Here is a 123,917-nt window from a genome sequence, read left to right on the forward strand (position 1 = left end):
TCATCTTTTGTGGCCCCATCACAAAGGACCCGTGATTTGAACGGAGATGAATTCTCGTCTCCATTTCAAATTTCAACATTAACATGAATCATCATGGACTTACTTTTGTGAAGTTTCGAAGATTTTTTCCCTATACTAGTATAATTCCCATTAAACCCTCACCATACCCCTGGGGGATTAATCAAACGATATGGAGTCTAACCTTTTTTCAGAAATCCTCCACATAGTTTCAGATTTTCTGATCCCTTAGTTTTTTGGAAGAAGATTTTGAAATGTTTTTAATATAAATTTCAATGTTAAACTACGATTCACTACAGTGGACGCACTTTACCCTTAAGACACCCATTTAAAAGCTTATACAGACCAATGGGCAGAAAGTCAAGCAAACGGATGGACGCCAGACACCAGGTAATCTGAAAAGCTCACTTGAGTGCTTCAACTAAGGTGAACAGTGAAATTTTTGAGGTGGGATCATATACCTAGGAGAAATACGCATCGTCGAAGTCGAACAGAAACAAACACCATCAGCCCCATGCTTTGATCGGGTAGGCGGAAAACTATTGAAATAACGACCACTATTGAAATAATTATTTTAATAGTGGTTAAGAGTGCATTTCATTAACAAACATAGTATGCAACCGCTTTTGAAATACGACCACTATTGAAATAATTGTTTCAATAGTGGTTGAGAGAGCATTTCACTAACAAACATAGTATGCAACCTTTATTGAAATATGACCACTATTGAAGTTATTATTTCAATAGTTGTTGAGAGTTAATTTCAGTACCAAACATAGATTGCAACCACCATTAAAATAATGTTGATTTGAAATAAAGTTTTCAATAGTTTTGAGAAATATCTCTTTAGCATAGAGAAATAAATAATTTTCCGAATAAATAGCAGAAGGACTTGCCATTCTTCTCCATGTCAAGTAAAGTTAAGAATCTCACTGTTTGCTTAATATCTACAAGTGCCAAATAAAGGTTTATGTTTGAAGTCATTTGCCAGTGTAAGGTAACGTCTCATATGAGTGGAGTGGAGTCTATTATTTTACATATTTTTTCTACAACTTATGCGGCAAATTAAATTTGAATACTAGTAGCCTTGCAGAGTGCGTAATTGATGAGTTCATACATAGATATTTCATGAACAGGAAATGTTTTCAAATCAAATTTTCTCTCATTAAATGTTCAGCTTAATTTGCAGTTACGTACGTTTAATTTAATTAAGGGATGTTTTTAAGTTTTGTGTGACAAAGACATATCACAAGCATATTCCATGAAGCGCGCTAGCTTGCTGCCATATTTTGTTGCATTTTCTAACGCCACTGTAGCCTTATTGTGACGGTACGTTAGCGCACGTTTCTCTGCGCGAAAATAGTATTCAAATCAATTTCACTGTTAGCTTACTAGAAAAACACAGCAAATGTAAAGATATAAAATATGTGCGTAAAAGGCATGCTTTTAATCATTGTTCATTATTGTAATATCAGTTTATACCTTGCATCCATATAGGAAATACAGTTCCACATTGACCTATGTTGGGTGCAAATGTCACCATATCATTTCCTGCACCACCACTATCAAATCGATACCATCCTGCAGCTAGGAAGTTGTCACTAATACTTATATCTCCTGGCTGCAGCATATATCCACTTGATCTTCTGTACTGGTCACGTAGCAATGTATAAGATGAGCACGGGTCTAAAAAAAATAGCAAATACACTGCAGAATTTTAAAATGCGTTTAAATTGTTACATTGTTCTAACAGAGCGGTCGAGTGGATTCCTGAAAAATTTTACACCATTGGTAAATGAAAAAAAAATCTCTGGGTAATAAAGTCATACACTTACAAATTGATTTTTTTATATCAAAAATGGATGAAATATTTCGCTTGAAACAGTCCTAGACCTCAGAGTACTTTATCACAAGTTATCATGGTTTAAAACTACGTAAACCATCTCAGTTTTATTGTTCAAAGCCATGATTAAATTTTCTTTTTTGTTTTAAAAGTTTATTTTGTTTCATCAATTATATGTTTAGTTTTCAGAAATCCATTCCACCGCTCTGTTAGAACAATTGGACAATTTTTTAAACGCATTTTTGATTTCTACAAATTTCATACAAAACCTGCAATGTACATGTACAACAAAGTCATAATACTCTGGCTTTGACCAATTGAATTTTATAATTGCTGTAAAAACCGTCTTCTCCAAAGATCGAAGATTCAGGATTCAAATACTTAAAACTTAATGATTATTTTATCATTGAAAAAACATAAAGGATTGCTTGAGTCGAAAAAATATTATTTTTTTATCTTAATAAGGTTCATTGATTTGATATTAATTGAAACGGTTTCTCAAAGATATGTACAATTTAAGATATAGTTCAAGTAACAGAAACAACGGAATATTTGAGGACGTATAAGAAAACTGTTTTCATGACGTTGTTTTAATGCAATATGAAAGTAAAGTTCAGTTCTCAAGCTCATTCATAAGGTCATAAAACAATACAAATCAGTGCAAAAAGTACAAATAAAAATAAATTGGGTCTCAGAAGAAGTGGAATTTAGGTGCCATGGAGCAGTAAGCAGCCCTTTATGGAAAATTCCATGTACTATTAAGCCCTAACAACTTGTAATAAAAACGTCAGCCAACATTTGACTTATTGATACTGTATATGTACTTTAAATTTAAGATTGAATTCTGCATCACATAAATTAGAAAAAAGGTATTCTTAAATGCATATTGTATATTTTGGGAGCAATAAGTACACATAGGCAAAAGGAACCAAGCTTTGCAAACTGTTATTGTTTGAAATGTTTATACCGATGATTCTTGTAAATCATCGTTCATTGTTTTGAATAAAAAAAATTATCATTCAATTTTACATGTAAGATGGAAATGTACAAACTTTTTATAGAGGCATTTAAACGGATGTATCCCCGAACATTTTAGGCTGAGGAGCTTGCACATACATATACTAAGCAAATACATAAACAGTGATAATATATGTAAAAGAATGTGTATTGTTCTATTTATTTTTTATTTTAAAAAATAAAAAAATAAAAAGAACAATACACATTCTTTTACGATAAGAACAATACACATTCTTTTACATACATTATCACTATTCATGTATTTGCTTAAGATATGTATATGCAAGCTCCTCAGCCTAAAATGTTTGGGGATACATCCGTTTAATCATTGTCAAAATTAAATAGTTTTGCACATATGAGTCAATGTGCACTTTATTAAGACTGTGACAGATCGGGCTCGGGATGCTAGCTGAATTACGTCACCAGGACTTTATCGTAATGCGATACGATAGCGGCCAAGGGTAGTCCGGGTGATCATCACTATATAAAAGAGCGTTCTGCTGAAAGCTGGCAGTTGCCAGTCGGAGCTCATAGCGAAAGGCTCACTACAGCGAAGTATGGTAAAGCAGTAAGCAGTAATAGCAGTAAGGCAGACTTACGGTGACATAGCATACGGTGTCTAGTATACTGGATTCAATTAAACTTAGTATTCGAGGTTTAATAAAGTATAAATACTTTACTCGAGGCTATTATTTTTTTTAAAGATCTGTCTGTGTATAGGACAGAAACCAGCAGACCCGTACCTGTCCGAGTACAGGACACATCCCGGCTTGAGACCCATCCAGGACACAGATCTATACACATTAGTTGTTTTCGTTATGTTAAGGATAGGAAATCCTAATAATATATGTATATATTGACTCGTTTGCTTTTCATATACACTATGTCATCTTTCATATCTAATCATTTGTTTTAATTAGTGATCTATCTCGTGTTTACATAATCATTTGTTTAATTCATTTACTTGATTAAGGATCTAAACCTAAATAAACGGACCCATACACGTTACAAAAATTGGCGGCAGCGTCAGGATTTGGGTTAGATCCAATTTGTTAATTACATTTTATGATAATTGATAATTTACTGTTATTTTCACAATGTCAAGTTTACACGACATAACACTGATAGAAAGACAAATAGAAAATCTGAATAGGGAGATAGAGCAGTCTATGCGAATAATAGGTCTACAGGAAAATGCTACCAGTGTCCCAAGACGCATACAACAAACAAGGACGAGTACTCCGTTTACAAGACGGACAGATAGGTTGCTTGAAAATGCAAGTACTGAGGATGTATGCACATGTGATGAGACTGATGATAGGTCTGGAGACCGAGGACAGCATTCAGCACATGGCACAAATACTCATCCGGCGACAGATACAAATCGGAATAGATCAAGGCCAAGGAATTTTATTAAACCTGCGACTTATGATGGTTCCAGTATGTGGAATGACTATTTGTCTCATTTGGAGTCTGTTTGTCTCTTAAGGGGTTATATTTAGCTGCGTCTCTTAGAGGGCTAGCACAAAGTGTGCTGGGTAATCAGCCCAGGGATGAGAGACAGAACTATGGAAAATTAGTCAAATGCTTACAGGATCGGTTTGCCCCACTGAACCAAACAGAGCTGTATCGGACTCAGCTCAGAGAAAGGAGACAAAAACCATCAGAGAGTTTTCCAGAGATGGGCCAAGATATACGGAGGCTAGTGAACCTAGCCTATCCCACAGCACCGGATGACGTACGTGAGATCCTTGCCACAGAACAGTTTTTAGACGGACTGCATAATGCGGAAATGCGTCTTAAGATCAAACAGTCAAGACCTAGCAGTTTTAATGATGCCATACAGAGAGCTGTTGAGCTCGAGGCTTTTTATAAAGCAGAAAGTCGTCGCACCGAGGGTGTCAGAAGCATGGATCACGACAAGCATGGATCTAGTCAGGGATCAAAGATAGATAAATTCATAGAGACCATGGAGAAAAATATGCAATATCTTCAAAGGGAGATAAAAGACATGAAACAATGGAAGTTTCAAATGCAAAGGAATGGACGCGATACAAGGCAGACGAGAGATGAAATTAAGAAAACAACAGGAAATGGTATTAGTACTCGAATATGTTACAAATGCGGTTCTGACAAACACCTGAAAAGAGATTGTCCCATACTTAAAGATACAACCTCTCCCCCAGAACCTAGACAGAAAATGAGAGGCATGACTGAGAATAAGTCAGATGACCGGACCCAAGCCAGAACACAACAGACTGATGAACACTCTAGAATTGTTCATTCTATCAAGGAATCAGGGGCTTATGTGACTGCCAAAGTATGTGGGATGGATATCTATCTACTCGTTGACACAGGTGCCACTGTTTCCTTATTATCGAAAGTATGCTATGAAAACATACAAAGAGACAACCATTCCTTAAAGAAAGTAGACAGGGATGTCCTGTCAGCCAATGGATCCTGTGTAGAGATACACATGTATATGGTAAAACATCTATAGAACTCGTGCTAAATGGAACAACTCTGAAGCATGAGATGATAGTGGCGGATCTATCTGTAGATGGAATTCTTGGTTTAGATTTTCTTGTCAAGTATGAAGCTATCATAAATATGCGTACACACAAGGTTGAGATCTCAGGGATAGAACATCCAATTCAGCTGGAGGGTACAGCACGAGAGTACAAGATTGCTTTGGTCAATAGAATAGTTGTACCTCCAAGATCCGAAATAATGACGGAGGGCAAGACATGCGCAGGGCCAGATGGGGGATATCCTGTGAATATAGGGCTCGTAGAACCATCTGAAAAATTCCGAAAATCGGATTCCGCTATGATAGCCAGAACCCTGGTAAGACGCCAGGAGGCAGTGCCCCTACGAATTATGAATCTGTCATCCACAGATAAGACTCTACAGCCAGGAACTGTTGTGGGTAAATTGTCTCCAGTTAATGAGATTGTATCATTATCGTCTTCCAGCCATGATAAGAGCAGTAGCAAGGAAATGCCAGAACATTTAAAGGAATTGTTTGATAGAAGCACTATGAATCTTGGGAGTAATGAAAGAGACAAGGCCAGAAGTTTACTTACAGTATTAGGTACTCAAATTTGTTTTCTGTGACTGATGAAGATGTTGGTCGAACCTCTATGGTTAAGCACAAGATAGATACAGGTTCTCATCCAGCTATCAAACAGGCACCAAGGCGTCTACCTTTCCACATGCAGGAAGAAGTTCAAGAGCATGTCACCGATATGCTTAAAAGAGGTATTATTGAGCCGTCCAAGAGTCATCAGCGATAGTCTTGGTGAAGAAGAAAGACGGATCCAAAAGGTTCTGTGTGGATTATAGGCGCCTGAACAGTGTCACCATCAAAGACGCCTATCCCCTTCCCCGGATCGATGAGTCGCTTAATCAGCTGAAGGGAGCGAAGTGGTTCAGTACTCTAGACCTGAATGCTGGATACTGGCAGGTGGAGCTAGATCCAAGCGATAAGCATAAGACGGCGTTTGCAACTAGACAAGGGTTTTACGAGTTCAATGTGATGCTGTTCGGGCTCTGTAATGCCCCGGCTACGTTTGAACGTCTTATGGAGACTGTTTTGTCAGGACCACAATGGCAGATATGCCTCATCTATTTGGATGATGTCATTGTATATGGGAAAACTTTCAACGAGATGGTACATAATCTAGAACAGGTCTCTGAGAAGTTGCAGTCAGCTGGTTTGAAGCTAAAGGCCAGGAAATGTACTTTGTTTGCAAAACAAGTGAAATATCTGGGTCATGTCATTACGGAGAATGGGGTAGAGACAGATCCAGAGAAAGTTGAATCTGTTAGGCAATGGCCAGAGCCAGTAAATAAGACTCAAGTTCGTTCCTTCCTCGGCCTCTGTAGCTATTATCGAAAATTCATTGCAAACTTTGCTGATATAGCTCGACCGCTTCATAAACTGACAGAGGCATCAGTTGTCTTCAAATGGTCAGAGGAATGTCAAATAGCATTTGATGTCCTAAAAACCAAGTTGACCACAGCACCTATCCTTACTCATCCAGACTTCAGTTTACCCTTTATCTTGGATACCGATGCAAGTCAAAATGCGATCGGAGCAGCCCTGTCTCAGATTCAGAATGGACAGGAAAGGGTAGTCGCTTACGCCAGCAAAGTTCTAAGTAAATCGGAGAGAAGGTACTGTGTGACCAGGAAGGAGCTCCTGGCAGTAGTGATGTTTATAAAGCACTTTAGACATTTCTTGTATGGACGTTAATTTTTAGTCAGAACAGATCACAGTTCTCTTCGATGGTTGCTAAGGTTCAAGGATCCAGAAGGCCAGTTAGCTCGATGGCTAGAGGTGATATCGGCATACGATATGGAAATCGAGCATAGGGCTGGTAGAATCCATGGCAATGCAGATGGGCTAAGTAGACTCCCATGTGTCCAATGCGGATATTTTGATGATTGGGAAAAAGAAGATTTGCATGGAGAACAATCACATGCAAGGGTATAACAGGATGAGATCAAAGACAATGGGACAGATGAATCAAATGACTTGGTAAATATACAGGATGGAAGTCGGGATATAAGACTTGTTAAAAATTGGATGGAGGAGGGGCAGCGTCCAGACTACAGTGAAATTACTGCTGAGAGTTATATGGTCAAATCATTGTGGGCTCAGTGGAGTAAATTGGCATTGAAGGATAACTTGCTATGTCGTATGTGGGAGCTTGAGGAAAGCAATGACACGACATATCAGATTGTTATGCCACTCTCTCAGAGAAGGTTTATTTTACAACAGATGCATGACTCTAAAACATCTGGTCATCTAGGGGTGACCAAAACCCTGAACAAGATCAGACAAAGTTACTACTGGCCGGGACTGCAAAGCGATGTAAGAGGTTATGTTGCTAGATGCGACATATGTGCCCGGAGGAAGGCTCCACTTAAAACAAAGCGAGGACCTATGCAACCTTTGCAAGTGGGTTACCCAATGGAAAGGATAGCCACAGATATCCTCGGGGAATTTCCGATCACAGGAAAGGGGAATCGCTACATACTTGTAGTCTCGGATTATTTCAGTAAATGGACGGAGGCCTTTCCAATGCCCAACATGGAGGCTCAGACAGTTGCGAAACTGATCGTAGAGGAAGTTATCTGTAGGTTTGGAGTTCCTGTATCCATCCACTCCGACCAAGGGCGTCAAGTCTTTTGTTTAGCGAGGTATGCAAGCACTTACAGATCCGAAAGACAAGAACCACACCATACCATCCTCAGTCTGATGGTATGGTGGAACGGTTCAATAAGACGTTAGCCACCATGCTGAGTAGTTATGTCAGCGAGAATCATCGGGATTGGGATGAGAACATACCTTTTGTGATGATGGCATACCGGGCGGCACAGCATGAATCAACCGGATACACGCAAAACATGCTGATGCTTGGCAGATAAACTGCCACCCCTCTGGACATCATATATGATATGCCCGCATCCTGGAAACAAGTACCGAGTCATGAATGGGTTTGGATTCTGACTGATCGAATGGAAAGGGCTCACAATTTGGTGAGAAAACAGTTAGAAGGAGCTATCCTTCGACAGAAACATTATCATGACATGAAGATGTCTTATGAACAATTCAAAGTTGGAGCCCAATTATATGTTTATTTTCCCCAAAGGAAAACTGGGTGCTCACCTAAGCTAACTTCATATTGGAGAGGACCTTTTAAGGTTCTGGCAAAAGTCTCTGAGGTCCTATATAAGGTGAATTGTGGACGCAATGGAAAGGATCAGATAATTCATTGCGACAGGATGAAAAGGTGCAGAGATCAAGTTCTCCAAGGCGAAGATCCAGTCCTAGGACTCGAAAGTTCAGAGCTGGGGACAAGTGATTCTTCAAATGTTCAGATAGATCAAGAGGATCAGGATGATGACTTTGGGTCATCTAACAGAAACATTGAAGTCACGGATGAATTAGTTGGTGATCGCAGACCCAGACGCAAAAGACGTGCCCCAACTTACCTTCAAGATTATGTCCAGGACTAGGACATGACTATATGTTTTTCTTTAAGTCTTGAATTAAACATACAAAACTATGCGTGAATTGGCTTACAGAGTACTTATAACTCTGCTATTATTTAAGTTGTTTTGCTCTTTGCTATGAAAAAAATGTTGATACCATTTGCATTGATGTATTGTCATGTGTCTTTGTAGTGAAATCATGGTTAATACAAAGGTGACACCGAGAAAATCTGAAGAGATATGTCCGGTGTGTTTTACTGAATTGGACGGGAAAGATGCCTGGGCTGCTCACGTGTTGAAGTGTGCTGGCAGCATGTTGGTGTGCGAGAAATGTCATGTATCCTTTAAGAAGAAGGAATATTTGGTGAAGCACATGAAGTTGAAACATGCAGAAAGCGATCATGCGTCTAAAGAGCCAGAGCATGATGAAGCAGGTCCAAGTAGTCCAGTCCAGAATAACAGCGACAGCTGGAGGAACCTCCCAAAGAAAAGGATCCTGAACCCCCAACTAAAACCACTAGTTTGCTGACATGACGCATATTCAGAAAACGGACCGCACCTAGCCCATTACCTACTGCACGGAAAGTAGTCTGCAGATCTGAAGTTGATCCAGAACCTGATGCTGAGGAGATTGTGGATAGGGGGATGCAGACCGATTCCCATGCAAACATTACAGTTGATCAGGGGACCAAGACGGCAGGTTTTAGAATGCGGGTGAAAGAGGTTACAGTCACCAAGTTTCATGAAAATGGTAGGAGTGTGGAGAAAATTGTGGAAAGAGAAGAATTTTATAATATGTAAATTTTTTTATTTATGCTGTTTCCGACGAAGTTTATAAGACAGATAGTCTTTCAAGATAATCAAGATCATAACTTTCATTCTATGTATATATATCATGTTTTCTTCATTAAAACATTTATCATCATGATATATCATCATTTCATTACTTTCTTTTGTCATGCGAGGACAATGGGTGATGTGACAGATCGGGCTCGGGATGCTAGCTGAATTACGTCACCCGGACTTTATCGTAATGCGATACGATAGCGGCCAAGGGTAGTCCGGGTGATCATCACTATATAAAAGAGCGTTCTGCTGAAAGCTGGCAGTTGCCAGTCGGAGCTCATAGCGAAAGGCTCACTACAGCGAGGTACGGTAAAGCAGTAAGCAGTAATAGCAGTAAGGCAGACTTACGGTGACATAGCATACGGTGTCTAGTATACTGGATTCAATTAAACTTAGTATTCGAGGTTTTAATAAAGTATAAATACTTTACTTGAGGCTATTATTTTTTTAAAGATCTGTCTGTGTATAGGACAGAAACCAACAGACCCGTACCTGTCCGAGTACAGGACACATCCCGGCTTGAGACCCATCCAGGACACAGATCTATACACATTAGTTGTTTTTGTTATGTTAAGGATAGGAAATCCTAATAATATATGTATATATTGACTCGTTTGCTTTTCATATACGCTCTGTCATCTTTCATATCTAATCATTTGTTTTAATTAGTGATCTATCGCGTGTTTACATAATCATTTGTTTAATTCATTTACTTGATTAAGGATCTAAACCTAAATAAACGGACCCATACACGTTACAAGACATTTGTTGGAATTGTCTATAAGCATGGAAATCCTTGTATAATTCAGTCAATCAGTCCATTATTCGCTAAGGTTAAGTATGATGCGATCCAAAACGTTTTGAAAGTCATACCTCAAGGTGAAGCGTTTAGGTTCTTAAGGAATTTAAGACAGTAGATTAGATAACAATAAACTTTGCTAATTTTCTTGTTTGAAACACTATTTGATTTTTATTACATTGTACCAACAATTTTGCCCATATGATTTCACCACGCTTAAGGTTGTTTATATATGTCTAGTGGAACCGCAACTAGATGCAAATCAATAAATCATTGACGTTTAAGGGGAAAAAAAACCACACCATACATTGGACGAAAAATTACAAGTCTTAAGAAAAGATGATACAAACATTTTTTGTTAAGAGGAGACCTAATATCAATGCAATTTTTTGAGAAAAAATGGATATTTCTATGATTTTTTTCTCATTAGACTTGGAGAATGAAAAACCTTTCAAATTTCTCCCTATAAAAGTACCCAACAAGAGTTAAAATTGTTTAATCCTCATTCATTTACCCTCTTTTTTTCTTAAAGATGTTTCTAAAGGAGCACATAGTGCAATAACTTGTTATATTTTCTTGCATTTGACAAATAACATTTGGAAAATATGTCAAATCGTGACGTGGTATTAAGTTTCCTCCAAAGAAAAAAAGTACATTGTTTGTATCATCTGTCTTTAAGTTACATGTAATAACGAACCTGCTGATGAAAACTTTATGAGAATAAATGCTGTGAAGATACAAGTATTGAAAATCATCTCCTCTCCTGAAAATTCAAAACGAAATCAGCATTCAAACTTAGCAAATAATTTTAAAATCCTACAAAAATCATAATTTATTTTAAAAATACCTTTAAATTGATTGTATCAAAGAATTATTTAATATTTAGACATTGTGATTCCAATAAACTGGCGTAGAAAAGTCTTCTTAAAAAGAATTAACAATTAAAATACGCTTGTAGAAATGGAGCCAAAAAATGTTCAGAGAGTGAAAACATAAAAAAAAACATTGCTATTTTCAAACTGACTTAGAGTAGATTTATAATATATATCTTAAATAAAAGAAATTATTTTACTATTTTTACTTACCTTGTGTTTTTTAGTTTGCCATATGTGCAGAATACTAAATTCAAAACATTATCAAACCTACCGTGAAGTAACAAATTATAAAATGTCAACTGAAGATATGTTATGCAATAAGCATTGACTGTTCTTATAAGCTGTTTCTATACATAAAAAAAATGCATTCTAGTTATAAACCAATCTTCACAATCGTTTTATAAACCAAATAAACTTTACCTCTACTTCCACATGTTCTTTATATTTTTCTATTCAACCACTGGGTGAAAAGACCTTCTAAATTGCCTCAAGGTCTAGACTGTATTTTTTTTAGCAATTCTCTTCAGAACTTTAAATACTTGCCGTTTCCACTCGATTAAATGTTTTGAAAAATATCACGCATAGAGATTTTTAGATTAAGATTTTTATCCTTCATCTCTTATAAAAAAGTCATGAGGGAAAAACTTTTTTCTCTCGAAAAAGGAAGGATATGGAGATAACGAACAGTATTCAATCTCGAAGTCCATAAAACAATACAAAATAAGAGCAGAGCAAACACGGACCCCCGAAACATCAGAGATGGGATCAGGTGCCATGGAGGAGTGAGTATCCCCTGCCGACCGGTCACACCCGCCGTGTGCTCCTTGTCATGGTCAGGAAATAACGGGAAGATCCGTCGTCAATTTAGTGTATAAATAATGGACTAACAATTGGTATGAAAAAGTCAGCATTTGACTCAATGATAGACTGTATTTGCTGACAAGGTCATTGTATCGACCATAGAACTTACGAAATGATGACTTTAAACGAGACTGCCGAAATCATTATTCACTCTGTAAAACAATCTATCTTTTAGCTAAAAGCTGACAAAATTTTTTCATACAAATTGACCATTATTTGCACACTGAATATATTTGCGATGGATTTTCCCGTCATTTTCGATCATTACTACTAGCACACAGTAGACGTCACCGGTTGACAGGGAAAACTCACTCCTCCATGTCACTTGATTCCAACTGTGCTCTTGATTTTTATTGTGTGAATGGACTTTTAAGCTGAAAAAATTTTGTTACATGTATCTCCATATATTTCATTCAAATGAATTTTGAGAGTTTTAATGTCTATTATAGGAAGGATTGGTATACTATACAAGACAGGAGTATACAAGGTTTAAATTTAAAAAAAAATTCAAAATAAATCTTGAAATTAAGTTCTTTCCGAGCAATAAAAAATCAAATCACAATATACTTCTTAAGGTAGTCCAATCTTCAGTTCATTAAATTCGTAGTTAAGTTAAAATGCTCACAAAAATATCTCTGAATACTCTGTAGTTATTAAAATTAACTAATAGTATTACTTCAGTTTATCATTATAGTTCATCATCTTATAGAGAAATATTTATCGAATCCGCCTTACATATGCAGGAAAAAAATCATCAGCTATGTATTTTCTATAATATTAATCAACAAATATTTACGTTAAAAACTATAATCATCAAGACATTTTGCATGCATTTTATACTTATCATGAAAAGGGGCTTCCATTTCCTTTTTTTTTTTTTTAAATGCTTTTCTATGATATTGAGGTCGAGGTATCCAAATCTTTCTAATTTTGAATTATGTTATTTATTTTGTGAATTTGTGGGGGGGGGGGGGGGGGGGGGGGGGGGCAAATGTCAACTTTTTACAAGACCCTTTCTAAGACTTCAATGAACCTTGATTCATATAAGGATGCATATGAAGTTGGCATATTTAACGAATAAAAGTACAGAATGAAAACGTCTTATTTAGATAAAACGAATCTTCTAGCCTAAGATTCCACTGCTTATTAGCATGAAATAAATTAAAAGTGATCGCTGATATCTTACAATTATAATGAGAGGACACCATTTTTTGTATCAATTACCAATAAAAATAAATGAAACTGAAGTAACGAAATACGTATTCAAAACATAAAATTCTCCTGAATGCCTAGATACCATTTTTTTGTCCTAATATTATATTTCTCGATTTGAAATTGCAAAGCTGATGCTTTTCTTTGCATTTCCTGCAGATATCTTAGTAAATTTTCTTTTTACAATGAAGAATATGCAGGAAAATGACGAATGTATAAATCAAATGCCTTAAGTTAATAAAAATTACGTTTAGATTCAGAGATATTTGCAACTATATATTAACTTCTTATTTTTAGAACCTCGGGATCGGACAAACATACATGATTTTCTAAGCTATATTATTCCTTTGGGAATTCTGATTTGTGGGATTTTTCATTCTTCGAGGAATAAACCCTTTAACAGCCCAAAAAATTAATTGAATTCACAGAACATATACGCTGAACTCAGCCTAGCCTGCTCCCCTATATTAAAATAAGTTGGAAGACGTTTTCACCATATGCAGTTGACAGCGGGATATTATTATGTAAATAAGAAAAGTTTGTTATACAATTTTAGTGGGAAGTGTGGTTGACTCTTATATCATTTATAATCAGTAAAACGTCTGAATTAAAAATAGATATATTGCCGACTCTGTTGTGCCTTTTACCTCCAGATTATTGTGAGAAATTAATTTGTCATAATAATAGAAATAACTAGTATTTAAAGCTGAACACGACTCGTAAATAGGCATACGCCATTTTCCCATTTTCGATATCATTATCTACGATACCAATCGCAACTTCTCGGGCCTTTTCGACTAGCGGAAAAACGACCTCGAATGTACTAGGAAGACGCCATGACAACTCCCCCTTTTCACGATCTTTGAAATAAATGCATGGAGACCTCTCATATGTGGAATATGGAGTTTAAAACTTTATTCAATGTAATGATATTACCTAAAATATACTATAGAAGGAACTTCTATCTCCGTCTATCCTATATTTAATTAAACAGGAAATGTATAAATTTTTAACATCCGGTGATGTTAATACATTCGAGGTTGTTTTTCCGACCTCTGACGGATGATGCGATTGCTACGATACATCAACACAAGGGTATACTCCTCAGATTCGTCACACCTGACTTCTCTATTGTCACGGGTATCAGAGTGGAATGGCAACCCTTGTTGGTGTTGGTTATCTTGCATTACCTTTGTTTACATTTAATTGCAGTTACGTGTATCTGTAATTCTTTGTATACTACACTGACCTGTACAAGTACGAGTAATTTTAAGTTTCTTTGGTATCTTTACTATCTTACTTTCCTCCATTAGACGAAGTATTACGTTATTATTGTCGCTGCCGTGTGCTGTACAACTGTACTTCCGTCTACGCCGTTGTCGACTGATTACATTGAACAGTGACAAAGTCCTAACCTTTATATAAGGGTCTGCAGGTATAGCGATTCTCCGAACAAAAATGGCGCACACATTCCTTTTACGAATCGTGTTCAGCTTTTATTAAAAATATCAAAAGAGAAGTCACGATATTTGTTTTCCTCTTTAATACAAATTATAGATTTGCTTCATATTAAAATATACACAGCTAGCTCGGTCATTAAAGAATCACTATTAGAGCACATCGGAATTCCAACAGGTTGACTAAGCCATCGACAAAAATGTTGTTGCAAATTTCTTTCATCGAGTCAGATTAAAAATACACTACACCTGAACATTTTAATTTTTCCTTCAATTTTTCAACGTTAAAGAAAAAAAATTAACATAATATACATATTGAGGTCAGACGAGACGTTCCTCAAAATCTGTTTTGTATACCTTCGTAATGTATGAAAAATATTCAAAATTTTGATAACATTCTTATTTCTACACCAGTTTTTAAACGTTTTTAAAAAATCCAAACACTTAAACATTTGAAATTGGAAAATTATTTTTCGTCCCCAAAGGATTATATAAGAAAAACTACCCCTGGTATCTTGCAGAAATGCCTGGTAAGGTACCTCAATTTTTTGTGAGTAAACATGTTTAAGTAGTAATACTTCAATGACACACTCTTGGAAAATTTTATATATTATTAAGGAATGTCTCGTCTGTCCTTAACATACCTATATACTTTTTAAAACATTACTACATGTACTAATAATTCTATGCATTATATATTTACCAAACATAACAACAATGTTGTTTGTGGACTTATCATTTTTGTCTGAAACACCAATGTAGACCGATCAGCAGCGATCCAGGTCTGAATTTACTCAATTTAATGATCAGAAAATAAATAAAAAAAAAATAAAGGATCTGTTAAAGAGTATCATTATATTTATTCATTATTTTATTAGAGATAAGAGTTAGGCACCTTTCCCTATTATAGAGAGAATGGCAGTGTCCATGTTTTGCTATGTGAAACCCTGAATATGTGTCGGATCAAAGGTAAAATAGGAGAAGCACAATGACACTATGTATCAAAGAATCTGTGAACGTTTCATTAAAATTTTCATTCAAGGGTATAAGAGGAGTTGCGGATTAAAGATGGGTACCCCAAAGCGGAACATAGGAATGTACAGACGGACGGACGGACGGACGGACGGACATCTAGATCGCTATATACCATCCCACTTTTCAACCGGTGGTAAAATAATCACTAATCAGTTTCTATTCATTGAATGTAAACAAGTAAAACCATTGCAATATATATGAAGCAACATCTAACATAAGACTCCAGTTAAACTTTTTCATACTGGTTCCCCTTTACTATACAAGCTATTATACATGTTCAACGAAATTTTGAGAAAAATAGTTATGAATAATTAAAAATGATTAACCGTGTCCAAAGATTTGAGGAATTAAATGTTATGTGAGTTTTTCTTCATCATAAGCATGGTGTGGGTAGGATAAATCCAGATGCCTCTATCCACCCACCAGGAGAGACCAACTGTTTGGTGGACACCATACAATCCGTTAAGATTTGCCGGGTGGCACGATCCGAACCACCACCCGCCGTGGTGATTTGCGGCACAGTTTGCGGTAGTGTGGTTGTCGTTGTCTTTGTCCCACGTGGAAAAATTCATTCCGTTGAAGTATGTTAGAGAATCGGCTACAAGAATAAATTTTAAAAAGTCAACAATTACTTTTTACAGGGGAAAATGTTTGACCCCGTTTTATTTTCGTCCCTTTCGCCCTAATCTGTCAACCTACGATTGCGACAGAATCCCAACCATTAAATGAGTAAACGATTACCTTTGCAGAGAAATTTTCGGTTCTGTTTTATTTTCCCCCTAATCAACTTGCATATACGATACATGTCAATACACTTATTAAGACAACTTACGACAATGTGTCCTTATAAGAAAATCCTATTTTCTAAATAATTATGATTCGATTTTTTTTTCATTTTCAGATAAAAACAAACAAAAATGGATTCCCAGTGGCCTGTGATTTTCTGCCACCTGTTTTTGTAGATTTTAAAGAAAAAATCTGCAATACAATACTAGTATCCCACAAGTATTTAGAAAATTGTCGTCATGTAGCAGTTTCGCCAAAATTTCTGGTGCACCGCTTACATGCTTGTGCGAGGTTTACTTCTAGAATTTACTTACAAAGATTTCCTGTTAGGAAGTTAAACTGTGCTCGATAGTTTCTCACTTCTGAATCTACTTTGAACTCATACTCAGAGAAATATCGATAGTAACCAGCATTTAAAAGATGATCAGCATAGACTTCCACTCCAAGCGTTTCGTATCCATTAATGGAGAGCTGGTGAATAATTTCATTTCCTACAAAATAAACAATATGAATAAAATTATAGCATTGTATTCTTCGGTAGGGGATGCTCGCTCCACCATGGCACGTGAATTAAACCACGTTTGATGTTTTGGAGGTTCGTGTTTTCTCTTCTCCTATTTCTATTGGTTAATGGACTTTAAAGCTTGAATACTGTTCATTATCTATATATGTATACATGTATTTCTTTTCAATATTTACAATGATTTAAGAAATTACAGACAGACCAAAAAGGACAATGCTCTAAACATATACACGCATGCGCTCTCCATCCTTTTCGTACATCTACCTTCTACCATTTTTGCCATTAGTTGATCTATTTGATTATTTGGAAGAATAGATCCATTTTTGCCTCAAGAAAGAATTTTGACTGTTTTTAATTTTGAAAAAAAAATCCATTCTTCCCTAACCTTTTTTTAAAAAGTTTAACAGATAATGATTTAAAATGGTGCTAAAAATTCTACATGCATAATCGCTATGATTTTATACATGCTTGATGATTTCGTGTTTCTTCCTTCACAACAAGAACAATTTATTTGCACAATTTGTTTTAAGGTATAAGTAATAAGAATTTAACAACAGGTATATTTAGCGCTTGTTTAAAGCATGCGTTTTAGTTTTTATGTTTAAAGATTATCTCAAACTAGTCAAATGGTAATTGAAGGGAAATTAAACATTGTTTTAATTTTGAATTAAATTATGATTACATTTTATATGTTAACTCGCCATATTTCCCTTTAAGATGTAAAAATTGTTTGTTTATAATTACTGAAAGAGATTATCAGATTACAGAGAAAGAAGAAAAGATTTAGCCTCTTTTTAAGTCATTGTTTCAACAGATCAGCATTTCTATCCACAACGATTTTCCAAACGTATAGGTATGTATATAAAACAAGAGGCCCAAGGGCCACATCGCTCACCTGAACACATCTAAGAGGAAAAAGCACATATCAGATCAAAACTGAAAGGGGGGGGCTTGAATTTTAACCCTCCTGGGTGTCATGATTTGAACAATGTACGATCTACACTATTTGAGGATGATTCCATATAAATAGAAAAATATCACTAATTATGGCTTTGAAGTACATGAAAAGAAGTTTTTAAAAGGTTTTCCTATATATCCTTATGTACAACTTTGGTCAGCCATTTTGGGCCCAAAACTAGCCCTAGAGGTCATGATTTGAACAAGCTTGAATCTTCACTAACTGAGGATGATTCCACATAAGTTTCGTCTTTCCTGGCCCAAAAGTTCTTGAGAAGAAGATTTTTAAAGTTTTTCCTATATATTCCTATGTAAAACTTTGGTCAGCCATTTTGGCCCCACCCTAGCCCCGGGGGTCATGATTTGAACAAACTTGAATCTACACTACCTGAGGATAATTTCATCTAAGTTTCATATTTCCTTTCTCAATGATTCTTAAGAAGAATATTTTAAAAAGATTTTTCCTGTATATTCCTATGTAAAACTTTGGTCGGCCATTTTGGCCCCGCCCTAGCCCCGGGGGTCATGATTTGAACAAACTTGAATCCACACTACCTGAGGATGATTCCACATGAGTTTCATCTTTCCTGGCCCAAAAGTTCTTAAGAAGAAGATTTTTAAAGATTTTTCCTATATATTCCTATGTAAAACTTTGGTCGGCCATTTTGGCCCCGCCCTAGCCCCGGGGGTCATGATTTGAACAAACTTGAAACTACACTACCTGAGGATGATTCCACATGAGTTTCATCTTTCCTGGCCCAGTGGTTCTTAAGAAGAAGATTTTTAAAGATTTTTCCTATATATTCCTATGTAAAACTTTGGTCGGCCATTTTGGCCCCACCCTAGTCCCGGGGGGTCATGATTTGAACAAACTTGAATCCACACTACCTGAGGATGATTCCATATGAGTTTCATCTTTCCTGGCCCAGTGGTTCTTGAGAAGAAGATTTTTTAAAAATGCTATTAATTTTTCACTAAATCATAATTATCTCCCCTTGGAAGAGGGCGTGGCCCTTCATTTGTACAATCTTGAATCCCCTTCACCCAAGGATACTTTGTGCCAAGTTTGGTTGAAATTGGCCCAGTGGTTCTTGAGAAGAAGATGAAAATGTGAAAAGTTTACGACAACGACAACGACAACGACAACAACGCCAACGACAACGACAGACGACGGACAAATTTTGATCAGAAAAGCTCACTTGAGCCTTCGGCTCAGGTGAGCCAAAAACTAATGGATATAAATAAACGTTCATTCACTTTTAAAATTTAAATGATTTATATCCCTATATACATGTACCTATCCAAAACTCAGTCTCCAAGTGCCCGAATCCATATTTATATTCCTGCCAAGACCGATTAAAAGGCACTTGTCCATTGCATCTTCTTTGAATAACCTGTTGAGAAAAATACAATTTCTTTTGTCTTTTTTCTTTCTAAAAGGTTTCAATATTCAATGAATCTTAGTTATTCTTTTATTTACAAATTTGTTAGATTGACTTTAATTTTATAGCTCAAGTTGAAAATTCTGCAATAATGGACGATATTGAAAATCAACATCCTCATCAAATAAGATGATTTTAATTAACATACCAACCATTCCTCCCCATGTTTGAAAACTCTTGGTACAAGGAACGATGTTATCCCGAGTGTCATTTCTATCACCGAGGTAAAAAGTCCAGGGTATTGACACGGAGAGGAGCTGGCTGCAAATCATCACAGACGTCATTATTTTCAACATTGTTGTAAGCAAGACAACAACTGCAATTTTGTTATCGACAAATGGAAATTAAATGTTTCAAAAAGGTAAGTATTTGAATGTAAAAGAAATTGATCTATTTTTCTACAAACTAGTTCGTCAGAGTGATAAAGCTTATCTTTAAATATCCTCGCTAGCCAAGTTTCCGATTCGTCCAGGGGGAGATGAGGGAAACGAATCGGACACTTGCCTAACGAAGATGATCTAAAAAGAAAAGAGGAAAGAAAAGAGAAAAGGGAAGATATTTTGAATTACACAGCTTTCTATATAAGTTTTATGAGTTCCGTTCTCTTTTACGGCACCTTTCCTATTAAAAAGTAAGGGATCACGTTAAAACCTTCGATTTTTTTATTGTTCACGTTAACACAATTTTAGAACTCAACCTCCATGAAATTCATTCAGAATTATTTTGCCAAATCGATTTTTAAAAGAAAAAAAAACCTTCCTTGACATTGAATTATCATATTTTACTCTTGTGTATTGAAAATAGATGAACCGACCTAGAACAGATAAAAACACAAGGTTGAAAGATCAGCAGTCTGCTTAAATATCTGCATTTGATATTAACTATGCGCTCATTCCGTATGAAAAATGTAAAACTAACGGACAGTGATCTCTCTAAAAAAAAAAAGCCGATGAATACAAGAAAAAAATCTGAGAAAGGGGTATAAAACACAGTCCCCTGGAAATTCTTCAGGTGGAATCGAGTGCCAGAAAGAATTAAGCATCCCTTGTTAACCACTGTATTGATTTAATCAAGAAACGTTAAATCTGACCTTGCAGATGTATGATAGTCATGTTTACTTCAAGTCCAGTCTCTTGTTAAAAAAAAAAAGTACCTAGTTAAAGTCACTAAGATGACTAGTAAATTTACAGTCCATACAACCAATACCTCAAAAGTAGTTTTACTAGATATTGGGTATATCCTTTAGATAAGATTAGTAAATGTAGAATTGATCTAAGTAACTTTCACTAGGTATCTAAGTATCTATACGACCCCCGCTCCACAACTCATCATTTTAGCCAGTATAAACTGAAAGATTACTATTCAGGACAAACGCTTTACGTGGCACACTAGTAAAATTATCTAGGTTTTTTCAGTGTTCATATTTTTTTATTTCCTTAAAAGAAGCATTAGAATAACATAAAAAGGTACAGGGTACATATCAGATGTAATTCAGAGAATTTATTACAATATGCTTTACGATTTTCAAAAATACATTTTTAGTCAACTTGTTTGTACATACAATTTATCTTTTGGTCGCATTAGTTTGACCTGCTCATTACCGATAATTTATTATCATTGTTTTGATAATAATTTTTTCTACGTAGTACCTCGTACATTCTATCATAACATGAGGCCCACGGCTGGTTTAAGCACTCAACACAAGTGCACACTCTTCCTTGATAAAACCTCTGTTTGTTCCAGGGAACCGTGTTTTTCATTGCTCTTGATTCAATTTGATTACTGGACTTACGCAATTGATCACTGTTGTTATCTTTTACAAAAATTCTATTTTATCTGTTTCAAATAACCATTAGCATAATAGAGAATTACGTACCATTTGAAATAAACTCCCAATTTCCATCCTGACACAGCATTTGGAAATGCACTTCGTCATTATTTACCCCAAATGGATTTTGATCACCTTTGTAGTTGTAGTTGTAGGTGATTTTGGAGCCCACCTGCTCATTCTTAGATTTAAGATCGGCATTGAAGAACGAAGGAGGTAACCCACAATCTGAAAAGAAATTTTTTTTTTAAAATTGCTACAAAATAAATTTGCATCTCTGTGTGTGAAAATATACGTTTAGAATTTTATATCTAGATTCCCTTTCCTTTTGTTTGATGGATCACTCCTGAACATTAATATGGATTGTAAAGTGATGCAACAGACCAAAAAATTAGGTTGTTTAACGTTCAGAGAGAGACAGACAGACAGACAGACAGACAGACAGACAGACAGACAGACAGATAGACAGTGAGAAGTGTTTAACTAAAAACCAATTAGCAACTGAAAATTACAATACCGGTATATACAAAATATAAATTATAACAAGTTATTAATAACAAATGGATTTCAAATATATCAAAGACAAAATAAACAAAAATTGCATTACATTATATCATTCATGTTTTGATTTAGCTGAAAAATGTGGGGATTTTTTTTACCTGACATTCCGCAAGTAAATCCCTTAATCCCGTTGACAGAAACACATATTTCATTAAAGTTGCAAGGATTTGACGAACAATCTCCAACAATTCTCTGCATAAAAGATTATATGAGTAGGTTAAATTTCAAACAGTAAAGTAAAACATGTGTAACACATAGTGATGCTATGTCTCTTTATAAAACTGTAACATGACAACACAAATAAACTGTCAAGATTATTGGAATAAAATGGTTTTAAGAGTGCTAGCTTTTGTTCAGTATAAATATTATATTCTCGGGATAACTAATGTAAGAAAAAAAAAATAACCATAATACTTTAATATCGTTGATTTGGAATCTGTATGAATAGAAAAATAATCTTCAAACAATTAGGAACAAAAATTAGATACAATTAATAAAATTACCTTTGTCAAAATTTATGAATAAAAAAAAGTATTCTTTCCATAAATTGGAATGGAGTATAATGATATTGTAATGTTTTAGCTTCAAAAATGTATATTTTGAATCTTCTATTTCGTGTTAAAACAAATCATATTGATTGTAATCACATTCCACATTCATAACATTTACAAGCTTAAGAGAAATTTTTATAAAAGAAATTGGGATTTTGATAAAATTCTTTATTTTTGTTTTTAATTTAATACTCACTGAATCCCAGGAGCTTTTTTCACTGAAGATGAAATCATCGGCCTCTACACTTTGGACGAGAGGGCAAGACAAATACGATGCTAGTTCATTTATTTCACAGAAAAGTTTGCTTCTCGAGTAATTGACCGACACACATCTTTTTCTTCGAAGACATTCTTCAATACAGTCAATAAAGTTTATACCACTGTTGTAATGAAACGTGCATGCATTTTGGTCTTTTTTCCACTGTATGTCATAAAAACCTCCGATAAGATTTGAAATGGAAAATTTGTAAAATAACAATTGGACTACAAGAATTACTCTTAGAAAAAAAACTGCAATTATCATTTTCCGATTATGCAGGGGACATAAAAATCACATGCCCACTATGCAAAGACAATACTTCGAAGGATATTTATATGTAACTCCTGCAATAATCCATTGGAACTTTTTTTTCAAGCCAATGATATGCACAGATAGATCTATTGTGCAATGATAACCTGTGTACATTGGGTGGGGAAAAATACATATATCATATTTATAAAAACCTTAAAATTTTAAATATCTTTAAGGTGATGTTTTAAATAATAGTAGTTTAAATTTCAGCTGCAAGAAAATAAGACTTCATGCTGATCCTATTTAGTTTACCTTAATTTTTTCAATCCCTGGTTATTTCAGGTCGTCTCAAATATTGCCTTTTAAGACAAATCTACTTAACCCATTTGAATTATTTTCTACTTCTAAAAATCCAGCTGAGGAAAAACATCTTTTTTTATTTTTAACAGGTATCTAAAATCAAAATACAATGTCGTATTTTTAAAAAATAAAATCTCCTAGTGTTTCAAAAAATAACTATAATAGATAATAGATAATTGAATAAATAGATTTTTCAAGTCTTCAGTATTCCGAAGAAATATACGTCAAAGACATAAACACTGAACACAAGGCCAATTCTGATCTCATTAGCAATTTTGCAGAAATATATATTTCACATTACGTCTTTTTTTCGGATGTCATACAATCACTGTCACTGATCATGACTGTCCCAGCTATCAAAACAATCTCTCACTATATGTAAGAAGCTATGTTTACCTTACCGTATTGGTCATTTACTTTTTTATGGGTACGAAATTAGAAAATTTGAAGGTTTTTCATTCTTTCTGATAACTATAAAACCATATTAATTAATGTATACAATTAATCCAATTCTAAATGACAAGGTAATTTTTTAAAGACGGAAATTTATATAAACACGAGCATGAAATAACTTTAATTCACCATATGCCACTACCCTCTTTTCCATAGTAACTGTTATGTAGCTATTTTAACGTTTTAGAGCATTCAAATTACATGCTTGATTTAATAATTGGTACCGCCCACTTACAGAATTAATAAACATTTTCTATCTATTTTTACGTAAAGGGTCATTTTCCCACAAATTCTTTTACAGACTAAATAACGAACAATCTTAATTTTGGAATTTTTTGTATGTTGCCATTTTACAAAGATAGCATCGAAATTTGATTGGTTTGTTTCTGGTATCATGCTCTTATCTTGAGTAAAATTTTTATCAAAATCCGTGACTTTGCTCGCCAAAAGGCTTACATATAATTTCTCTTGCATATGACATGTACATGAAAATTTTATAATGGGATTTATTTTGCATTAAAAATGAAATGGATTTAAATACCTGGAATTTTTTAATTTGTGCACTTACAATTATACAAAGTAGTTTTGTTCAAACATTGTACTATTATCATATTCATTCAAAAAATGCATAATTTTTATGTTTTATTGTGTAGGCTTAACAAAGCATACTTTTAAAAATAAAGAACAATATTATACGTATTTTCAAGTTCCCTTTCTCCTCTCTGAAGTCTCTACTCAACTACAAATCCTTTTCAAAACATGCCACAAATCGCAATGATATACTGTTTGCATTACGAATGTAAATAATAAAAGGTCCTCTTTGAAAATTTTTTCGATAATTATTTAATGGGATTTACGCAGGTATTAAGGATATGTCAACGCATGTTTATCCGGTTGATAATTGCTTACAGTGTCACTAGAAGTAAATTGCACTGCACTGTCGTTAATTTTTCTTTATGTAAAGGCCCTCGATATCTGATCTGAAGCACCTGAATTACTTTTCATTGATGCAATTTGAATGGTACATTATAAATCTATCGTTAGTTCAAACAAACTGCATATAACAGACAAGATGTCTTTGTAAAACACTATTTCCCTGTATGGTAGATTATGGCGAGGGTTGAAATTTCTAAAATGTTGATCAAACTCCAAGGACAAAATTGTTGGTATCCAAAGGAAAGGTCTTGTCATAAGGAATAAACCTGTACATGTGAAATATGAAAGCCCTAGCACTGACTGTTTAAAATATATTGTCAAGGTCAAAAGTTTAAACATTTATACCCTTTGAAAGGTGTTATCACAATAAATACACAGCTGAAGTATGAAAGCGCTAGCACTAACTGTTCAACAGTTTCATGGTCCAAGTTAAAGTTTGGTAATTCTTTGCAAAAGTTGGTCAAACTCCAAGGTCAAGAGGTCAGATTTGGCGGAATCCGGAGAAGGAATACACACACTGTACATGAACACCTGTGAAAAGGTGAAAGCCATAACCCAACCCACTGCAAGGTAATGGGCAAGGTTAAAGGTTTTTCGCCTTATCACCATATAGGAAGTATTTTCCTTTTCCCGGTATTTCCCGATCATAAGAAAGGGCACTTGGCGGGTGTAACCGGTAGGCAGGGATGCTTACTCCTCCCTTGCACCTGATCCAATCTCTGATGTTTTTGAGGTTTGTTCTGCTCCTATTTTATATTGTTTTCAGATTTCTTTTATCTTAAACATTATTCGTCAACTCCATATCTTTCATTTTATATCGTTAGAGAATTTTAAAACATTTATAATTTTTTCTTCTCTTTTAAGATTTTATTTAATTCACACTCTCAAGTTAATTAACTTACTGATAATTGCATCAAAAGCTTTGTGTAAAGGTTAGTTAATTTCCAAATAACAGAAAAGTAAAATGTATTTGAACCGCATATACAAAATGTGTTAACCTGCAGTAAAAATGTTGACATGATTTAAACTAGGCAATTTGTCATTGACATCAAAGAGTTACTTACTTGACTTCTTTTCTTCGAATAAGAGGTGCCTTAAAGGTTGCTGCTTGTCAAAAGAAAAGAATCTAAACTTGATTTTCTTTTAATTTTAATATGAATACGGATAAGTAGACAAAGATAATACTTTAGTGATATCATTACATAAAATTTCGCATATTCATTCACATATATATGTTCAACGCCTTGATAACAATTCCTCATATAATCACAAACTCAGGACTCTAGAAGTTTTTTTTTCGATGCAAATCCCCCATTCGTTGCACAGACTTTGCATTAAGCATAGTGTTAACAACATGTTCAGTGTATGAAATATCCACCTTAATTAATATAAATGTGTGAACATTTAAGGATACATTTTGTCTTAAATTGCCAATAACTGTAAGACCAGGATGGGAAACGCTGTTATCTTTTTTATAACCTTCTTCTCTTTTTATATAACCTTTTCTGAATCATGCACTCGTCACCCACAGGAGCATTTCTGTACCGCTGGTATCGGTAAGTTATAGTTGAGGTTGTTTTTGTGTGTTTTAAGTATTAAAGGCATTACTATTATTAGTTAGTGGAAGTCAACATACACGAAAATGTTTTTCAAAATATCCTTGCATGTAATTAAATGCCATTTACTTTTTTCTAATCAAAAGGGGTTGCATTATTTGACATTTAGCTTTTTTTTTAACTTAGGAAAAAATTCTAATTTTAATTTTTTCCTTCAATCACAGATGTTCTCTTAAAGCAATAGTCTTCCTTTTAATTAGAATTGAACATGAAATACTTATATGCTTACAATATTAAGTTTTGGCCACATTGGTGTTACGGTTCCATTATAGTGATTTGTCATGTGAGTTATTTAATAATTCTTAACTATAAAATGGCTTTATTCCACCCATTGCAATTGATTTAAAAAATCGAGGGGGCTTATGAACGTAATTTATACATGAAAATATATTTCCTTTTCAACCAACTAAATTTTAAACTTTACTTCTGTTTATCAACATTTCTCATGTCATTCAGAAATTAAGAATGGATACAGGGCTTTTGAAGCGTTAACTTCTGCTTTAGAAATTGGATTCAATTATTAGGGCCCCGCAAGGATTTGCAGGTGCCCTATAGTAATCACTCTGTCTGTCCGTCTGTCTGTCTGTCTGTCAATACTCTACCTTCCACAAATTTTCTGTTATTTTCACATAACTTTTTTTTATGGTTGTCCAATCAAGTTACAAATTTGGTATGGTAGTTCAGTAGGCAGAAATACATATTTTGATGCTAAGTTTGGTTCTCTATGTCTTCTGGTTTGGAGCTGGGGTGGTTTGGTAGATTCCTTAACTTAATGCATAAGAATGAATGGGCAACTTTTTTTATGGTTGTCCCATCAAGTACAAATTTGGTATGGTAGTTCAGTAGGCAGAAATACATATTTTGATGCTAAGTTTGGTTCTCTATGTCCCCTGGTTTGGAGCTGGGGTGGTGGGGTAGATTTCTTAACTTTATATATATAAGAATGCATTGTCAAAGAGAGATAACTGCTGAAGATGTTCCCATTGTAAACTGAATGCTGGCTATGAGTCCCTTGGGATTAATTAGCTTTCCTCCTGAAGAAAACCCAGAGCATTATCTTTATCTGTCACATTGAGATGAATTACCACCTCTGTCTGCAAATGAAGTTTGTTTTGAAGTTAAGTCAATTTGTAATGCTATGAACACTCTGAAATGTGGATTTAAATATAAATTTTTATAATTTATTTTTGTTTAATACTTATGATTTCATTGAATTCTAAAAACAAGAAATATATGAAAGAAGATTTTTTGATTTACTTTTTTTCACTTTATGTTAATTAATTTTTAAGGTAGTTGTATAAAAAAACCCATTCTATCATTAATACTGAAAAAGTTCTTATTGTAACTTAATTTAGAAGAAAATGATGAGAGAGGTACAATCAATCCTTTGGGATTAATTATCTAGCCTGCTGCAGAAAATTAAGTAGGCTTTTCAAATCTTTAAGATTAATGAAAACCTTTGTCTGTGACTGCTGTTTGTTTGAAGTTAAGGTCAAGCCTTCATGATATTTGCATTCATTGAAGGCTGGCATTCTATATAACACAAGCTTCATAATTGTTTAAATATACATTCAATGTTAAGGGGAGACAGGACACATGTCACATGACTAAAAAGACATACTACGTCATAATCGGTGATGATTTACATGTTAAACGTTGTTAAAATCAACAGTTCTTGTGTGATTTTATTCTAAATTCTAAAATTGTTTTTTAAACATTTAATTTTAGAAAGTATTATTAATAAAATGTTTAAAGATCTTGCCATCATTTAGATATTGTGAAGTTGCCCAATCCACACATTTGTTTCTCATTACCCTGCAGTCTGACGTCAGTGACGTCATAGACGTAGTGTTTGAATTCTCAGTGCAGCGAGATCAAGAACACACACCCGTCATAATCAGTTTTATTTCCCAATAAACAGGTCACAGTCAATGTATCGCGACAAATATCTGAAGCAGATTTTCTAAAAATAATATTTTTTGTTTTTAGTAGCAATGATTCTCTCTATTTAGATAATTTTGAATGTCTGTGTTTTTGTGTGACGTCACAATTGATTTCCCGCACTCGGAAAATACGAACGTGATGCGTTTTTATCATGTTTACGTCTTATTAAACGATGTCTTGTGCGATATTGAGGTAAGCTTCACCCTGTGATATTTATGCAGTAAATAATTACGACGAAGGACTGACATTCAATCGTAAATTTAAAAATATTCATTGACAGATTTTTTTTCCAAATGAGGTTTTTGTCGTTGAAGCTGCCTTGAAAAATGCAGAAATTATCCCACCCAAATACTATATAAAATTAAAACAATTGCTTTCAGATAATTTAAACACTATGAATATTCTGAAATATTTAATAATATAGTGTTATCTATAATATTTATCGTTTTGCGTAAAAATTCGCATTGTGGAATCCGTTATGGGCCCGTAAACATGAAGTATCTAAAATCCATACAAACTCTAAACAGGGCGATTTTTGTGGGGCGATATCTTTTAAATAAGTCAAGAAATCCCATACCAGGACCGTTTTAAAATGTTAAGAACATATTAAATAAGTAATATAAAAAATACGAAAAAAATTCACTGACAGGAATTTTTTCAGCGAAAGGTCCTGTTCCTCTTTAATCATTCCGTAAGCTGCACCCTTTTAATTCTACCCCATGGCGGGGCCCTTGCAGACTGGTCAGTTTTTTAGTTCTTGTTAACTTTTAAATCTTCATCTTTCTTGCATCTAGTAGGAATTTTTTCAAAGTTAAACAGGTGCATCTGAAAGCATCTTTACAAGTTATGAAATTTCTTTGCAAGTAACATGAGTAATGAAATGGAATTTGAGGACAGTAATTCTTTTATTCAAGTATTTTGATAATGTTTTTTTTAGTTGTGCAGGCTGCAGTTCTAGAAATAGATTATAGGAGCCAGATGGAGGTGATCAATACAGTAAGAATATCAAGGGACTTGAAGGTACAATGACAATATCAACTTAGCGTTTTCCATAATAAATTGTTTTAGCCAAAGAATAGAAACTTTTTAATAAATTTATATATTATATAGAATTTATTATAAATTCGTAAATAAATACATTATATACCTTACTATTAACAAGATGATTATTTGGAGGAATTGTTAATTTTCGTTTTTGCAGAAAAAGTTTAGAATAAATTTGAGAGTACAACGGATCAACAATCACGACGGTAATACGTCGGATGATTCACTTTCTGGATGAAATGATTGGGGAACATTATTTTTATAATTCAAAATGCATTAATAATAGAATAAAATAGAATACTTATACCAATAACTAGATTACAAGCATTCAGATTACATGTAACTTGGTGCGAACAAATGGTATAATTAAAAATATATAGAGATTACGAATAGTATCCAAGCTCAAAAGTCTTATAAACTGTACAGAATTAGAGCAGGGCTAACAAGGACCTCCAAAGCACCGGAGATGGGATTTTGGGGAGTGAGCATCTTATTCCGACCGGACATATAATGTTTAGTACAAAATAAGATAAGGAAGGTTTAAAAGGAAAACTCTATTTTGAATTTTGTTTACACTTCAGAAAAGTCTAAAAATGGTATGAAGTAATCCGCCTTTAAAACAGTTTTTAAAATACGATTGCAATAATAAATAATAAATTCCATTTTCAGAATTCTCAACCTGTTCCTAGAACACAATGTATTCATACAAGAGGATCGGATGCAAGTTGTGGGACATTTTTTGAACTGAATCAAGACTACATTTTCACAGGTTTGTCATTTTAGCAGGGAATATTGTCATATCTGGAACATCAAGGATACACATGAATAAATATTTTTATTTCGCAATTTGAAAAAAAAATTCTATAAATGGAAATACGTAAATACAGGATTTAAACGTTAAATTATCAATAAGATGTTGAAATCAATATTTTGGATTTAATGTCATGAAAAATTCTTGATCTTTTTTATTGAAAATTCGCTACAAAAGTCATGTATTGGCTCTTCAACTGCATTAATTTCTGCATTGTTGAATTTTTTTCTAGGAAATGTTCTAAACAGCGGTTCGTGGTTTACAACCTCATGCAATTTTTCTCCACAAGTGCAATATCTCTCACCGTTCCACAGGGCAGCGTTATATCTAGGGATTTACAGGAATAACTGTGACTGCAAAGTATGACAGTCTTTTAAATATACACATATATATTATAACTCTCAAGATATAGTCAATTCTAAGTCTTATATGTTTGCTTCTTATTTTTCATTGAACAAAAACATAATTATCTATGTTGTTTGTTTAATAGGTTACTGATTGTACATTTCCTGGATTAGACTGTCCCTCAGTCGTGCTTGAAATTGAATGCGTCATCAGATCTGAGAGCAATGCAGGCTGTCTGTACGAGAATAACACTTGTGGGAGAGTCGGTTATAGGTGCAACTGGATTTTAAATGTATGCTTCGAAAGCAGGCGGTATTAGATGTAAGGAAAAAATAACGTAAAGAAATATTCTTTAATTAAGGAACACTCAGTTTTTGTATATCTCGTACAGTACTATGATATTAAAAAAAAAATGCCATATCTATTTCTCATATAAATAATTTATTCACTAAATAGAATAAAGATCAACTAACAATTAAATTGTATAACAAACTTAAATTGTATAACTTCAGCTTTTCAAGCACACTCAATTGATAATTATTTGTACATTGTAAAAACGTTACACAATTAATCAATTATAGATATTCAATTCCCAGGGAACATCAAGTTAGATGATAAAGCTGGAAACTTTTGTAATAGTATATACATTTTCATTAATAGACCGCATTGTTATAAATATTCTCTTCAAAGCATTCAGTATTTAACAAAGTAAAAATAAAAAAGGTAAAATTTATTTTAATTTAAAACTGATATGAAGATTGCATTGCATATTCCAAACGATTTTATTGATACTACTTTTGCGAAAATATCAATATCTTTCACTTGATTAACAGCTAATGTTATACGGACATAAATCGTCAGATACACCAAATTTAGAATTTGGACAAGTAGATTTCTCAAATACACTTTGCCGATATATAATAAGTAGTGAAGGAATCTGGATATTTATTTCAACACACCAGCATTCTACAATATAGAAAAAGGTTGATGATAATAGCATTGTATAACAAACATTCAGTAAAATATAAAATCTAGATGCCTAACTGTAGCGTGATCATTTGGTTTTATATTTTTGGTCTTAGACCAAAACAGAACAGCAGCATTTTGGTTTTTGACCAAAAAGCAACATATGTCGTAATACAAATATTTTGCAATTTACGGCGCAAGATTTTCTGCGTACGGTTAGAAAGCTTTTCTCCACTTTCCAGCATTGGTCAATTAATTGTCTTTCACTAGCTAAGTAAAGACAACCTTTATATTTAAAAGTACTTGCACGGATGTGTCAATCAAACCCGCCAAAAAATTGAAGTTTTAATAACTTTAGAATGAAATAAGATTTTTAATTAATTTTTGTGTGGTACCTTTAAGGACGCTCTTAACACGGCACACTAAAGAGCTGTATTTATTGGGTAGTTTTATGCAGTTAGATTGATCTGCCTTTAGATGTCAGATTAAAGAAATTGTTATATACTTAATTACATAAATTATAATAGATTAATATATTTTTAGCATTCTATTAAACCAAGAGTAAGAAATTTAATTATTTTCATTAATTTTTCCAGTGTAAATAAACAACAGTGATTTCTGCTCACAAATAGTCCATTGTCTTTGAACATTTTTCCCGTGCAAATAAGCCACGTACCCTATGTTTTAAATGAATGAAAAAAGTCTCAATATGCACACCTTTATATGATATATTTTTGTTTGCCCTATTCAGATTTTTGTTGGAAGTTATTTAATGGAACACTGCTTAAAGTTTCGTCAAAGGTCAACATGTCTAAAAAATTATTTTTGCAATAGTTCCAAAATTATGTCTGGTACAAAGTCAAAACGTTTACAGTTTATAAATATATCATTGATTAATAGACAGAAAGTATCACTTGATAACAAATATTTTAAAATAGATTTTTTGGGAGAAAAATTGTATCAGAAAATGTGCATATTTTAAAAAAATGCACCTGCTTTATTCTGTCCTTTTTGTGAAAATCATCATTGCAGAAATAATATATGTTTATCATTGAAGGGCAAGTTGGACGTCAATGGTCTTTGAAAGGCTGTTATTGAAAGCATGCCTTGTATAAAGACAAAACCCCTTTAGAACCCGCCATTTGCGATGTACTTTCACTTTCAAGTCTTAACATTTGGACAAAATAAACAGGGAAAACAACTTTCCAGAGACTATCTAAGTCCAACTTGCCCTTCATTGATAAACATATTTTGTTTCTGCAATAATGATTTTCACTAAGAGCACGGAATTAATTAGGAGTATTTTTTGAAAATATATGCATTTTTAAGATGAATTTTTCTCAATCACAATTTTTTCCAAGTATTTTTTTTTATCAAGTGATACTTTCTATTTGTTAATCAATGAAAAATTGATAAACTGTAAAAGGTTTATCTATATACCTCATATAATTTTGGGGCTATTGTAAAAATAAATTTTTGAACATGTTGACCTTGGACGAAACCTTAACTCCGTCCCTAGAAGTTATTATACGTTGGAATTCAGTAAAAGATTTTTATCTGACTTCCAATATGGCTACTTAAGATCAAGGGAAAAAGGTACCGCACTATGACAAATGATAAGGCAGACGGAACATAGCGTATTCAAATTCAATATTAAACAAAGGCCTAACAGTTGGAAATAAAGTCAGCCAAAAATACGCTCAAATGAAATACTATATCTGCTAACAATGTCGTTATAACGACCATAGATTTTACAAAATGCACATTGAATGTTTTTAATTTAAAATAAATGAGTTTTCGTATCTTTTTTTTATTTCGAGTTTCTGAAAGAAATACACTACATAGTGCGTCATTTTGAAAAAGATAGTCACAATGTTCATACTTCTAAGTGTCATGAAAATTCAAAAGTGTGTTATGCTCAGGTTGACGAGAAAATGATCAAACACAAGAGTCAAATCAACTTACTCAGAAATCTCTCAGAATCTATTATTCATAAGAATGTATCTAAAAAACGTGCGTTTTTGCCAAATTTACAGCTGGAATATGATGATCCTGGCGACATTAGAAGCAAGAGACATTTTGAGGTGACTTCAGTATTCAAGTCTGCCACATCCAAATCAGTATGATACGTCAGATTTTATTGCTAGGGTTCGATTCCCAAGAATAGCATCCAATACGTTAATAATAGAAAAATTTTTACGAGATTTTTTTCTCTCAGAGAAGGTTTTTTTCTCATAATTTCATAAATTTAATAATGAGAAGTGAAATTAATTTAAATACTCCATTCTCCAATTGGATATGATTGCTTTATATCTGACGCTATAGGCATTCTATCCGCCTTGTTTCCCCATCTTCCTCCAACACTAATGTCAGACAACACTGAATGTTATTCATTAATAGATAATTTAAAAAAGATATATCATTGAACATGTTGAAGTATCATAACTTAAACAAGTTTCCTCACCAGAAAGATTTCTTAAAAGGCATTAGTACAAGATATCATAGAATGCTGTTTACTCTCTATATATACATGTATAATCTTTATGGAAATCAATATCTTTAGCATTATAACTAATAGTAAGTGCCTTTGTTAACTTAACACATATAGAAAACAGTTTAGAAATCTGCAGATAATGACAATTCTGATTAATTGCTTGTGCGTTACAAAGAGACATATTTAACATACATTGCAGAGAACTAATTTTGTCACGAGAATCAGCATCAGTATGTAAGCAAAACAGCCAGCATGAGGATCAGCATTTGAAAAACAGAGCATTGAATCATGTGCATTATTTTTCTCTTTTGACTACCGATTACTCCATGTGACGTATTTTATATCCCGTGGGAAAGGGCAATTTTGAAAAAGTTTTTAGAAATTTTTTCAACTATTTTCTTTCTCACATTTTTTCTGTTATGCCAGAGACATAAAAACATTTAAAACTCTTCTATAATTATTGATTTTTCAACACCTACCTCTGTTATTAATTCGCTGGAGCAACAGTTGACCCAGGCTTCAACTTGATGATGTTGTAAAAAGCTTGTCTAAAATAAAAAAAAATCAATTTTAGTTTGACTAGATATTTTAAAGTCACTGTATGATATTTACAACCCTATATCTCCATGTCCTTCATTTACAACCCTACTTTCCGTTAAAAAGTACAAATAATGATGCATATGATTCTTAGCGTGATGGTAAAAAAGTGGAAATTTAAAAAAAGATTGATGGAGTTTTGGACAGTTAAATTTTATTTATGAAAATAATTATTCAATTAGCAGTTCAATTTAATTTTAGGAAAAAACTAACCTTATTCTGTCATTTTTGTACATCAAGTAAATAGTCTCAATGGCATCAAGCAAGATTTCTGCCATTTCTAGTATAAAAATGGCTAAATTGATCTCCTGATTACCATGATTTTTATACAATAAGTACGCGTTGATAGCAAGGAAAACGTCGAAAAGTAATCCAAATACTTTTGTCAACAATTTAATCCATGAATTTTCAAGTTCTCCACTACAACCGATTAAAAAAAGTATCCAAAGTAAAACAGTGAATAATATACACAAAGTGAAAAAAGCTATGTTAGTATCTACTGTAAAATGTTCCGTGTTTTGTAATGTAAAAAAGAAGAGCTCACCAGATGTGTCACTTGCACACATGAATAAACGGATAAGAGGTGAATTTTCCTTTAAACGAATTTGATTCACTAACGAAAAGAACAAAGTAATTAGATCATAAGGTTCCTCCAAATTTTCATTTTTTGGTTTCGTCATTGTTAAAATATTGCTCCAATTTTTTTAGATATTTCAAACAAGATTAAAGTTCAATGGCATATAATGATTAGAAATTCGCAATTTGAAGTGAATTCAGGACGTTGAAATAAGTCTTTATATGAGGCTTTACACATCATTAGTTTTACTGTGCATCGTCTGCTTTTAAATCCCACTTTCGTGAACTAAAATAATCAAGGTCTAAAGATTCCTGAATTCATCCAACACCCTTGAATTAATATTTGGTTCTAGATAAGATGTTTTTCTTTAGTGAATTTTTATTCAGTATTTTTAGTAAATCCCTCTCATACCAAGGAACAAATTAAACCTTTAACTATTGTTTCATAAAAAGACAACGTTTTTGTACTTTTAACTTGGAAAAAAGTAATGAAATATTATTTAAAAGTAAATGAAAATAGCCTTAATCAGCAAATACAATTTTTCATTAAGCCAAATGCTAACTTATGCTCTTCATACTAGTTAGTCCATTATATGCACATTGGACTACTGATGGATTATTTCGTTATTTCCTGATCGTGTCAAGGAGCAAAAGGCGGGTGTGACCAGTCACAAGGGGATGCTCATTTTTCCATGGCACCTCATTCCACCTCTGACGTTTTGGGGCGGAGCATGGAAGACCTAAAGATCCTCAAAATACCTTTAGTAAGTGTATCTTGTCTGAACAAAAAAACAAACAGGGGCATAAGTCTAGTTTGGATAGTTCTAGCTTCCATTTTTCTTGCATCTTCCTTACACCATTTTTATTGTTTAGCAGCTTCTAAGTATAAAACGTGTCAAAAATTGCATTTCTCTCTTTCATTTCAAAATGGATATCGTTTGTGTTTTTGAATAAAATATTTCAAAAATTCCGAGGGGAAACAACATTAAACTTATTTTTAACCAGCTTTAAAATAATTTCCTTTATTTTCAGATATAGAGATATACATGTACCTGTTAAAAAACATTCTAGATTTTCTAAAGGAATTTAAATCAGTTGGTGCATTACAGAGATTTAAAAAGAATTGAAAAGAAAAGAATTAAAAATAATTGTCTTTCATAAGAGACCATCAATTCAAATCATTCTTAATACAGTTGAAAGGTTTTCATTTCTGAATAGATAATTGAACGTTTTTCATAAATTGAGTAAATAAAAAAATAAAAAAGTGTTGTATTACTTATTATTTTTTGTTGGAACAATTGTGTGAAGCGGCCATGACTTTAGTAATATATCTTGTATACAAACTAAGCATTGATCGAATATATTAAAAACATGGAAGACCTCAAGACCCCCAAAATACCTTTAGTAAGCGTATCTTGTCTGAACAAAAAACCAATCAGGGCATAAGTCTAGTTTAGATAGTTCTAGCTTCCATTTTTCTTGCATCTTCCTTACACCATTACACCATTTTTATTGTTTAGCAGCTTCTAAGTATAAAACGTGTCAAAAATTGCATTTCTATCTTTCATTACAAAATGGATATCGTTTGTGTTTTTGAATAAAATATTTCAAAAGTTCCGAGGGGAAACAACATTAAACTTATTTTTAACCAGCTTTAAAATAATTCCTTTATTTTCAGATATAGAGGTATACATGTACCTGTAAAAAAACACTCTAGATTTTCTAAAGGAATTTAAATCAGTTGGTGCAATTACAGAGATTTAAAAGAATTGATATGTCTTTCAAAAGAGACCATCAATTCAAATCAATTTTAATACAGTCGAAAGGCATTCATTTCTGAATAGATAATTGAACGCCTTTCATAAATTGAGTAAATAAAATACTGGATCTGATTATGGGCTTAAAAGTATTTCTTAAATAAGAACAGACGACTATTAATTATTATATAATAATAGCATTTATTACACATATATGGAACGCCATGGCTGCCTTATGTTAGCTGACTTTATTATATGCTGTGGGTTTGTAAGAATATGCTGTGGGTTCGTAATTATATGTTGTGGGTCTTTAATTATATGCTGTGGTTCTATAATTATATGCTGTGGGTTTATAATCATATGCTGTGGGTCTATTATTATATGCTGTGGTTCTATAACTATATGCTGTGGATCTATTATTATATGCTGTGGGTTTATAATTATATGCTGTGGGTCTATTATTATATGCTGTGGTTGCATTATTATATGCTGTGGTTTCGTAATTATATGCTGTGGGTTCATTATTATATGCTGTGGGTTCATAATTGTATGCTGTGAATCTATTATATGCTGTGGTTTCATTATCATATGCTGTGGATTCATAATTATATGCTGTGGGTGTATTATTATATATTCTGTCGGTTTATTAGAAACTAGCTTTTCGAATCCGGACTTCTTGTTTTTGGAGTTTACTTGCTCAAAAAGGCGGCAACTGCAACAGGGCTTACCGTAATAGGAATGAGAGTACCAAATCCCCGAATGAGCACATTGCTTTATTTGTGGTACCACAAATAAAGCCATCTGCTCATCCGGGGATTTTGGTACTCTCATTGCTGTGTATCAGTTTTTGATTTCGATAAACGGTGTTGCCGTTGTTACTAAAAATAGAATTTTTTGTGAAAATCATTCAAAATGCTACTCCTCCCACAGTTTTGGTCAGATTTCAATATAACTTTGCACACAAGTAGACTACTCTAAATTAGTCCAAATTCCTTGAATACGCATGCTCGTCGTGCATTTTGGGAAAATTGTGAAAATTACCATAAGACCGTACGATAACAATTTCGTTGTATCATTAAATAACTTTGTTTATTTATTGTGTAGTTTAAACTCTAAAGATAACTGCATAATTGTAATACTTCAAATTTTCCTTTTTTTCTGACGGAAAAGCCCGAGTCACTATAGCTCATTGTTCTAAGCAAAGACAAGGGAGGTTTTTTGCTAGCGATCGGCTTCACGGTCGGGCATTCTGGGAAAACTTCACACGGTCTAGCTGTCTGTGAAAAACGACCATAGATATACTGTACGATAACAATTTCATTGTGTCATTAAGTAGAACGGGTCTTTTCTGGTTGATTCTGAAGTTTGTTTATTTACAGTGTAACTCACACTTTAATGTAAACTACACAAGAAAAAACTTAGGTCATATAATGCAAAGATTCTAGACATCTAGCTTGCGAGTTCTACCTCCTTCCTGAATAATGCCGTCAACCTCATAAAAAATCTCTTTTTTTTCTTTTCAAAATTTATTGAATTGGCAAGACACAATAAGCGATTGATACTTCCACACTAATAGAATTTTAATTCTATAAAATACACTTCACAAAAGATTTTAACTCTAACAATCAGAATCCATACTCATTAAACATTATAGACTTCGGCAAAACAAATTAGTTAACCACGAACCTTCCTTTCTGTATTTAAAAATTGCTACGGCGCTAGCTCGCCTATCTTTTTTTAAAAAAAAAAAATAAACTTGTTCCTATTACTGTTATGCCTGTTGCAGTTACCGCCAATTTTGAGCAAGTATAACCTCCAAAAACGAGAAGTCCTGATTCGAAAAGGTAGTTTCTAATAAACCGAGAGATTAATATATAATAATACACCCACAGCATATAATTATGAACCTACAGCATATAATAATGAAACAACAGCATATAATAAAAGAACCACAGCATATAATTATGAACCCACAGCATATAATCATGAAACCACAGCATATAATAATGAAACCACAGCATATAATAATAGATCCACAGCATATAATTATGAACCCACAGCATATAATCATGAAACCACAGCATATAATAATGAACCCACAGCATATAATAACGAAACCACAGCATATGATAATGAAACCACAGCATATAATAATTGATCCACAGCATATAATAACAGACCCACAGCATATAATTATAGAACCACAGCATATAATAATAGACCCACAGCATATAATTATAGAACCACAGCATATAATAATAGACCCACAGAATATAATTATAAACCCACAGCATATAATTATAGAACCACAGCATATAATTAAAGACCCACAGCATACAATTACAAACCCACAGCATCTAATAAAGTCAGCTAACATAAGGCAGCCATGGCGTTCCATACACATACGTTGCAATCAAATCTAAATTATTTAAATCTTTACCTCCCACAAAAAATATAATTACGGTTTTCGTGACTCATCAAAATTATGGTGAGGGAAAAGATCTTTTATGCGATAAAGTTGCATTTAATTAGAAGCTTATTAAAAGGTGTGGGTAAACATTATTTCAACGAAAGGCTTCAATTGTCAAAAAAGAAATTAAAGAAATCAACCTTGTAAGGTTGTTGTAAAATCAATCAAATTTTTGAAATGAACATTAATTTGAATATATTATTTTGGAATAGGGAACTTTTGAAATGTTAAATATCTATAATAAAGAGCTTCATAAAGTCAAATTTATATTATTGCTTTATATGTGCAGTGTAAGCAATATCTCAGAATGCCAATTGAAGTATTTATATTATTATTTACATGTACTTGTTTAAATTAACAAATAGTTGCAAAAAAGGTACAGTTTACGATATATTTGTAAATGTATAATAAAGATGAATACATGTAGAAGTACACATGTATATGTCAGCATATGTCAGCACAAAAATCTTAATTTTTAGTAAACACTAGTTAAAACAAATTATGCTGATCTTGAAAGTTCCAAAATAATTCCTCTCTGTGGAGGGGTATCAATTTTACATTCGAAGTAATATAAAAAGCACTCTGAGAGGATTGCAATTGTGCTGTTATTACATGTTTTTAAATCGAATCATTTACTACTAAATTATGACACCTTATCTAGAAATGTCAGGAAGGGATGATTTGGTTTCTTTGAATTAGAATTCGACATTTAAGTTTTAAGGTATTCAATGTTGAATGAAGGAATTTGAACAATGTTGGATAATTTTTAAACAAGTTAAAAACACCGTGCTAGAAAACGACATAAGTGAAATAAACCAAATTCACAGGACTGATAAAACGTAAGGAAACGGCTATTTTACACCTTAAAAGTTTTTGAAGAGTAATCTGCATTTGATGAACAGAGGAAAATTTTTGATTTCTCAAAATTTCTGCGGTTAATAATTCAATTTGCCTCTTAATTTCATAAAGAGGGGGTTTCTGCATATTTTCACCGACAGATTTGTTTGAAAATCAAATTACTTTCTACAATATCTTCTTAAAACATGTGCTGCACATAGATTTCAATGTTAAATTCAAGGTGTAATTAATTGGACAATAATCAAATTTTATAGATTCCTTTGGCGGAGCATTTCAATTTGATAACATCTTCAAAAAAAATTTCCATGATTAAAAATATCGGACTATTCATTTATTGGGTATGAAATATAGTCGTTATACATTGAATACATTAATTTGGAACAAATTTTAAACATTTCTGTGTAAGAGTCAATTTATATATACGTGTTTGTTTTACCAAAAGTTTAAGAGAATGTTGAATGATCACAGCATGCAAAAATGATAAGGGTAAAAATCCAAAAGTACGGGTGATAAAATGGGAACAAGCCATTATTCTATTACATACTGTCAGAAAACAAATGCAGACTATGTAAATACAAATTAATTTTTTTAAAAGAAAATATGTCTTGCAAAATTACAAATATACATTAACTATAATAGATGTAATAATCAAATAATGAGTGTATTCCAAAAAATAGTTAAAATCATTTTCAAAAAATATTCAAATCTAATTATGAAATGATACCTGGAAAGAATTCAAACTTGGTGCTTAACAGTTTCCTATCAAGACATACTTTTTAAATTTTATATACACAAATCCTACTGTATGTATATCTACAAATCATGAAAAAGGTTCAAAACTCAAAGAATCATTCTTCGATATATGAACGTAAAGCTTAGAATATTTCGTTTCATAAAAATGCATGCTGTGAGGTTATTTGAAGTACGGTCCAGGCAAGGTGTTCTCATATTCCACGGGAACATCTGAAGTTTTCTCTTTCAGTGACTCTGAAATTGATCCTATGTTCTCCTGTTTGGACGTAAGAGTATCATATAATGGGGATTGGAACTGAATATTATCCTGTGCTAGTGTCTCATAATTCTCAATGTGGGGTTGGTTTCTAGTCACAGTGCCAGCAACAATTGAAGCGATGCTAATATATAATAAAATAAGATAAAAAAAATTATATTCAAAGTAATATTTGTTAATATTCTCAATAATTTATAATAAAAGTTTTTCTATTTTGTAATAAATACAGCAAGAAAAAGTATGCATTTTAATATTTTGAAATGTGAAATGTATTAATTGTTAATCTTGAAGAAAAATGTCACACAATTTGAAAAAAGTCAAATAAAAAGTCCTTAATATTTTCCTGAATTTGAGACCGTATTAAAAATATAGTTGCGCTATAACAGGAATAAGATTTTAATGAATGACAATTGATTGTGAAATAATAATAAAAAAACAATATGTTAATACTAACATCAGAAATAAATCTGCTCAATTTTTAACTAAAACCCTTTTTTTAGCAAACACTTTGTAGATATGTGAAAACGTGTAAACATTGATTTCTTAGGTCAGCTGTATCAGAAAAACACTAATAAACATGTACTTTTTGAAAAATGACATCGGAATCAATTTTGTGTTTGGTTAAAAATTTAGCACAAACATTTCCCCTCTAGTTCCGTTATTATATTTCCATTTTCTTCAAATGCAAAGGTCTAATACGCCAGTTATTGAAAAAATAATGGATGTCATTGTTTTATTTAAAACGTGGTTTGTTGAAACAATCAATAAGCCTATTTAAAGTATCTTGTAAACTGCAATAGACTATTATAAGTGTGAGGTACAAGAATTTATTTTTAAAAAATGAGTATTTAGTCGACTGCATGTTGCAATGATTAGAGTGTCTGCTGTGGAGTCGCAAAGTAAGGACTTTATCCTCAATAACGTCGTGGGTTCGAATCCCACTGTAAAATGTGGAGATCGGTTCTTTGGAGGAGAGCATATAAACCAATATCCCGTGTCGCATTACGTGCTGGCATAAAAAAGATCCCTCACTGCTCAATTGTAAAACATTCTCAAAAAGGACATTAAAGAACATAAAAAACCCCAAACAAAAATGTTTATTTGTGTGTTTTTCTTTTTGCATTTACAAACTTTATACTAAGACATCTAGAATACAACTTTGTCTCTCTCAGAGATTTGTTATTATAGTGCTCTTCTTGCATAAGGCAGTAGAAAAAAAATTAAAATGCCACATAACCAAAATCAACTACGGCATTTTCACATCAATTGATATTTGCTATGAATACAGTATAATATGAAAACAGAAATGCTGAAGAAAGAATGGAATTTTTATCTTACCAGGGTTTTGCAGATGTACGCAGCTTTCTATAAAGTATAACACTGGCTATACTTATGACAAGAAGGACACACAGACTGATACCCAGAGGAAGAAGAATATCTAAAATAAAGTAATATTTAATATGGAATTCATGACTTACTTTAAAGGACAAATTCCAAGGAAATAGATACACTTGTAAATGATATATGTTGTAAACAATGGTTAAAAAGAAGGAATTACAATATTCATTTAATTTTAAATCTTTTAAAAAGGTCTATCAATATACATTTTTTCGGAGAGCTACAGTTTTGCAGCTAAAGGTATTACAACCGAAAAATCCTAAATTTAAGCTTCCCCCGTTTGGGAAAGAAGGCTAATGATTGTAAGCCTTTTATAAATTCATACCCTCTGAAACTAAAACAGAACGTTCTGTTTAAGTATCAAAGGGTATGAATTTTCCCCGTCCCCAAGCACCTGTGGGAAATAAACCTTTGTCTGGAACCTTTTTTATGCGTAACAGGTAATTTTTATCCCCTCCCTTCTCCCTCCCGAAATAACATTTCTTTGTTGTCCCCCTAAACGGAAATTAATTGCTTCATACAGGCCTGCTTTGCATAAAATCTTTGTCACATTGCGCTTTCATTCTAAAAATATTTTAACATGAATCATTTCACCCTGATTTAGTTTAAAGTAAAGAAAACAAAACTATTTTAAGTATATTCTGATTTCATATGCTCTTGTGTTAACTATGTCAAGACGCCAGCACAAAAGAAAATAAGTGCTGAAGGAATTAAACAAAACTGCGGGCAAAAAATTGAGGAATAATTGCTTGCGTGCATGAACACTGAGGTTTTATTGTTTGGATAAATATCTAATGGAAACAATTTTTATATAAAGATTTTCTAGAAAACGGACAACTGGAAGTAAATCTATTTCTTTACGGTTTTACTTCGGTATTCTCCGTGAAACTTCGTATCTAAAGAAACTGGTTTTTCATGCACGAGCGATTTAGCGCTCACTATAAATACTTTTACCGGGGAATGTTCGATTAATGCGACGTTCGTTACAAAGAATCGCAGGTTGTTTTGTGTCTTTGGTTCAACTTCTAATAGAGATGTTCCTAAAAAACTACGTACAGAGACAAACTCCAATTCTGGACAGGATTTTGATGTCATTGACGCTGTCAATTTATTAAACAGCAGTTTCAGCTCATAGAGGAGAGATTGCGAGGATTAGAATGAAGTTGAGTATGATATTGATAGTCATTTATTAGACTATAAATCTGATTTTGACAGTGTTTGATGCAAATTCAATCATTTCAGTTTAAGATCGTTTAAAAAAAAAAAAATCTGTTGAATTTGGAAGAATGGTATAAAACCAGACAATTATATTTTAAATGTTATCAAATTTGGTTATAGTATAAAAATTTATATCCTATTCTGAAGTTGTATCTTTGTCTAACAACAAATCAGTATTTCAGAGCGCCCCCCCCCCCCATGTTTTTGAAACGTACATTTTAGAATTGCTGAGAAAAGAGTTAGCCAATGAATGATTTGAACCGCCCCCATTATATTAATCCAAAGACCTTTTCAGCGCCATTGAATAAAACACAGTAAAAAGCTTATGTTTATTGTTGATCTTAGATAAGTGAATGTATGTTTTTTAAAGAGAAATTTCAAATTCGAGGGGTCTTCAGAGGGTCTCAATTTTGCTGAAAAAGGTTTATTAATGATCAAAATTTTATTTAACAAGTAGATATAATCATGTTAATTTTTTCTTGGAATTTCAATGACTCAGAACGTTTTTTTTCGTTTTCATAGTCCTACCCTTCGGTCTCATCAGTGCTGGTTATATTTTACTAAAGTATTAAGACCATTAGTATTGTATTGGAGAGCAAAAGCATATGGAGTTATAATGTATTTAGACGATGGGTGGGTTTGCTATCAAACAAAATTGTATAAATTTGATTTTACAGAATATTCAAAAAGACTTGTTGCATGCTGGTTTCCTTATTAATGATGCTACATGTAAGAGCGTTTGGAGCTCAGTGAAAAAGTTTCGAGTGGAATTTAGAAGTCGGTTGTATTGGTCGACATGTATTGGTATCCCTCGACATAAATTAGAAAGCTTTGAATAGCAAGATAAAAAAAAATCTGTCGAAGATCTCGCTTCAATCGTATTTAGTATTATTTCGTTTAAGTTTGCATTTGGACCTGGTTGTCTAATAACAATTAGACAATTGTCAATGCTTATAGCTAATGCATCATGCTGGGATGGAAATATTAATATTTCACTTCCTGTCAGGTGTGAGCTAGAGTTTTTGTTAAAAAATAAAAACAAGAGGCCCAGGGGCCACATCGCTCACCTGAGCAATTGGCTAGGAAAAAACAGATCAGATCAGAACTGAAAGTAAACTGGGTTGGGGGGGGGGGGGTCATGATTTGAACAAACTTGAATCTACACTACCTGAGGATGATTCCCTATAAATATAACGAAGCCTGGCTTTGAAGTACTTGATAAGAAGATTTTAAAAGGTTTCCCTATATGTTCCTATGTAAAACTTTGATCCGCCATTTTGGCCCCACCCTACCCCCAGGGGTCCTGATTTGAAGAAACTTGAATCTACACTACCTGAGGATGATCCCACATGAGTTTCATCTTTCCTGGCCCAGTGGTTCTTGAGAAGAAGATTTTTAAAGATTTTTTTCTATACATTCCTATGTAAAACTTTGATCCGCCATTTTGGCCCCACCCTACCCCCGGGGGTCATGATTTGAACAAACTTGAATCTACACTACCTGAGGATGATCCCAAATGAGTTTCATCTTTCCTGGCCCAGTGGTTATTGAGAAGAAGATTTTTAAAGATTTTTCCTATATATTCCTATGTAAAACTTTGATCCGCCATTTTGGCCCCACCCTACCTCTAGGGGTCATGATTTGAACAAACTTGAATATACACTACCTGAGGATGATCCCACATGAGTTTCATCTTTCCTGGCCCAGTGGTTCTTGAGAAGATTTTTTAAAAATGCCATTAATTTTTCTCTAATTCATAATTATCTCCCCTTGGAAAAGGGCCTGGCCCTTCATTTGAACAAACTTGAATCCCCTTCACCCAAGGATACTTTGTACCAAGTTTGGTTGAAATTGGCCCAGTGGTTCTTGAGAAGAAGATGAAAATGTGAAAAGTTTACGACGACAACAACGACAACGACGACAGACAACGGACAAATTTTGATCAGAAAAGCTCACTTGAGCCTTCGGCTCAGGTGAGCTAATAAAATGAAATAGCCTATATATTCCCGCCAGTGTTATTTCCCCATGGTATCGCATATCGAAACGCATTGTTTTTACTGGTGCTAGTGATTTTGCATTGGGTGGAGTGATGTTAGATTCGACTAAGAAAGTTTTTCAAGTTATGTGGGACGAATCAGAGAGATTTCGAAGTTCAACTTTTAGAGAACTTAAAACAGTTGAAATGTTCGTGAAAATTTTTGGTGGTGTTTTAGAAAAATAAATTTGTGAAACTACATATATATACACAGACAATCAAAAAGTTGTTAGAATTTCGCAGATCAGCACCATGAATTCGGAATTTGCTTTTACTATATACACTTTTTCTGTAGCTGGGTTCCACGAGAGCAAAACTTAGAAGCAGGTTTCGTCGATTGGGGTATAAGCAATCATATTGTTGCACTTTTCAATAAGGTTTGAGGACCTTACACTTGCGATGTCTTTGCATGTTAAAAAAAAATTTCTTTGATTTTGATCCCTGGAGCAACCGGCGTCGACGCATTTGCGTTCGACTGGTCACAAGATTTGAATTGGACTGTTCCTCCCATTTATCAATTTGATAGGGAGGTCAATAAAACATTTATTAAATTACGGGTCTTCAGTGTATATGGTGCTTTAATTGTTCCGAAATGGAATTCAGCAGCTTTTTGGTCTTTTTTGATAGACAAAAATTGAAAGTTCTTGTGGTTTGTGGAAGATATGAGCATTAAAAAAAATCATTTCAGGTTCTGATAAAAATAACGTATTTGCAGCTCACAAATTTATTAGTAATGTTATAGCACCGCTACTGGACGGCTACTGGATGCTTCGTAATTAAGTCATTGTAACACTATATTTGTATGTTCATTTGCATGCTTTGATTGTGAAATATGAACAGATAAGTACACAAAGGTTGACTGCTAACCAGTGTACAATGTGAATGGATACTGAAATTAAATGATTGGATGACTGCTATCCAATAAAGATATTAGAAAGAATGAAAAAACTATTTTTTTTTTTCATTTCGGGTTCTGATAAAAATAGCGTATTTGCAGTTTACAAATTAATCAGTAATGTTTGTAGCACTGGGATTGGATGCTTCGTAATTAAGTCATTGTAACACTATATTTTATAAGTTCATTTGCATGCTTTAATTGTGAAACATGGACAGATTAGTACACAAAGGTTGACTGCTAACCAGTGTACAATGTGCATGGATACTGAAATTAAACGATTGGATGACTGCTATCCAATAAGGATAAAGATATTAGAAAGAATGAAAAAAACTATTTTATTTTTTTTCCGGGTTCTGATAAAAATAGCGTATTTGCAGTTCACAAAGTAATCAGTAATGTTATAGCACTGGGATTGGATGCTTCGTAATTAAGTCACTGTAACACTATACGTATTTTATATGTTCATTTGCATGCTTTAATTGTAAAATATGGACAGATTAGTACACAAAGGTTGACTGCTAACCAGTGTACAATGTGCATGGATACTGAAATTTAATGATTGGATGACTGCTATCCAATAAGGAGGACTGCTCTCCTAGATTTGAATGATTGCAATGCTAACATAAGATTATAATCTAACATACTGGTTCTGAAAATCGTATATTTTGATGACTGATTTTTAATCATGGAGGACTGCTCTCCTATTTTGATGTTGATGATAAAGTTGCTTGTAAACATGTGTGACATAATATTGTGGCTATTATTGGTTACTGTGCAAATTTGGTTTGAATTTTAATGTGCTTTATTGTTATATATTTCAGTCTTTGAAGAATTATCAAGGCCAATGGATAAATATTGACAAGTTTAAAGTCGATCTTTCATTTTAGAGATATAGTGGAGTCTTTGCCGCATTTCGTGAGAAATTCAAAATCCCAGTCAATGAACAAGATGTACGACACATATTTCTCTAAATTCAGAGGCTGGTGTTCGAAGCATTTATTTACGCATCTTTCTGCATCAGTGTCTACTGTCGCTCTTTTTATGGGAGGTTTGATGCAACAGAGGGTATCAACGTCGCTTCTTGAAGCGTATTTCTACAGTATAAGTTGGACTCATGAATTTTTCTCAAATTTGAATCCATGCGAAGATAAGTTCCTGAAACTAGTGCTTGAAGATGGAAGGCGCATGTTATCAAAACCTATCAGCAAAGAAGAATCTATCAATACAGAGGTATTACGTATATTGATGGATTTTTCTTCCAAGGATCCTTCTAATGTGCTGAAATTAAGATCCTTTGTGATGTGTTTATTGGGATTTTCTGGTTTCTTTAGATTCAGTGACTTATCAAATATTCGATTATGTGATATCAAATGGAAAAGTGCTCACATCGAAATTAATATTCCCAGAAGCAAAACGGATATCTACAGGAGAGGAAATTCGGTGATAATCGCAAAAAACTAGAAACGATAATTTGTGCCCTGTGTTTTGGTTAAAAAAAAATCGACATGTTAGATATGGATAAGTCTTCCAATGATTACATGTTTACAGCTGTAAATTTTGTAAAATCTCTCAATAAATACAAAGCTTCAAATAAATCCAAACCTCTATCATATACAAGAACTAGGGAAATATTGTTGTCTTCTTTAAATGAAATTGGACTTGACAGTTCTAAATATGCTGTACACAGTTTACGTGGCTCGGCGGAGTTACAGCCGCTGTTAATAATTTAATGTGTCTGATGGATTGCTTAAAATACATGGTCGGTGGGTCACGGATAAAGCCAAGGACGATTATATAAAAGACAATCTTCATCATAAAATATTGGTTTCAATGAATCTTGGATTATAAAATTACTTTATTGCAACTACTGTCCTTTGTTTAATGCGATTTGTAACGAACGCTACAATCCTACAGTATATTCTTTTTCTTTGTTTTTCAATAAATTAGTCAAGAAAATATTTATTTGCGGAGGAGTGATACGATGGAGAAAATAAATTTATTTCTTTACGGTTTTACTTCGGTATTCTCCGTGAAACTTCGTATCTAAAGAAACTGGTTTTTCATGCACGAGCGATTTAGCGCTCACTATAAATACTTTTACCGGGGAATGTTTGATTAATGCGACGTTCATTACAAAGAATCGCAGGTTGTTTTGTGTCTTTGGCTTACCCTGCCCTCCCAGCCCTTGCATTGTTTATCTTGTAAAATTTATGAGTTTGTTTTATATGTTTTGAATAAAAATGCGATTTGTAACGAACGCAACAATCCTACAGTATATTCCTTTTCTTTGTTTTTCAATAAATTAGTCAAGAAAATATTTATTTGCGGAGGAGTGAAACGAGGGAGAAAATAAATGAACGCATTCTTGAGTAAGTATTTTCTGAGGCAGATATCATGCGCGAATCTAGAGGGGGGAGGGGGGGGGGGTTCCGGAGATACCCCAATCCCCACAGAGATTTTCTTTTTAGACACGATCGATAACTTGGCAGATAATCAATTATTTGTCTTTTATACCACACCTTCCGTTTTTTGTCAGTCAAGTTGGAGAGATTGTTCCTTCACGGTATTTGAAAATTACTAGTATTTTTTTTATTACTCCTGCATGTTAGAGGTCTACACCGAAATACATAGGTACTTTTGACTTGGCGCCGCGTAATGTACAGTCATGTATATACCGAGTGCATGCTCTAATGTAAAGGGCCAATCTCTAAAACTTGACAAAAGCGGAAGATATGAAATATCGAAGTATTGGTATGACGGACAAGGAATTCATGTATATTTTGCTTAGTTTTGTTTTCAGGAGGAGGGAAGGGGCAAAGTACATGAACCAATCGTCAGATGCTTGTGATCTTGTTGAGTACTGTAACGAGAATCCAAAAAACCTATCCCTCCAAACAGTATTGCGTCTATAAATACCTAAACTGACGAAATAAAAAAGGCAATTTAAATTTTGAAATAAAACTAAGAAATTTGTGAAACATTTTTATAATTAATCAAACCGTAGCCTAAATTGTAATATAACATGCGCTTCCTATTTCACGCTGTCTCTTATGACGTCACGCAACAAGGGAGATAAGAGAATTACAATAAATGATCCACTTGTCATACAGGTAAGTTTAAACAACGATTAGTGATGGAAATTGGTGGGAAAAAATTTAATAGACCTCAGAATGTCAATCAAATTGCTCCAGAGTCTGACAATAATGAATAATTTATGAATTTTCATAAAAATACTATTAATAATACTTGACCTGAATTGAAAGCTTGGTAAACATGTTCTGATGATTGTCAACACATAAATTGAAATTCCTAGTAAGATTTCAAACATTATATAAAAGACTTTAGATAGAGTGGACCTTCAAGATATTTAGACTCCAAATATCCGGACGTTTCATTTTTCGGAAGTTTTTTCGATGTAGGAAATTTGTTAACTTTATTTTGAATTGTTTATCTTGAATACAGCTTACCTTATAAAGAGTCAAAATGAGTCAAAATGTAATATTTTCCCCATGAAATAATTTTTTGGATAAATTTCGGTTCATTTTCAGAACGGTAATATTGATTTACCAAGTCTAGTAGACCACTATAAACTGGAAAATAATTGTAAAAAAAAAAATAGAAGAGATAGAAATTCATTTAAAGTTTTTGAATATATAATACGATGGAATAAGACTGCTCTCTAAAAATAATTTATCCCTTGGTTTTGTAAATAAAAAATAAGCATCTACTTCTTAATCAGAGATAAATTCATAAACAACAGTTTTGCCGGATTTATACATTTTTTTTAAATAGAAGAGCTATTTAAGTAACAATGGAACCATTAATCAAATCATAAACACAAATATTTTAACTTTAAGATATCAATACGAAAATTTCCCTCATTGCAACAATATGCTATGTGCCAGAAGTAACCGCTTACTACAGGGCATAAGAAGCCTTTACTCTCAAAGCGTTCTCAAGAATGCATCAACATTTTCTTGGCGAAAACTTGTATGATAAAACTAGAGAAGAACACAGAGAATAGAAAATAAACCAAAAAATTACCTCCGAGGGTCTCTTTGTTCTTTGTTTTTGCATCATGTGGAAAAGTAGATAATCGGTTACTTGTTGTTTGCTCCGAAGTGGTGGTTTCTGGACAGGGCCTCTAAAAGTAGAAATCGTGAAATAATTTGTTTTATTTAATATTGAAACTAACATAAATGATTTAGCAATACATATGCATTTGAATATTTTTAGGACATACGCAATGAAGATTGAACTTTATTGCCTTTCTCCTTGAAGATGAAGAGTTCCAATACCTGAAAGACTTGTGTGCTACTCTTTTAATGTCCATATATTGTGCAGTACAGTTCTTCTTAAACAATTTTTGATGAAAAATATCTATAATACAAGCTAAGTGATTTTTATATATTTTTCGTAATATTATTCAAGAATTTTCATCAATTTATTATCTTTCAAAAACCTCTAGAAATACACGCTTATTTTTTTTTATTTACAAATATCTAATAGTACTTAAATAAAAACTCTCAGGAGATAAGGTACGTTGCGTATGTCCTTTACATACAATTACCTTCTAACAAACAAAAAAATCATCATTATTATGATTTAATTACCGTCATATTGCATTCGAGTACTTTTGCATTACAGCTGTAACATTCGTCATTGTATATGACTAATGACATAGATTCGCCGTAGTTGACATCGTCATATGACAGACTGATATCAAAACCATTCCCATATACAATTTCGGTTGGGGATCGTTTTCTTCTCAAGCTACTTGGAAAGACTGCCTGTATAACAGTAGGTCCTATGTACGTGGCTATCGTTGTGTGCGTAGACAGCATGACCACCTCATCAATATTAGTTATCTATAGAAGAGTTAAAAATTTAATTAATAAATGTTTAGTTTTTAGCTCACCTGAGCCGAAGGCTCAAGTGAGCTTTTCTGATCACATTTTGTCCGTCGTCCGTCCGTCCGTCTGTCTGTCTGTCTGTCCGTCTGTAAACTTTTCACATTTTTGACTTCTTCTCAAGAACCACTGGGCCAATTTTGACCAAACTTAGTACAAAGCATCCTTGGGTGAAGGGGAATTTAAATTGTTAAAATGAAAGGGCCAAGACACTCACAAGGGGAGATAATCAAGAAAAGACAAAAATAGGGTGGGGTCATTACAAAATCTTCTTCTCGAGAACCACTGGGCCAGAAAAGCTGAAACTTATGTGAAAGCATCCTGGGGTAGTGTAAATTCTAAATTGTTAAAATCATGACCCCTGGGGGTTGGGCGGGGCCACAATGGGGAATCGAAGTTTTACATAAAAATATATAGGAAAAATCTTTAAAAATCTTCTTCTCAAGAACCTTTGGGCCAGAAATGCTGAAACTTATGTGGAAACATCCTGGGGTAGTGCAGATTCTAAATTGTTCAAATCATGACCCCCGGGGGTTGGTCGGGGCCACAATGGGGAATCAAAGTTTAACATAGAAATATATGGGAAAAATCTTTGAAAATCTTCATCTCAAAAACCACTGGGCCAAAAAAGCTTAAACTTATATGGAAGCATCTTTCGGTAGTGTACATTCTAAATTTTTCAAATCATGACCCCCTGGGGTTGGGCGGGGCCACAATGGGGAATCGAAGTTTTACATAGAACTTAATATAGGAAAAATCTTTTAAAATCTTCTTCTCAAGAACCACTGGGCCAGAAAAGCTGAAACTTATGTGGAAGCATCCTGGGGTAGTGTAGATTCTAAATTGTTCTCATCATGACCCCCGGGGGTAGGGTGGGGCCACAGTGGGGAATCAAAGTTTTACAATGAGGAATCAAAGCATCGTATGGTAATGTAGATTTCAAATTGTCTAAATTATGATCAGTGGGGTAGGGAGTGGTCATAACATGTATTACAAGGGGGAAATCTGGTAAAGATTGGAATGGTCAGAGCTTCTCGGGTGAGCGATGTGGCCCATGGGCCTCTTGTTCTTTTTTTTTGATATGCCAAATTCAAAGTTAGTTTAAGTTACAATTTAGGACCATAGAACATTTTGCTGCACAAAATTGTTCATTGTACAGGCTGCATGTAAAAATCAAGAATCCTAATTTAACAATACTGAATACTTCGAAAGAGGAAAAATTGATCGATCGTTTTCTTCTAAAAAATTCTTCTGCCACAAAATATAGTTACTAGCCACGTGTTTATGATACGGAATATTTAATCATGGGGTTTTAATTAAGTGTAGTTGAATTACCATTATAAAATCCAAATTTATTGTAAGAACTAAAACATTATGTAGAATTTTTTAACGTTAACTACTTAAAGACAAAAATCTGGTGAAAAGCTGAGGAGCGAACATTGTTAACCGGTAATGTTATCATTTCCTAATCAATGAATGTGAGTAAGATGCAAACATGTTCATAGAACAATAAAAATCAGTAACATACATTAAGGCCTTCAACATTTATTTTCCCTGTTTAGGGTTTGTTAAATGTTTAAATCTCTTGAAATACACATAAACACACAAGCGAATCATTAAAATACAGACTTAATAACCCCAGACTCTGTCATCGTTTATAGAGTTTATTTTTACTAGTAAACAACAATTAATGATAACCATGATGACCTTTCACTTTTCAATCTTCAACTTTCCTTAGTTAGGTAGTAAAATACACTTATCACCTTCAAATGGGGTTTATATGCCTTCCATTTGATTCGATACGCTAAAGTATGCTATACATATAAACATTGATGAAATCAAATCCGTTGAAATCGTTTTTTTTTTCATATAAAATATTGAGAAAACGATCGATAATATAGTGTCCATTTCAACAATACAAGTCGGAACAAAAAATGAAACGTCAAAAATATCAGAGGTGCTTTGAAGGAGAGAGCATCCCCTGCCGACCGGTCACATTCCGTGTGCTCCTTGTCTTGATTAGGAAAAACAAAAAAGGTCAGAAAAGTCAGTTTATAGATTATGTCCTTACAATTATTATAAATAGTCAGTCAGCATTTGACTCAATGATAGGTTGTATTTATTGAAAAGGTCATTAAGTTGAATAAAAATTTTTCGAAATGATTTCTTCATTAGAGACGGTTGGTGACAATGTTTTATCGACTTCTTCGCCAATTTTATATTATGTATATTTATAGACTACTAGAATCATCAATTCCTTATTCAGCAGAAGCAAAGTATTCAATCTTTTTTTTATCTTATATGAAATATTCTAAACATTTTGTATGGAAAACGTAGGTCTTTAGAGACTTCAAAGACTTCAAAGAAAAGTTGATTTCAAAACCCCTTGTTTTCTTTATCATAAAGGATGTAAAAAAAAAAACAGGATTTACCAGAAAACTAACACAGAGCAGTGATAAAGAATTCATAGAAATATATATAAGCCAAAGTAAACTGATATATAAAGCATACATTGACCAAAACAATAGAAATAGGATAATCAAGGATTAATGAAACAATTACCAACGTATTTATTAACAAACCTTAAAGATCCATTTACTTGCCCATTAGTCAAAATCACCATGCAAATTTAACATAAATATACAAGTCCTTTCACACATGTATATTGGTCTGTGCTTGTCTTTGAAATGTAGAAAGATAACTTAATGTATTTTTCATCTCATTTTTATTTACCTTTTATTTATCTGTCTGGGTGACTTAAGTGACCTAAAAATCTTGGAATGAGATAATGTATGATATGACTTACTGAGTCATACTTTGTTGCGGAAGGAAATATACACCGACAGTCATCGAAAAAAGCATTGATAATTTTTGTTGGGCTTTGTCATTTTTACTTTTCCATTGATGTCCATTTGTTTGATTTTTAAATCGATAAAATTGTTTAATACATAACATTACACATAATACATACCAAAAAATACTTTAATTTTACGTAGACTGTTTCCGACAAAAAATGGCCATATATGTTCGTCTTTGCACATGGTCTTTCGGATGTTTTGCACAAGCCATTTTCCGGTAAGGTGGTATTAACGGGAGGAGATGCTTTTTCATGTGAACAGTCAACATCCACAAACAAATCATCACATGTACAGACACCTACAGTGTATATGCAATAAATTTACTACATAAGTCGGTTAACCTATAAATCATTTCCCATTATGCTGTAATATATTCTAACAAATATACAATCTAAATTACCTACTTGATCTTTATTTCAATTTAATTATTAAAAAAATTAATTCATATACTATTATTTGGTTTTTGTATTTATTCGCATGCGATTCTTTAGCAATAAAATCATACCACAACAATGAAAAAAATCATTTACCTTCATTGCAAACCCCATTAGCCGAGCAGTTATTCGGACAAGCAAGTTTACCAATAATTTCTACAACTGACGGTTCTTCCTTACTACTGGTCTCGTAAAAGACTTCGTATCTCTTGACCTCCTCAAAACATGATTCTTTAAGTGATTCTATAGTATGACTGAGGAATTCTGTAGTTCCAGCATCCTACATGATGTAAACAAATGTATTTTTACTTGGACATTATTACGGTCAGTGAGATATATATCTATATCTACTCACCATATATCCAATGGTCAAAAAGCTTGTTTATATATACGTGGTTTTGTTATATCGAAATGAAAAAAAAAAGATGAATAAACTAAAACAATCAAACAAACAAAAAACCCCAATTCAGTTAAGATTGAAGATGTTTCATATTTTATAGATTTTGTTGGTGAAGATGATATTTGCATATACAGTCGATAATTCAAAAGATGATGTTCTATGGTAAGTGTAACAAAATGTGATCCATTATCTAAGCGCGATGAAGATGACGAAGAAACAAAAGTTTATGATACAACCACTTAAGTACTAAATATTTATGATCATGAAAAACGAAATATAATATCCGGAGTTGAAGCCAACTTTTTAAAATTCAATTTGAATAAAATTATTTATCAATTTTTTTTAATGAACTTTTTATAAGTTTCCCTCAAACCTAATAAAATAGGTAGAGGGAAATGACAAATAGTCTGCTTTGTTGATATCTTCGTATTTTATTACATTTGAAGTTATACATGGACGAATATATATAGGATCTCACATGATTTGTAGTTGGATATGATTTTTATCCAACGAGTTGTGTGTTTTTTATCCCCGAGCCTTGGCGAGGGGATAAAACACACAACGAGTTGGATAAAAATCATATCTAACTACAAATCATGTGAGATTCTTTTTATCCCATGTTTTTTAAACCACAAATAATGCTTAACACTGTTTTTATATAGGACTCCACTTCATCTTACTTCATCACTATAACGCAAAACCCATTGTGACGTCACAACTGTGTGATACGAAAACGATATCACATGAGCTATATCAACAGGATAAAGGGTTAAACATGGGATAAATTAACATTTCAAATATCTTTGTCCGAGACAAAATTACAAATTGAAATAATACTTCAACTTTACATAAATCTACTGTCCATCGACAGGCGCGGTTAAAAAATCACGTGGCGAGCGGGACAAATAGAGACATAAATATAAAGAATAACTGTCAGATTCTTAAGTTTCAGGACGATGATCAATGGATTGGCTTGAGTGGTAATTTAATGCGTTTGGCGTTTACACAAATTATCGCACAAGCCACTCGACTGATCATGCAGATCAAGAAACAAAAAAAAAAAAAAAAAAAAAAATAGACAGTCATTCCTTAAACTTATACGTGTTTGTAAAGTAGCTGATTTCTAAAATTAATTAAATTCGACCATAATCTTACAAAGTTTTGAAACATATTGGGCACAAATATATCGGTTCCACATGTGTGTATTAAATCAAAATATACACGTACATTATTTTTCTCTATTATAATAAGCTGTCTGATTGGTTCAAACTTGATCACATGATCAAGTATATAACAGCATATAGACTTGTGTTGCTTTTATTAGATTCTAAAAAAGCATAATTAAAGACTTGATGTATCTAAAAATTAGAAATAATCTTCTCTTAAGTACAGGTCCACGTAAGAATCAGGCAGGACGTGATACATGAGGTTCTCAGAAATGAATGATTTTTCACTCACAGATTTTCCTCGGGGTATAACCCATGTATGCGGAAGGAAAAATAATTTGGGTCATTCTTACTATGGAAACCTGGACAAAGAAATTTCCTTAGCAACAGGCCAATTTTCCTTTATAGATTGCTGAAATTTCACCCATTTTGAAGGCTTTGTACAAAAAAGTGCTCTGACAATGTAATAAAAAGAAATTATCTTTTCTAATATATTTACTACAGGTACAGCTAAAGATACATGTTTCCCGTTTTTTGCTGATTCAGCATTTTGCTTGATTTTAGCAAAAATCAAGTCGATATTATTCGTTTCACCATCTTAGTACAATTGTTTCGTCTGTTTCCTGTAAAACTACAGGAAAGGCTTTCTTAAAATTTAAAATAAAAAGTTTTGCAAATTTGAAATTTACTATCTGTTCCTAGGCAACAAAAATGGATGGTTTGATGAATTAAGAATGGTGAAAATCTAAAACATTGGTAGAAAAATCATATAAATTGTCATCATTGAGTACCAAAAACAATTTTTAAGATAATAAAATATAAAATATTCTTCCTATGACTAATTTACAATAAGTTATCTCCATGGCAACAGTAAATTTTCCTTAGCAACAAAGCATTGTAAGTTATTTTTAGTACATATTTATCGATGTTGTTAAAAGATTTTTTAAGACATTTCATTTTTAGAGTTGAACTGCTATTGCTCGGGATCAGCATTGTCAAACCAGGTCTTAAAAATATTTTAAGTTAATATATCCACATAGCAACAAATACTTTAAAACAGAATCAGTATGTAGCGATTCTTCAACATAAAGCTATGTCTTTTTGGATGTTAACTAGGCAAAAAACATTCTACAATATACTTATTGAAATGAAAAATTTCTTGACTTACAGTGTATGTCTGTAGTATTTATTTTTCATCACTCTCAAATGGTTAATCAATGACCTACTTTTCATGCTAGTGGCAGCAAGTCACTGAGACTCTTGAGCCGTAGAAATTTTGCCAATTCCTGAAAATTTTGTATTGTATCATTACCAATATAATTAATATCTGCAACAAAACTGCGCAGTCTAATTTTCTACAAGTTTAAATAATACGTACAGCAATCTGGTTATAAAAAAGATATATATGATTTTGAAGAGTATTACCCCTGTTCTTTTGACAATGCAGACCTTGTGAGGAATTGATTGACCGAGGCTGAAAGCTGAGGTTAATATGTTTCGGACAAAATCTGTATAATATGGGCACAAGTAAGCCGAATTCGAAAGTCAATCTAATCTTTTTTTCAGTTGTAATCATTGAATACCAATCAAATTTTAAAAGTATATAAAACACGCTATTTTTCTGCGTAACCTAATAATATTAATATTTTTTCATTACCATGGCAACCAAAAATTTTCCTAAACAACAAGTCAAAAAAGGTCATATATTGCACTTAAGAAATAAAAATTTTAAAAATATGTATATAACACTTTTGCAGTGAAACTGAATTTGCGCAGACTAACTGGTTATTTTACTTTTTTAAACTTTAACAAATATCTAAATATCCCGCATAAAAAAAGTTTGTGTCTGGGGGTTGGGGGAGGGGAATGTGTGTTATTTAGAAATCTCTTTACTTTGTGTCCTTCCTATAACTTTGATATTGAAAAACACTGGAAGCTCATGCTTTGTTTAGAGATTGCTTATGATCCAAAGGGGTGCAATGCCTTTGACACAAGGTCATGCCAGCATGTTCAAGGTCACTTGACCGGTCAAAAACTTTGTAACAGAGAAAATAATCTCTGGATTTTCCTACCTGATACAGTGATAGCTTTGTTGACTCACATATAAGATCTTGACCCCAGGTCAGTTTGGTTAGTTCAAGGTCATTTGCTAATTTTTTTTAAACAATTTTGTCTTGGTGATGTAATTTTGTAATGACAAATCTTTGGATGATCTTTTCTGATCATAATTTGTGCACTGTCTGACGTCGTTGTCATTGTCACTGTTTGTCGTTCTAAACTGGACCAATTTTAACAAACTTGCCAATAAATATCCTTGGGTAATGTTAATTCAAATTTGTTTGGATGAATTGTCACATCTTCTTCCAAGTAGAGATTAACTTATGATTTCGTGGAAAAAAAAAATAATTGCATCTTTTAAAAATCTTAAAACTTGCGAAAGAGGACTTTTAATAAGCAAGACTGTTGACATTCTTATTTTATCAACTTGTTTATTAGTAGCTTGCTTTCTTTTTAGATATGGTTCATTAGACCGTCTCTTGCGTATTGAACCAACTGGGAGTAATAAAGCAAGCTTTGAGTACAACATTTATTGTTTATCTCATGAAAAAACACCATCACTATTTTCATTATACATGTATTTCTTTTATTTTTTTCATTACAATCCTGATACCGAAATTATTTTTTAGATATTACAAATAAATAATAACTTAAGCTAGTTAGTATTTCTTTATCGAGATAAAGTTATCTTGTATAAATTTATTCTGGCTGTAAAATGTCATTTGATTGGATGAAAAAAATTGTTTACAAGGAATGAATTTAATAGCTGTCCAAGGTATACTGTTTAAAACCTGGATTGGAACAGATAACACCTTTTTATTAACAGCTTTGCGGTTTATAAAGCGTGAACTGTTCCAACCCAGGCTATTTAGTATAATTTTGGTAGCTATTACATTAATTCCTTACATAATGATATAATGATATGTACTGTTATTTACCCCATTAAAGAAGAATAAGGAGATAACGCACAGTATTCAAAATCAAAGTCCATAAAACAATACAAAATTGAGCAAACACGGACCTCGGAAATATCAGAGGTGGGATCAGGTGCCATGGAGGAGTGAGCATCCCCTGCCGACTGGTCACATCCACCGTGTGCTCTTTGTCATGACCAGGAAATAACGGGAAAATCCGTCATCAATTCAGAGTATAAAATAATGGACAATGAAATATAATTATATCTCAATACAAAACAAATTACTAAGTATATCATGGGTATTTACATATTTGAAGGAGAGGAAAAAAAGGAATCCGAAAAATGTAAAATAAAAACATAGGTAATCAGAGATTACAGAGCTCACCTCAACGGATGTTGTATTTAAGTTAGGCAAAGTCACACAATTAACCAACAAAGAGTGTACATCCAGAAATGCAAAATTTATGCAATTTTAATCTGAAACTTTGGAATAAACCTATATAAAAACTTAAAATTAGTTCTTCATCATGGAAACATACTTAAATTTCAGCATGTGAAGCAAGTTTGAGAGTTTTAATCCCTTGATGCATCATTTGTGCAAGTTTGGTTTATATAAGCCTTAAAGTTTCTTGGTAATAGACCTGCACCCATAACATTTACCAGGTCCATTATCTGGAAAATTTATGTCGAATTCAGCATCTGAAGCATACGAAAGCCCAGAAGGCTCATTCGAGATTCGAGTTTCCAAATACGAGATTCGAAATTCGAGATTCAAAATTCGAAATTCGAGATTCAAAATTCGAGTTTCGAGATTCAAGATCCAAACAAACCAATCAAAAGCGGGTTCAACATTTGATTACTCCTCTTTATTATGTTTTTACTATCAAGAAATAATTCAATATAATTATATCAAATGGGTCATTTGATTAAATTACAATGCAAGAAAAAGTGTTATATATATTAGACGTAAATTTAAATAATTAATGGATTTTTGATCAGCAAAAAATATATCAATTTATATTATAGATTCTTAAATATTAAATAGATTACATATATCAGGAGTATATATATTTTTGTATCGTCAACTAATTACCGGCCAAGAGGCGGTCGGCTCTATGACATGAAAGTTCGAAGTCGCTGTGCGTTTCTGCGGAGTTAAAACAATTTAAATAAAAGATATTTAATATTAATATAGTAGTATATTAAAAAGAGCGTCTTAAGGTTAAAGATGAACGCACCATAAACATAAAGTTAAAAATTCTTATGAAGAATGAGGTAAATATTTCATCCAATCCTATTTATGAACTTAGACATGTTTGAGGTGCGGAGAAAATTATGACATGTGTTGGGTGTAGTCTAAAGCAAAGACCGCGTTATGTATATTACGCAATTTTACTTTCTCTATTCAAACGGGATTTGTTGTACGTATTTATTTTAAAATGACGTGTACATATGTACATATATAAACATTTTCAAACATATGTTTAAATGTTAATTCATTAAAAGACTTAGCAGGCTACAGAATATTACAAGATTTGGCCCTTAGCAGACGAGGATAATGCACGTTTTACAATGCGCCAAGAATTTTCCCGCTACAACTCAATGAGAAGAAATGTAGTGGCGGATCTAGAGGGACCATAAAAGGAACAATTAATTGGTTTGCAGCCGATTTTTGACGCTTGCGTCAATATATGTTTCTTGTCTTAATTTTTAGAAAAACACAGGTACGTGTGGACAAGACCACCCCCCCCCCCATCCCGTTGATATTGAACCCCAGGGCTTATTTCTCTGTTATGTGTAACCTTGCAATACGAAAAAATCGCTGGCGTAAAACCCCCAGAATAATCGCTCAACCAAAAAAAAAAAAAAAAAAACCAAAACAAAACCAAAAAAACACAATTTATTACCCCACTTTACAAGAAAGAATGCTGTTTACGGAGAAAATGATGTGGGATTATTACGTGATGCAGAGTCAGTCCGATAGCATGGACTAAGACAGAAATATTGTATATTTAGAGACAGTGCAGTGGCGGATCCAGAGAGGGGGGGTTACGGGGGTTGCAACCCCCCCCCCCCCCTTTGTATTTGCAATTTAAGAGAAAGAGAAATAAGAAAGTTCCAATTTTTTCGTTGTGTTTTTACTATAGGAAATGTAAGGTGAAAGGCTAATGTTGTATTATATAAAGAAATTCGGTTGTAAAAACAAAATAAAAAACCCCCCTTTACAAAATAGGATTTTCAGGTTCGGAGATTTATTTTCCTTTCTTTTTCAAAAACTTTCTGGTAATGTATACAAGTACTTTTTCCCAGATTGATCAACGTCCCACTTTCAAAAACCATACTCCACCCTGTATCGATATTCTATTGAGTTATTTAACTATATGTATGTGTACAACGTACGTTTTAACTGTTTTCGCCTTCAACCCCCGCTTTTGAAAAATACTTCAACCCCCCCCCCCCTTTGAAAAATTTCTGGATCTGCGCCTGCAGTGTGAATCGACATTTAAAGTTAAAACAAAATAAATGCATTTAATACCAGAGGGGATACAACGTAAACAGAGTGGAGTGGCATATCTTTCTCTTATAATGTATAGTGGGTATTTGGGGGGATGTTGAGCGATTATTCTGGGGATTTTACATTTTTTTGTTATTGTACACATGATGAATAAGTTAAATAAATATATCTTATGAAAAAAATTTCCAATAAGCCCTTGGGTTGAATCACAGGGGCCTGTAACATACTGTATTTGATTTTACGTAATCACTATATGTATACAAAAAACCTTTTTTGTATATATATATAGTGATTACGTAAAATCAAAAACAGTGTGTTACCGGCCCCTGTGGGTTGAATATAAAGAGAGTGTGTGTGGGGGGGGGGGTCCCACCCACAAGTACCTGTAGTTTTCCTAACAGAAGAAATTCATGAAAATGACGCTTAGTAGACAATTCAAAAATGTATATACTCCTGATATATGAAATCTATTTAATATTTAAGAATCTATAATATAAATGAAAATATTTTTTGCTGATCAAAATTCCATTAATTATTTAAATTTCCTTCTAATATATATAACACTTTTTCTTGCATTGTAATTTAATCAAATGAACCATTTGATCTAATTATATTGAACTATTTCTTGATAGTAAAAACATAATAAAGGGAAGTAATCAAATGTTGAACCCGCTTTTGATTGGTTCGTTTGGATCTTGAATCTCGAAACTCGAATTTTGAATCTCGAATTTCGAATTTTGAATCTCGAATTTCGAATCTCGTATTTGGAAACTCGAATCTCGAATGAGCCTTCTGGGCTTTCGTAGAAGCAAGTCCATTAGTGTGCATCCTAAGATGTATCATCCTTGCAAGTTTGCTCAACATAGAGCTCAGTGTTACTTGGAAATGAAACCTATATAAAAAACTAACCTTTTCACGAATCCAGAAAATATTTGTCAAATTCAGCATCCCAAACCTGGTTGGCAGAATGCACCATTAGATGTATATTCCATGCATGTTTGGTTATTAAAGAACTCAAAGTTACTTGGAAATGAAATCCTGTACCAAAAACTTTACCTGTACACTCAACCGGAAAATGTAGGTCAGATTCAGCATCCGAAGCAAGTCTAGTAGGTTGATCCTAAGATGTACCATCCATGCAAGTTTGATCATTATAGAGCTCATAGTATCCTTGAAATGAAATCTGCACAAAACTTTAATCTGTTCACTTAATCGGTAAATATAGGCCAGATTCAGCATCCGAAGCAAGTCTAGTAGTATGCATCCTAAGATGTACCATCCATGCAAGTTTGGTCATTAAGGGGCTCATAGTATCTTTGAAATGAAACCTGCACCAAAAACTTAAACCTGTTCACTCAACCGGAATATGTAGGTCAAATTCAGCCTCCGAAGCAAGTCTGGAAGTATGCATCCTTAGATGTGTCATCCACATAGGTTTGGTCAACATAGGTCTTACAGTTACTCGGAAATGAGACCTACACCACAAACTACACCAAAAATGTTAACCTGCTCCAAAAACATTAACCTGGTCATTCCTTTGCTGAAATTGCAGCATCTGAAACATTTGACTGCTACAATGAAACACAGTAGAAACATCTTCCATGCATATCTAATCAATATAGGGCATAGAAGTACTTAAAAAGAAAACTGCTCAAAAAAACTTAACCTTAACCCGGGACGCCGATGCCGACACCAAACCCGAGGGTATTACATAAGCTCCCCCAACTTCGTTGAGGTGTGCTAAAAATCCTAATATTTTTAAAAACAGTTTTTGACTTGTATACAAGAACATGTACAGGAACTGATTAACATTGGCCTTTGGCCTTGGTCATTAAAACCTCATCTGGTCTGCATTGTCACAAGTTGACCTCAACAAATGTCAATATATTTTTCTTAATGAAATTACTGTATTTTCTAAATTTGTCAGAAATTAGACAATCCAGTTTTTGTTGCAGATATTGGTCAAAATTTTTAGAAATTTGCAATATAATTTGAAGACTTTCGAGTCTCAATATGCCACTAGAATGAAAAGTAGGTAATTGATTTATTTTTTGAAAGAGAACAAGATGTGTTTGTGAAACACTATAAACACTATGCGCTCGGCGGCAACCAAGTTTGAGAAAAGCTATTTCAAGCATATAGGCACAAATAAGGTCACAATGTCAGTGACCTTGGTATCATTTGAAAGAACTTGATTAGTGGAGTTATCCGAGTATGCATACCAGCTACGAAATCTCTATCTCTCATGGTTCAAAACTTATGATGAAGGTTTTAAAAAAAGGTCACAGTCAAGGTCACAAGGTCATTGACCTTGGTATTATTGGAAAGAGCTTAATTAGTAGAGTATGCATACTAATTATGAAGTCTCTTCCTTTCATGGTTCAAAAGTCACGGCGAAGGTTTAAGTTTGCAGAAAAAACTATTTTTAGCATATAGATCACAGTCAAGGTCACAAGGTTTTTGACCTTGGTGTCATTTAAAAGAACATCATTAATGGAGTATGTATACGAAATATGAAATTGTATCTTTTATGGTTAAAAAGTTATGGCGAAGGTTAAAGTTTGAAGACAAAAAAACAAACAGACAAAAAGACAGACAGACACACAGACAGCTAGACAGACAGAAAAACAGACAGACAGATAGGACAAAAACAATATATGCCCCAGATCTATCGATCCGGGTGCAGAAAAAATACCACAGTCATATGTCTAGCATATGACTTTTCAATTCTATGGGTAGAATGTTTTAATCTAATACATGTAGTTAACATTCTTAAAGGCATAGATTCTTGTTGAGAAGTTGCTTCATCCTAATTATTTACTGTAAATGTATTACATTTGGCGTGTACGATATTTTGCGGAAATTAAATTTTTAACAAGTTAGCGTAGATTTGATTTAGCGCTGTCTGACTTTTTAGTCATAAAAGTTAATAAACAAGACATTTAGTGATGTAATTGAATTAGCGGACTCTGCTTCCCGCCAAAATCGCCAAAAAGAATACACCGCTAAATGTAATACGTTTACAGTATAAGATGTATTTGTTGCTTATAATGTTTGTAATTCTGTTGCTTGGGAAAAAATAACTTAAAAATTCTTTTAAAAACCTAGTTTGACAATGCCGAAACCTGGTCAATAGCAGTTCAACTATAAGAATCAGATAATATCTTAAAACTTTAATCAATATGTTCTTAAAAAAACTTTTAACGCTTCGTTGCTAAGGAAAATTTACTGTTGCCATGGATATCAAAATTCTTTTAAAAACCTGCTTTGACAATGCCGAACCTGGACAAAAGCAATTCAATTGTAAGAATCAGATAATTTGTTAAAATTTTAATGAATATGTTCTAAAATAACTTTCAAGGCTTCGTTGCTAAGGAAAATTTACTGTTGCCATGGAGATAACTTATTGTAAATTATTCATAGGTACACAAGGAAGAATATTTTATATTTTATTATCTTAAAAATTGTTTTTGGTACTCAATGATGACAATTTATATGATTTTTCTACCAATGCTTTAGACTTTCACCATTCTTAATTTATCAAACCATCCATTTTTGTTGCCCAGCAACAGATAGTAAATTTCAAATTTGCAAAACTTTTTATTTTAAATTTTAAGAAAGCCTTTCCTTTAGTTTTACAGGAAATAGATGAAACAATTGTACTAAGATGGTGAAACGAATAATATCGACTTGATTTTTGCTAAAATCAAGCAAAATGCTGAATCAGCAAAAAACGGGAAACATGTATCTTTAGCTGTACCTGTAGTAAATATATTAGAAAAGATGATTTCTTTTTATTACATTGTCAGAGCACTTCAAGAGTTTATCTTTCTAGTGACACTAAGGAAGAAAAAGAATTACCTTTTAAAATTTTTTGTACAAAGCCTTCAAAATGGGTGAAATTTCAGCAATCTATAAAGAAAAATTGGCCTGTTGCTAAGGAAATTTCTTTGTCCAGGTTTCCATAGTAACAATGACCCAAATTATTTTTCCTTCCGCATACATGGGTTATACCCCGAGGAAAATCTGTGAGTGAAAAATCATTAATTTCTGATAACCTCGTGTATCACCTTTTTTATATAGGCTGCCTGATTCTTACGTGGACCTGTACTTAAATAACAAAAGTGCTGACTTCTCAATACTAAGAGCTAATAATAACTTGATGTTTCGTTGAAAAAATGATTTTACTCCTTTTTAGCTCACCTGAGCTGAACCTGAGCTGAAAGCTCAAGTGAGCTTCTCTGATCACCCATTGTCTGTCCGTCCCTTTGCACTTTCCACATTTTCAGCTTCTTCTCAAGAGCCATTGGGCCAATTTTACAAAACGTTTGGTACAAAGCATTCTTAGGAAAATGGGAGTTTAAATTGTGAAAATGAAAGGTTAAGTCCCCTTCAAAGGGGAAATAATCAAGAAAATACAAAAACAGGATTGGGTCATTAAGAATCTTCTTTTCAAGAAAGATGGGCCAGAAAAATTGAAACTTAAGTGGAAGCATGTAAGGGTAATGTAGATTCTGATTTTTTTCAAATCATGACTACCACTTGTAGGCTATGGCCACAAAAGGGAGTCCAAGTTTTACATTGAACAAATTTTTATATTATTATTATACAGCGAACAAATTTTACAAAGAATATATAGGAAATACCGTTTTAAAATCTTCTCAAGTACCACTGGGCCAAAAAAATTGAAATTATGTGGATCCTGGGATAGTGTATATTCTCAATTGTTCGAATCATGACCCCGGGGGTAGAACAGGGCCACAATAGGGAATCCAAGAATTATATAGAAATATATAGGAAAACTCTTTAAAATCTTCTTCTAAAGAAAAGCTGAAACTTATGTAGAACCACCTTGATTATTTCCCCTTTGAAGGGGACTTAACCTTTCATTTTCACAATTTAAACTCCCATTTTCCTAAGAATGCTTTGTACCAAACGTTTTGTAAAATTGGCCCAATGGCTCTTGAGAAGAAGCTGAAAATGTGGAAAGTGCAAAGGGACGGACAGACAATGGGTGATTCGAACAAATGATCCTTTGGGACTGGGCAGTTCAAAATATGTATGACAAAGGGGAGAATCTGTTAAATAACAGAATGGCCAAAGTTACTCAGATAAGCGATGTGGCCCATGGGCCTCTTGTTATAATTACTGTGTATGATATCCGTAATAATTGGTTGCGTGTAACAATGCCTTGAATAACAATCTTGTTTTATACGAATGTCAAATAAAACAAATGTAATCTCTAAAATTATAATTCCTAAATTACTCTATCAGTTATAAAGAAACACAATAAGGATAAACAGCTTATTTTTATATTAGTCTGAGTTAAAAAATATATCAACTCGTTCTCCGTGCTCTGTCGATATGCTCTTCTGTGAAGTCGATATATCTATGAATCGACTTCATGGAAGGTTTATATTTATGTAATTTATTCTGAAAGCAGTCAAAATAATATAATATTAAATATAAACAACGTACTTTGAAAAAAAAAATCTTACATTATACTACTAAAACTTTGGGTAATGAAAAACACGTTGAATTACATTTTTTAAAAAGTAAATGTCTGATACAATTTAAAAAATATAAAAAAATCAGGAATCTGTTGAGAAAATAGTATATTGCCTCATTAATTGAATTTAATCCAATTGAATTGGCCACATATGATCACAGAAAATGTAATGTGGTCAAATGCAATGTAAGCAAGATGGGTATTAGAACATTTTAGAGTATATATATAGATAAATACAATTACCCTTATATCAAGAATACATTCTTCAATGGCAATACTGGATTTGTTGTCCATTGAAATGTGCTTTTGACATTCTATTTTGGCTGGATCATTCAGTATTGCTTTCTCGCAGACCACTCGAGCAGACTGTTCAGTCCATCCATTATGCCAAGTTGGAGTCTTAATAAGAAAAAGAAAATATGAATTTAAAAAAGAACAAAAATTTGCATTCTTATTCATAAAAATGATTTCAGAGAACTTTTTACTCATAAATGAAATAAAATTTATTGCATATTTTCCAAAGTATAAACTGAGATTGTGCTTGTCCATTTATTCTCTTTGACAGCAAAAATTGGGCTTTGATCTTCCTGATTACAATAAAACTCTACATATTATAATAAAAAGGAAATTAAAGATGAGTGAACATGTTTGGAACATAAGAGGAAATTAAAGATGTATGAACTTAATTGGAACGTAAGTCTAAAATCAATATAATTTCCGTTGATATTCCAATGTTATAAATTCGATGAACATTGCATAAAATACATTCAATAAATTATAAATATGTTACTTAAAAGTATCGCAACACCTTGGAAATTATATGTTTTACATGTATATTTGTAATATAAAATATGCAAAATTTGAAACGGGTTTGCAATATGCATATGAATTATTTTATATATAATTATACATATGAATTATATATAAATTACCGGTGGAACAAAGTTCGGATCAAATTCAGAATCATACGTAAGCGGTGGAGTATCAGTGACGTCATCGGGATCTGCACTCCTTCTGAAGATCTTATGAACAGAACTCATACCGTTGATGTTACGTTTGTATCTATTTTCGTAGGTTTCACAATTATATGAAAGACTTTATGCTTTTTGAGGACACAATAAAGCTGGAGAGGTACTATTTACAGAACAATTTGCAGTAAAATGACTCGTCAGAGGTTCTTGATCAGCTAGGCCTGACTTTGCAGTGGCACAATCACAGTACCTCTGAAGTTTGAAAAAATCATTTCTTTTCAACACTAGGTTTGGACCAAAAAGACTTTCAGATGAGGCTAGATTGATACTGAAATAAATAAACAAATCAATACTTTATTTGCGATTCCTTCATGTATAGTAAAGAATAATGTCTTAACTTTTATATATATATACAGTCATGTACAACTCCGCGTTTTTTTTATATTCACATGGTTTTTCACACAAAAAAGTCACATTTTTACGATGCGGAATGGGGCATCAAAATATATTTCAAAGTGATTGTTTAACAAATTTACTTTTTCTCTAACTCAAAACATAATTCACGTTATAATTAGTAGGACCTTGATATGCTGTTGGCACGGATTATTACAGTTCCTAAACAATTTAATGTTTTCTCGCCAATTGCAACCGTTGTAATATCCGTCCTTTTGAAAGCAGTCCTGTGTTGTCTTGCCTAGACGCAGAAACAGTTCAACTCCAGTAACTTGTGTTTATGTATAGTATTTTAGTATATAAACATGATTCTAAAGCGCAAAATAATAACAGTACATGTATCACTACTCTGATCGTATGCTTTTTATACTAAAAAAGGTCTTTTTTTCAGAATTACATTTTCAAATCTAGCATCATGATATATTCGTCCCATCGCAAAAAATTAAAATTCCAAATAGTTATTGTTTCAATAGTCAAAAGATACTATCTTAAAAGATAACTAATACTTTATTAACTAATCCTTTGACGTGGTTTCTTTTTGCAGTATTGTCATTTTTCGCTCTAATTTTCGTCAACACCAAGAGGAAAATGGTAAATTTGCCATGTGCTAAAATATACTCACCATTAAGAAGTCAATTTAGAAAATTTCAGCTTAATAATATAAAGGAAAGCTCGATTAATTCAATTTGGAGATGCCTATATGATTACATTATAGTATGTATGTTCCTTAGTTCTCTTGCCAAACGACCGAACTTGATTTTTGTTAAAAGCAGGTAGAAACAAATATTATCGTGTAGAAGCCAAATATGTCATTTATCAAAGTAAATGACGAAAGAAGTAAAACACAGGCAATAAAATGGGGGTCAGAAAAAGGGAGACTCAGATAAAGAATAATACATATCATAGGCAAAATATTCCACAATCTGACCCCAGCACCAGAGTGACTTGCATCATGATGTACATAGGAAGAAAAGGGGTCCACCAGACTAGGATAAGAATTCAATCCCTGTTATCTTTCATAAGGCACAGTATACACGATTTCTTGATGTCATGTTGTTGCATATTGAAAATGGGATCAGACTTTAACTTTCATCATTTTATGACATGTATTTGCCCAATGATTTCAGCTCAATTTGCTATGTGGATGTGATATCTTGAATTCTGCGATAATTGATATTCAATTGCGTATTGCTTTTGTCCTTCCATTGCTTAATTTGATAAATATCAGAAAAGTTGTCTTGACGATATTAAGCTTGAGCGATTTTAAGGTACACTCTTTTTTTCACACACTGCTTGTGATTTGAGGAGGACACTATCTTGTACTACATACCGCCAGCTCTTCTGAAATTCGCGTTTATCCCACCACATTGACACAGAGGAATCGCGAAGCCTGAAGTCGTCATACACATTACCATTAGGATTTCCACACAAGCCCTCCACGTTATCCTTGTCAAATATAGAAGGTGTTATGTGGATATTGTACAGCCAGTTTCTGCCTACATTGAACTCAACGATAGCACCAGTTGGTAAGGTAATCTAGTGAAAACAAATTAAATGGACAAATTTGAATCACATTTTAAAGGTTAAGTTTAAAAAATATTTGATTCTTAAATCCTGTGGCAAACAATATATTATTGTAGGCCAATATCTAAAAGAAAAAATAGCTTTATGATACGTAGTGCCTCAAGTTTGCCATCCTTCGTTTGTTAAAAATTAAATATTCTCGTACCAAAAAGGTTATTTTGACCCATCTTGAGGGTTATAATTAACTTGCTAATTCTTTATAATCTGTGATATATTGTTTAAAGTCCCTTTCGAGAATTTTCACGCATATGGAGACGTCACCACTTGGCGGTGGAGCCAGCTGCAAATTTTGACCTTGAATCTGTTATAGTAGGGTATTAGTAAGTTATATATTTCTGTGTCTTATCATATAAATGAAGCTCTAAGCACTAAGAAAAAGTGCTGTTTTGATTTTGAGAAAAATATACCCCATACAGGTGTGCATATTTATTGAGACTATTTAATTCATTTTCAACATAGGGTATACATACCTGCCTTAATTCTGCAGGGAAAATGTTTAAAGACAATGAAATATGCATAAACAGAGACTTTTTTCACTTACATTGGAAAAATTAATGGAAATAATAAAATAATTTAGTTATTCTTGGTCTGATATAATGTAAAATATTTTTAATCTATTACAAATTGTAAATAATATTTTTTCTATTTCACTCCTAAGGGCAGAACACTACCCTATAATTAGAACTCATCTGCTGAAGCAAGAAATTGTATGAATGTCATCATTCAAACGATCAAGAAAACAATCGAGCATGTTACGATTTTTACCCTTTGACCTTGACCTTCACGTTTGGCCATATTTTAAATAAAAATAACCTTTGGTGAAAATTTTTAAATGGCATCTGATAGGTAGTTCTTTTTAAATGTAAATTTAACACATTTCTTCACAATTTTGTCATGAAAAAAAACTTTGATGGCAATTTTCAAGTGAATTTTTTTAGGTCTACTGGCGATCTTTTACAATCTTTTTGAAATATTGTTACTGTAGAATAATGATAACTTTATTTTTATGTGGCGCATTACGAATTTGATTTTCTTGGGATTGCATGTTGCACAACAGTATTATTTTCTGCAATATATTCTTACCAAAAAATGCGCAAGTTTGAGTAGATGTAATTAATTTAAAACAAACTTCTGAGAAGTTTCCTTTTCAGATCTTGTAAAACCATTCTTTATAAAGATTTTCGTACCAAAAAAAAAAACATAGCCATCCAGCAAGACACGCAAGTTTGTTTCGGTCGAAGTCGAGCAGGTGTTTGAAAATCTAGTCCAGGGCCTTATCACTCCCCACTCTTGACAGTATATAGAAAAATCAGCATGCCCTAAATTTTTTATAAATCTGGTCAATACAGGAAGTTTACATGTTGTTTTTCATCTCATAAAAAAATCAGCTCCAGTCTCGTTTCAAAATGCCCGAATCGGAAGGGGAGATTCAGGGATAATTTTGCGTCAGCCATCATTTGACGTACTGTTATGACACCTGCACATTTATATACCGTGGAACGCTAAATGTCTTTTCAATGTTTACAGTTTTTCCAGATCAAACAAATTCAGGCGATGAAACTATCGAATTAGACTTTAAGTGTTAAAATATTGTCTAACAATTCTGGTTATCTATTTTTTAATGTAAAATATATTTTTATCACCTAAAACAAAATTCTAATTTTGCGATAGGACACAAGAGTCCGATGATCAAAGAAGAAAGATCTGCACCAATTCTATCTTTAAAAATACGTCTTTAAATTAGAAATTTAAAAAGTTATGAGCTTTTTGAAATGGTAAAAAAGAATTACAAGCAAGTTAAAAGAATAGTGATCATCTTGTGAAAAGTCTTGCAAGTTTGAATATAAAACGCCTATCTCTTTTCACTCAAAAATGAAAAGCAAATACAGAATTTTTGAAAATTAGGTCAAACTTCGAGTTCAAGGATACTGGCTCAAAAATCATTTATACATTAAGAAAGGTCTTGTAACATATAATAACGCATGTATAATATAAAAGCCTTATCTTTTCTTTTTCAAAAAATAAGACCAATTTAAAGTAATGTTATTTTTTTCTAAAAAAGTAGTCCAAACTTCTTGGCGAAGATCACGTGGTGAAAAATGGTATTAAATCGTGTACTGAGGGGCAATATGAATTCATTTATCCTTCTGTATTCAATGATGCAGAGGTAAAAAAAGAATTAGATACATTACATAATCATTACGTATTGTACCTTGTTGATAAAGCAGGAAACACCAATGTCTTCGTTTTTAAATCTGTTTTATATAAATTGTATTTTAGGAGAACTTGGATTTAATTCTACAAAACCAAGCCTCTTTCAATACTCCTCACCAAGATATCAACAGTAGTGATGGAGAAACTTCAAGAGTACACTGTGCATGTGCAACATTATAATCAAGAAGTGGTGTGAATCAGATGAGGATACAATTAAAACCTCCAAGGAACTTTTGGACAATTTGAAATCATATTTTTTTTTTACCAAAATCAACTGACGAATTTTCAATTTTATACACAACCATTCCCCACATTAAAATAAAATTTAGGCTTTTTGATATCATTGACAGCTGATTTTTCAATAAAAAAGGAACTTGAAAATACTTTCCTTGTCATTGATTATTTTGAAAATTAGGTAAAACATTCTGGTTGGTCACATAAGTACTCTTAAGTTGACATGAAAAGATGCTTGAGTTTCTGGAGACCAGGTCTTCCAAAAATCTATTGGAATTCCCATGGGTACCAATTGTGCCTTTTCATTAGCTATTACCTATTTTTGTATCCATATTAAGCAGAATTTGTCTAAAATCTTATTCGTGAAAAGAAGAAACACTTGCTGTGACCTTCAACTCGACATTTAGATATATCGACGACGTACTGTCAGTTAAAGATGGTTTACGAAATTCTTATGTCAATATATCCTACTGAACTTCAAATAAAAGATACCACAGAGTCTGACACAACTGTTTCATATTTGGATCTTTTACTTGAAAAAGACGTTAACGGTAATCTACAAGCCAAGCTTTATGATAAACGTGAAAACTTTGACTTTTCAATTGTCAACTCCATACACATATGTAGCAATATACTTAATAACCTGCATACGGAGTTTATATATCTCAATTGACTCGATATGCAAGCGCGTGCTCTACGTATGAACAATTTCTGTATCAAGGAAAATTATTGACAAAAAGATGACGAAACAAGAATGTCAGCAGTCTCCTTTAAAGTCATCATTTTGTAAGTTCTATGGTCGATACGATGGCCTTGTCAGCAAATACAATTTATCAATAAGGTAAACTCATTTTTTTTATATACTAATTGTACGAGGGTCATTCAAAAAGTTCGTAGACTTTTGTCCTAACTTTTTTATTTAACGTCATATTATATCCAAATTTTGTACAAATATTTTAACAATAGATTCAAAAAAATTTAGTAAAAAAATGGAATGTATCTTCATATTTATTAAAAGGACCGGGGATTTAGAACAGCAAAAATAGGGTCACGGAGCACCGTCAAAATTGAGTAATTTACTAAATTTCACTTTATAGTATTTACAGTCATACCTCTAATAAATGGAGCTGAAACGAAATAAAATTTACATGTTTAAATAAAGTATTGCTGTATTAATTACAATGAAATCAAGTTATGTAATATGTCGCTCCATTTAAAAGATATCAGTTTTTAAATACATAAGGACTTGATTAAAAAAGGCAAAAAACCATGAGTTGGAGGACGTCACGGAGTAGCAAATACCAATAAAATTGTACTTTACTTTCGGGAAACTTTTTCTAGAAGCTTAAAAAATCTGTATAAACCAGGATCTGTATGAACAATAATCTGTGTAATTGTATTAAATCGAAAATACAATTTTTGAGTGGTAGCGAGTTTGAATCGGACGATGGATTGTCTGCAAAGAAACAGGTTAAAGTTAAAAATATTGTCAAAAGAGTTAGGAACGTCATCGAATGTGATGTGTGCTTCACTTTTGCAGAATTAATAGAGTTACATGGTAAATTAAAGAATTTGAAAACAATGACATTATAATTCAAGCTATATTTGTATAATTTTAGCAAACTAAGTGTTAAGTGTTATTGATATGTTTTTTGATTGGAGAAGACGCTACAAACCGTGTTTGAAATTAAAAAAGATAAGAGTATAATTTTGACAAACTTTCTCAACGTTGTTTTTGACGCTGCAATATTGGTTAACCGTGCTCCGTGGTAACAAAACATGTTGCTTTAAATTTTGGCTAACATGAGTTCTATTTAATCAAACAGAATGGAACTTCACACTTCGACAAAATAAATGTTTTTATTTACGAAAATGAGTTGATCTATAATCTTGTAGTAATCATATGACGATGAGAAGCATCTACGTATTTTTTGAATGACCCTCGTAAGTCAATTAATTATATATACACTAAATTGACGACGGATTTTTCCGTAATTTCCCAACCATGACAAGGAACACACGGCGGCTGTGACCGGTGTCGCATAATATTTGGTCCGCCTCGTTTAAAGGTCCGGCCGGACCTAATACGATAACATATTTGGTCCTCCTTTTATAAGAAAAGGTCCGGCCCGTATAAGAAAAGGTCCCTATGCGTTTTAAGGTCCGGGTGGTGCAAAATGTTTTAATCTTGACTTTAATATGCCTGTATGAAATTAAGGCTAGTTTTTATACTATATATGATGAAAGGGGGATTTACCCTGTTGTGTTTTATTTTTTGTTCAACATACATGTATCTCTAGACAAGAATCTACTCGTATAGTGTGCTTTAAGCAGTGCCGTTTAGGGCCATGATTTCTTTAAAAATCATGCCACTGTTTGTTTTTCCTGTGAATTTGCTTTTTGTACATTAGTACGATTAAAGGTGTGAAATCTGTCTGTGTGTATAGCTAATAAAACAATGGGGGTGTGACGTATTTGTTTACCTGACAGGTACCCACAGGTAGAGCCCGCGGCAGATGGCGCTGTCATTGAATGGTCGGTAAACCTAATGGTCATGTGTTAGCTTTACATATCAATAGATCTGATTTTTTTTATTAAGAAATTATGCACAGGAACCAAATATTTAGGCGCACACTTCAAAACTGCGACATTTATAATAATTATAACCATACATGTATAATCTTTATTTGAATATTTAAAGCTAAATATGGCGTATCTGGACTAAAAATTAAAAATATTAGATTAAGCGTAGATTTACATGACATTTGGTTTTTATGTTCAAATTAAAATTTTCACCGATATTGAACTTAAATATCCCCACGTTTCTATTAGTTAAATTCAAACTAATTGAATTAAAACTGTGTCTGATATTTAAATTCCGAGTCGATAAGAATCGGCCATTGTTTTAAATCTCGGATATCTATGAAACGCGATTGATTTAAATTGTTTGATTTTCATTAAATGTTTCAGTCTGCATTCCATTTCGGATTTTTTTTTTTTTTTTTTGGTTGAAATTTTAAGCCTTTTATTTCCGACATTTTAACCTTTCATTTCCGACATTCTAAAGTGTTCATCTTCGACATTTTTCAGGAAGTGCTTTCCGGTAATGAAAAAATTTAAAGAATAAATTATAGACTGTTTAGTAAATCAATGTTCGGCGCAGTCTTTGACATTTAATTTAGCGAACATTAAATGCGATGAAAAAATTGCATGCTCATTAAACTCTGTTTACTAGACTTAGTGCTTCATGTACAGATGTATATACATGTATACAGAACTTTTTTATTAAAAATGTTGTGTATAATAAATTCTTTCAAAATTCCATTTCTACATACATGTACCTGGTAAACATTAAATTGCCGGAGAGGTACCTTGCAAAAATACCGGAAATGAAAAGAAATAAATGTCGGAAAAGAAAAGACAAATTGTCAGAAATGAAATAAAGAAATGGCGGAAATACCTTGCCGATTTCCGGAAATGAAATGCAGCGGTCCTATTTTTACAATGGTATATAAAGTACCAAAACAAATAGAAAGATCTTTTTCATATTTTAGTCTGAACTTATAAAAAAAACGCCTTATATGACTTTAAAGATTTTAAACGCAGTATAATATAAGGTCCGCCCTCTGTATTTCATATATCTTCATCTCATAAAGTGAAATTTTTGGACAGGGTATATTTTCGAAGCTTGAAAACTAGAGAAAAGGACAGGGCGGACCTTAAAACGCAGTTATCAGAAAAGGTCGATCTCTGTATTTCAGATATTTTTATGTTATAAAGGGAAATTTTTGGACAGGGTTTATTTACGAAGCTTGAAAACTAGAGAAAAGGACAGGGCGGACCTTAAAACGCAGTTACCAGAAAAGGTCCGCCCTCTGTATTTCAGATATTTTTATGTTATAAAGGGAAATTTTTGGACAGGGTTTATTTTCATAGCTTGAAAACTAGAGAAAGAGACAGGGCGGACCTTAAAACGCAGTTATCGGAAAAGGTCCGCCTTCTGTATTTCAGATATTTTTATGTTATAAAGGGAAATTTTTGGACAGGTTTATTTTCGTAGCTTGAAAAAACTAGAGGAAGAGACAGGGCGGACCTTAAAACGCAGTTATCAGAAAAGGTCCGCCCTCTGTAGTTCAGATATTTTTATGTTATAAAGGGAAATTTTTGGACAGGTTTATTTTCGTAGCTTGAAAAAACTAGAGGAAGAGACAGGGCGGACCTTAAAACGCAGTTATCAGAAAAGGTCCGCCCTCTGTATTTCAGATATTTTTATGTCATAAAGGGAAATTTTTGGACAGGGTTTATTTTCGTAGCTTGAAAACTAGAGAAAGAGACAGGGCGGACCTTAAAACGCAGTTATCAGAAAAGGTCCGCCTTCTGTATTTCAGATATTTTTATGTTATAAAGGGAAATTTTTGGACAGGGTTTATTTTCGGAGCTTGAAAACTAGAGATTAGAACTTTTTAGTGTGCAGTGTTTAGAACTTCCTTAATTAATATTTGATGTACCAGTCTAATCGTGTTCAAATTTCCTACTTAATTTTACACAAGTTTTATAAATGTATTATATGTCTTCTGCCATTCACACAAGTTTGTACAAAGTTAGGCTCATAGTAAACAAAAACTTTGAAATGAATGACCGTTCTCGATTTACTATTAATAGAAAATCACAAATGTCGGCTGACCCCTACCACATTGTATGGTTTTGTTCTTTATATACTAGTATTCGTGAATTTCAGCGTAAAAAATTCTTGAAGCGTATGGTTTAGATATCAATTAATGATTGATCAATGAATGATTTGAGATGAAAAATTTGCTAACTTTGTTTATTTTTTCACATTTTACCAGGGCCCATAAGTGCATTCGTTCTTTTCTGAGATTATGTCTTTAAACTCAGCTTTTAATATGTACAATATCGGTATACTTTAAAACTTTAAACTTTTTTGACAGGTATCTGCGTGATTTTACTACACTCCAATACACCCCCCCCCCCCCCCCCCCAAAAAAAAACATTTAGAAGGAGGGTATAAAATATTTGGATTTTTATTGAAACCGAGAGACATAAGTATAAATAACATATCATAAATGTAGTGAACAGAGATTTTATATGAGCGACATATATATTAAATATGAAAAATAAAGGCATTTATAAATCCAGCAATTTATCGACTTAATTTGGTTTGATTTCGCCAGTTAATGCACATTTACCTTGTCCTGGAGTAATATTTAGTAGGCCGCATTTCATTTCCGGAATTTTCTGAACTTTTCATTTCCGACATTTTTTAAGTTTTTACATTTTAAAAGTTTTCATCTCCGACATTTGTCAAATTCATGTCAGTACTTTTTCGTCAATGAAAAAAGAATTCATACATCCGTTATAAAAAGCCTTAAGGTAAAATATTTTAGATAATTTATTCAAATAAAAGACTTTGCTCTTAGCTGTCAAAGAAACTTAATTGATTTTAACCTGGAACAGATGTAGGTACATGTATTGTGAATGTGAAGTTACTTATTGACTAGTCTTAATATTTACTTATTGACTAGTCTTAATATTGTTTACAGAGTGTATGTAATGATTAGAAAAACGTGATTTGAAAAAAGTAATATTATACAATGCATGTATAAAATACCCTGTTAAAATTCTATTTCCATCTTTGTAATATATATATTAAACTTAAATTGCCATAAAGGTATCCTAAAACAATCCGAAAATGTGAAAAAAAAATAAATAATGTCGGAAATGAAAATAAAAATGTCGGATTCCGAAATCATAACAAAAATTGTCGGAAAATGCAATGTTTAATTCAGGAAATGAAATGCAGAGTTCTAGTAGATATAATAATTAGCCTTTGAATAAGTAAGAAACAGTGTTAACTTATAAAAACACAGGGGATATGGTACTTTAGGTTTTCTCAAACGAAACGATTATAGGCTAACCTCCAACTGCCCAATCCGTAGGAATGTTGTTTTTACAATTAGGGGTGTAGGGTAGTACACCGTGACATAAGCCCCTGTCACAGCTAGTGACCCTCCAGTTATTTACAACAATATTACACGTAAAGAATGACAGATTTTTTTTATTAATACTATATAAAGAAATATATTTTGAAAGATGTGAACTTTAGTTTTTGTGAGTGGATTAGTCAAACGTTTATCATGTTTATAGGAAAGAGAGTGTAACTAAATGATTAGTGTTGGACTTACGAACATTTATCTGTTCATTCAATACTGATTAATCTGCCAGTAAAGTTACAAGGCGGTGAAGGTAAATGTATGTACATTTGTTTTCTTAATATTTTTTTTAATGATAATGTAGACATTAGTGTGTTAATTTAAACGACAAAAGAAGCATGTCCCATCTTCCCGACAGGAAACCCGATCAATAAATCTATACATTCCTTTATTTATGTATTAATTTCGATTTCTTACTTATTGTTTACCACATTTTCTTGGAGAAAACACTTGCTGTTAATACGACTATATATCCTTAATTAATTTAAAAGAATAGTTTTTCAATTAATATCGAATGAACCACATGCATACAATTCATATAAAAGGCCGAGGGCGGACCTTTTCTTATAGAGCCAGGCGGACCAAATATGTTATCGTATTAAGTCCGGCCGGACCTTCAAACGAGGCGGACCAAATATTATGCGACACCGGTCAGCAGGGGATGCTCACTTATCAATGGCACCTGATCCTACCTCTGATGTTTTGGAGGTTCGTGATTTCTCTGCTCCTATAGCTATTTGTATTGTTTTATGGAATTTTGATCTTGAACAATGTTCGTTATATCAATATATTTCATTTAGAAAAGGTCTGGTCACATGTAATGTGAACTATTAAATCCCTGTCTTTTCTCATTTTTAAGTTATGATCAAGGTTAAATTTTGTATGACAGACGGAGAGACTGAAGTGGAAAACTATCACGGTGTGATTTTTGATAAAAACGATTTTAGTGACATTTTAGCTGACTTTGAAATATACTCTTAATTTACTGTAATTATTTCAAACAATTAACTTGATAAACTTTAATTATGCTAATTACTATGTAACTCCGAATCAGGAAATTAATTATTTAATATATTTACTCAACATGTCATGAGTTACTCCATCTAGGCCATCTGTCACTCATGCTCAGAATTTTGCTAATTGCCATTGTCATATTTCATTATTTATATGTTACATGTATCATTGTTAATCAGTTAACTCCTAGGCTTCGGATTGTTCGGGTGCAATTTTTGGATTTCCAGAATTCACCCTACCGACCTAAGTTTATAATAAAGTGCTATTCCATCGTTAGCATTTTTATGTTTTATTTTTGCCGGAAAGTTTGACACTTATTTCCCCGGTGATAATTTGGTGGAGAATCCGGGTATAACACCCGGGACTGCTGCATATATTTTGTAGCAGTTTGATCCCGAGTACCATCAACTAAGCGAGTTCCCCCAAGACGACCTATCTTTAACAACACCGTGCCAACCTGGAGAAAGGGACTTTACCGCTCCTCCCCAACATCTAACCAGCGCCATGTCTTTCGCGTCCTTGGATCACACCAGGACCAGCACGAATTTTCTCGACACCAGGATCCATTCCAAGGTGCTATAGGTGCGGGAAACTCTTCATCCACGGCCACCTTTTCACGTATCCAGCTACACGTTTCGAGTGTTTCGTGCGCGGAAAACATGGTCAATATGCGCAAGTATGTTTCTTTTCTGCAACCACACGTTACTGTTCCTCCCAAAGGAAATCATTTCCAGTGGCGTCCATCGATCACTCAATGATCAAAAGGGGTCAAGCCAAGGGGTCAGGACGGGCCTGCTTGAAGACAAACCAGGTAAACTCGTCTGTAGGATCGTCTGACAACAAGTCAGCAATATACGATTCTACTGCAGGTGTGTGTTTTTCTCGGACTGCTACCAAATCTAGTTCGATGAGTGTTGCTGTTGTGGAGATGCAAAGGAAGAGCATACTTTGTCCGCAGACTAAGTCCGTAAGCAAACGGCGCAGGGATTCGAGAAGAATAAAGGAATAATATTTTGATCGACTGCAGAACGAAGAACAATCAACTGAACCAAACGTGTTACCAAACAACATCAGTTCCTATACCGCTTTCTACGCCAACCATTTTTTTTTACTGAAACCAACAACATAGTGCTCCGCATTTCAGTTCCCGGTGATTCCTGAGACGAGGACGTCTCATTTTCCGAAGCGAGAGGGAATTATCACGGTGTGATTTTTGATAAAAACGATTTTAGTGACATTTTAGCTGACTTTGAAATATACTCTTAATTTACTGTAATTATTTCAAACAATTAACTTGATAAACTTTAATTATGCTAATTACTATGTAACTCCGAATCAGGAAATTAATTATTTAATATATTTACTCAACATGTCATGAGTTATTCCATCTAGGGCATTTGTCACTCATTCTTAGAATTGTGCTAATTGCCATTGTTACATTTCATTATTTATATGTTACATGTATCATTGTTAATCAGTTAACTCCTAGGCTTCAGATTGTTCGGGTGCAATTTTTGTTTATAATAAAGTGCTATTCCATCGTTAGCATTTTTATGTTTTATTGTTGCCGGAAAGTTTGACACTTATTTCCCCGGTGATAAAACTTTCGAGAGGGAGGACAGCAACAACAACACAAAAAAAAAGATTTAGTGGTTTTTATTGGCGAATTCAAAGAAATGCAAGCAGAAAAAATTGTTTGAAAATTTATAGTGTATTGCTGTGGGTGAAAAGTGTTCACGCAGGCATAACAAACTAAGAACGTTGTATTAACGTAATACATGTACCACGTCTTAAGAAAAATCATATTCTGATCTTAAAATTCTCTGTGCCAATTAAAATCAAAATTTATCTCTTTTAAGAATTATGAGCATAAAAATTGTTTTGTTATGTGTTTGCCAATGTGCATTTACTATAATTTCTTTCGATATCTACTATATGTTCATTATAATTAGCGTATTTGAGATGCATTACAAATTAATAATAAAAGCAAACTTATTTCAAGAAAATATAGCGCCTTTTCCAGCATTTAGACGCATAAAAAATGTAAAAAAAAAAAAATGTAAATTGAAAGTGTTAATTTATTTGAAAAAGAAATACTAGCAAAATTATATTCGACAGATTTTACTAGATGATGATCATACCTTTGTCCATGGCTCTTTTTTTTCGATCACCATTTTTTGTTCACTGCACACGTGATAAACGGTATCATGATGTTCTAACGGTTTCAAGAACCTGTAGGAAATCGTTCCACAAGTCCGATAGACAAACAGAGAGTCTTCTACCTTTACGGCAATACCACATCCGCATGGCCCTTGTCCTCTCCAGCCGTTCCAGAAACAAGAGGAAAACAAGGCGTGAACCTTAAATCATGTTTAAAAAAAAAGACTAAGACAAATGGATAGTAATTTGAAAATTGTTTCATTATTTCGGTATTTTTGATAAGCATAACACAAGTGCAATAAGCGTGTAATGAAAAACGGTCTGGTCTGAAAACTGTTTTACATTAAAAAATTATGAAATAAAGTAAACATAAACGTACCGAAATGTTCCTGCTATTGTCCCTGTACATAACGAATTCTCCACACGACTGTGCTGTCCAATTATCTTCCCCATCAAATGTTTTCATTCTAGGATCAGTGTTGGCGTGACATTGCTTGTTAACCACACTTAAATCCGCATCAATAATGAAGATCTGTGTAAAATATTATTGATATGAGGCCATCTTTAAAAAAATGTTTGGTTGCACTCTCCCGACCGACAGAATAAAAATTGCCCGACTCAAAAGTTTTATTTACATTGTACATTCCAGGGGTTAATATTTATTATTCTCTTATCCCGTCTACAAATTTTTTTAAAACAAATTAATAATAAAATACAAAAGATTTTCACACCTATACCTACCGACCCAAAAATTAAAAATTGTACAGTGAGTCGGGATAGGGTAAGCAAACGTTAATTTAAAGTTGACCTGATTGACATACAAAAAGAAAACAAATGTGACAATAAAGATATCATATACATTGGCCTTGTATATATTTTACAAAATACTTCAAAGTCCGTTTTCTTTATGCACCAATGAAATATAAATGATATGTTTTTTGCGGCAGTCTTTCAATTTCATATGTTACTTCTGCTGTTAGGTTCAATTTTGAGGTTTTGAAATGATATTTGATAGACTTAAAGAGGAATGCTACATCAAAAGTTTATTTTACAGATCTTTTAGATTTCTCTTTTACAGTATGGTTTCAACATTTATTAGAAAATAAAATTAGATATTTATTAAAAGCAAATATTTAACTCTGAATTATCTTAATTGCAAATAAAACATTTTTTTCTATGAAAAAATACAAAAAAAAATCTATGAAATAAAATTTTGGTATGGTATTTCTCCTTAAGATCGAAGATAAGAGGTCCGCCAGATAGACCCATGGCTTCTCCCTATTTGTGCCTCATTCACTATATAAACTATGTTCGCTCCTTAGTTTTTCAGCAGATTTTTGTCTTGACCTCTATTTAAGAAATTCTGCAGAATGTTTAAGTTCTTACAATAAATTTGTATTCTATAATGCTAATTAAACTATATTCAATTAAATCCCTAAAATAAAATTTCATATCGAAAACATTTAGTGGTGTACTATATTTTGTGGCGGAAGTTTTTTAGACGAAAAAGATAAATTTTTCCTCTTATGAAGTATTCGGTATTGTCGTACGAAATATCTGACGCTTTCCTGCTTTTTTATACACTTTTGATATTTTACATGATAGGAAAACATCAGATCCGGCCAAGTGACGAAAGCTGGAAACTTCGCCATCTCCAACCAGAGTTGATTTTTGATACTTGCGAATCGAACTAAATGTAAAAATTGGAATTTATCAATGGCACAATGCTTCTAGTACTCACCAATTTCGACGAAAAGATAATATCACTCCACACTTCGATACAGGACTTCCAAGATTTTAAAATGCACGAAATGGAAACAAATCTCACCAGTCTGATGAAATGTTTTCATTGGATTGTTTTTATAGGGATGGCAACTTGTAACCTGTTAATCGATTAATCGGTCGGAACGATGCTAATCGGTTAGAAAATCCGTAATCGGTTAGTCGGGAAAAAAGAATATATGTAAATTTGAGCACAGTTTCCTCCCCCCTTTTTTTTTAGAAAGGAAAGCGCTGCAAAGATTTTTTATTTAGTGTTTTAACACATCGTATAATTAAGAATATTTGGAGGTAATTATAGCTCTCCAGATTGAGTTCGCAAGGTAATTGTAAGTTCATAAAGTGTTAATTACTGTTTTTAAAACATCACGCCGTTACCCAGATAGTCCAGTGTTTTTTTTAATGATATTAAAAACATCACCGTTAAGCATTTTTTATAACAGTGTATGGTATGTCTATATTCTCTTGTTATCTATCAAGTTATATAATTACATGTATAAAAAACGTCGTAAATTTAAATAAAGTGAGAGTTCAGACATCGACTAGTTCTGATTATGGTGACAATACAGAATTAACTTCTTTAACATCTGCGTTGGTAAATTATCCCTGTCTGATTTCTTACGCAAGATTCATGGTTTTCTTAATTTTTTCATGTCTGTTGAAATTGAAATAAAATGTACTCTTATGTACATAAAATTCTACGATCAAAATGATAAACACAATGTAACTTCTAATGTCATTTTAGCCTTTTTTGTGTATATGAAAAGAAAATGTCAAAATGCATATCTTGATGCGACTAACCGCTTAATCGGTCGGAACGTTTTGCGATTAACCGATTAACAATTCTGCAATCAATTGCCATCTCTATATATTTCATAAATGAATCATAAAAAACAATATTGGTAAGTACTTAAAGTATTGCACTATTGATAACTTGTCTGTTTGAGATTTAATTCATCTCGCAAGTATCAAATATTAATCCGAGAATGCCGCCTCCGGTTTTCCAGCTTTCGTAATGGCGCCGGTTCTGACGTTTTCCTGGCACCTAAAATATCAACATCGTGGGTGCGTATCACTACCGCTACATTTTCAAAATTTTCATTACCGCTACATTGTCATTACCGCTACAAAAAAAACCTTACATTACCGCTACATAAAAAAGTATACATTACCGCTACATTGCCTCTTTCGTTCACCAGCCACTTATTAGTGTACAGTACAACCTATACATGCATAAGGCCCATTTCCCCTGCTCACCAAGGGAAGATGAAAGTAGGACTTTGAACAGAATGTATCAGTACTATCAGTATTGTTAAGTATGAATTACTAGTTTTACTTTTAGTCTGCACACATAGTAATTTTGTCTATGCTGCTCATAAATTTTATCATATAAATATAGCCCTCGTGCGAGGTCGATGTGCTTTTCTATGAAGTCGATATATCTATGGATCGACCTCGTCAAAGGGCCACATTTGTTATATTATGTTGTTTTACAGAGATTGACAAAAGCATCACCAAGTTTTCCCTCTTATCATTTTTAAACACAGAGAGACTAGAGATCTAAATAAATTAATCTGTTTATGTGTATTTTTTGTGCTGATAGATAATACGGAAGCGTAAATGGCTCTACACTTGTTGTGTTATAACTTTGTATATTGTCTTATATTTTATCGACTTATCAACATATAAAGTGTTATGCCTCCTTATTTATGTACATATTTTAAATTGTTTTAAGATTTCTTAACATAATAGAAGGCAACTTCTTTTGTTCAATAGATTTTTTTGCTTTAAGTTTTATCGACTGAAACAATATATTGATTTTCAGATATTGATTAAAACAAGATATTTATTCATATCGATATGATATTGTTGATATGATAAAATAAAGATACAGTTACTAGTATATCAATTTAAATTTATGAATTTTTGCGATAAAGAAGTCAGAATAAATTGTTTTTTTTAAATTATTTTGGCGGGGGCGGGAACTCCAATGAACCTTCACTTCACTCGGGATTCAGTGAAAGCTTATGTATCATGTCAGCATGTACGATTAAAGGCTGAATCAAATTAAAAAGTATATTAAACAAGAGGCCCATGGGCCTTATAGGTCACCTGAGCATCATGCAACAACTTTCAATGATTGAATTTGGTTCATGTTTTAAGCTAGATGCTATGGCATTCACAATTTTGAAAGAGGCACCATTGCTAATCATAATTATACACTTACAATTGTTTAGTTTGTTTACTTAATATGGATAAGCAGGGTAGGGGAACAAAAAAGTATGTCAACTAATCAGTAATATTCAGCAATAATCATAAGTGCTCCTACCACACATGAACCCCTGACCCTAGGTCTACACATTGCATAATTTTTGAAAAGGCACACTTGCTTATCAAAAATGTTTGATTAATACCAAGGAGCAGATTTCAAACAATTCATTTTCAGTATATAAGTAGACCCCCCCCCCCCATTTTGGTATCTCTGACCCAGGGGCCTTGGAATTCACAATTCTGGAAGAAGAGCCCATCCCATCATAACTATGTAAATAGTTCATTCTGCTTATTACCCAGGAGTAGAGAAAAAGATTTTCATAGATGTAATGTATTTTCACCATATAATCATTATACAGCCACATCCTAACACCATAACCCCTAACCCTGGGGCCATAAAATTCATAAATTTGGTAGAAGCATTCTTGCTCATCATAACTATGTCCTTAATTAGAAAATTTAATACCCAGAAGCAGAGAAGAAGATTTTCAAAGATTTAATAAATTTTCACTATATAATCAATAGAGCCCCGCCCTAACACCAGAACCCCGGACCCTGGGGCCATTAATTACACAATTTTGGTAGAGGCACTCTTGCTCATCATAACTATGTACTTAGTTAGTTTATTAAATACTCAGGAACAGAGAAGAAGATTTTAAAAGATTTATTGCATTTTCTCTATATAATCAATAGAGCCCCGCCCTAACACCAGAACCCCTGACCCTGGGGCCATAAATTTCACAATTTTGGTAGAGGCACTCTTGCTCATCATAACTATGTACTTAGTTAGTTTATTTGATACCTAGTAGCAGAGAATAAGATTTTAAAAGATTTAATGCATTTTCACTATATAATCAATACAGCCCCGCCCTAACACCATAACCCCTGACCCTGGGGCCATAAAATTCACAAATTTGGTAGAGGCACTCTTGCTCATTATAATTATGAACTTAAATAGTTTATTTAATACTCAGGAACAGAGAAGAAGATTTTCAAAGATTTAATGCATTTTCACTATATAATCAATAGAGCCCCGCCCTAACACCATAACCCCTGACCCTGGGGCCATAAAATTCACAATTTTGGTAGAGGCACTCTTGCTCATCATAACTATGAACTTAATTAGTTTATTTAATACCCAGGAGCCTAAATTAAATGTAAATTGAACATTTTAGCTCTAAAGAAATGGTCTATTTTATTACAATGTACATGTGTTTAACCCTATACATTTGGCGCTTTTTTGACATTTACCTGTGCCAATGTATAACGCTGCCTTTGTGACGTCATAATAACGACGTCATAACAACGAAGTTGTATTGTTTTTATTATCATTGTTACACTCTGAAGAGCCGTTACGGCGAAAGCGCTTAGTGTAAAAAATTAAACGTAAACTTGTTTGTTTATCTTGGATTTAATTTTGATTTATATATAAAAAGAAAACACAAAAATCCTCAGTTAAGCTTTAGCGCTTTCATTTTCAATCTTCAGAAGCTTACAATAGTATCATAGTAACAGTGATTATGACGTCATGTTAAGCGGAACGTTAAATGTCTATTATGACGTCATAGATACAATATGACAAAAGTACGGGGAAATCACAAGTAATTTATAAAACACTATTAAGTTTGGGCTGAAAAATACTAATAAAATGTTTTTCTTTTTCCCGTCTCTGGATATCAGTGGCACAACTGAGTTTATAGAAAGGGAAAATTTTGAATTGTTTTTTACCACACGCCTCCAGGTGCGAACTTAATTGAATTTGTCTGTATTCGGGTGTACTAATGTGTTGCTTATGTACACGTACACGGGCACTTAAAAACCTCAGTGACCCTACCATCATTATCAAAGAGGCCGATAAAGGAGGCGGAGTCGTCCTTATGAATAAGAATTTTTACAAAAGTAAAATTTTACAAATGTTGCAAGACAATAATTTTTATGAAAAATTGCGCAACTGTCATGAGAAGAAAACAACTACAAAAATAAAAAACTTAGTATATGGACCACTATAGGAGGGTTTAACAGATAAGGAAAAGGACTACCTGACAAACTTTGAATTCCGAGAGAGTCAATTCTATGGTTTACCTAAAGTGCACAAGTCTAAAATTATAAACGATGCCATAAAAGAGCAAAATAGTATATGTATTACATGTGCTGATCCCGCTGATTTAAGCTTCAGACCAATTGTAGGAGGACCGAACTCTTCAACGCAAAGACTGAGTCATTTATTGGATATACTTTTAAAACCATATTGTCAAAAAGTACCCAGCTTTGTGAGAGACGATCTTGATTTTATAAATCATTTACCTACTCATGTCACCTCTAACACCAAACTTGTCACACTGGATGTTGTAAGTTTGTATACAAATATTCCTACAGAATTGGGATTGCTAGCTGTCAAATTCTGGACTGAAAATTATCCCGATGTTCTAAACAACAGGTTTCAACGGGACTTCATCCTAGAGGCTCTAAAATTAGTTCTAGATAACAATACGTTTGAGTTTGCAGACCATCATTACCTCCAAATTAAGGGAACAGCAATGGGAACAAAAGTCGCACCTACCTAAGCAACATTAACCCTTGGTTATCTAGAACATAAATTACATGATCAACTGTGTACGTTGTGGGGGATAGAATCTGCAAACAAAATACGGTCTAAATGGAAAAGATTTTTAGACGATTGTTTTATCTTATGGGAGGAGGATGTCGATAAACTAACGGTGTTTTATGATCTACTTAACCAAATGAATTCGGGTATCAAATTCACGATGGAAACAGATGATTTGCAAATGCCATTCCTCGATGTTCTTGTAACAAAGGATAATACCAGCTTAAATACGGATATTTACCATAAACCAACCGACACACACCAATATCTGCATTTTGGATCAAGCCATCCCCATCACACTAAAACAGCTATACCATATAACCTCGCAAGAAGAATATGCACCATTGTGAGTAATACCAATATCAGGGACATTCGACTGGAGGAATTAAAATTGTATTTATTAAACCAAAAATATCCAGAACAACTTGTAGATAATGGTATAAAGAAAGCCAAGGAGTGCGATAGAAGTCAGTTACTTTTAAACACACGACGTGCGAATGACGTTGAAATAATTCCATTTGTGCACACGCATAACCCGAGAAATTAAAACGTGAGTTCAATTATTCATGAATTGAACAACGTACTTAGAGAGGACGAACAAACGAAAAACGTATACAAGAATTGTCGTTTTATCAACAGTAAACGCCAACCCAAAAACCTAAAGAGAATACTTTGTTCTTCCAAATTCAACGACCATACTTATACAGTCTCTAAGTGTAAGAACCCTCGATGCGGTACATGTGAATACATTACAGAAGGGACCAGCTATAATTTCAATGGGCGTGAATTTAGAGTTAAAGAAAACATGTCATGCGATACAAAAAATGTCATTTATGTCATCACATGTCCTGGATGCAAGGAATATTATATTGGTGAAACCGGCAAAACTCTCCGTGCCCGTGTACGTGTACATAAGCAACACATTAGTACACCCGAATACAGACAAATTCAATTAAGTTCGCACCTGGAGGCGTGTGGTAAAAAACAATTCAAAATTTTCCCTTTCTATAAACTCAGTTGTGCCACTGATATCCAGAGACGGGAAAAAGAAAAACATTTTATTAGTATTTTTCAGCCCAAACTTAATAGTGTTTTATAAATTACTTGTGATTTCCCCGTACTTTTGTCATATTGTATCTATGACGTCATAATAGACATTTAACGTTCCGCTTAACATGACGTCATAATCACTGTTACTATGATACTATTGTAAGCTTCTGAAGATTGAAAATGAAAGCGCTAAAACTTAACTGAGGATTTTTGTGTTTTTTTTTTTTTTTACCTTTTTTTAATATTGTTATCCGATTACTGAGACATTATTTAAATTTTGGATATATATATATATATATATATATATATATATATATATATATATATATATATATATATATATATATATATATATATATATATATACTGAAAGGAAAAAGAAACGCTTAATAGCATAAAAGCAAAAAAATATTTAACTATGTGGCCGAAAATTATGAAAATTGGTAAGATGTGTATTTTGGTTACTGTGCACTAAAATCGCTGGTCAAAACTACTCAACCATGAAATGTATGGCGTCACGTAGGGGAAGTGTTAAAAAGCCAAAAATACGTGCATGTTGATTGATGACAATTTTGTGATCATATTTTGTAGTGCCAAGATATGCATTAGAGTTATAGACATCGTTTTCCGATATTTGCAGTCAGTATAAATTTCTTGCAATCATGGTATGGCTGACAGAAGTTACATTGGGTCTAATAATTGAATTGCATAACTGAAAAAAAGGCAACAACATGTTGCTGCGCAGTTTGTTTTTAAATTTTCAACCAAAAAAGTTTTTTCGGTTGTCAGAGAGTAACTTAAAAGATTTCCAACTAACCATGACTTGACGTTGGCGCCTAACAACGTCACATAAAGATAGGGCTTTTCATCATGCTACCTCGGTTATTGTCAAGTCATTATCACTAAAACCGATATTTATACAGCAGAAAGTCATACCCTTATTTTCACCCTAATACTGAAAGAAACTTTCTGCTCTCTAATTCGGTGCGCGAGCTTGGCAACTTTACGTCGATTTTACTCTCACACGCGCACGCACGCGTCGTATGCGTAATGTTTTTAGCATGTTCTCGCTGTGAAAATGTAGTCAGTGTTTGTCGAGACTTTCTTACAAACATTCACGTGTACCAAGCAGCTGGATTCTGTAAATTCTATCCTAAATCGAAAATTCGTGGAATTCATTGGGCGGGAGGATTTGTTGACTTTCGAAGAATACAGTTACTCTCAACCATTAAGACTACCATCAGAAGGCATGAATAATAATCCTATGAGAAAGATAAATGCTCCGGTGAACTCACTGCAGAGGAAAATCAAGGTTTTTACTAATGCGCAAGGGAGATGATGAAAATTTTTATTTTAATTTTGTGGGGTATCGACATATTAATTTCAATAACTTAGAATTTATGAGTCAAAGACACAAAAGATTTTGGTAACTTGTTGATTAAAGTTGAATCAAAATGTTTGATAACAATACTGGAAGACATCTTGGAAATAATAGTTTTAATTTAATTCAAAAGTTTATTATGCGTTTCTTTTTCCTTTCAGTATATATACTTGATCATGTGATCAAGATTCAATCAATCAGAGATCTTGAAATATATGAGAAAAAAAATTATATTTAATTAACTTTCGTAAATTACTATATCATTATATCTGATAAATTTATCACATATATCGTGAATTTCTTTGGAAAAAAGTTGCCCAATTTAAGCTTAAGATTAGCATTATTTTAATAATATCTATAAGTTAATAACACAGACCTCCACTCTTTATCTCATTTTCTGAATATATAAGATAAATTTAATCACTCTGCATAAATTCAGAAAAATGTCATTACTTAAAATGATTTTATTGCCTTTTAAATGTTTGAAATTGAAAAATAAAGTGTTTTGAGAGCAGAAATTTCAAATAATTTTGACCATGCAAAGTAATTTGAAACTATTTTTGTTTTCACAATTTTTAATGTGACTATAAATAATGGAAAAAGATTGTGTTTGATCCAATAATTTATTTTGGTAAAAAAAAATTCAAAGAGAAAACTTTAAAACTGATTTATATGTTAGACGTAAACAAAGTGCAAAACGTCATATTTATTGCTTGTAATGCGAAAAGAAGCGCACTGACCCCATGTATGTATGTATGTATGTATGTATGTTTTTTTTTATTATTATTATTAATTTCTGATTACATGAATTGCTATCGTGTTTTTTTATGTTCCCCAAACGAAGTTGGGGAACATATTGTTTTTACTCTGTTTCTTATTATTATGTCGCCCCGAACGAAGTCGGGCGACATATTGCGATTGTACGCGTTTTTGTTCTCCAGGCTGTTTCTCGGAGATGGCTGGGACAATTTTCCTGAAACTTTCCTGGGAAAATTTTTTTTACGAGTGATCCGACTAAGGCGAAATGTTTTTAGGGTCTTTAGAAATGTTATGTAGATTTGCGAAAAGAAGGTCATTTTGCGCGCACTTGCTTGCAAGAGCAATGATCAATATAATTTATATAGACGTAACTTTTTCAATTTTTGATGAAATGCTTTAAAACTCATAATATAAGGATATATTATTAGAATAGAGAAGATGACTTGGTCAAAATAGCAAGATCTCACGCGCATGCACGTGCGCTTCGCTCTGATTGGCTGAAACTAAAGTATCAATATCTTTCTTGTTTTTTGAACATAGTCATATGTTAGGGAGATCTACAGTCTGATATATAAGAATTATCATGAAAGCATGCGCATGCACGTGAGCTAGCAAGAGCGCGCACGTACAACACGAGAAATGTCCAATAAAATTAATATAGACGTAACTTTTTAATTTTTTTTATGAAATGCTTTGAAACTCATAAAATAAGGATATATTAGAAGCATTGACAAGATGACATGGTTAAAATAGCAAGATCTCACGCGCATGCACGTGCGCTTTCTTGTTTTCCGACAGAATCCTTTGAAATTTTCAACATGCTTATACATTATGAAGATCTACAGCATGATATTTAAGAATTATCATGAAAACATGCAAATGCATGTGTGCTGCAATCTGATAGGCTGAAAATTTAAATGCCTATAACTTTCTTAGTTTTCAACAAAACGGTATGAAATTTAGAATTTGATTAGGTATAATGGATTTCTACATTATGGTACTATCGAAATTGTATGCACAAATATGCATGCATGCACGTGTGCGCGCGCGAAATACGCAAAATGACCAAATGATATATTTGAAAAACAGTAGAATGTATACGAGGGGCGTTAAATAAATAATGTCATTGGGGCTAGGAAAGAAAAAGAGAAAAAAAACGCTTTTCTATGATTTAGTCTGAATGATCTAACTAAAATATTCTCTTTTAATTAAAAACATGCCCGTAACATTTTTATTCAATTTCTAATTGTTTTTAGAACACATTTTTGAGTATGATCCTAAGTATACTGGAATATGGAAGATTCTAGGATTTGCTGCACTTTTTTTCCCTTTCTGATAGATGTTTATCTAAGTTTGAGAAATGAAACAAGCCAAAGGTTGAAAGATCTGGCAAAATTTGTTGGTGTGACAAAACATTAACTTTCTGTTTATCCCCAAAACGCCTTTACTCTTCATAGCCTGTGGGTTTGGACGCTGTCATGAAGAAATTTATTGTAGTGGATTCCTCACCTCGCATAAATCTTTCACTTTTTTGCAAAAAAATTGTTTTCTAGACACCTCCAGAAATTGAACTTCCTCCCCAAATATGAAATTGAAGAAAAAGACCACTAAGAGAATAGCACATAAACTGGTTTTGTGCTCTTCCAATTCTTTGCTTTTTTTTTTTTTTTTAGGTCTTTGCAGTTTTGTCAAGTGCATCTTATTGTAATTTTTTTAGGGTTTAAAGCAAAAGAGATTCAAGTATCAATATCTGTTTGAATTTCAGACAAACGCGGATAAGAACAATTTTTGATTTTTTAAAAAGAATTGTTTAGATATTCCTACACGCTGTCGTTTTCACTCATTTTTCAAAATATAGGGTGACCTTTGAGTGTTAAACTTGTTTACCCACCAAATGTTTCTTTAAAACAGTGTGAACTATTCGCAAAATGATTTCTATCAATTTTGCTATGTGTCTTAAAGTCAATAAAACATAATCAGTGATAATTTGTTGAATTTTCGCAAATATACATTGGTTGTTGTAAGTCTTTGTTGCCAAGGAAGGTACCCATTTTTGATGCCCATTATATACTTTTTGTTTATTGAAATCCATTTGTTCTTGTATCTATAAAACAGACATTGGCTGCTGTAAATTTCACATACGTCAGGTAATATATTTTTTGGATATTAACAAGTTTTACAGCTCCTTTAATGAAGCGTATAATTTTACTCTAGTTTACTGATTCTTGACCATTCATTTTAATGCAGCGTCTCGAATGGCCCTTGTTTTCCAGCTTCCCACAATGAAATAATGCGATGAAAAATGGTCAAATAAACTGTTATCAATTCATTCAAGATTCAATAATGAGAGAAAGTTGAGTTTAATGTCATATGATTTCTTTGTTGTATATCATCGAGCTAATGACATTATTTATTGAACGTACCTCGTATTTTAAAGATTTTTTAATTGATTCTCACAAAATAAAAATATGTTAATGATTTAGACAAGATGTCATGATCATTTTTCATGTGCATGCTCATTTAAAAATGTCTTACAGGAATTAGGCACGAAAAGGGATTAGGGGAGCATTTGGGGAACATCTGTAACGGTCCCTGTTACAATTAACATTAGGTTTGTATTGCATTCTCACATAGATGACCTTGTTCCACACATGCCTATTAGCTCCAAACGATTTCAACTCATACAGAGAGAAATTTCCGAGAACACTAAAAAATAAAACCTCTGAAAGGAGACTGAAATGGAATGAAGAACTACGTTTAAGACAAAAAATTAAAATGAATCAGGTGCCAAAATATTCTTCAGGTTTTGCATATATATTGTTATAGAACGTAAAGAGTCTGTAATTGTGTAGGTTTTAATTTGACATCTATCAACCATCTGTTTGGCATTTTTTTTATCATACAACATTGATTACCGAGTGTACCTGATCCTTAAAGTTACTATTCTTGGTGGGTGTTAACAAAGTGATAAAGCATGCTTACTAAACTTAGACCCCAATCCCACCCATTGAATTCCTAGGGTCCGTGTTTTATGCCCAATTCAATTGAGTTGATATTATATAAATGTAGCTCTTTGATGAGGTCGATCCATAGATATATTGACTTCATAGAAAAGCATATTGACCGAGCGCGAAGTGCAAGGTCGATATGCTTTTCTGTGAAGTCGATATATCTATGGATTGACCGAATTAAAGGGCTACATTTGTTATTATTTTTTACAGAAGTTGAAAAAAAAATATGGGAACAAACCACAAGTTTTCTCTTTTAAACACTTAGAGACTATAAATCAAAATAAATTAAGTTGTTTATTATAACTGTGTTAAACTTTCCTTGACATTTTTAAATTTTTACATAATTTAGAGGATTTACTACTTGAAAATACTACAAATGTACATCTTTTTGATTATGTTTTGTATCAATTTTGACAAAGATATTCAATATGTTCTAATATTAAGTAGATCCTAAATCAGGCCATCGTTACGTCTTATGAGTTACAGAACATTACAAATTTAAATACAAGTATATATATATATATATATATATATATTTCAGAAACATCAAGTCATATACTGTATTAGCTGTAATTGTGAAATCTTACCTATTAATTTTTTGTTTTACAAGAAACATCAAGTCGATATGCATTTTAGATTCTATAAATAGTAACTCAAGTCTATATGCTGTTATATACTAAATCATGTGACCAAGTTTAAGCCAATCAGATAGCTTGGAATATATGATTAAGATAATATTGTTTACTTGTATATGTTTTTGTTTTAGATATTCAAAATTTTTTACCTTCTGAATTTTTTTTCCAGCTAAATATTTTAAGTATAATTGTATAGGTACTCTTACATATCTGGGAGACCACACCCTCACCTCAACTACGGTCTATTTATTGTCTCCCAGATAAGATTTGTAGAAAAACAGCCTTATTCTACAATGGGTTTATGAATTATAATTTGTCTTTAATACATTTTATAACATTACAATATTCTAATGGTGAATTTTCTTATATGCCTCAGAAAAAATATTCAATATACTCTTGATATGGTAACCTATTTCTTGAGGCTTTTCTTTATTGTTTTCTAGTCTACAATGCATTATTAATTTGTAAATTTTACAAGCTATCAGGGATAGTATGCTATTCAAAAATAATATCTTTTCATTTTTTTTCATTTTAAAATCCAATAACAATTTTTTTTTCCATCATAAATAAAATTTCAAAATTTGCAGAACAATATACAATATATGAGAAACATTTTGACATTTTAGAATAAGATGTTCATTGTTTTCTTTTACATCTCTACAAAAACACACATTTCATTTTCAACAATTCTCCATTTTTTCAATATTTCTATGTTACGTAATAAGTTATTTAATAATCTTTAATTTAAGTCTTATATGCCTCTTTCTGCAATAGCTCATATTTTTTGTTCATATGTGGATTTCTAAGTTGTTTTTGGAATTTAATTTTTTTTTTCGTAATAATATTTTTATTATCATATATTCACAAACCCAGTTTCTCTTACATACAAGTTTATCATAAAACCACTGCAAGCAAATTCAGCATATTTCAAAAAGGGACGATTTTATAAATCTTTTTTTATTCGTTCTAAAGAAGATGGGCGCATTTAGCGTGTGATCTGCAGGAATCATTTGTACGAAACAATTATGGTTTAGATGTCTATGATGTTGTTGGCTGACCATAACTAGTCAGATTTTATAAACACAGCCAAAGGATTTTTCTTTCATTTATTTAGTTTGAAATACCTTGTCAAATTGTAATATTTATGTCCGTTTTTCTTGGGAAATACAAAAACAAAGTAATGCTTCACAAAAAGTAATTATAATACCTACATGTATAAGATAAAAGGCAGAAGATAAGTGTACATGCACATCAAAGTTAAAGTAGAATAGAAGATTGGAATTGATTTTGCTCTCGGTGCAAGTAAAAAAATACATCTAATTCAAAACTTTAATAATTCAATACGTAAAATGATACTGACAAAAGAATTGATTGTTTGCATAAAGAAAAAATCAACGCCCCATGCGAGGCTCGAACCAAAAACTTTCCATTTCAAGTTCACTGACCAGGCAATCCATCTGAATGAGCTATGACCGCTTCACGCATTCTTCTCATTATAAAAGGACAAAAAAGCACCATATTTACACAATTGAATTTTTTGGAAAAAGTTCGATTTTTGTGGTCTCTGGGTCTTCTCTCTATTTTTTGCAAATGTGCGTTCGTTTCTTTGAATTGAAATGCACACAAATAACGTTTCAAAATCATGGAGAGAAGACCCAGAGATAGAAAATATTTAGAAAAACTTGTTTAAAAATGTACAATTTTGTACCAAATGTCTGATCTAGCCAATTTTGAAGTTATTTTTAAGCAAATTAAAACTCACTATCGGGAAATTATTTTCCTTTCCCATTTCTCAGGAACCCGATAAATTAAAACAATATGAAAATTTCATGTGACATGTCGATAAAATTTTCACTTTTCAAGTACGCCCAGTTTCCTGCCGAATGCCAATAAAAAGCGCCCTCCTTCTTTACAGACTTTTGTGTCTTCAACAAGAAAACCCTTAAACCTTTAACTGTATTTATATATTTTAAGGTTGTTGATCCACTATGGACAAATATTAATCTATTTTTTTACCTTTATGTCTGGCACTGAGAGATTAAACCAAACCTCCGATGAATCAGTTGTGCTTTCTGTTTTGGTTCCTAATTTTAAATTTACTCCTCTTTTTCTCAAATTGACTCGTCCATCTGTTTTTCCGGTGACATTTAAAATCAGTTTTTGCCACCAGGTAGAACTTGCAATGGTCAATCCGCATCCATTTTTCTTGAAGGTAATCGATCCTTGTCCTGTGAAGTTAACGCATGGATTTGCAGAAGATTGATAGACTGGAGTTTGTAAGTAAACTTCAACACCACATTGTGTTCTCATATCAACATCAAAACAACCGACGGGAACTGTAACTGTGAACTCAATCGTAATTGTTTCTCCTTCTACGACTTCATAAGCATACTTTGAAGGCTATTAGAAAAATAAATATTATGCACGATATCAAAAAGTGTAATTGTATAAAAGATTGAAATAATCCAATATGGAATAGCAAGTAATTCAGAAATTTCAGCGGATTTAAAATATGTAATGTAGTTTATATATGTGTGGATTTATGTACGCTGTTGGGGATGTCTTCCCTTTCTGAAGTCCTAACTCTTATCATATCTTTTATTGCATGACTTATTCATTCAAGGTTTACATTTTTTGCAACTATCAGTTTATCTTGCGTCTCGGTCTACACCTGTGTGTATCCTGAGTTTTTAGATGACTAATGAAAAAAATTTATTATTACTACATTTTTATTGAACATCATTCTTCATAATCGTTGATTTTTCATATACTTTTGATCTAATCTTCCATATTTTTACAGCGATTCTGCGATTCACAAGTTGGTTCCGTTTATATTACTTTATTATAAGATTTCATACCAGAAAGTTTAAAGCCAATTTTCTAAATTTAGGGAAATTAAAAATTTTTATATATATAAGAAAGAATGTGTAATGAAAATATAATGAAATCTGTGTGACTCAGATGAACTGGAGAGTTGCTCAAATTAACTATTAAGGTATGTCACTCGTGAAATTTGTTAAATCAAGGATTTTTTCAGAAGTATATTTTGGATATGTACTCATATAGTATGATTCAAAATTGCAAAGAAAATAAGGGGTCATTATGCATCTTACTGAGCTATGGTACAATTAAGTTGACCTTTTTTTGCACTTAAATTAAACTCTTTGGTTACAAGAATTACTTTAACCTTTATCATATTTTATCAGATATAACCATGGCAATAAATATAATCTTATTTTACGTAAAATAGTTTTAATAATATTTATCCTTGAACAAATCTTACAAATTAGTGCGCGTTAATTATTGTGTGACCCTTTTGCACTAGAAAATAACATATTTTGAGTATTAAATATCTAAATAGGCTATACATTTTTTTTCTTGTATCAAGCATTTTACGCCTAAAGTGCTGATCAGTCACAAGAATCGAGTTGTTTAAAATAATGAAAGAAAAAGTTGGGGGTGAGTGATGTTAAACTTGAAATATTTGTCAAAATATGTGATTTTCAGGCGAAAAACGATGTATATTTTATCGTGACTTCTTAAACATATCTTCATTTCTCGACAAAGTTCTAAATATATCAATTGATACCTATATTAAATATTACTAGCATATCATAACGGAAAATATTCTCCGAGTAAAAGTATGTGATGCTAAAGTTCTAAGATATTAAATTCAATAAATGTGCAGATTGGCAGAATTTTCTGCTAAATATCCTTCCACCACAAGAATTAGTCCCTCGTAAATTTTGCTCATTTGTGCATTTTTTGGCAGTCTCTCAATTGAATGTTGAACAATATACATTGCTAAATTTAAATGTTATGAAAAATGAATTATAATAAATAGTTTTGAAGTAAGAGGTTCTGCGTGAACTTTTCTAAAGAGCTGACGAGTGACATACCTTAAAACTTTAGAAATAATTCTCCATTTATCGAAAGAAATAAAAATACTAAAAATGGTCAACATAAACTGAATGGCATTGAGGTTTATAATCGAACTGAAAAAGGAATTTCTTTTTGTTATTGATGTATAGAAATATATTCAATGTATTTCGTGATCTTGTTTTTGTTAGCTTGACATTGAAGGTGCATATGATAAACTCTGACAAAAGCTAACTAACATTTTACTGATTTCAACTGTAGCTTAAATATAGCTTAGACTTTGATTTTTTATAAAACTTTACTGAACGTTCTTTGAGTTTTCAAAACCTAAAATTTCTTAAATTCAAAATAAGGCAAGGGAAATCATATTTTAATGTACATATGGGCAAGCAATTTTTCATTTCTTTTATGATAAATGTGCATGTATGAATTGGAAAATTCAAAATACATGTAACAATCGTAAATGGATTTGCCAGGGGAAAACCTGTGATTTTCTATAGTGTAACCTTATACACTGAACCAAACTTCTAAGTGTTTACCTAACATTTTTTAAAAAAGTTTTAAAAAAAATATGCATACAATAATTTATTTTTTTAATTTAGAATAATAATGCATATTACAGTTCGATGTTGCGCTAATTTCATGTAAGTATCTTGTCAGAATTTTAAGCAGAGGATCAAGATACCCTCAAAATGAAAATTCACATTAAATAATTTCTATGGAGTAAGACCACCACTTGCTCTAATTACTGCAAGAAATCCTTTTCTCATGGATACCATGTACCCCTGAACAGGAAATTGACCCATATGCTGCTTCTTTCTAAACCATTAAAATGTGTCTAGAGGGGTGCTTTGATATTCCTCATAAAAATCAAAAATGTGTTAAAAGGGATTCAGATCAGGGTATTTGGCAATGCATCATCACACATATGCCTTTTGGTCAATATCTTTGGGCAATTAACACGTAAGTGCTTTAAGGATGATTCAGACTGTTTTAGATGACATAAGACCGCCATGAGCACCAATTTGTTATCATTTTCTTTAACTGAAGTTGTTTGTTTAAATGTGTCTTTAAAAAATTCAGAACAATGTCACAACAATCGTTTGACCTGGTTGTGACGCGAAACCTAAGCCTCTGACGAAGATCCAGAGCCAATAGGATAGGCATGGGTGATAACTGATTTTCTTTCAATAATTTTTAGGAGACTCATTGGTTATAGTAATTTGAAAATATCATCCCATTCTATCATGTTGTTTTTAAATATTTAATACATTTATTAGAGTGAACACTTAGAAGTTTTGTTAAGTGTATACTAAAGTTAACCCTAGTATGTTTTGTAAGGGTAGCAAAGAAAGAGAACATTTATGTCATGCATTGTGATAATATCTTTAAGTATCAACTCACAAATATTCCCGCTTGGAATTCCGTACTGTAATTATAATGACCAGGAGTCCCTCCATTTTCTTTTCTAACCCTCAATGAACACTTTACCTTTAAGAAAATAACGAAATAATGAAAAATTTTACAACATGAACTATATTAAATATACGCCTGCATCATTAATGAAATAGTTTGCAATATGCAAGCCATACATGAGAGCGGGGTTTGTTGTTTCACAATATATCCCAATAAACGATAATTTCCTTATAATATATTTGGATTTTTAAATGCTGTTAAAATATAGTTAATTTTTTATTGCGACTATCGCATGGGTTTTGCCACCTCAGTTGAAATTAACTAGAAGTTGCCATTGAAAATCAAAACATTTGTTATTAATATTCATTTTTATGGGAAACCTGTAACAAACACACATGGCTGACCTTGTAATTGAACAATTAATCAAATAGTACCGCCCGTAGTGTGGAAAAGCAAACACGTGTGTCATTTTTCCTCTATTGAGTCAGATATACATCTACCCTTGTACTCTATTCGCCTGTGAGTACAACTTACCACCATGTTCATGTTGTGCCTGTGTACCCAGTCTTCTGGGTAGAGCCAGCTCTTGTTGTCTTGATAGGGACGAGATTCTACCAACTTAACTTCTTCATTATTGATATACCAATAGGTGTCGTACCAATAAGGGCCCCCGGAGGGTTCTGAACAGAGACACTTGAACACGGCCGCTATGGGTCCTCCAGTAGTGTTTAAATCAATGTATTCTAGTGATACATTTACTGTTGGATTCGTGCTAACAGGAGTATAGGCTATAATAAGTAAAATTAACAAGATAATTTTTCTTTATATTTCAATAATTTGAAAAAAAGAAGCTTTGTCGAGTGTTCACATTTATGCCGTCGTAATCAAAGATTCGGTTACATCTAAAATGTCTCTTTGTCTCTTTGTCTACTTATCTGTTTGTCCACAAAAAACTTAAATTTGCTGGTAACTTTTGATCAGAAGGAGATGGTAAGGGCTTTTATATTTCACGTGTGTTTCTTGTTATTAAATCCTTTTTTAATTGGGCGGGGGGGGGGGGTGTCGAATATAATTGAGCTACTGAACTTGGCCTTGGAATTTAACCCAATCTGGTCAAATTTTACCTGGCTTTTTCCTTTGCCATAACTTTTGATAAAATGTTGCTAAGGCTGCCATATTTCAAAATTTGTATTTCATTTGATTTGACCTTTGCTCAAGTGTAATTTTTTTTTTGCTTTCTTACCTTCATCTAAACATTTGAACATCATTTAAAAACTTAAATCAGCCATACATTTTGAAAGGTGGAACCTAGGCTTTCATTTAAATGATGTGTATTTCCTTTGGATTGAACTCTTGCCCCTGACCTTGGAGTTTGACCTACCTTAAAAACTTTAAAGAATAAGATTTGATGGTTTGTGCCATGATTTTTAAATTAAACATGTGCAATACTTGTGACAAGTCCTTCCCTGGGTTCATACAATCCTTTGACCATGAAGTTGAAGTTTGACCTCCATTGTAAAGCTTCAACCTTGGTAATAATTTTAAAATGGTTGATATATTTCAAACTTATTTTTTTTCACAAGACGTTTCTTTGGGTACAAAATGTTTTTGATATCTTGACCTTGGCATTGGAGTAGGTATTGTTTAGAAAGACATAATTATGAAACCTCTGGTGTTTTCATATGGCAGCTTGTGACGAGGATTAAAGTTTAACTAATACATATCAACCTCAATGGCCAAGAGATAAAATAACCTTAGTACTCATAAAAAGGACATATCACATTTCAAGGAGAACTTTCAAGTTTGTCATGGCAACAACTTTTCAAAAGTTCAGGAAATAATGTAAAATATATTTGAATTCTAAAGTGTCTTGTAATAATTTTATAAGAGAAGAATGGAATCCCTAACGCCAATCATTCAAAAAATTTAATCTTGTAAAATCTTGTTAAATTAGGTCAGAAAGGGTCAAGATATCTAATTTGTTGGTACATATACATAAAGAAACGCCATATTGCAAAGTATATATGTGAAAATTCTACAATTTTACAAAGATTACGCTATACAATAAAAATCAAATCTTCAGTCGATCAAAAGTTTAAAATATGCAGACAAAATACAGACAGACGGACAGAGCTTAAACTATATACCAATTAATGTTTTATTATGGAGGCATAGAAATCTCTCTTGAAGAAAAATACCCTTTCTCTAAACGCCTACAATTTTACAAATATTACTTACGTTCACAAGGAGTGAAGAAAGAATGAGAAGTCTGACCTGCAGGACACACGCTTGCCTCTCCTTAAATTGTACATTAGTTCATTATATCTAATATATTATTATATAAATGTATCTAATATAGCAGGAATTATCAAAAAAACAAACAAACAAACAAACAAACAAAGATAAAATATATTTAAAGTCAGACCAGTTATTATTGAAATGTTTAAAAGTGTACATATATTCATTAAATAGGTAATCAGATGTAATTTACTTGATCAATTCATTAAAAATAGAAATGCATATCACTGTCAAGGTAAGACAGTACAGCTCCGCGCACTTTTTAGGCTCACGTGATTTTTTTTCACAGATTGCAGTCACATTCTTATTACAATAAAACTTTAATATGAACCATTAATTTGCCCCAATATATATTATATATCTAATTTCAAAGGTATGTGGATAGAGAATGAGTTCATTTTTACGGTCTGAAACTTTCAACTGCTTTCAAGAGAACGTATAAAAAGACGGCTGCATTCGACGAGATGCCATGCGAAACCATTTGGGATCTATCATAGTGCAGCAAACAACGGCAAATATCAATATCCTACCAATTAATTTGTGTAAATTATGTTTTAAGTAAATGAAGCAGTATCAAAATTAATTTGTAAATGACTTTTATGATATATTTTGTTGCCTAGTTACACAAATTCGCATTTTAATATGTGACGTTAATTTGTACGAAAAACCATGTGAGTTTAAAAAGTGTGCGTAGCTGTACATTTTTATCATTTTAACCAAAGGAACTGTAGTGTTGGTCAGGTACCTATGCAGTATCCTGTCGAGGCCTGAGGAGACGGCACCAAAAAATACACTCGGTAATACCCACAGCTTTTCATCTTAATTTGGAAATTCTTTCCACAAGTATTTTTTAGTCCCACGATACAAGCTGTTCTTGTTACCTCCCCGTCAGTATCTGATGACAAGTTTCCTAAAAAGAATTTTGTAAGAAATTTATATCAGTTTTTCGTTATCTATTAAGTGATATGTCATAGAAGTAAGAAGTAGCTTTGAAATATGTTTAATTTGGTTATTACAACCACAAACGATGTGTTGTTTATTCAAAAAATACTTGTTTGAAAAATATATCTTATCTTGTAGAATAGCACAGATGTAAAATAAATGTAGCAACTAGTGTAAAAAGCAAAAAAAAAAAAAATAATAATTACCTTGTATATTACACTCGTTATTTCAATGTTTTTAGATGTTCTTATTTATCCTAATCGTCTACTTTTTTAATTATGATGCCTTGATGACATAAATGCGTATTCAAGTTTAACATTGCAGTATATGAAAAAGTGAAGACAACAAACAGTAATCGATTTCGAAAGAAATTGCCAATGGTCCACAAAGCTCACTTTAGTATACTTGGTCCTGCCGGTTTGGATCAGATTTTTTCAACCAACATATATGTTTTCATCTTTTGTGGCCCCATAACAAAGGGCCGGTGATTTGAACGGAAATTGATTCTCATCACCATTTCAGACTTCAACATTAATATGAATCATTATGGATTTACTCTTGTGGATTTCGAAGATTTTTTTCCCTATACTATTATAATTCCTGTTAAACCCTCGTCCTACCCCTGGGGGATTAATCAAATATGGAGTCTAACCTTTTTCAGAACTCCTCCACATAGTTTCAGCTTTTCTGATCCCTTTGGTTTTGGGAAGAAGTTTTTGAAATGTTTTTCATATAAATTTCAATGTTAAACTAAGATTCACTACAGTGGACGCACTCTACCCTCAAGGCACTCATTTAAGAGCTTATAGACCAATGGGCAGAAAGTCAGACAGAGGGATAGACGCAAGACACCCGGTAATCTGAAAAGCTCACTTGAGTAATACAACTCAGGAGAACAGTCCTTCAGAAATTTTTTGAGGTAGGATCATGTGCCTAGGAGAAGTATGCATCGTCTAAATCGACCGGAAACAAACACCATCAGCCCCATGCTTTGATCAGGTAGACGGAAAACTGCTTATTCAAACTCAGTTTAAAAACAACAAAGACCTAACAATGTTACACGTCACGTCAAAATACCACCTAATGTAAGGTTATACTTGTTAACCAGGTCATTATATATTTATATATTCATCTTAAGTAACATTAACCAAATGCTGTTCTAATCGAGGTTGTGCAGATTCCAACTTTTTTGCCATTAGCTTGTGTCAGTTAAAAGAGTGATGGTATGTGGCAGTCACATGTGCTGAATCGACATATAAATTAAAGTAACTATTATTTGAATTAGAAAAAAATCTTAAAATATAATTATCAAGTTGAAATCCACAAAAAGTGTTGAGGTATACTTTTATAATGAACGAGCAGTTGAACATACAAACAATCACTCCCTGATATAAAAAAAACTGTAAAAAAAAGTTATTGTAAGAAATGATTTTAAATAGGAAAAATCAGTGATTTTAAAATTCAGTAAAGGTTCTTTGAAATGATCATCTGAATTTGTTTTATTCTAAAATATGCTGTAGGACAGAACATCCAAAGTTTTATTTTCTTTACAGCAGCCTTTGAAAAGAGAAAATAAAGAGATTTGGAGAAGAATGCATATTAAATAGAATTCAAAAGTCAGTAAGTTCGAAGAAAACTATTTCGCACTGATATGTATCAAGCTTCTCTATAACAAGCCCGTCTATTATTTATTCGTGAAATAAAGAAATATTCTTTCATTAAGAGAGCTATCTCTTTCGCTCATAGAGATAAAGATAGAGATATCTATCCAACTAAAAGATACATCTCTTTGGCTCATAGAGATATATTTATACCTAAGAGAAATATCTCTGTAAACAAAAGAGATAGCTCTTTTTATAAGAGAGATATTTCTTTTACTTAGAGAGAAATCTTTATAAGCAAGAGAAATATCTCTTTAAGGTCAAGTTCTAGTAAATGAAAGGTGCCTACAGATTTATCAATTTTAAGATTCTGGATTTTCAGAAAGAGATATCTTTCTAAGTGTAACAGATATCTTTTAATGAAAGAGATATCTCTTTTGCAGTGATCTTTGATATAAAACAGTAAACTTCCCCTTTCATACGATTGCGAGACATGCAGTAAAGTCTCTGGGATAATTTCGTTGTTTTGAGAAAAAAGACAGCATGTCATACCCATAATAATATATGTACTATGTAGACAAAAATGCTATAAGTCCCTTCTTTTGAAACAACAAAAAGGTAAAGGCAACTTCGTTGAATAACATGCTTAAAGTTTAATATTCTGGAAAACGGAAGTAAGTATAAAATCTCAAATGCAATGGACCGAATTTTCTCAGATTATGAAATAATCAACTATTACTAATTTGAAATCTAGACAACACTGAATTAATTACTTGCAATGTTTAGTAAAGCTATAATGTAAAATGTGTCGATTTCAGAATACTTTAATGTGCTCCGTGAAAAAAGCTTACTTTTGGTGAAGGGAGAAGTCAATAAAAACGCAATATAAAAAAAATATAAAAAGAGATATCTTTTTACAATAAAGGGGTATCTCTTTTAGCCTGAGAGATACCGGTATCTCTTTTAGACACTTTTTAAATATATCTCTTTCATTTTGAGAAGTATCTCTTAAGATAAACTAAGAGAGATACATCTTTTACTTTGAAAGATATCTCTTTAAGTTTAAAAGATATCTCCAAAAGTAAAACAGATATCTCTCTACGTAAGAGATATATCTCTTGGTGAAAGACATATCTTTTTTACATTCAGAGATACCTCCTTTCACGAAAAAGATATCTCTCAAGGAGAAAGAGATATCTGTTTAAGGGGAAGAGATATCTCTCTTAGAAAAAGAGCTACATGTATCAAACTTAGTGAAAGAGAAACATCTCTAAGTTTATGAGATATGTCTTTCTTCTCTTTAAGTTGAGAGATATCTCTTTAAATTGAGAGATATCTTTATTTTTAAGAGATATCTCTCTAAAATGAGAGATATCTTTAAAAATTTTCAGAAAAAATTAATTTTCCGAATAAATATCAGAAGGTTTGCCATTTTTCTCCGTGTAAAGTAAAGTTAGAAATCTCACTATCTGCTTAATGTCCGCGAGTGCAGAAATAAAGATTTAAGTTTGAAGTCATTTGCCAGTATAAGGTAATGTCACATATGAGTGGACTCTGGCATGTGACTTAATTTTTTCTACAACTAATGCGGCAAAATTAAATTTGAATAGCTTTGCAGAGTGTGTAATGAGTTCATATCTAGTTATTTCAAGCACAGGAAATGTTTTCAAATCAAATTTTCTCTCATTCAATTTTCAGCTTAATTTACAGCAATTTACGTTAAATTAAATTAAAATATGCCTTAAAGGCATGATTTAAATCATTGTTCATTATTGTAATATCAACATATACCTTGCATCCATATAGGAAATACAGTTCCACATTGGCCTATGTCGGGTGCAAATGTCACCATATCATTTCCTGCACCACTATCAAATCGATACCATCCTGCAGTAAGGAAGTTGTCACTGATACTTATATCTCCTGGCTGCAGCATATATCCACTTGATCTTCTGTACTGGTCACGTAGCAATGTATAAGATGAGCACGGGTCTAAAAGAATAGCAAATACACTGCAGAATTTTAAAATGCGTTTAAATGACCCATTGTTCAAACAGAGCGGTCGAGTGGATTTCTGAAAAACTGAACATCATTGGTAAAAGAAGAAAACCTTCTCTGGGTAATAAAGTCATATACTCAAAATTTTTTTTTTCTTTTTGATATCAAAAATGGATGAAATGTTAAGCTGGAAACAGCCATCAACCTCAGATGAATTAATCGCGTTATCATTGTTGAAAACTAATTAAACCATCTCAGATTCATTGTTCAAAGACGTGATATAATTTGCTATTTTCGTTATAATTCGAGAAATTTTTTTTACCAATGATTTTTAGTTTTTCAGAAATCCACTCGATCGCTCTGTTACAACAATTGGACAATTAAAACGCATTTTAAATTCTACAAATTTCATTTAAAAAATTGTAATGTAAAACAAAGTCAGAATACTCTGGCTTTGATTGCCTGAACTTTATAATTTTTGTAAAAACCGCTTTCTCTAAAGATCGAAGATCCGGGGTTTAAATTCTTAAATTCTTAAAACATTTTGTCAATTTGATTTCACCACGCTTGTCTAGTGGAACCGCAACTGGATGTAAATCAAGAAAACAATGATGTTTTAAAAAAAACAATTAAAAAACACACCATACATTGGACGAAAAACTAAAAGTCTTAAGAAAAGATTATACAAACATTTTTTGGTTAAGAGGAGATCTAATATTAAGCCAATGTTTTTGAGAATAGTTGATATTTCTTTGATTTTTTCTCCTTAGACTTTGAGAAAGAAATACCTTTAACCCCCCCCCCCCTCCCCATAAAAGTACACAACTAGAATAATCATGGTAAAATTGTTTAATCTTCATTCATTTACCCTCTTCTTTCTTCAAAAACATGTTTTAAAGGAGCACAAAGTGTAATAACTTGTAATATTTTTTAGCATTTGAGAAATAACATTTGGAAAATATGCCAAATTGTGACACGATATTAAGTTTCCTCCAAAGAAAAAAATATACTGCTTGTATCATCTGTCTTTAATTTACATGTAGCTACTAACCTGCTGATGAAAACTTTATGAGAATAAATGCTGTGACGATACAGGTATTGAAAATCATTTTCTGTCCTAAAAATTCAAAGCGAAATCAATATTCAAACTTAGTAAATATTCTTAAAATCTTACAAAAATCATAATTTATTTAAAGAATACCCTTAAATTGATCGTATAAAAGAATAATATTTAGACATTTTGATTCCAGTGAACTGACGTAGAAAACTTTTTAAGTCTTATAAAAAAGAATTAACAATTAAAATACGCTTGAAGAAATGGAGCCAAAAAATGTTAAGAGAATGTAAACATAAAAAAAATCATGACTTTTTTCAAACTGACTTAAAGTAGAATTGATTTATAACATATAACTTAAATTAAAAAAAAAACCTTTTTACTATTTTTACTAACCTTGTGTTTTTGAGAATGCTCTATGTGCAGAATACTAAATTCAAAACATTATCAAACCTACCAGGAAGTAACAAATTATAAATTTCATCTGAGGCTATGTTATGCAATAAGCATTGGCTGTTCTTATGAGATGTTTCTATAAATAAAAAAATGCATTCAAGTTAAAGCAATCCTTACAATCGTTTTATAAACCAAATAAACTTTACCTCTACTTCTATATGGTTCTTTATATTTCTCTATTCAACCACTGGACGAAAAGATGTTCCAAAATGCCTCAAGGTCTAGACTGTATCTTTTTAAAAATTCTCTACAGAACTTTAAATACTTGCCTTTTCCACTCGAATAAATGTTTTGAAAAAAATCACGCTGAGAGATTTTTAGATTAAGATTTTTATCCTTAATCTCTTAAGCAAAATTCATGAGGGAAAAACTTTTTTCTCTCGAATTAATCATTATTCACTCCGTGAAACAATCTTTCTTTTAGCTAAAAGCTGACAAAAATTTTTCATACTAATTGGCCATTTTTTACACACTGAATATATTGGCGATGGATTTTCCCGTCATTTTCGATCATTACTAGGAGCACACAGTAGACGTCACCGGGTGGCAGGGAATACTCACTCCTCCATGTCACTTGATCCCAACTGTGCTCTTGATTTTTATTGTGTGAATGGACTTTTAAGCTGGAAAATTTTCGTTATCTCCATATATTTCATTCAAATCATTTTTGAGAATTTTGTCTATTTTAGTGAGGATTGGTATACTGTAAAAGACAGGAGTATACAAGGTTTTAATTTTAAAAATTTCAAAATAAATCTTGAAATTAAGATCTTTCCGAGCAAAAAAAAAAAAATCACACTATGCTTCTTAAAGGCCGAGATTTTTAACCTCACGGTTTTTCTCAGGTAAGGGGAGGGACTAAATTTTACATGCTTGGCACCCCGATGCATTGACGGTCGTGCAGACCACGGAGAACGCTAATCCCTATACACAAACAGTATACACAGGAAGTCTATGAGTATTACCTGTACAGCCTCTTTGGCCTACTTTTCATCATGAAATTAGTAGATCTCGACACCGTAAAAGTACAGAATGAAAACGTCGTATCTAGATAAAACGAATCTTTTAACCTAAGATTCCACTGCTTATTAGCATGAAATAAATTAGAAGTGATCGTTGATATCTATAAATTGTAATGAGAGGACACCATTTTTTGTATCAATTAACAATAAAAATAAATAGAACTGAAGTAGCGAAATACGTATTCAAAACATAAAAAATTCTCCTGAATGCCTAGATACCAATGAAATCTTTTTGTTCTAATATTATATTTCTAGATTTGAAGTTGCATAGCTGATGCTTTTCTTTGCATTTCCTGCAGATATCTTAGTAAATTTTCTTTTTACAATGAATTATATACAGGAGAATGACGAATGTATAAATCAAATACCTTAGGTTAATAAAAGTTACGTTTAGATTTAGAGATATTTGCAACTATATAATTATTAACTTATCATTTTCAGAACCTGAGGATCGGACAAAGATGCATGATTTTCTAAGCTATATTATTCCTTTGGGAACTCTAATTTGTGGGATTTTTCATTCTTCGAGGAAAAAACCCTTTAACAGCCAAAAAATTCATTGAATTCACAGAACATATACACTGAACTCAGCCAAGCATGCTCTTCTATATTAAAATAAGTTGGAAGACGTTTAAACCATATGCAGTTGATAGCGGGATATTATTATGTAAATAAGAAAAGTTTGTTATACAATTTTAGTGGTAAGTATGGTTGGCTCTTATATCATTTATAATCAGTAAAACGTCTGAATTAAAAATAGATATATTGCAGACCCTGTGGTGTCTTTTACCTCAAGAATATTGTGAGAAATTGATTTGTCATATAAATGAAAATAACTCTAGCATTTAAAGCTGAACACGACTCGTAAATAGACATACGCCATTTTCCCATTTTCGATATCATTATCAACGATACAAGTTCAAGTTCAAGTTCAGTTTATTCTCCCAAACCAAAGTACTGGTACATGGAGTACAATAAAACATAATTACATACATTTCAAACAATCTGGTCAGAGGTACAAAAATATAATATATGCAATACAAAATATGTTACAAAATGAAAAAGAGGGAGAAACAGACAATAAGTAACATATTAAGGAGGGCAGACAGCGTCATAAACTTTTAAAATAAACATACATAATTTTTTCAGAATTTGTTCGTTTTGGGTTGACATAAGTTCTGTAAATTTAATAATATTCCGTCTATTAGAATAATAATTACCTAGATATTTTTTCCTTTCATTTTCTAAACTTTGCATTCTAGAATATAATGAAATTCTTCAGCAATTTGACCATTACTACAAAGTGTCCAAAGTCTTTCGGAAAGTGGTATACCAAACCACCTTCCAGTTCACGGCGGGGAATCTACGTCATCGTACGGGATTAGGACACACAACGATGGAGGACAAATGCTCTGCTTTGATGTAAGAAATTGAAATTTTTGCACTTATAAAGAATGAATATTGAATCAGTTTCCTGTCTAAAGTATGCCAAAGAACGTCAACTACAATCTATATTGTACGTTTGTTCGTGATAGAATCTTATTGCTCCAAACACTTCGACACAGTTTGAAAACAAGTGAGAAAAACCCGGGATGTGGGGTACACATTTTTAAAATTCGACCTATTATTCGCATGTCCAGATGTACTAGACATTTTATTCTTCCGCGTTTACACTAGAACTAATATTTTAAAAAATCCAGATTTGTTTTATTATAGTTTATTATGCTTTAAGTATCCAAGAAAAAAGTATAAATCATTTTGTTTTCAGAAATGATGTACACCAACACTAAAACGGATATGGGACACACAATAAGTTACTTTCAAATTGAAACATCGAGCATTCATATCTTAATGTTTCCATTTAAATGACTGCTGTTTGGTAGTATATGAACGATGACCTGTACAACACATCTTTGTAATACTCATCCAAATATTTGATTTTCCCTTGGTTTGCTTGTATCCATACGAAAATTCAAATATTATAAGTTGAAATGGCCTGCCTGATCCTCAACAAAAGCTGCCAAAATGAATTTCAAATTTTGACTTTTATTAAATATTATATTGAAAGATACTAGTATATACATGTGCGGATCTAAAAGGAGGGTGAAGTCCGGAGTCTATGTATATTTTACGTACTCTACGATATTTCTTTGTTAAGTAACACGACCCAGACCCTATTGAACACACATGAAATAGCTTTTTTTAGGTTTATTGTTTAATTTGTTTGCTTGTAAAAATATTTTGGAGTCAGAACTTTTTTTTAGTTTGTGTGGAACCCCCCCCCCCCCTTCCCCGAAATGTTTTTGTATTCGTATATTCAGTGTTTGTATTTATTAGATCTTTGTCGGCAAGACTCTAGTATGTCAGCTGATAGGAAGCAGAGATTAAGGAATTTTTCTTATGCTCAACTATTTGCAACAGCTGACAAACTTGTGTCAAATTCTAATAGTTTATTACCGACTCCATATTTGAGAAAAAAAAAGACAAAGTTGAATATTGTACTTCGAAGGTGGCTAAATCATCGTATTGATTGAAAAAACCCAACAATTATTGTTTCATTATACATGCGTGAATCAGTGACTAAATATTGTTATGGGTCAGAATAACCCTAAATGCCAGCAAAGATCAATAACACAATTTAAAACTTAACAATAATTTATTTACAGTAATATATAATAAATATATCAAACATAAAGTACAAACTTAGCATGAATCTAAAAATACATACATCAGAGTGTCCGTTGCTGCACACAATGTCCCAGTGAAAATATATCCCATTTATATCTCAATAGTGTTTATACGACAAAGTATTGTATTTGCATCGAATTGACAGGGTATTTATATAGTATTATAAATCTAGAATATTCTAGAAATTATTAAAACATGATATTACTGGAACAATCTGGACATACACAAAATTTAAGAATGTTCTAGATCAAATGACCGAACATGTTGACCACTCTGGAATGTTCAAGAAAATGTTACTAATTATATACATAATGAAACAATACACATCTCACAACACCTCCCCCCTTAAAAAGTTTGAATGTCAATGAAAAACTTAAATTGTAAAACAGGAACATTATACAAAATCTAGTATGTTTACTATACTCTTGACAAGGCGTCTGCAATAACATTGTCTTTGCCTTTGATATGTTTAATTGTTATGTTGTATTCTTGTAACAACAAACTCCATCTAGTCAGTCTTTGATTCTTGTTTGACAATTTGTGCAAAAATGTCAGGGGGTTGTGATCTGTATATACAAGAACTGGATGCAAAGTAACATTCAGATAAACATCAAAATGCTGTAAGGCTAACAACAAAGCAAGGCATTCCTTTTCAATGGTGGAATACTTTTGTTGACATTTTGTAAGTTTCTTTGAAAAATAAGAAACAACTCTATCTACCTTATCACTATGTTCTTGAAACAAAGCTGCCCCGATTCCAACATCACTAGCATCAACAGTAAGCTTAAATTGCTTAGAAAAATCTGGAGTTGACAGACCTGGGTTGCTCATAAGGACAGATTTGATTTCATGAAAGGATTTTTCACAGTCCTTTGTCCATTTAAAGTTAACTCTCTTTTGTAAAAGATTTGTAAGTGGACTAACAACTGAGGAAAAATTTGGACAAAATTTTCTGTAAAACCCAGCCATGCCCAAAAACCTCATTAATTCTTTCTTGTTTGTAGGAATCGGGAACTTTGAAATAGCTTCCACTTTAGCCATTATGGGTGTAACATAACCTTGACCTACTTTATGACCTAAATACTCTACATAAGCATGACAAAATTCGCTCTTCTCAAGATTCACAGTTACGTTTGCTTTAGCTAAAATGTCAAATAAAGCACGCATGATTCGGAGATGTTCGTCCCATGTGTTGCTGTATATGACGACATCATCAATGTAGGCCTCGCATCCCTCAAGGTCTTGAAGAAGGGAGTGAATCATCCTTTGGAATGTAGCCGGTGCGTTTTTCATGCCAAAAGGCATTACTTTATACTGGTAAAGTCCATCTGGTGTAGCAAAAGCAGATATTTCTTTTGCTCTTTCTGTTAACGGTACTTGCCAGTAGCCTTTCAACAGGTCAAATGTACTGACAAATTTCGCGTTTCCAATGTTGTCAATACAGTCATCGATTCTAGGTATTGGATATGAATCAGTTTTGGTAACAGAATTCACCTTTCTAAAGTCTGTACATAATCGGTACGAACCGTCCTGTTTTGGTACAAGAATACACGGTGAGCTCCAATCACTTTTACTAGGTTCAACAATGTCATTGTCCAACATGTACTGCACTTCCCTTCTTAGGTACTGCAATTTTATTGGATTGAGACGGTACGGATGTTGTTTGATAGGCAGAACGTCGCCAACTATGACATCATGACAAGCTGCATTAGTTTTCTTTGGAACATCCGAAAAGATTTGATGATACTCATTCATCAAGTTTTTAACTTGTTCTTTTTGGTGAATGTTCAAATGTCCAAGCTTGGCATCAAAATCAGCCAAAATTTCTGAGTTTTTCAAGCGGACACTCTGATTACAATCTTTCTCATTCATTTCTTTACTCGTATCACTTTCAATACAATTTTGAACAGTCTTAGCATTGGCTAAAGTGGAAACTGGTTTTACAGAATTTCGGTCACACCTTTCAAAATACTATTTTAACATGTTAATGTGACAAACCCGTTTCTCTTTACGTCGACCTGGTGTCTTAACTACATAGTTTACATCACAGATCTTGCTTTCAATTTCATAAGGGCCATAAAATCTGGCCTGTAAAGGATGACCAGGAATAGGTAAAAATACAAGAACCTTATCACCTGGCTTAAACACCCTATTTCTGGCATCTTTGTCATACCACATTTTCATTTTCATCTGAGAATTCTTCAAATTTTCTTGTGCTAATTTACAAGCATTGTAAAGTTTTTCTTTGAAATCAGACACATAATCTAAAAGATTAAGATCACTAGTCTCAGTCAGCCACTTTTCCTTCAACAATTTCAAAGGTCCTCTAACTGTATGACCAAACACCAATTCAAAAGGACTGAACCCAAGAGACTCCTGGACTGCTTCTCGTGCAGCAAATAGCACAAGATGAACCCCTTCATCCCAGTCTTTCTCATACTGATAACAATAGGTCTTCAGCATTGTTTTTAAGGTCTGGTGAAAACGTTCTAGCGCCCCCTGGGACTCAGGATGATAAGCAGTTGATCTATATTGCCTTATACCGAACTCATGCATGACTTGCTGGAACAACCCCGACATAAAATTTGAGCCTTGATCCGACTGAATTGCCTTGGGTGCTCCTACAAAACTGAAAAACTTGGTTAGGGCCTTAACTATGCTCTTTGCCTTTTTATTCCTAATAGGTATGGCTTCAGGAAATCGAGTGGATGTACACATAATGGTAAGTAAATACTGGTTCCCAGATCTAGTCCTAGGCAAAGGTCCTACACAATCCACCAACACTCGACTAAACGGTTCTTCAAAAGCTGGAATTGGTTGGAGAGGGGCGGATGGTATCTTCTGATTCGGTTTACCTACCATCTGACAAACATGACATGACTTGCAAAACTTCGAAACATCCTTTCTTAGCTTAGGCCAATAAAATGACTCAAAATCCTATTATAAGTCTTATTGATACCTAAATGACCAGCCATAGGTGTATCGTGAGCTAAACTCATGACATCTCGACGATAAGCAGCTGGGACCACTATCTGGTGAACAAAACGCCACACTTCATCTGGAGAAGCGTCAGGTGGTCGCCATTTTCGCATAAGGATGCCATCTTTCATATAGAAGCATTCTCCAACTTTAGTAGCCTCTTCTGGTGGAAGTGCCCTCTTACTAAGTTGAATGATATCTGGGTCTTTATGTTGTTCAGAGAGAAAACGTTCTCGGCTGAGGATGTCCTTGCCTTGGCTAACTAGTGGATGCAACTCATCATCCTCACCACCAAATTTTGGTAAAAGTTTTTTCTTCTTTTGCTTCTTGATATTGTGTGGTTCCATGCTTGTTTGAGTGCCATCAAGGTCAGATAAGAAAGTGTCATTCAAATCAATATCAACAGAGGAATTCGTCTCGTCAAAGGCTTGAGTATGGTCTGCCTCCATTTCTCGTCTTCTGGCCATCGCTCTAGTAACAGCATAGGCTGGATAAATGTCATCATCTTCATCATCGCACATGACATTGGAAGTGATTTTCTCACATACTATAGGATCTGGTACAACTTTTCCACCAGCTAAATCGTTGCCTAGCAACAAAGAAATGCCTGGAACGGGAAGAGTAGGTCGAACTCCTACGATAACAGGTCCAGTAACTAAATCTGACTTCAAACTAATTCTATGCAGGGGAACATCAATGACGCCTAGCTCCACACCCTGTAATAAAACTGACCCACCAGTAGAAGTCTGCTCAGACAAAGGAAGCACGCCCTCTAACAATAACGTCTGTGCAGCACCAGTATCTCTCAAAATCTGGACAGGTTTTATTTCGCTAGAGTCACCGAGTGAAACAAATCCCTGAGACATAAAGGGCTTATAATCCTCCATAGAATCAATAGAACTGGACTGTGAACCCTGGACATCAGGAGTGTCAGAACAAATCGAAACTAAGGCTTCTCTATCACCTCTAACTGCCGCACAAGCGTGTGGTTGAGTTTTATCAAAATCATTTTTTCTCTTAAGTTTAAAGCATTCACTGATCAGATGACCTTTTTCTTACAATAACTACAAGTAGGAAGTGACCCTATTCCAGAAGATCCTTCAAAACGTCCTGGACCGGACTTAGAATCACCTTGGGATGAAGACTGGAGACTTGTGGAAGACTGAGACCCTGAACCACTCTTTTTATATGTGTCTGAATTGGTAGAATTACTGCTAGTCTGTGATCTGGATACAAAATTCTTTTTATGAGACAGAGCATAAGTATCAGATATGACTGCTGCCTCTTCAAGAGTTTTCACATTCTTATCTTCTAAATGTGTTTTCAAATCTTGAGAAACACATTCCTTAAACTCTTCTACCAGGATGACTTGGCGCAAATTAGCAAAAGTTTTATCAAGTTTCTTAGATCTAAACCAGTGATCAAATAAATCTTCTTTCTCTCGTGAAAATTCAACAAATGTTTGATTATCAAACTTCCTATACTTTCTGAATTTTTGTCTATACGCTTCAGGTACTAATTCATATGCTTTTAATATTGCTGCTTTGACCTTCTCATAGTCTGAACTTTCAGCTACCCCTAGTGCAGAGTATACCTCAGCTGCTTTGCCAACCAGTACACTTTGTAACATTGTTGACCAAACCTGTTGTGGCCATTTAAGATTCTCCGCGACTTTTTCGAATTGGGGAAAATATTTGTCTACAGATTTTTCTTGAAATTTCGGAACTAACCTAATATTTTTTGCTGCGTCAAATTCATTCTTGACAAATGACGGTTCTGGTTGGTGCTGTAATCTTAATTTCTCTAACTCAAAGTGCTCTTGTCTTTCTAATTTGTCTAATTCAAATTTTCGTTCACGCTCTCGTTCTTCTCTTTCTCATTCTCGCTCTTCTCTTTCCCTTTCTCGATCTTCTCTTTCTAATTTTTCTCTTTCAAATCGCATTTTCTCTAACTCTACTTGAAACTGATATTCTGCCATTTTATAAGAGCCTAACTCTGATTAAACTGTATATTCTGGAAGTTCGTATTTTTCAAAGATGTTTTCTTCTACTAATTTGTTTGCAACCTTAATTCTAATGTCTTGCTTTCTCTGAGAGGATTTAACATCTAACCCAAAATGCAAACCTAATGCGATCAAGTCATCCTTTTTTAACGTATCAAAAACCTGAACACTTGGTGAACTAAGAAAGTCTGTGACCGAAAACACCATGTTGATTTCTGCTGGCTTATAATCAAATTTAACGGTTCAATTAACAAAATTCTGACAATAAACTGCAAAAGTGCAAGAAATTCTCTATCCCGGACGAGCCCCCAATTCTGTTATGGGTCAGAATAACCCTAAATGCCAGCAAAGATCAATAACACAATTTAAAACTTAACAATAATTTATTTACAGTAATATATAATAAATATATCAAACATAAAGTACAAACTTAGCATGAATCTAAAAATACATACATCAGAGTGTCCGTTGCTGCACACAATGTCCCAGTGAAAATGTATCCCATTTATATCTCAATAGTGCTTATACGACAAAGTATTGTATTTGCATCAAATTGACAGGGTATTTATATAGTATTATAAATCTAGAATATTCTAGAAATTATTAAAACATGATATTACTGGAACAATCTGGACATACACAAAATTTAAGAATGTTCTAGATCAAATGACCGAACATGTTGACCACTCTGGAATGTTCAAGAAACTTAATGTTACTAATTATATACATAATGAAACAATACACATCTCACAACAATATTAGGTACTCATAAAGCAGTTCATGCCGTCTTATTTACATTTGCTGGAATATTAGTCAAAAGCAATGATAGGAGCGCAGGGTTTAATAAATTATAATATTATACCTCTACTGTAATTACTCTATATAAAATTAATACCATAAAACTGTCTATTTCCCCAAGAAGAGACTATTTCACTCATCTGAAGACTACTCCCTGAAAAATCAGAGCTACTCCCTGGGACTACTCCCTCATGAATAATTATTAGTAATTTTAACCAATGAAAGTGTTCAGTGGGCGGAGCGTTCAAGGAATCTCGAGTTTGGGACGTCATGTTATTAGCAATGTAACTACGACGTCAAAACATTTCGACCTGCGATCTCAGAATCATACTTGAATTCTAGCAAAATGAAGACAACGATAATTCTTCTAAATGTCAATGAAAATAATTTTCAAAAAATAATTTAATTGTTTTAGGACACGATGCATTACTTATCATACAATATGTTAAACTACGTGCATTAATTTTATAATTATGCCTCTACAGTTTTTTTTAATGTCGGAATATCTGTAAAATGAAATTAAATCGCCTATGATTGTTTCGGTATAATAAAACAGTTAGGGAAATAGTAAATTTATGGTTCCCCTCGCACAGGCACTTGTTTCTGTAATAAATTTTTGACCCAGAGTATAAAAATATTATTATACTATGGGTCAAAAATTTATTACAGAAACGAGTGCCTGTGTCCCCTCGGCAGGAAACTATTTCCTCCCTCGGGAAACCATAAATTTGCTATTTCCCTCGTACCCATTCCATAACTGTATACCATAGCAGTATAAATTAAAATTTTTGTAAAAAGTACTTTAGTAGCTATACCAAAAAAGAAATAATGTCAAGCTCTTTTATAGGATAAGTTTTGGAGGGGGGGGGGCATTATCAGAGAAAAATGACAGCTAAAAACCTTTGATTGGCAACAACGAAAAGGCAATTTTTATCTTCAATTTTTGTTTTGGCCCTCCCCATCACTGGCAACCACTTTCATACATTCGATTACTAATTTTATGTTCATCTGAGTGCAAGTTAGGAGCAAATAAAATATCTTTCCGAAACTATTTGTTTCAATTTGGAATTTCCCGATCTTTTTTTAGACCATTGTAGCATGGGTAGGGAAAAAAAATTCTTATATTCACCTGGAGGGTCAGTTAACGTTGTTGCAAATATTTGAGCATAAGAAGAGTTCTTGATCTCTTTCCCATATTAAAAGACATGCTAGTGCCGAAGATCTTATTATTAATACCAATATGCAGATTTAGAAACTTTTTCGGGATGGAAGGGGGTGGGGGGTCCACACAAACTCCAAAGAATTTTCTGACTCCAAACTATTTTTACAAGCAATAAAGTAAACAACCAACCTAAAAAGAACTTATTTCGTGAGTGTGTATGTGTGTTTTTATTTTGTTTTTGTTTTTTTGTTTTTTGGGGTGGGTGTGGGGGGGGGGCGGATGTCGTGTAACTTAAAATAGAAATATCATAAAATAAACACAATCTCCGGACTTCGTTCCCCCTCTTTCTATAGTATAGATCTGCACAAGTGAACACCGGTAAATTTCTACATGAAATTTAATAAAAGTCAAAATTTAAAATTCATGTTGGAAGCTTTTGTTGTGGAATAGACCAGCATTTTCAACTTATAACTTTTGTTTGGATACAAGCAAACCAAGGGAATCAAGTAGGATGAGTATTACAAAAATGAGTTTTACAGGTTTGTAACATCTAACAGCAGTCATTTAAATGGAAACATTTAAGAAATAAATAACAAGTTTATAAACTTCAATGGGAATTGAAGTGGGTCGGTCACGTGATCAAATCCAATAGTGCAAAAATATCAATTCCTTACATCGAAGCAGAGCATTTATCCTCTATTGTTGTGTGTCCTAATCCCGTACGATGACGTAGATTCCCCGCCGTGAGTTTCTACTGGTAAATGATGATTTGTGGTGCTAAATTTTAATAGAATTTTTCTAAATTTAGGGGATAATTTACAAAGATAGTTTTCGAATCCAAAGTTTTGTTTAAAGATTCTTACTGAACCAATTTTGAATAAATTGATCTTGTAGTATTTGCTTAACAGTAGCACTTATCCATTCATAATTAATATTAACACCTTGTTGGTTCCATACATTTGATAAGCCACACATGTTACAGATTTTCTATAAACAGTTTAACCAAGGATTTGTTAGATTTCCATCACGATAAAGTTTTTATGTATATTTGTATAACACATTTACAATTTTATTTTGCGGGTCTGAAAAACGTTTTGCCCAGTAAGAAATCATTCTACTGTATATTGAGATATAAAGAGGAAAACGACCTGTTTCACCATAAACCATATATGATGGCGTGGAACTTTTTAAATTAAATACATGCTTTAAGAATTTCAAATGTAAACGTTCAATAACATCTAGATTTTCATAACCCCTTATTTCAGAGCCATACAATAAAACCGGCACAATAACTTTATCAAAAAGATCAAATTGGCAGTCGACTGATAATTATAATATTTACCAAACATAACAACAATGTTGTGTGTACTTATCATTTTTGTCTAAAACACCATATTGTAGACCGATCAACAGCGATCCAGGTCTGAATTTACTCAATTTAATGATCAGAAAATAAATCAAAAAATAAAGGATCTGTTAAAGTATCATTAAATCTATTCATTATTTTATTAGAGATAAGAGTTGGGCACCTTTCTCTATTATACAGAGAATGGCAGTGTCCATGTTTTGCTATGTGAAACCCGGAATATGTGTCGGATCAAAAGTAAAATAGGAGAAGCACAATGACACTATGTATCAAAGAATCTGTGAACGTTTCATTAAAATTTTCATTCAAGGGTATAAGAGGAGTTGCGGATTAAAGATGGGTACCCCAAAGCGGAACATAGGAATGTACAGACGGACGGACGGACATCTAGATCGCTATATACCATCCCACTTTTCAACCGGTGGTAAAATAATCACTAATCAGTTTCTATTCATTGAATGTAAACAAGTAAAACCATTGCAATATATATGAAGCAACATCTAACATAAGACTCCATTTAAACTTTTTCATACTGGTTCCCCTTTACTATACAAGCTATTATACATGTTCAACGAAATTTTGAGAAAAATAGTTATGAATAATTAAAAATGATTAACCGTGTCCAAAGATTTGAGGAATTAAATGTTATGTGAGTTTTTCTTCATCATAAGCATGGTGTGGGTAGGATAAATCCAGATGCCTCTATCCACCCACCAGGAGAGACCAACTGTTTGGTGGACACCATACAATCCGTTAAGATTTGCCGGGTGGCACGATCCGAACCACCACCCGCCGTGGTGATTTGCGGCACAGTTTGCGGTAGTGTGGTTGTCGTTGTCTTTGTCCCACGTGGAAAAATTCATTCCGTTGAAGTATGTTAGAGAATCGGCTACAAGAATAAATTTTAAAAAGTCAACAATTACTTTTTACAGGGGAAAATGTTTGACCCCGTTTTATTTTCGTCCCTTTCGCCCTAATCTGTCAACCTACGATTGCGACAGAATCCCAACCATTAAATGAGTAAACGATTACCTTTGCAGAGAAATTTTCGGTTCTGTTTTATTTTCCCCCTAATCAATCAACTTGCATATACGATACATGTCGATACACTTATTAAGACAACTTACGACAATGTGTCCTTATAAGAAAATCCTATTTTCTAAATAATTATGATTCGATTTTTTTTTCATTTTCAGATAAAAACAAACAAAAATGGATTCCCAGTGGCCTGTGATTTTCTGCCACCTGTTTTTGTAGATTTTAAAGAAAAAATCTGCAATACAATACTAGTATCCCACAAGTATTTAGAAAATTGTCGTCATGTAGCAGTTTCGCCAAAATTTCTGTGTGCACCGCTTACATGCTTGTGCGAGGTTTACTTCTAGAATTTACTTACAAAGATTTCCTGTTAGGAAGTTAAACTGTGCTCGATAGTTTCTCACTTCTGAATCTACTTTGAACTCATACTCAGAGAAATATCGATAGTAACCAGCATTTAAAAGATGATCAGCATAGACTTCCACTCCAAGCGTTTCGTATCCATTAATGGAGAGCTGGTGAATAATTTCATTTCCTACAAAATAAACAATATGAATAAAATTATAGCATTGTATTCTTCGGTAGGGGATGCTCGCTCCACCATGGCACGTGAATTAAACCACGTTTGATGTTTTGGAGGTTCGTGTTTTCTCTTCTCCTATTTCTATTGGTTAATGGACTTTAAAGCTTGAATACTGTTCATTATCTATATATGTATACATGTATTTCTTTTCAATATTTACAATGATTTAAGAAATTACAGACAGACCAAAAAGGACAATGCTCTAAACATATACACGCATGCGCTCTCCATCCTTTTCGTACATCTACCTTCTACCATTTTTGCCATTAGTTGATCTATTTGATTATTTGGAAGAATAGATCCATTTTTGCCTCAAGAAAGAATTTTGACTGTCTTTAATTTTGAAAAAAAAATCCATTCTTCCCTAACCTTTTTTTAAAAAGTTTAACAGATAATGATTTAAAATGGTGCTAAAAATTCTACATGCATAATCGCTGTGATTTTATACATGCTTGATGATTTCGTGTTTCTTCCTTCACAACAAGAACAATTTATTTGCACAATTTGTTTTAAGGTATAAGTAATAAGAATTTAACAACAGGTATATTTAGCGCTTGTTTAAAGCATGCGTTTTAGTTTTTATGTTTAAAGATTATCTCAAACTAGTCAAATGGTAATTGAAGGGAAATTAAACATTGTTTTAATTTTGAATTAAATTATGATTACATTTTATATGTTAACTCGCCATATTTCCCTTTAAGATGTAAAGATTGTTTGTTTATAATTACTGAAAGAGATTATCAGATTACAGAGAAAGAAGAAAAGATTTAGCCTCTTTTTAAGTCATTGTTTCAACAGATCAGCATTTCTATCCACAACGATTTTCC

At 32.9% G+C, this 123,917-nt stretch overlaps 5 protein-coding genes and 1 long non-coding RNA gene across 6 annotated transcripts in view; 1 reads left to right on the top strand and 5 right to left on the bottom strand.

The window, feature by feature from the left end:
• The window catches only part of LOC134268875 (uncharacterized), a gene marked incomplete at its 3' end in the record, with an annotated part of 20,926 nt that extends 9,239 nt beyond the window's left edge, over positions 1 to 11,687 (bottom strand). The window contains exons 1-3 of the mRNA XM_062751119.1: positions 11,608 to 11,687; positions 11,224 to 11,286; positions 1,501 to 1,704 (exon numbers count right to left, since the gene is read on the bottom strand). Of these exons, the coding sequence (XP_062607103.1) occupies positions 1,501 to 1,704; positions 11,224 to 11,281 (262 nt within the window). The remainder of the gene's footprint in view (positions 1 to 1,500; positions 1,705 to 11,223; positions 11,287 to 11,607) is intronic.
• A 4,626-nt stretch (positions 11,688 to 16,313) lies between these two features.
• LOC134268908 (ficolin-1-B-like) lies at positions 16,314 to 23,143 on the bottom strand. Its single transcript, XM_062751148.1, has 7 exons — positions 22,811 to 23,143; positions 22,162 to 22,255; positions 21,551 to 21,730; positions 19,823 to 19,935; positions 19,530 to 19,626; positions 17,067 to 17,243; positions 16,314 to 16,564 (listed from the first exon to the last, which is right to left on the bottom strand). Exons 1-7 carry the CDS (start codon positions 23,135 to 23,137, stop codon positions 16,314 to 16,316), a joined length of 1,239 nt encoding a protein of 412 aa, XP_062607132.1. The 5' UTR covers positions 23,138 to 23,143.
• A 3,181-nt stretch (positions 23,144 to 26,324) lies between these two features.
• LOC134268918 (metalloproteinase inhibitor 4-like) lies at positions 26,325 to 30,962 on the top strand. Its single transcript, XM_062751156.1, has 5 exons — positions 26,325 to 26,430; positions 29,372 to 29,454; positions 30,148 to 30,247; positions 30,522 to 30,649; positions 30,780 to 30,962. The coding sequence occupies exons 1-5, from the start codon at positions 26,325 to 26,327 to the stop codon at positions 30,951 to 30,953; spliced, it is 591 nt and encodes a 196-aa protein (XP_062607140.1). The 3' UTR covers positions 30,954 to 30,962.
• A 593-nt stretch (positions 30,963 to 31,555) lies between these two features.
• On the bottom strand, positions 31,556 to 34,975 carry LOC134268868 (uncharacterized). The gene is made up of 3 exons (XR_009992454.1): positions 34,905 to 34,975; positions 34,574 to 34,642; positions 31,556 to 31,600 (listed from the first exon to the last, which is right to left on the bottom strand). It is a non-coding gene; the product is annotated as an uncharacterized LOC134268868 (long non-coding RNA).
• A 6,126-nt stretch (positions 34,976 to 41,101) lies between these two features.
• LOC134268896 (von Willebrand factor D and EGF domain-containing protein-like) lies at positions 41,102 to 68,724 on the bottom strand. Its single transcript, XM_062751137.1, has 8 exons — positions 68,609 to 68,724; positions 67,920 to 68,075; positions 55,209 to 55,392; positions 54,792 to 54,976; positions 51,524 to 51,778; positions 50,955 to 51,054; positions 42,700 to 42,799; positions 41,102 to 41,485 (listed from the first exon to the last, which is right to left on the bottom strand). Exons 1-8 carry the CDS (start codon positions 68,714 to 68,716, stop codon positions 41,266 to 41,268), a joined length of 1,308 nt encoding a protein of 435 aa, XP_062607121.1. The 5' UTR covers positions 68,717 to 68,724; the 3' UTR covers positions 41,102 to 41,265.
• Positions 68,725 to 68,773: 49 nt separating this feature from the next.
• On the bottom strand, positions 68,774 to 109,477 carry LOC134268885 (uncharacterized). Its single transcript, XM_062751129.1, has 12 exons — positions 109,393 to 109,477; positions 108,994 to 109,059; positions 107,736 to 107,936; positions 104,147 to 104,311; positions 103,342 to 103,401; positions 101,638 to 101,891; positions 101,092 to 101,178; positions 97,825 to 98,208; positions 82,697 to 82,849; positions 82,299 to 82,517; positions 70,431 to 70,636; positions 68,774 to 68,975 (listed from the first exon to the last, which is right to left on the bottom strand). The coding sequence occupies exons 2-12, from the start codon at positions 109,049 to 109,051 to the stop codon at positions 68,774 to 68,776; spliced, it is 1,989 nt and encodes a 662-aa protein (XP_062607113.1). The 5' UTR covers positions 109,052 to 109,059; positions 109,393 to 109,477.
• Between the last annotated feature and the right edge of the window lie 14,440 nt (positions 109,478 to 123,917).

The sequence above is a fragment of the Saccostrea cucullata genome, unplaced genomic scaffold (genome assembly GCF_032062105.1).
Source record: "Saccostrea cucullata isolate Sc308-1 unplaced genomic scaffold, CSIRO_AGI_Scuc_v1 ctg1373, whole genome shotgun sequence".
NCBI lineage: Eukaryota > Metazoa > Mollusca > Bivalvia > Ostreida > Ostreidae > Saccostrea > Saccostrea cuccullata.

Bases quoted from the DNA above. Each gene is read 5' to 3' on its own strand.
- LOC134268908 (XM_062751148.1), bottom strand. From the start codon at position 23,137: ATGATAATTGCAGTTTTTTTTCTAAGAGTAATTCTTGTAGTCCAATTG. The intron at 22,256-22,810 runs GTGAGTATTAAA...TCTTTTATGCAG, and splicing joins AAAAAAGCTCCTGGGATTCA to AGAATTGTTGGAGATTGTTC. The intron at 16,565-17,066 runs GTAAGTAAATTC...TTATTCTTGTAG, and splicing joins CTTCCTAACAGGAAATCTTT to CCGATTCTCTAACATACTTC.
- LOC134268918 (XM_062751156.1), top strand. From the start codon at position 26,325: ATGGGAAACGCTGTTATCTTTTTTATAACCTTCTTCTCTTTTTATATA. The intron at 30,248-30,521 runs GTTTGTCATTTT...ATTTTTTTCTAG, and splicing joins TCAAGACTACATTTTCACAG to GAAATGTTCTAAACAGCGGT. The intron at 30,650-30,779 runs GTATGACAGTCT...TTTGTTTAATAG, and splicing joins GGAATAACTGTGACTGCAAA to GTTACTGATTGTACATTTCC.
- LOC134268896 (XM_062751137.1), bottom strand. From the start codon at position 68,716: ATGAGTTCTGTTCATAAGATCTTCAGAAGGAGTGCAGATCCCGATGAC. The intron at 55,393-67,919 runs GTAATTGTATTT...TACATCATGTAG, and splicing joins AATGTATTCTTGATATAAGG to GATGCTGGAACTACAGAATT. The intron at 51,779-54,791 runs GTATGTATTATG...ACTCTTCTATAG, and splicing joins TAAAATTAAAGTATTTTTTG to ATAACTAATATTGATGAGGT.
- LOC134268885 (XM_062751129.1), bottom strand. From the start codon at position 109,051: ATGATTTTCAATACCTGTATCGTCACAGCATTTATTCTCATAAAGTTT. The intron at 103,402-104,146 runs GTACCTGACCAA...GTACAATTTAAG, and splicing joins CTCGACAGGATACTGCATAG to GAGAGGCAAGCGTGTGTCCT. The intron at 70,637-82,298 runs GTATGATCATCA...TGTTTTCACTAG, and splicing joins AAAAAGAGCCATGGACAAAG to ATTACCTTACCAACTGGTGC.